This window comes from Martes martes, assembly GCF_963455335.1.
Source record: "Martes martes genome assembly, chromosome: Y".
NCBI lineage: Eukaryota > Metazoa > Chordata > Mammalia > Carnivora > Mustelidae > Martes > Martes martes.
In genome coordinates, this window is record NC_137907.1 from 17,707,813 (window position 1) to 17,851,991 (window position 144,179).

The 144,179-nt window shown below is 38.4% G+C and overlaps 2 protein-coding genes across 15 annotated transcripts; one reads left to right on the plus strand and one right to left on the minus strand.

Annotated features, from left to right (window-relative positions):
- The first annotated feature begins 12,713 nt into the window (after positions 1 to 12,713).
- Positions 12,714 to 73,312, plus strand: LOC308337761 (lysine-specific demethylase 5D). 14 transcript variants are annotated; one of them, XM_080795943.1, is made up of 26 exons: positions 12,714 to 13,284; positions 14,381 to 14,458; positions 15,443 to 15,565; positions 15,818 to 15,988; positions 16,870 to 17,004; positions 27,985 to 28,108; positions 28,211 to 28,395; positions 42,997 to 43,155; positions 43,539 to 43,658; positions 43,774 to 43,932; positions 60,897 to 61,078; positions 61,174 to 61,336; positions 65,241 to 65,360; positions 65,484 to 65,678; positions 65,952 to 66,133; positions 66,217 to 66,341; positions 66,460 to 66,607; positions 68,537 to 68,633; positions 69,098 to 69,456; positions 69,876 to 70,014; positions 70,441 to 70,620; positions 70,756 to 70,893; positions 71,067 to 71,666; positions 71,934 to 72,006; positions 72,150 to 72,349; positions 72,438 to 73,306. In XM_080795943.1, exons 1-26 carry the CDS (start codon positions 13,135 to 13,137, stop codon positions 72,786 to 72,788), a joined length of 4,656 nt encoding a protein of 1,551 aa, XP_080652069.1. In that variant the 5' UTR covers positions 12,714 to 13,134; the 3' UTR covers positions 72,789 to 73,306. The 14 variants fall into 14 exon arrangements, with proteins under 14 accessions (XP_080652069.1, XP_080652075.1, XP_080652077.1 ...); XM_080795949.1 differs by having other exon boundaries at positions 71,937 to 72,006; XM_080795951.1 differs by having other exon boundaries at positions 28,232 to 28,395.
- Positions 73,313 to 130,307: 56,995 nt separating this feature from the next.
- LOC308337784 (heat shock transcription factor, Y-linked-like) lies at positions 130,308 to 132,255 on the minus strand (the record flags this gene model as incomplete). Its single annotated transcript, XM_080795985.1, has 2 exons — positions 130,308 to 130,991; positions 131,743 to 132,255. The coding sequence occupies 2 exons, from the start codon at positions 132,253 to 132,255 to the stop codon at positions 130,308 to 130,310; spliced, it is 1,197 nt and encodes a 398-aa protein (XP_080652111.1).
- Between the last annotated feature and the right edge of the window lie 11,924 nt (positions 132,256 to 144,179).

Consider the following 144,179-nt stretch of genomic DNA (forward strand, 5'->3'; position numbering starts at 1 on the left):
TCCTTATTTATTTATTTAGATTTGTTATTTAGTATTCATTCATTCATGCATTCATTCATTCATTCAATGCCATTTGCTTTGTTTTTTCTTATACCCGTGACTAAGTTTCCAAAGTCCAATTTTTAGGGACTCCCATGGGCAGACCACCACTTTCCTCTCTCCTCACTTCTATCTTTGGTTGCACTCAACCCACGGAAGTGGTCACAGGACAGAGTGGCACTTTCCACTTTATAACCACACAGAGAACACAAGGCTAGCACCTAGTCTTACTGTCCATAGTAGGTTTCCACACCCCTATGCCTGGGAATAGTGCAGGGCTTAAGCCCCACCCATTCTTCTGGCATCCCTGGGAAGCCTCAGACCATGCCATCACAGCTGGCTGTCTGCTCCCATTGGAGGACCTGTAAGCCAGGCCTTTTTGTGCCCCATTTGAGCTCTGCTGCTTCTAATCCTGCAAAGGCTCAGGAGGCTCACTCAGGCACCCAAATTTTTACATTTTAAAAAGGAAAATCAGACAGTAAAAGGTTTGCTCATTTGTTTTTTTATAACTGGTCATGTAATTTAGCATCCTGAAAGAAACTAATTATGGGGCATCTGGCTGGCTCAGTCAGTTAAGCCTCTGCTTTTGGTTCAGGTCATGATCTTAGGGTCCTGGGGTTGAGCCCCGCATCGGGCTTCCTCCTTGGCGGGAAGCCTGCTTCTCCCTCTCCCATTGCCCTACTTGTGTTCCCGCTCTCAATGTCCTCTCTCTATGAAATGAAAATGAAATAAAAAAATAACAAAACCCTATAGTTATAAACATGAATAAATCGTGTCATGATTTCATAGGGTTTGTTAAATATTCCAATATTTATTCTGTCTTCAAATCCTACTGTAGTGCTATACCTCCAGCAAGCATGTACTAGATGAAAATATTTTCCTTTGTCATTCTCTCTACCAATTTTCCTTTCTTTCTTCTTCTTTTTCTTTTTCTTTTTGACAGACAGAGATCACAAATAGGCAGAGAGGCAGGCAGAGAGGGGGAAGTAGGCTCCCTGCTGAGCAGAGAGCCTGATATGGGGCTTGATCCCAGGACCCTGAGATCATGATCTGAGCTGAAGGCAGAAGCTTAACCCACTGAGCCACCCAGGCGCCCCAAAATTTTCCTTTCATTGTCCTTTTCTTTCTATAATTACAGTTACTTAAATACTTAAATATTTAATTAATAAATAATTTCATTCATTTTTATATACCCTAAAACTTCATAGAGCTTTTATTACAATTAGTTTTGTATATAACTTCTATAAACTTATTTCATGATACTCAAGAAGTTTCTTTCCCTTGAAAAAGTAAATTTTTTTTCACTGAATTAGCAAAATGTCCATTTAAAATTGATTACCCAAAAAAGAATCTTTTATGTACTTATAATTGGTCATTTTTGTTTTCTCAGAACTAAACAGTTCTTAGCATTCAAAATCTTCTTTTGTTGCTATTACCCAAGGAACTACATATAAATAATTAATATTACCATCTACTATCTGGGTCTCTTTTCCATACTACAGTTTATAAATTTAAAAGAAAATCCATAACACAAATGGGCTTCTTTTACTGTCCATAAGAAAGAAGAGGAAAAGATGAAAAGGATGATGAAGAAAAAGAATAAAATAAACTATCTAGGTCATTTTATGACTATCATAAAGGAAATGCTAACCTAAGCCTCTCTGTTTCTGAGGTATTATTCTGTTGATTCCATAGACTTAAACCGAATTATTACTTTTCTGACCTAACTCTGGGTCTCAGAAGCTGGTTATATACCTTTCTGTACTGTTACACATTTTTTTCAAGCACATTTAGAAATAAAAGCTATTTATGTGTTTTTTAAAAAATGCATATAATTTGCTATTAATTTAAACAAATATTTAAAATGCTTCACATATTCTTTCTTTTTTTAAGTTTTTATTAATTTAAACAAACATTTAAAATGCTTCACATATTCTTTCTCTCTTTTTTAAAGTTTTTATTTGTTTCTTTGAGAGAGAGAGAGAAAATGAGAGAGAGAACATGAGAGGGGAGACGTCAGAGAGAGAGGCAGACTTCCTGCTGAACAGGGAGCCCTGATGTGAGACTCGATCCTGGAAATCCAGGATCATGACCTGAGCCGAAAGTAGCCACTAACCCGCTGAGCCCCCCAGGCGCCCTTCACAAGTGCTTTCTTAATGTGTAAGACAATTAATATAGTATTGGTGCCTACCCTAGGAGACTTTGATACACACAAGACCTCTTCTCCTTTCTGTAGAACACAAAGGAGAAGAAAAGTTGTCAGTGCCTAGACCATTTACAAGTAGCCTTGAAGCTTCTTTTCATGTAAAATGAAATAGGTCTCCACAGCCATTATTCAACTCATATATCACAAAACTGTATTTTATACTTTAAGATTAAAATTCAATTTCTTTGGAAAATAAAGAGCAAACCAAGTTATATAAAAATGAATTTAAAACAATGTAATTTTGAAGTGGCTAAAATATTTTTGACAGAGAACAAAACAGTATTACTCTTTTTGTTAAACGAAATTCATGGAACAAAACATCAACCATTTTATTTTTTATTTTTCATTTAAATTCTAGTTAGTTAGCATACAGTATTATATTAGTGTTTCCGTGTATAATATAGTGTTTCAGCACTTCCATACACTACCTGGTGCTCATCACAAAAGCACTCCTCAATCCCCATCACCTATCTCACCCATTCCCCACCCAACTCCCTTCTGGTAGCCATCAGTTTGTTCTCTATAGTTCTATAGTTAAGAGTCTGCTTCTTGGTTTGTCTTTCTCGTCTTTCTCAGTTTTTCTCCTTCTTTTCCCTTTTTGTTCTTCTTTCTCCCCTTGCTCATACATTTTGTTTCTTCAATTCCACTCATGAGTGAAATCAACTATTTTAAAGTGTTTGAAACAGTGGCATTTTGTATGTTCACTATGTTGTGCACATCTATTTCCAAACACTTCTTTATTATCTTCAAAACAGACACACAACACATTAAGCAATCTTCCTATTCTCTAATTCTCATTCCTGAAAACACTCATCTGCTTTCTGTTTCAATAAATTTACATATTCTGGATATGTACATATTCACATACAAAGAATAATACAGTATGTGACAATTTGTGTCTGACTTCTTTCACTTAATGTTTTTGATGTTTATTAGTGTTGTAACATGTATAATGACTTCATTTCTTTTATGGTTAATAATATTCTACTGTGTATGCCTACCACTATTTTAAAAATCCATTAATATGTTATGTTAGTGGAAAATTGCATTGTTTCTATCTTATAACCATTATGGATACTGATGCTTTTTAAACATTTATGTGAAACTTGTGATTGAATATTTTTTTGAGTATTTTGAATTATTTTTGATATTTATTTGTAACTAGAATTGGTGCATCATATAGGGAAGCTATGTTTTCTTTTAAGGGTTTTATGATTACAGGTCTCACATTTAAGTCTTCTTCTTCTTTTTTTTTTTTTTTTGATTAATTGATTGACTTAATGAGAGAGAGAGCACGCAAGCCCAAGGGGGGAGGGGTAACGGAAGAAGCAGACTCCCCATTGAGCAGGAAGCCTTATGTGAGTGTCAATATGAGAATTCCAGGATCATAACCTGACCCAAACTCTGACACTTCACCACTGAGCCACCCAGGTGCCCCTCACATTTGGCTCTTTAACCCATTTTGAGTATATAATGTAGATATGTAGACATATACTAAAGAGTTTGTTTATTTGTTTGTTTGTTTGTTTATTTGACACAGACAGAGAGAGACAGCAGAAGCAGGAAGAGTAGCAGGCAGAGGGAGACAGAGCAGGGAGTGAGACTCGGGGCTGGATTCCAGGACTTTGAGATCATGACCTGAGCCAAATGTAGGTCCTTACCTGACTGAGCCACCCAAGCGCCCCTATATTTTATATATTGTAAAAACAAACAAACAAACAAAAAAAACAGAAAACAAAAAAAGTGGTCCAGGTTCATTCTTTTGCATGTAGCTGTCCAGTTTTCCCAACACTATTTCTTGGAAAGACTATCTTTTTCCCATTGCATTTTTTTTTTACCTCCTTTGACACAGATTAATTGGCCATATAATTGTAGGTTTATTGCTAGGCTATGTATTCTGTTGCACTGATCTATGTCTGCTTTAGATCTATGATCTATACTGCTTTAGTCACTACTTTCTGCTATATCTTAATATCTGAGATTATGATACCTCCAGCATTGTTCATCTTGCTTAATATTTCTCTGGCTATTTAGGAACTATTGTATTCAATTCAAATTTTAGAACTTTTTATCTAGTTTGTGAAAATGCTGGTGGTATTTTGATAGTGATTTCATTAAGTGTTGCTCTAAGTAGCTTGAGCTACTAGAGCTCAAGTTGCTCTAAGTAGCTTGAAATCTGTAAAACACTGATAAAAGAAATTGAAGATGACACAAAGAAAAATATTCCATGTTCATGGATTGGGAGAATAAATGTTAAAATGCCTAAGCTACCTCAGGGAAATACAAATCAAAACCACAATGAGATACCACCTCACACCCGTCAGAATGGCTAAAATTAACCAGTCAGGAAATGACAGATGTTGGTGAAGATGAAGTTGCTTCTAATGTTTTTTTTTAAAAACATATACTGTATTATTTGCCCCAGGGGGTACAGATCTGTGAATCATCAGGCTTACACACTTCACAGCACTCACCATAACACATACCCTCTCCAGTGTCCATCACCCAGCCAACCTATCCCTAAACCCCCAACCCCCAGCAACCCTCAGTTTGTTTCCGAGATTAAGAGTCTCTTATGGTTTGTCTCCCTCCTGATCCCATCTTGTTTCATTTTTTTCCCTACCTACCTCCCCATAACGCCCCTGTACTGCCTCTCTAATTCCTCATATCAGAGAGATCATATGATAATTGTCTTTCTCTGATTGACTTATTTCACTCAGCATAATACTTCTCAGCATAATACCATAACACCCACTTCCATCCACGTTGTTGCAAATAGCAAGATGTTATTTCTTTTGATGGCTGCATAGTATTCCATTGTATATGTACACCACATCTTCTTTATCCATTCATCTGCTGATGGACATCTAGGTTCTTTCCATAGTTTGACTATAGTGGACGTTGCTGCTAGAAACATTCGGGTGCACGTGCCCCTTCGGATCACTACATTTGTGTCTTTAGGGTAAATACACAGTAGTGAGATTGCTGGGTCATAGGGTAGCTCTATTTTCAACTTTTTGAGGATCCTCCATGCTGTTTTCCAGAGTGGCTGCACCAGCTTGCATTCCCAACAACAGTGTAGGAGGTTCCCCTTTCTCTGCATCCTCACCAGCATCTGTCATTTCCTGACTCGTTAATTTTAGCCATTCTGACAGGTGTGAGGTGGTATCTCATTGTGGTTTTGATTTGTATTTCCCTGAGGTAGCTTAGGCATTTTAACATTTATTCTCTCAATCCATGAACATGGAATATTTTTCTTTGTGTCATCTTCAGTTTCTTTTATCAGTGTTTTACAGATTTCAAAGTACAGGTCTTTCAACTCTTTGGTTAAGTTTATTCCTTGCTATTTTATTCCCTTTGATGCAACTGAAAATGGATTGTTTCTTAATTTCTCTTTCTGCTATGTGATCGTTAGTGTATAGAAATGCCAGAAATTAAATTATTTTCTTAATTTTATATTCAGATTGTTTATGTCAACTGTATAAAAACACAACTGTTATTAGTCATAGATTTTGTATCCTGCAACCTTGCTAAAGTGGTTTATAACTGCAAAAAGGAAGTAGTAAGAACAGAATCTTCTTGTTTTTAGCTACAGTTAGCAGCATTAGTTTTTAGTAAGATTTTTTTTTTAGTTTTTGCTAAGATTATATGTCACATAATATTTTTAAATAGTATCTTAATTTTTGATTTTAATAGAAATCACTTTCTAATAATAACTACCCTGTGTTTGTAGATAGTCCATAGGTGAGATATATTATACAAAAAAATATAATACTCCTTAAGAAATAGGAAGTAATAACTGGACCACTTTCCTACCACACACAAAAACAAATTCAAAGGGATGAAAGACTGAAACGTGAAACATGAATCCATCAAAATCCTATAGGGGTGTACAGGCAGCAACCTTTTCTATCTTGGTCACAGCAACTTCTTGCTAGACACATCTCTAAAGGCAGTGGGAACAAAAGCAAAAATGAACTGCTGGGACTTCATTAAGATAAAAAGTTTATGCACAACAAAGGCAATAGTCGAGAACACTAAAAGACTACCTATGGAACTGGAGAAGATATTTGCAAATGACATATTAGATAAAGTGCTGGTATCTGAGATCTATAAAGAACTTATCAAACTCAACACCCCAAAAATAAGTAATCCAATCAAGAAATGGGCAGAAGACATGAACAGACATTTCTGCAAAGAAGACATCCAGATAGCCAACAGACACATAAAAAGATTCTCCACATCACTTGGCATCAGGGAAATACAAATCAAAACCACAGTGAGATACCACCTTACGCCAGTTAGAATGGCCAAAACTAACAAGAGAGTAAACAACATGTGTTGGAGAGGATGTGGAGAAAGGGGAACCCTCTTACACTGTTGGTGGGAATGCAAGTTGGTGCAGCCATTCTGGAAAACAGCATGGAGGTTCCTCAAAAAGTTGAAAATAGAGCTAACATATGACCCAGCAATTGAATGACTACTTACCCAAGGGATATAAAAATATGAATTCAAATGGATACCTGTACCTCAATGTTTATAGCAGCATTATTGATGATAGCCTAATTATAGAAGCAGCTCGGTGTTCACCTACTGATGAATGGATAAAGAAGATGTAATGTGTATATACGGAATATTACTTAAGTATAAAAAAGAATGAAATCTTGCCATTTGCAATGATGTGGATAAAGCCAGAGAGTACTTTGCTCAACAAAAATAGTTACTCAGAGAAAGACAAATACCATATGATTTCAGTCATACGTGGAATTTAAGAAACAAAAGAGATGAAGTAGGGAAAAAAAAAACTAAAAAGAGAGGCAAATGATAAAGTGGACTCCTAACACTAGAGAATAACCTGAGGGTTGCTGGGGGGAGTTGGGCTGGGCATTGTATTAAATGGATGAAGGCCCTTAGCAGTCAATTAGAAGCCTTCACCACTTGAGTTGTCTGCAGTCAATGAGAAGCTGTCACCACATCAAACTCTGGTTTTCCTCCAAAAACCTTTTGTTCTGAATAAGCTCTCTCAGCTTCCTCCTTTTCTGTGTATAATAGGAATTTCTTTTTGTTCAATCCTCTGGATTTGGCTACGGTTCACCAGAGTTTGGTCATTCCCAAATTGCAATTTCCTCTGATATTCCTGAATAAATTCTGTTTTGCTGGCTGTTATCACTTACCTTATCTTTAAGGTTGTTCTTGTAAATGGATGACAATATCCACAAAACAAAACAAAACAGGGTAACCTGGGTAGCTCAGAGGGTTAAGCCTCTGCCTTCAGCTCGGGTCATGGTCTCAGGGTCCTGGGATTGAGTCCCTCATGGGGCTCTCTGCTCAGTGGGGAGCCACTTCCCCCTCTCTCTCTCTGCCTGCCTCTCTGCCTACTTGTGATCTCTGTCAAATAAATAAATAAATAAAATCTTAAAACAAAACACACTATTAGAATAACTGAAGTTAGTATGACACTAACTGAAGTTTGCAAGGCACAAGATCAATACAGAAAAATCAATTATATTTCTTCTTCTTCCTTTTTTTTTTTTTTTTAAGATTTTATTTGTTCACTTGACAGAGAGAGAGAGAGCACAAGTAGGCAGAGTGAGAGGGAGAAGCAGGCTCTTTACTGAGCAAGGAGCCTGATGCAAGACTTGATCCCAGGACACGGAATCATGACCTGAGCAGAAGGCAGATGCTTAATAACTGAGCTACCCAGGTGCCCACAGAAAAATCAATTATATTACCATACACTAGCAATACACAATCAAAAATGAAATGTTTTAAATTCCACTAACAATAGCATATAAAATAAAATAAAATGACGTGAAATACATTAATAAAAGAAGTATAAAATGTGTACATTTAAGGGGCGCCTGGGTGGCTCAGTGGGTTAAAGCCTCTGCCTTCGGCTCGGGTCATGATCTCGGGGTCCTGGGATCGAGCCCCACATCAGACTCTCTGCTCAGCAGGGAGCCTGCTTCCTCCTCTCTCCCTGCCTGCCTCTCTGACTACTTGTAATCTCTATCAAATAAATAAATAAAATCTTTAAAAAAAATGTGTACATTTAAAATGACAAATCTTTTAAAAATTTTTATTTATTTGACAGAGAGAGAGAGAGAAAACACAAGAAGGGAGAGTGGGAGAAGGAGAAGCAGGCTCCCCACTGAGCAGGAGCCCAATGTGGGGCTTGATCCCAGGACCTCGGGATCATGACTGGAGCTGAAGGAAGACGCTTAATGACTAAGCCACTTAAGAGCCCCTAAAATTACAAAACTTTTTTGAAACAAACTAAAGAAGGTCTAACTAAATAAGAAGACATTCTTTGCTCATGAATTAGAAAACTTTAATATTGATAAAATGGTAATATGCCCAAAAGTTATCTACAGATTCAACACATTTCATATGTAAACCTTAGCTGACTTCTTTGGAGAAATATACAAGTTGATACAAAAATTCATATGGAAATGTAATAGACATACAATAGTTAAATGAATATTGAAAAACTCACCTTTCCTGGGATGCCTGAGTGGCTCAGTTGGTTAAGTATCTGTCTTCAGCTCAGGTCATGATCCCAGGGTCCTGGGATCAAGCCCTGTATCAGGCCCTTTGCTCGATGGGGAGCCTACTTCTTCCTCTGTCTGCCTCTTCCCTGCTTGGGCATGCTCTCTCTCTCTGACAAATAAAATAAATAAAAATCTTTAAAAAAAAGCAATGGAAAAAAAAAAAAAGAAAAACTCCCTTTTCCCAATTAAAAGCATACAACAAAACTATAGTTATCAAAACAATGTGGTATTGGTATTAGGATATACATATAAATTAATGAAATAGAATTACTAATTTAGGGAAAAAATGTATGGAAGGTAAATCAACTTTCATCAAAGGTGCCAAGACCCGTCAAAGACATAATTATGTCTTCATGAAATTTTGTTGGCACAACTGGATACCCACACACAAAGGCATACAGTTGGACCACAAATAAACAGTACACATAAAGGTGAATTCTCATGTAAAATCTGAAATTATAAAACTTTCAGAAGAGAGTATAAGGAAATATTTGTGACTCTGGGTTAGTAAAGCCTTCCCTTTTTAAATCACTGAGAATCCAAGTGACAAAAGCAAAATACAGCAGATAGTAATCACATTAAACATTTATACTTCAAAGGCCATGATTGGAGAGGCAAAAGACAACAGAATTGGAAAAAGCTTTTTGTTTTTTGTCCTTTTTTAGACCACTCATACTCTTTTCTTTTTTAAAGATTTTATTTATTTATTTGACAGATAGAGGTCACAAGTAGGCAGAGAGACAGGCAGGGAGAGAGAGGGAAGCAGGCTCCCCACTGAGCAGAGAGCCCGATGTAGGGCTCTATTCCAGGACCCTAAGACCATGACCTAAACGGAAGGCAGAGGCTTAAGACACTGAGCCACCCAGGCGCCCCTAGATCACTCATACTCTTACAGCAGAAAATATTTAGATTATTAAAAAAAAAACCCACTAAACAACAAAAAGGCAAACAATCCAATTTTAAAATGAGCAAACAACTTGAAAAAACATTTCTCTAAAGAAGACTTACAAATGGTCAACAAGCACATGAAATTTTTCATAATTTTTAGTAATTCAGAAAATGAAAATCAAAAGTGCATGAGATACTATATTAACAGTAAGTTGAGCATATCAATAAGACAGCAATAGTGTTGTAAAGAAGTGAAAATCAGAATGTTTTACACATTCGGTGTGAATTAGGTTCATAGAGATAATTTGGAGAATAGACTGGCAGTTTCTGAGAAGTTTAAACACAGAATTACCAAATAACCCAGCAATTATAAAACATACACAAGCAAAAAATCTATACACAAATGTTTATAGTAACATTACTCATAGTTAAAAGTAGAAACAACTCAAATGTTCACAAACTTAAGGATAAAAAAAAGAGGTATATTTATACAATGGAATATTATCCTGTCATTAAATATAAAATTACGATTTGCACACCTCAAATGAAATGTTTACATTCACTTACAAATGCTTAACATAGCCAATCTTGTGGAATTTTGAAAAATGTTACAACATGGGTGAATCTTAAACCATTATACGAAAGTAAGGAAGCCAGACACAAAGGGAAAAGCCAGGTACATACATCATGATTCCATTTTTAGAAAATATCCAATACTGAAATCTATAGTAACAGAAAATTGATTAGTGCTTATGAGGGAGTGGGATGTGACTGCTTATGTATATGGGGCTTCTTGCTGAAGTAATAAAATGTTCTGGAATTCGACAGTGGTCAGAGTTAAACAACTGTGTAAATAAACTAAATTGTATAATTTAAGATGGAGAATATTATGAGAATATTATGCTTTGTGAATTCTATCTCAATAAACCTGTTTAATAAAAAGTGATTCTGGGACGCCTGGGTGGCTCAGTTGGTTAGGCAGCTGCCTTCGGCTCAGGTCGTGATCCTAGCGTCCTGGGATCGAGTCCCACATCGGGCTCCTTGCTCGGCAGGGAGCCTGCTTCTCACTCTGTCTGCCTGTGCTCGCTCTCGCTCTCTCGCTCTCTCGCTGACAAATAAATAAATAAATAAATCTTTAAAAAAAAAAAAAAGTGATTCTAAGATTATGGGAGGGAAGTAGATCTAAGCCTATGAAAGATTAATAAAAGATTAATTAATCCATGGCAAATCTGATTTTATGAAATATAAAAGAAAAATGTACATGAAATGCTAGCAGGTGAAAACAAGATGAAAAAGATAAAATAAACATTTAAACATAATATACTTAACCTAATAAATTAATAATGCTGATAACCTAGGTCAAGTGGATAAGCTTTTGAAAAAAGAAATAACCAAGAATAGTGTTAAATGAAACAGTATTTCAATCACATCAAGAAACCTAAAAGCAAAAATTTCTCTTCCACTGTCGAAATGGGTCATAACAGCTAATTTTTCAGAGCAATTATTAATTAACTAATAAATTAATTAAAATCTTACCATTTATTAGAGAGAGAGAACAGAGGAAGAGTGAGAGGGAGAAGCTGAGTCCTCACTGAGCAAAGAGCCTAATGAGCTGAGCCAAAGGCAGAAGCTTAACTACTGAGCCACCCAGGTACTCAAGGGTCACTTTTTTTTGTAAGATTTTATTTATTTATTTATTTATTTTATTTATTTGACAGACAGAGAGAGAGATCACAAGTAGGCAGAGAGGGAGGCAGAAAGAGAGGGGTGAAGCAGGCTGCCACCAGCTGAGCAGAGAGCCAAATGTGGGGGTCCATCCCAGGACCCTGAAACCAGGACCAGGATCCTAGGACCCTGAGACCATGACCTGAGCCAAAGGTAGAGGATTAACCCACTGAGCCACCCAGGCGCCCCCAAGAGTAACTTCCCTACCCCACCCCAAGAGTAAATTTTAAGGAACAAATGGGCACTTCCTTACTTTGCAATCCTTCAAACGCATAGATTAAGAGGATACTGCAAAATGGATTTCACGGTGTAAAACTAATTCTTAGGAATTGGAAGACAAGAAATTATAGCCAATTTCTCGTATAAACATAGAAGTAAGACATTGGAAAATAAATTTGTACATAGCTAACCCTAACAACTTTTGAGATAACACTTCACAAGTAATTGTAATTTGAGAAATAACCAGGGCAGTGATTCCATCTTTTTAGAGACCAACGTAGTAATAATATGGGATAAGGTGTAGTTCGCCTAGTCATTCCAAATTAGAGTTTCCTTGGGGTTGTGATCAGAACAGTTTACTCTTTTTTACGAATATGGTATTTCTCTGAGAAATAGGACCAGGTATTTTATTTCTATTTGATACTTTACTATTTGGTACATTTTGTTTGGTAGCTGTCATAGTGTTCGTGTCTGTTCAATAAGGGGAGTGCTCTTCCACAAGGCAATTAGGTTTTTAATTTTTTGTTTCTGATTTTCCTAGCCCGGTTCTTTTATTTGATTGTAGGGATAGTTAGGAATTGCAAAACGGCCTACGTAATTATTTGACTAGGTCTTTGTAGTAATGCACTTAGTTTTTATCTGTTTCTAATTTTTAGAGGATGCATTTATTTGGCATTTTTAATAAAAGCTTTTAGTGCCCCTACCACTGTTTAGGTATAAATGAATGAAATCTTTAGTTCGTACAAATGCAATAAGAAAATGTATGCATGCCAACTGCGTGTATAAGTGAAATAGTGTACACGAATAAAAACAATTCGTATTTTACAAATAGTTCTAGGATTGTAAAAGAGTTGTAACCCTGTTAGGATAAAGCGAGGTAAGTGAAAAGCCAGTAAATTTCTGGAGACTGTTTCAAGGACTGTGGGATGAGTGGTCACGTCGTCGTGGACTCTAAGGGTACAGGAAGGGAACGCACTGGGCTTGCAATTTTCCTAAATGTGGAGTTTTCTGTGTGAAAAACAAGTAAACGATCGACCAGTCACAAAGCTTTGTACTATCTTCCGTCTACTGCGCAGGCGTAACATGCGCAGTTGTGTTTTAAAAAAAAGATCCGGCGGTTTTATTTGTGATTGTGCTCTTCTCTTCCGTTGAAGAACTGTTTAAGGTTGCTGGAATGCCTGGTTTATGGCACTTGTTTTGTTTTAGTGAACTCCATTGTGTGTCTTTAGCTTTTATTAGCCCACAGAGAACATCTCAGTTTTCGAAATGCTTTAGCGCCTGAAGAATCCATCCGCGGAGTGACACGAAATGTAAAGCAACCGGAAAAGCGGCAGGGTCAAGATGGTGGCTATAAAACTGAGAGTCGTGGACAATCGCATGAATTAAGAGAACGGCGCAAGTTAAGGGAAAATAAAGGCCCTCTAGGGCCCAGGGTTCGGCGACAAAGGATTCATATGCCACCGAAGAAAGAGGAAACCATTTTTCAAATTAGCATCTGAGCACGGGATGGATCCCGGGTCCGACGACTTCCTACCGCCGCCAGAGTGCCCAGTGTTCGAACCTACGTGGGCCGAATTCCGAGACCCGCTGGGCTACATCGCGAAAATCAGGCCCATTGCAGAAAAGTCGGGTATTTGCAAGATCCGCCCGCCAACGGTAAGGCACTGAAACAAAATTTGGAAATCGGGTTGGGAACTATAGTACTACAAGGCCTTTAACTCGTTAGTTCTTGTTAGTTAAATACTGTATGCGTGTATAATTTCTTGTTTTGTAAATTACCATGATACGGTGGCATCAGAGAGGTGGTTTCCAACCGTCGGACCTCTTGGGGTTATAAACATGTATTTTACAAAGAAAAGATAGAATTTGAAGTTGGTTGTATGCTCTCCTACAATACACGCATTTCTAATACAAAAATATTTATGTCTTTTATATTTACATTGAAAAACGTCCCAATGTACTTAGAAGTCTTGATATGTAACTGAAAGCAGAAAAAAAACATTATGTAGATCCTCTTATTAACCCCTGGGCCTCGTCTCGTGCTGTAAGAAACTCAGATAAGAATGCGGGCGGATGTGAAATCTTTCCTGTATTTAATTTGGTTTTCACTGACAGATCTCTCTTCTGAATTTGTTTTACGCAAAACTGCTAACTGAAACTGTTACCTTTTTCTGAATTAAGAATGCAAACTTAACTGCGCCTAGGCTATCACTTTAAATGACGGAAATGAAAATTTAGCGTGTCCTCTTACTGCATTTTATTACTCATTTGTTAGATGCTTAACCTGACTACAACATTTCTTTTTTCTATTTGTACATATTTTTCTCACTACTACTAATTATGATTTTGTTCTTAAAACACTGTTGGGACTGCGAATAAATAGTGATCCAGCTTTCAAAATCACTTCTAATCCATATTACATTTTTCTTCACTTTAGTAAGAACCCAAACAAGTGAGTCCACATTGAGGTGTGTTTCATTACTTTCAAATTAATCTTTTAGGCTCTTTCTCAGGATTTTTTTTTCCCCCTTATTTTTTTGGAGGACACATACCAAGACGTTTCAAAGGTGTTTTTGTTGTTGTTTTTCTTTTTCATTTACTTGATATTAAGAGGCAACCATTTGAACATTTAGGAGCAAAAAATAGCAACCAGAAGTCTTAAAAGGGAGGAATATTATACTGAAAACAAATGGTTCTAGTTCTCGCCATCTTTATCCTTTGCTATGCCGTAAGATCTTTTATTTTCTTCTAGGACTGGCAACCTCCCTTTGCAGTAGAAGTTGACAACTTCAGATTCACGCCTCGGATTCAGAGGCTAAATGAACTGGAGGTAAAATGGAAAGTCATCCTATTATGCTGGAATTTGAGCTCTGATCATGCTTTACCAGTACTTATATAACTTTAGTTAACCATACACATTTTTAAAGGAGATAATATTTGATTCTAACCCCAGTTCCATTTTTTCCCAGAATATTCATCTCTTATAAAGTCTTCTGCAAAATGACAACACATGAAGAAGAGGTTTTTTTTTCAGAATTGAATGACATATTTTTCAGCCATAGAATGGGCTAAAATTAGGGATATCAAGAAGACAGATTTTTTTCCTGCCCATGCCAACATATTTTATCATTGTGGAGTTTCCCTGATTTCTTCATAAGAGCAAAGTTCAGGACAGATACATGGTCAACTAAATTTTCCACTTGACTGGTGGTAGTACATAAGTTCTTGAATAAGATGGACTGTATTGGATATGGGTCAGAGTAATTAGGAAAGACAAATTTTATTTTTTAAAGCAGTCAACAGCCTGCATATTCAGCTTAGTAGTATTAAATATGGGAAGCTTATGAATGATGTGGCATTTTCTTTTGCTATTATGAGTTTTGGCCTGGTTAGAAATTCCAAAATGACTTAGCATAAGAGAAGGGTAATTCAGAAATTATGGAAGTTTTTGACATAGCATAGAAAAATACTTTATTTTTTTCAGTGTGTATAGACTACAGCATACTGTAAGGAGGATATTAGATTAAGCCTAAATGGTCTTGCTTAGCCTTTACTAAACCTAAGGATGGTGCTTTAGATTTAGGGATGAAAGATTTTGACTTTGAGGCATCACTCTTTGAGCTCTCTTTTTAGATTGAAGAATCAGCTTAGTTGAGCCTTTTTTGGACACTAGTGGTAAGATATTCTGTGAAATGTAGATTCTAGCCTAGTAGGGGACTGTAGATGTACAGAACAATACTTGTTCATTCAAGTCACATTGGACCACAGTCAGGTTAAGGAGTAAGCCAGTCTCATAGGACTCTCTCTTCCCCAGGCTCAGACCAGAGTTAAACTGAACTATTTGGACCAGATTGCAAAATTCTGGGAAATCCAAGGTTCTTCATTAAAAATTCCCAATGTGGAACGGCGGATCTTGGATCTCTACAGCCTTAGTAAGGTGAGAGTACTTCTGCTTTAAAGAGGAAAAAGAAGTAAAAACCCCTTGGTAGGAGACCCTGTGGTTGAAATTTGTGTCTCTAAGCAGGAAAGCATACAACACAGAGCTTGCCAGTATTTCTTTACAAAATCTTTTCATCTTGGAACAATTAACATAGGTGGGAGTGCACTGTCCTCATATTTAACCCTCACTGCTATTGTTTAGGTGTCTTAGTTTGCATACAGTTAATTTATACCTTTCTTATTCTTGCAGATTGTGATGGAGGAAGGTGGCTATGAAGCCATTTGCAAAGACCGTCGTTGGGCCCGAGTTGCCCAACGACTCAACTATCCGCCAGGCAAAAATATTGGCTCCCTGCTACGATCTCATTATGAGCGCATCATTTACCCCTATGAAATGTTTCAGTCTGGAGCCAACCTTGTGGTGAGGGCTCTTAGCTGATTTGGGGCCTAATATGATTTTGCTTTCTACTCTTGTCTTCCTTTTTCTGGATTGAGCTTCTTCCTGAGCAGTCAAGGTTTAGAGTCTTTAGGTACATTGATAGAAATTTTGGGAATTGGCTCTGGAAAATATTGTTCAGTTTGAGAAGAAGTATGAAGTATATTTTGAAGAAGTTTTAGATCTGCTAGAGCAGCTACGTGAGAATTGGAGGATTGTTGTTTTTTGTATTCCTCTCTAGAAGGTTACTAGGATATTTTTATGGAGTGGCTATCAAAGTATAAGACAAAAGCATCCTCTGTGGTAAAGATAATTATCTTACGTAATTACTAAGCTTTTTAGGGGTAGTGCAGATAAAGACAGTTAGTTTAAGGATAACATTTTGATACTGGGTTTAATTTAAGGAGTGGGAACTAATTTGGCTGGGTATCTAAAATAACGTTTTTAAGTTTTATTATTTTCAGGGCATTTTGCAAAACTGTGTATATGTGAATATTTATAAATGGCTATTTTACTTAATCTGTGTAATTCTGTTGGATTTGGTATTTATATTGTCCACTTTTCTGACAAAGGAATTAGAACAACACAAGGCATACAAAGTAAGAATAGAAGCCTAGGTTCAAACCTGGTAGTCTGTTCCAAAGACTGTTCTCCACTATGCTTTACTGCTTATACATAAGCAAATATGTAGAAGAATTCTCATTGTATGTGTGCTTTTATTACAGAAAATATAAAGGGTAAATTTGTGTAATTAAGAAGGAATTACGGCTTTCATTGTTAGAGATTTAAGATAAAGGAATCATTTCATTATTTGTTGATTATGAATGTGACTGAATTCCTGATCTTAGGTTTTCTCATGTTCCCAGCAGTGTAACACTCACCCATTTGACAATGAGGAAAAAGACAAGGAATACAAACCCCACAGCATTCCCTTTAGACAGTCTGTGCAGCCTTCCAAGTTTAGTAGCTATAGTCGGCGGGCAAAAAGACTACAACCTGATGTGAGTGCCTTTTTTTCCCCCAAAACTTCCAAAGTTTATCTAGGACTTGTTCAGTTCATATCTATAAGACATTCTTTTTTTTTCATGTATAGTTGGTTCAAGATGGATTTGTTTGAAAATGAATGAGTTATTTTATTTTTATGGGTATCGTTTGTAATATTTTTGTTCTGGTAGTTTTGTTTTTACACATTTTAAAAACATATTCTTTTAATATAGTTTTTTAAAAAAAGATTTTATTTATTTCTTTGAGAGAAACCACATTAGCAGGGGAAGGGACAGAGATAAAGGGCCTGACATGGGTCTCAGTCTCACAATCCACGAGATCATGGACTTGAACTGAAACCAAGAGCCTGACTGACTGAGCCATGCTGACACCCCTCTTTTTAATATAGTTTTAGGGGTTTTTTTGAATCTTGGGTTGATTTACATAGACTCTGTCTTGTTGTCTGTTTTTTTAATTGTTAGTTTTGTTCTGTGTTCTTTTAGGAGATGGATAGTCAGCCACAAGGGAAGCTTGGGAAAACAGTTATACTCAGGAGACTTGCCACACAGGGCCACAGTACAAAGCAAAAGTATGAGTCAGGTTGTAGGAACAGGGTAAGGGGAAAGCCTAGGTCATGGCCTTACTTGGGGTTTCCCAGGGAAGGGCGAGGCACAGTAGGGAAATGGTTTAGGATTGGCTGGTTTAAACAGTTGCGGTGGACTCTAATCTATTGGAACACTCCTGTTTCCTTCCTGCCTGGTACCTGACCCTGGGTTGATTAAGGCAGAGGAATATTACTTCCTCTTGTGCTGAAGCCTAACTGAAGGTATGGCCCTCGATTGGTTGATTTGAGTCTGAAATGCAAACTCTTTGCTGGGTTCTTTGGTATTTCAAAGAATTGGCTAGTCTCAGAAGAGCAGTCTCTCCCCATCCAGGCAGGGGTTTTCATGTGTCAAACAATGTAATATCAGAAAATTAAAAATACAGACAAGAGAGACTTAGTTTCATATCTTGCTAAACCTGTTTTGTGAGGACCCCTGCGTGTCTCAGTCAGTTAATCTGCCTTTGGCTCAGGTGATGATCTTACGGTCCTGGGATCGAGTCCTGCATCGGGCTTTCTGCTCCCTGGGGTGTCTGTTTTTCCCTCTGCTGATCCCCTTCTTGCACTTACTCTCTAAAATAAATAAAATCTTTAAAAAACAACAACAACAATGACCCAAAAAAAAACCCGTTTCGTGTGTCCACATATGTTCTCATTAAATTCTGGATATTTGTGCTTCTAAAATATATTCCATTAGGATAATGCAGTTTGGGGGGAGAGAGAGGGGGTGGCTGGCTGATGGACACTGGGGAGGCTATGTGCTATGGTGAGTGCTGTGAATTGTTTAAGCCTGATGGTTCACAGACCTGTACCCCTGAAGTAATACATTATATGTTAACTAAAAAAAAAAGGGTAATGCTGTTTGTTCTTAGATACTTTCTGAGTAAAACTAATACAAAATTTTAAAATATTTTAATATTTGGATGTAGAAGGAAGAAAGATGGTGATCTAGCTCAGATTACTGCAATTTGGATAGATTTTGCGTTAGTGCTTTAGTTCTTCAAACAAGGTAGCATCTGATAATTATCTAAATAAGAAAAGTGAGCTAATAATTGGGGAATCAGTAAAATTTGTTCAAAAGTAGTAATTATCAGTTAAGGGTACAAAGTTTTTTCAAAATCAAGGACTCTTTAGATACTTTTTCTTGAGAATGAGATTGTCCACTTTGTGGGAAAGGTCTTAAAAATTCTTAAAACTGTATGGTTACCAAAACAAATTGTACTTCCAGAACATTAAGAGGAAAAAAAATTATAAATAAGTTCTGCATGAAGCACAAAAGAAGTAAATGCAGTGACAAATTGGGAATGATATCTTTTTTTTCCAATTTGGAGCTAGGTATATGTAATACAAGAATGCATAGTAAGATTTTTGAAAGGATAAGAATAATACCTGTTACTTCATTTTTTAAAAAAATTTTAATTATTATTATGTTGTTAGTCACCATATAGTTAGTCATATAGTATGTCATAGTTTTTTATGTAGTGTTCCATGATTCATTGTTTGTGTATAACACCCAGTGCTCCGTGCAATATGTGCTTTCCTTAATACCAATCACCGGGTTCACCCATCCCCCAACCCCTCCCCTTTGAAACCCTCAGTTTCCGGGAGTCCATCCATAGTCTCTCATGGTTCATCTACTCCTCTGATTTCCCTCCCCCTTCATTTTTCCCTTCCTTCTAATGTCCTCCATGCTATTTCTTATGTAAGTGAAACTATCTGATAACTGACTTATTTCACTTAGCATATTCTCCTCCAGTCCCATCCATATTGATGCAGAAGTTGGGTATTCATCCTTTCTGATGGCTGAGTAATATTCCATCGTATGTATGGAACACATTTTCTGTATCCATTCCTCTATTGAAGGGCATCTCACTCTTAACACAGTTTGGCAATTGTGGACAGTGCTGCTGTAAACGTTGGGGTACATATGGCCCTCCTTTTAACCATGTTCGTATATTTGGGGTAAATACCCAGTCGTGCAATTGCAGGGTGATAGAGTATCTCTGTTTTTAATTTTTTGAGGAACCTCCACATTGTTTTCCAAAGTGGCTGCACCAACTTGCAGTCCCACCAACAGTGTAAGAGGTTCCCCATTTTCCACATTCTCTCCAACACTTGTTTCTTGTTAATTTTTGCCATTCTAACTGGTGTAAGGTGGTATCGCTGTGGTTTTGACGTGAATCTCCCTGATGGCTAATGATGATGAACATTTTTTCATGTGTCTGTTGGCCATTTGTATGTCTTCTTTGGATAGGTGTCTATTCATGTCTTATGCCCATTTTTTAACGTGATTATCTGTTTTTTGCATGTTGAGTTTGAGGAGTTCTTTATAGATCTTGGATATCAGCCCTTTGTCTGTCATTTGCAAATATTTTCTCCCATTCCATGGATTGCCTCTGTGTTTTTTTGACCATTTCCTTTGCTGTGCAGAAGCTTTTTGTCTCGATGAAGTCCCAAAAGCTCATTTTTGCTTTTGTTTCCCTTGCCTTTGGAGACACGTCTCGAAAGAAGTTGTGGCTGATGTCGAAGAGGTTACTGCCTATGTTCTCCTATGGGATTTTGATGGATTCCTGCCTCACGTTGAGTTCTTTCATCCATTTTGAGTTTATCTTTGTGTATGTTGTAAGTGGATGGTCGACTTTCATTCTTCTGTACATAGCTGTCCAGTTTTCCCAGCACCATTTATTGAAGAGACTGTCTTTTTTCCAAAGGATATTTTTTCCTGGTTTGTGGGAGGTTAGTTGACCATAGAGTTGAGGGTCCATATCTGGGCTCTCTATTCCATTTGATTCATCTGTGTGTCTGTTTTTGTGCCATAACCATGCTGTCTTATTCATTGCAGCTTTGTAATAAAGCTTGAAGTCAGGCAATGTGATGCCCCAGCTTTGTTTATCTTTTTCAACATTTCCTTGGCAGTTTGGGGTCTTTTCTGGTTTCCTACAAGTTTTAGGATTGTTTTTTGAAAAATGCCCTGGTATTTTGATGGGGATGGCGTTGAAAGTACGGATAGCTCTGGGGAGGATAGACATTTTAACAATGTTTATCTTCTGATCTGTGAGCATGGAATGTTTTTCCATCTTTTTGTCGTCTTCAGTTTCTTTCATGAGTGTTCTGTAGTTCCTAGAGTATATATCCTTCACCTCTTCGGTTAGGTTTATTCCAAGGTATCTTATGGTTCTTGGTGCTGTTGTAAATGGAATCGCTTCTCTGGTTTCTCTTTCTACAGTCACATTGTTAAAGAGTATGAGAAAGCAGCTGATTTCTGTGCATTGATTTTGTGTTCTGCCATGTTGCTGAATTGCTGTATGAGTTCTAGTAATCTGGAGGTGGGAGAGTTTTGATTTTCCACCTAAGAGTATCATGTAATCTGAGAAGAGAGAGATTGACTACTTCTTTGCCAGTTTGAATACCTTTTATTTCCTTTTGTTGTCCAGTTGCTGTTGCTAGGACTTCTAGTACTGTGTTGAACAGTAGTGGTGAGAGTGGCCATCTCTGTCCTGTTCCTGATCTTAAGGGAAAGGCTTTCAGCTTTTCCCCGTTGAGAATGATATCCACCATGGGTTTTTCATAGATGGATTTTATGAAGTTGAGGAGTGTTCCCTCTGTCCCTGTACTCTGAAGAGTTTTAATCAGGAACGGACGCTGTATTTTGTGAGATGCTTTTTCTGCATCGGTTGAGAGGACCATGTGGTTCTTCTGTCTTCTCTTATTGATTTGTTCTGTCACATTGATTGATTTGCGAATGTTGAACCACCGCTTGCATCCCAGGGATAAATCCCACCTGGTCATGGTAAATAATCTTCTTAACATACTGTTGGATCCTGTTAGCTAGGATCTTGTTGAGAATCTTGGCATCTATATTCATCAGGGATATTGTTCTGAAGTTCTCCTTTTTGATGGGTCTTTGCCTGGTTTTGGGATCAGGGTAGTGGTGGCTTCATAGAAAGAGTCTGGAAGTTTTCCTTCTGTTTCTGTTTTTTGGTACGGCTTCAGTAGAGTAGGTATGATTTCTTCTTTGAATGTTTGGTAGAATTTCCGTGGGAAGCCATCTGGCCCTAAGCTCTTGTTTTTTGGGGAGGTTTTTAATTCATGTTTCAATTTTGTTATTGGTCATTGGTCTGTTCAGATTGTCAGTTGTCCCGTTTCAGTCTTAGAAGTTTATAGGTTTCTAGGAATGCATCCATTTCTTCTGGGTTGCTTAACTTACTGGCATATAGCTGTTGATCATAATTTCTGTTAATTGTTTCTATTTTGTTGGTGTCAGTCATGATCTTTCCCCTTTCATTCCTGATTTTATTAATTTGAGTCCTTTCTCTTTTTTGGTTAAGTCTGGCCAGTGGTTTATTAATATCATTAATTCTTTCAGAGGACCAACTTCTAGTTTTGTCGATGCGTTCTGCTGTATCTCTGGTTTATAATTCATTGATCTCCGCTCTGATCTTAATTATTATCCTTTTCGTGCATTAGTTGGGCTTAATTTTTTTTGTTCTCCAATTCTTTGAAAGTATAAAGGTAGTTTGTGTATTCGGGGTTTTTCTGTATTTTTGAATGAGGCTTGGATGACTCTCTATTTCCCCTCTAGGACCGCCTTTGCCATAGCCCATAGGTTTTGGATTGATATGCTTTTGTTCTCATTGGTGTTCACGAATTGTTTAAGTTGTTCTTTGATTTCCTGGTTGACCCAAATGTTCTTAAGCAGGATGGTCTTTAGCTTCCAAGTGTTTGAATTTTTCAGAACTTTTTCTTGTGATTGAGTTCCAGTTTTAAAGCATTGTGATCTGAGAATATGCAGGGAATAATCTCAGTCTTTTGGTATTGGTTGAGACCTGATTTGTAACCCAGTATGTGGTATATTCTGGAGAAAGTTCCATGTGGATTCAAGAAGAATGATTATTCTGTTGTTTTGGAGTGGAATGTTCTGTATATATTAATGAGGTCCATTTGATCCAGTTTGTCATTCAAAGTTCCTGTTTCTTTGTTGAATTTCTGCTTAGATGATCTGTGTGTTGCCGAGAGTGGCGTTAAGATCCCCTACAATTAACGTATTCTTATCAGTGTATCTCTTTATTTTGATTAACAGTTTGCTTATATAGTTGGCCGCTTCCATGTTGGGGGCTTAAATATTTACAACTATTAGATATTCTTATTGGATAGCCCCTTTAAAGTTGATGTAGTGTCCTGTATCTCTAACTGCTGTCTTTAGCTTAAAATCTAATTTGTCTAATCTGAGAATTACTACCTCAGCTTTCTTTTGAGGTCTGTTGGTATGAAAGATGGTTCTCCATCCCTTCACTTTCAGTCTGGATGTGTCTAGGTTCAGAATGAGTCTCTTTTAGGCAGCATATGGATGGGTCCTGTCTTTTTATCCAATCTGCACCCCTCTGCCCTTTTATGGGAGCATCTAGGCCATTCACGTTACAGTGATTATTGGAAGATACGATTTTATTGTCATCATGTTGCTTGTGAAGTCCTTGTTTCTATAGATTGTCTCTATATATCTGAGTTCTATATCACTCTTGGGGTCTTTCTCCTTTATAGAACCCCCTTAATATTTCTTGAAGGGCTGGCTTGGTCTTCACATATTCTCAGTTTGTGCCAGGCTTGAAAACTCTTTATTTCTCCATCTGTTCTGAATGACAGCTTTGCCAGATAAAGTATTCTTGGCTGCATGTTCTTCTCATTTAGTACCCTGACTATGTCTTGCTAGCCCTTTCTGGCTTACCAGGTCTCGTGGACAGGCCTGACATTATTCTGATGTTCTTCCCTTTGTACCTAAGGAGTCTCTTCCCCCTAGCTGCCCTTAAGATGGTTTCTTGATTCTAAGATTGAGGAGTTTCACTATAACATGCTGGGGCATTGGTCTGTTCTCCGTGATCTTGGGAGGGGTCCTCTCTGCTTCTGGGACAGGAATGCTTGTTTCCTTCCCCAGATTAGGGAAATTCTCATCTGCGATTTGTTCAACTATATTTTCTAGTTCTCTCTCTTTCTCCACCCCCTCAGAGATCCCAGTAATTCTGGCATTGGAATGTTTGATGGCATCATTTATTTCTCTAATTCTGTTTTCATGGATTTTAAGCTCTTTGTTCCAGGCCCCCTCCTGATCCTTCTTTTCTGTTACTAATCGATCTTCTGCTTCATTTAGCCTGGCTGTTAGAGTATCTAGATTAGACAGGATCTCATTGATAGCATTTTTAAGTTCTGCCAGATCAGCTCTCACTTCTGCCCTTAGAGACTCTATTTTGCCATTTAGTGGTTTTCTCCATCCTAGCTATTGTCTGCACACGTTACCCTGAAGTCTATTTGTGACATCTTGCTTTTATCCATATCCATTAGTTTTGTGAGAGAGGTCACAGACTCAAGAGTTTTTCCTATGTTGGTGGTTCCACCTCTTAGTCATTTTGTTGAGGGGTAATTGAGGGAGTGTGTAGAGTACAAATTATTGACCACAACTGAAGCAAGATGCACCTGTTTTATAGGGACCTTAGGGTTGTCAGCCTCTTGTTCTTCCAGCCTGTCTTCTGAGGAGAGGGATCTGCCATGCTGTTACTCATGCAATCCTGTTTGGGCAGAGTTGCCCTGCCGCCTATGGGGAGGTGGGATGGGTTCAGTGAAAACTGATTTTGAAGGGCTTTGGCGTCTTTCTCTGGTGGCTTTCCACGTTCCCCCCTCCCCCAAGAATAAGAGCAGAAGTGACCTTATTGAAACCTCTGTGTCAGAACAGAGAGATCGCAGTCTGCCCCTCGGTTCGCTCTCCAGGCCACACTGTCCCCACTTCTGTCTGTCTGCTAAAAACCACAGCCACCTGGGTTGTGTGCCCTACAACCCAGGCAGTACTTCCAGCCCTTGCTTCCAGGTCCAGGCACATCTCTGCCCTTAGTGCTTCTAAAACCGCAAGCCACCCCTGGTTCACAGGTGTGCTTCCACAGCTCCAGCTTTCAATCTGAGGCTCTGCTCTACAGTCCTTTTCACATTAGCTATTAGTGTGAGTCTGTGCCCAGGCCCCAGCTCGGGACATTTTTGTGCTCTTGTGTTATTTCTCCTTCCCAGTGCCAGCGCTTATGATGGCTCCCTCCCCCTTCCGTTTATCTTCCGATACCTGCCTGCAGAGTCACAGCTCCCTGGTTCATACCTCGAAACCGGCTGCTGGAGATGCTCTGTTGGTATAGATCCAGATATATCTTATATCTCAGGCTGATTTTGTGGGTGTTCAGAGTGGTCTGGCAGATATCCAGCTTAGTTCAGGAGACCAGTTGAAATAGGGTCCCCAGCTCCTCTGCCATCTTGCTTCCCTCCACTCATACCTGTTATTTCATATTTAAAAGCACTAGCTCTTTTAAAAGGTACTTTGAATTATATTTCAAGGTACGGTGTTAAGTATTATGTGTGCAGTATAATGAATATATAATGTAAAATTGTAAAATAATATATATGGCACTTAAGAGTCCTATGCCTACTATGCTGATAGAATCACCTTTCACAGCCTGTTTTCAAGTTTAGTCTTCTATTAAACCCTACAGAATGGTAACTCAGAAGGGTTTAGTCTCACTTATAAATTGATGTCATAAAATAGTGATGTATTTGTTTTCATATAACTGATTGGTAAAATCAAAATGTGTGAAGAATGAGGAACCAGGCATCTTTGTGCAGTGCTCGTAGTATAAGATTGTACTAAAGTTAAAATTTTAAGTTATTAAAATTTCAAATTAATATATCTTTGACAATAGTGTACAACAAATATATGGGTATTTGTAATTTTTGTCCAGGTCTTAATGTAGAAAAGTGACTGGATGACAACCTGGAGAGTTCAGTGCCACTAAAAAATTTTAAAGTTATAGTTCCTCTAGAAATAAGAGTCAAAGCACATCATACAGGGACACAGGAGAAAGCATTAACCTTAGTAAGGATCAGGAAGCAAGAGGAGGGCATAGGCCATAGCTTTTATCTGAGTTTCCTTGGGGCAGGTGAGACAGGGTAGGATAAACATTTTAAGGTTGAATAGTTTGAGTAATTCTGCTAGGCTCTGGAGCATAGGGACTATCTGAAGTTGTTTTTGACCTGGCCATAGGTTGATTTTGGGAAGGTGAAATAATGTTCTAGAATGTGAAGGTTAGATAAGGAGGTGGTTGGAAGTTGAGATTTGATACTGCTTGGTGTGTATTTGAAAGGTGGACTCAACTACAAATTCACTGCCTTTAAGAATTAGCAAACCCTTACAGGTGCAAGTTTCTTAGGCTAGCAAGATCTCTTATAAGATGTCAGAATATAAAATAACAGAAAATTAAAATGTGGTTAATACAATTAATTACATCATTGTTTATAATACCAGATAATAGAAATAGTACTAATGATATATAATAAGAAGAGTGTAAGTTACCTGTGGAATACTATTATAATACAATGATGAACTGTGGGACAGACCTATGTATTGATGGTTCCAGAAATTTTATCCTTGAATGAACCTCTGTTTTTTTTTTCTTTTTTACTTTATTAACATACAGTGTATTATTTATTTGAGTGGTACAGGTCTGTGAATCATGTCTTAAACAATTCACAGCACCCACCATAGCACATAGCCTCCCCAGTATCCATCACCCAGCAATCCTATCCCTCCCTCCCCTACTCCCCAGTTTGTTTCCTGAGATTAAGAGTCTTCACGGTTTGTCCTCTTCCCTGGTTCCATATTGTTTCATTGTTCTCCCCTTCCTTTCCTACCATGACCCCCTGCCCTGCCTCTCAAATTCCTGTTAGAGAGATCATATGATAATTGTCTTTCTCTGATTGACCTATTTCTCTCAGCATAATACCCTCTGGTTCCATCCATGTTGTTGCAAATGGCAAGAATTCATTTCTTTTGATTGCTGCATGGTATTCCATTGTGTATATATATACACCACATCTTTATCCATTTATCTGTTGATGGACATCTAGGTTCTTTCCATAGTTCGGCTGTTTTGGACATTGCTGCTGTAAACATTCAGGTGCACATGGCCCTTCATTTCATTTACCCCAAAGATACTACAAATGTATTATCTTTGGGGTAAATACACAGTAGTGTGATTGCTGGATTGGAGGGTATTTTCAACTTTTTGAGGAACCTCCATCCTGTTTTCCAGAGTGGCCACCAGATTGCATTCCTACCAACAGTGTGAGAAGGTTAGTCTTTCTCTGCATTCTTGCCAACATCTGTTGTTTCCTGACTTGTTAATTTTAGCTATTCTTACTGGTTGGTATCTCACTGTGGTATCTCACTGTGAGGTGGTATCTCACTGTGAGTTGGTATCTCACTGTGGTTTTGATTGAACAAACCTCTGTTTTGAGCTCCAGACTCCTATGTTTCTCTTGATTTGTCTTATCATTGGGAGATTATTTTTACTATCCCCATTCTGTCCCAGTTGATCCTGTGTTTATCATGGTATTATTGTTCAGTATATGTCATTTCCTACATACGTTACTTAGGGACTAGATCAGAATCAGAAAATACGTTATTATGTGCATTTGTATATAGGTATAGAATAAAATCTACAAAAGCCTCAAATTTTAAATAAAAGGGAGAACTACAGTGGGGCTTTAAAAGTAGAATGAAAGTAGACTCAAACACAGGTAAAAGAGACCTCAGGATGTGCAGTAAAAAGATACACTGAAAATGGTATTTAGTATGTGTATTTATGACACATAATGGGTTGACAGTTTTCTAGGATCCCCGATTATATTGTGAGAAGAAAGTTACTTCTATTGCTCCGAGTTCAAACTGGAATCCTCCTAACTTCCCATTTGCATCTTATGAGCTATAGAAAGACTCCTTTGTATTTCGTGAATTTTTTTAAGTATAAGTTATGTATTTTATGCTACTTAAGCTTAACTAGCCTTGCGAACACAGAACTATTTTATTATTTTGTTCATAGATAAAAACATTTGAGAAAGGTAGTTATCACTGAAATTTCTCATTAGCTCCTGTCTGGCCACATCTTACCTACAGGTGAAAATACATCATGAATAAATAGTTAAAAATAGGGGCACGTGGAGGTCTAAGTCAGTTATCTGCCTTTGGTTTGGGTCATGATCTCAGGTCCTGGGATCGAGCTCTGCATCAGGGTCCTTGCTCAGCGGGAGCCTTCCTCTCCCTTTCCCACTCACCCTGCTTGTGTTGACTCTCGCTTTCTCCTTCAAATAAATAAATAAATAAATAAATAAATGAATAAATAAATAAATAAGTCTTAAAATAGTTAAAGATAAGTGTAAACTGTTGATTGACTTTAGTCTCTGTGACCTCTTTGGGATACTTCCCAAGATAATTTGCAAATAATGGAAGTTTAGATCTTGCCTGAAATACGTATTTGTATGTGTGTATACATACATATATGTAACTTGTTTCCTTTTTTGAACCTTGTTTTTATAGCCAGAACCTACAGAGGAAGATATTGAGAAGAATCCAGAGCTGAAGAAACTGCAGATCTATGGTGCTGGTCCCAAGATGATGGGCTTGGGGCTAATGGCCAGGGATAAGACTTTACGGAAGAAAGGTGAAGCTTAATAGGGCCAAGAGACAACGCATGGGTTAAAGTACAAAAGTGGGAGAGTTGGCTTGTTGACTTTGATGGGAGAATAGATTTGTTTGTTTTCAGATTTGTTTCTAACTGCCCTAGATAAAGAAGGTGTCATATGCCCTCGCACTGTTCTGATGAAGGAGGAACCAAAAGAGGATGGGAAAATGACGTCACCATTGCCAAGAGAGGACCTGAATCACAGTGGAGAGTCCTGTACCAAGATGACCATGCAACTAAGGAGGAGTCACAGTAGTGCCCAGTTTGTAAGGACTTAACCTATGATTTTTTTTTTTAAGATTTTATTTATTTATTTGACAGACAAAGATCACAAGTAGGCAGAGAGGCAGGCAGAGATAGAGGAGGAAGCAGGCTCCCTGCTGAGCAGAGAACCCGATTTGGGGCTCCATCCCAGGACCCTGAGACCATGACCTGAACCCAAGGCAGAGGCTTTAACCCACTGATGCCCAGTCAACCAGGCACCCTGACCTATGATTTTCTAACATTTTTTTTCCCCACGTGAAACTGTGTAAGTATGTATGTATGTATGTATATATGTTTTTTTTATTATGCTCAGTTAGCCATTGTATAGGTGTAACACCCAGTGCTCATCACAACATGTGCCCTTCTTAATACCATCACCCTGTTATCCCCTTCTCCTGCTCTCCTCCCTTCTGAAACTGCCAGATTGTTTCTCGGGGTCTGTAGGTTCTCATGGTTCAGCTTCCTCTCTGATTTCCCTCCCTTCCCTTATGATCATCCATGTTATTGATTATATCCCACATATGAGTGAAAACAAATGATAATTGTCTTCCTCTGCTTGACTTATTTCACTTAGCATAATACCCTCCGGTTACATCTGTGTTGATGCAAATGCTAGGTATTCATACTTTCTGATGGCTGAGTAATATTCCGTTGTATATATGGACCATATCTTCTGTATCTGTTCATCTTTTGAAGAGTATTCTGGCTCTTTCCACAGTTTGGCAACTGTGGCCATTGCTGCTATGAATATTGGGGTAGTCTGTGCCCCTTCTTTTCACTACCTCTGTATCTTTGGGATAAAGACACACTAGTGCAGATGCCGAGTCAGAGGATCGCTCTATTCTTAACATCTTGAATAACCTCCATACTGTTTCATAGAGTGGCTACACCAACTTATTAGATTCCCACCAACATGTAAGAGGATTCCCCTTTCTTCACATCCTCTCCCAACACTCGTTTTTTCCTTTCTTGTTAATTTTTGCCATTCTAACTGGTTGTGGTGCTGTCTCATTGTCATTTTGATTTGTCTTTCCCTGATGGCTGGTGATGTTGAGCATTTTTTCATGTATCTGTTAGCCATTTGTATGTCTTTTTTTAGAGAAGTGTCTTTCGTGTCTTAACGCCCATTTTTTGACTGGGTTATTAGTTTTTTGGCTATTGAGTTTGAGAAGTTCTTTTTTGAAAGAGTTTACTTATTTCCTTGAGAGAAAGAGAGACCGCATAGAGGGAGAGGGTTAGAGGGAAGAGCAGACTCCACGAAGAGCAGGGAGCCCGATGTGGCACTCAGTCCCAGGGCTCCGGGATCATGACCTGAGCCAAAGGCAGTTGCTTAACTAACTGAGCCACCCAGGTGCCCTCACTTTCTTTTTTTAAGATTTTATTTGAGAAGTTCTTTATAGATCTTGGATATCAGCCCTTTGTCTGTCATTTGCAAATATTTTCTCCCATTCCATGGATTGCCTCTGTGTTTTTTTGACCATTTCCTTTGCTGTGCAGAAGCTTTTTGTCTCGATGAAGTCCCAAAAGCTCATTTTTGCTTTTGTTTCCCTTGCCTTTGGAGACACGTCTCGAAAGAAGTTGTTGTGGCTGATGTCGAAGAGGTTACTGCCTATGTTCTCCTATGGGATTTTGATGGATTCCTGCCTCACGTTGAGTTCTTTCATCCATTTTGAGTTTATCTTTGTGTATGTTGTAAGTGGATGGTCGACTTTCATTCTTCTGTACATAGCTGTCCAGTTTTCCCAGCACCATTTATTGAAGAGACTGTCTTTTTTCCAAAGGATATTTTTTCCTGGTTTGTGGGAGGTTAGTTGACCATAGAGTTGAGGGTCCATATCTGGGCTCTCTATTCCATTTGATTCATCTGTGTGTCTGTTTTTGTGCCATAACCATGCTGTCTTATTCATTGCAGCTTTGTAATAAAGCTTGAAGTCAGGCAATGTGATGCCCCAGCTTTGTTTATCTTTTTCAACATTTCCTTGGCAGTTTGGGGTCTTTTCTGGTTTCCTACAAGTTTTAGGATTGTTTTTTGAAAAATGCCCTGGTATTTTGATGGGGATGGCGTTGAAAGTACGGATAGCTCTGGGGAGGATAGACATTTTAACAATGTTTATCTTCTGATCTGTGAGCATGGAATGTTTTTCCATCTTTTTGTCGTCTTCAGTTTCTTTCATGAGTGTTCTGTAGTTCCTAGAGTATATATCCTTCACCTCTTCGGTTAGGTTTATTCCAAGGTATCTTATGGTTCTTGGTGCTGTTGTAAATGGAATCGCTTCTCTGGTTTCTCTTTCTACAGTCACATTGTTAAAGAGTATGAGAAAGCAGCTGATTTCTGTGCATTGATTTTGTGTTCTGCCATGTTGCTGAATTGCTGTATGAGTTCTAGTAATCTGGAGGTGGGAGAGTTTTGATTTTCCACCTAAGAGTATCATGTAATCTGAGAAGAGAGAGATTGACTACTTCTTTGCCAGTTTGAATACCTTTTATTTCCTTTTGTTGTCCAGTTGCTGTTGCTAGGACTTCTAGTACTGTGTTGAACAGTAGTGGTGAGAGTGGCCATCTCTGTCCTGTTCCTGATCTTAAGGGAAAGGCTTTCAGCTTTTCCCCGTTGAGAATGATATCCACCATGGGTTTTTCATAGATGGATTTTATGAAGTTGAGGAGTGTTCCCTCTGTCCCTGTACTCTGAAGAGTTTTAATCAGGAACGGACGCTGTATTTTGTGAGATGCTTTTTCTGCATCGGTTGAGAGGACCATGTGGTTCTTCTGTCTTCTCTTATTGATTTGTTCTGTCACATTGATTGATTTGCGAATGTTGAACCACCGCTTGCATCCCAGGGATAAATCCCACCTGGTCATGGTAAATAATCTTCTTAACATACTGTTGGATCCTGTTAGCTAGGATCTTGTTGAGAATCTTGGCATCTATATTCATCAGGGATATTGTTCTGAAGTTCTCCTTTTTGATGGGTCTTTGCCTGGTTTTGGGATCAGGGTAGTGGTGGCTTCATAGAAAGAGTCTGGAAGTTTTCCTTCTGTTTCTGTTTTTTGGTACGGCTTCAGTAGAGTAGGTATGATTTCTTCTTTGAATGTTTGGTAGAATTTCCGTGGGAAGCCATCTGGCCCTAAGCTCTTGTTTTTTGGGGAGGTTTTTAATTCATGTTTCAATTTTGTTATTGGTCATTGGTCTGTTCAGATTGTCAGTTGTCCCGTTTCAGTCTTAGAAGTTTATAGGTTTCTAGGAATGCATCCATTTCTTCTGGGTTGCTTAACTTACTGGCATATAGCTGTTGATCATAATTTCTGTTAATTGTTTCTATTTTGTTGGTGTCAGTCATGATCTTTCCCCTTTCATTCCTGATTTTATTAATTTGAGTCCTTTCTCTTTTTTGGTTAAGTCTGGCCAGTGGTTTATTAATATCATTAATTCTTTCAGAGGACCAACTTCTAGTTTTGTCGATGCGTTCTGCTGTATCTCTGGTTTATAATTCATTGATCTCCGCTCTGATCTTAATTATTATCCTTTTCGTGCATTAGTTGGGCTTAATTTTTTTTGTTCTCCAATTCTTTGAAAGTATAAAGGTAGTTTGTGTATTCGGGGTTTTTCTGTATTTTTGAATGAGGCTTGGATGACTCTCTATTTCCCCTCTAGGACCGCCTTTGCCATAGCCCATAGGTTTTGGATTGATATGCTTTTGTTCTCATTGGTGTTCACGAATTGTTTAAGTTGTTCTTTGATTTCCTGGTTGACCCAAATGTTCTTAAGCAGGATGGTCTTTAGCTTCCAAGTGTTTGAATTTTTCAGAACTTTTTCTTGTGATTGAGTTCCAGTTTTAAAGCATTGTGATCTGAGAATATGCAGGGAATAATCTCAGTCTTTTGGTATTGGTTGAGACCTGATTTGTAACCCAGTATGTGGTATATTCTGGAGAAAGTTCCATGTGGATTCAAGAAGAATGATTATTCTGTTGTTTTGGAGTGGATTATTCTGTACCTATTTCTAAGTTCATCTGGTCCAGTGTGTCATTCAAAGTTATGTTTTTGTTGATCTTCTGTTTAGGTGATCTGTCCAGTGCTGAGAATGCAGTGTTAAAATCTCCTACTACTGTTAACCCAGTTAACAGTTGGATTATGTAGTTGGCGCTTCCCATGTCGGCATAGATATTTACAGTTGTTAGATCTTCTTGTTGGTTAGACCGTTTACGAATGATATAGTATGCCCTGGATCTGTTATTACAGTGTTTGGTTTAAATTCTAGTTTGTCTGATAAAAGAATTGCTACCCCGCTTTCTTTTGAGTCCCATTGGCATGAAAAATGGTTCTCCATTCCATTTCAGTCTGGATGTATCTTTAGGTTCAGAATCAGTCTCTTAGACAAAATATGGTTGGGTCCTGCCTTGTATGCACTCTTCAACCCTGTGCTGTTTTATGGCAGCATTTAGGCCGTTCACGTTGAGGGTTACTAATGAAAGGTACAGATTTATTGTCATCCTCTTGTCTGTACGGTTCCTATTTCTTTTTTTTTTTCTTTTGTTATTTTAATAAACATACAATGTATTTTTATCCCCAGGGGTACAAGTCTGTGAATCGCCAGGTTTACACCTTTCACAGCACTCATCATAGCACATACCCTCCCCAATGTCCATTTCCCCACCACCCTCACCCGTCCCCCCTCCCACCAGCAACCCTCAGTCTGTTTTTTGAGATTGAGTTTTTTATGGTTTGTCTCCCTCCCAATTCCATGTTTTCATTTTTTCTTTTCCTACCTCCCCCCAACCCCCCTGCATTGCATCTCCACTTCCTCATATCAAAGAGATCATATGATAGTTGTCTTTCTCGCTAAGCATAATACCCTCTAGTTCCATCCATGTCGTCGCAAATGGCAAGATTTCATGTCTTTTGATGGCTGCATAGTATTCCATTGTGTATATATACACCACATCTTCTTTATGCATTTATCCGTTGATGGACATCTAGGCTCTTTCCACAGTTTGGCTATTGTGGACATTGCTGCTATAAACATTTGGGTGCACGTGCCCCTTCGGAGCACCACGTTTGTATCTTTAGGATATATACCCAGTAGTGCAATCGCTGGGTCATAGGATAGCTCTGTTTTCAGTTTTTTGAGGAACCTCCACACTGTTCTTCTGAACCATGAGCATGGTATATATTTCCATTTCTTTGTGTCTTCCTCAATTTCTTTCATGAGGACTTTGTAGTTTTCTGAGTATAGATTCTTTGCCTCTTTGGTTAGATTTATTCCTAGGTATCTTATGGTTTTGGGTGCGATTGCAAATGTTGACTGACTCCTAAATTTCTCTTTCTTCTGTCTTGTTAGCATAAAGAAATGCGACTGATTTCTGTGCATTGACTTTATATCCTGACACTTTATTGAATTCCTGTATAAGTTCTGGCAGTTTTGGAGAGGAGCCTTTTGGGTTTTCCACATATAGTATCATATCATCTGCAAAGAGTGATAGTTTGACTTCTTTGCCAATTTGGATGCCTTTAATTTCTTTTTGTTGTCTGATTGCTGAGGCTAGGACTTCTAGTACTGTGTTGAACAGCAGCGGTGATAACAGACATCCCTGCCGTGTTCCTGACCTCAGCAGAAAAGCTTTCAGTTTTTCTCCATGGAGAATGATATTTGCGGTGGGTTTTTCATAGATGGCTTTGGTAATATTGAGGTGTGTGCCCTCTATCGCTACACTTTGAAGAGTTTTAATCAGGAAGGGATGATGCACTTTGTCAAATGCTTTTTCAGCATCTGTTGAGAGTATCATATGGTTCTTACTCTTTCTTTTATTAATGTATCGTATCACATTGATGGATTTGCGGATGTTGAACCAACCTTGCAGCCCTGGAATAAATCCCACTTGGTCGTGGTGAATAATCGTTTTAATGTACTGATGGGTTCTATTGACCAGTATTTTGGTGAGAATTTTCGCATCTGTGTTCATCAAGGATATTGGTCTATAATTCTCTTTTTTGATAGGATTCCTGTCTGGTTTTGGGATCAAGGTGATGCTGGCCTCATAGAATGAGTTTGGAAGTTTTCCTTCCATTTCTGTTTTTTGGAACAGTTTCAGGAGAATAGGAATTAATTCTTCTTTAAATGTTTGGTAGAATTCCCCTGGGAAGCCGTCTGGTCCCGGACTTTTGTTTGTTTGGAGATTTTTGATGACTGTTTCAGTCTCCTTACTGATTATGTGTCTGGTCAGGTTATCTATTTCTTCCTGGTTCAGTTGTGGTAGTTTATATGTCTCTAGAAATGTATCCATTTCTTCCAGATTGTCATATTTGTTGGCGTAGAGTTGCTTGTCGTATGTTCTTATAATTGTTTGTATTTCTTTGTGTTGGTTGTGATCTCTCCCCTTTCATTCATGATTTTATTTATTTGGGTCCTTTTTCTTTTCTTTTTGATAAGTCTGGCCAGGGGTTTGTCAATCTTACTAATTCTTTCAAAGAACCAGCTCCTAGTTTTGTTGATTTGTTCTGTTGTTTTTTTAGTTTCTATTTCATTGATTTCTGCTCTGATCTTTATGATTTCTCTTCTCCTGCTGGGTTTAGGCTTTCTTTGTTGTTCTCTCTCCAGCTCCTTTAGGTGTAGAGTTAGGTTGTGTATTTGAGACCTTTCTTGTTTCTTGAGAAAGGCTTGCACCGCTATACATTTTCCTCTCAGGACTGCCTTTGTTGTGTCCCACAGATTTTGAACCGTTGTGTTTTCATTATCATTTGTTTCCATGAATTTTTTCAATTCTTCTTTAATTTCCTGGTTGACCCATTCATTTTTTAGAAGGATGCTGTTTAGTCTCCATGTATTTGCGTTCTTTCCAAATTTCCTCTTGTGATTGAGTTCTAGCTTCAGAGCATTGTGGTCTGAAAATATGCAGGGAATGATCTCAGTCTTTTGGTGCCGATTGAGACCTGATTTATGATCCAGGATGTGGTCTATTCTGGAGAATGTTCCATGTGCACTAGAGAAGAAGGTATATTCTGTTGCTTTGGGATGGAATGTTCTGAATATATCTGTGATGTCCATCTGGTCCAGTGTGTCATTTAAGGCCTTTATTTCCTTGTTGATCTTTTGCTTAGATGATCTGTCCATTTCAGTGAGGGGAGTGTTAAAGTCCCCTGCTATTATTGTATTACTGTCGATGTATTTCTTTGATTTTGTTATTAATTGGTTTATATAGTTGGCTGCTCCCATGTTAGGGGCATAGATATTTAAGATTGTCAGGTCTTCTTGTTGGACAGACCCTTTGAGTATGATACAGTGTCCTTCCTCATCTCTTATTATAGTCTTTGGCTTAAAATCTAATTGATCTGATACAAGGATTGCCACCCCAGCTTTCTTCTGATGTCCATTAGCACGGTACATTGTTTTCCACCCCCTCACTTTAAATCTGGAGGTGTCCTTGGGTCTAAAATGAGTTTCTTGTAGGCAGCATATTGATGGGTTTTGTTTTTTTATCCATTCTGATACCCTGTGTCTTTTGATTGGGGCATTTAGCCCATTAACATTCAGGGTAACTATTGAGAGATATGAATTTAGTGCCGTTGTATTGCCTGTAAGGTGACTGTTACTGTATATTGTCTCTGTTTCTTTCTGATCTACTCCTTTTAGGGTCTCTCTTTGCTTAGAGGACCCCTTTCAATATTTCCTGTAGAGTTGGTTCGGTGTTTGCAAATTCTTTCAGCTTTTGTTTGTCCTAGAAGCTTTTTATCTCTCCTTCTATTTTCAATGATAGCCTAGCTGGATATCGTATTCTTGGCTGCATGTGTTTTCTCGTTTAGTGCTCTGAGTATATCATGCCAATTCTTTCTGGCCTGCCAGGTCTCTGTGGATAGGTCCACTGCCAATCTAATGTTTTTACCCTTGTATGTTACAGACTTCTTTTCCCGGGCTGCTTTCAGGATTTTCTCTTTGTCGCCAAGGCTTGTAAATTTTACTATCAGGTGACGAGGTGTGGACGTATTCTTATTGATTTTGAGGGGCGTTCTTAGCATCTCCTGAATTTTGATGTTTGTTCCCTTTGCCATATTAGGGAAATTCTCACCAATAATTGTCTCCAATATACCTTCTGCTCCCCTCTCTCTTTCTTCTTCTTCTGGAATCCCAGTTATTCTAATGTTGTGTCGTCTCATGGTGTCGCTTATCTCTCGAATTCTCTCCTCGTGGCCCAGTATTTGTTTGTCTCTCTTTTGCTCAGCTTCTTTATTCTCTGTCATTTGGTCTTCTATGTCACTAATTCTTTCTTCTGCCTCATTTATCCTAGCAGTGAGAGCTTCCATTTTTGATTGCACCTCATTAATAGCTTTTTTGATTTCAACTTGGTTAGATTTTAGGTCTTTTATTTCTCCAGAAAGGGCTTTTATCTCTCCGGAGAGCGTTTCTCTAATATCTTCTATGCCTTTTTCAAGTCCGGCTAGAACCTTGAGAATTGTCATTCTGAACTCTAGATCTGTCATGTTACCAATGTCCGTATTGATTAGGTCTCCAGACTTCGGTACTGCCTCTTGTTCTTTTTTTTGTGGTGAGTTTTTCACCTTGTCATTTTGTCCACATAAGATTTGCTTTCTCCTGCTGTGGAATTCCACTGTTCTTGGTGAGTGAACTTTGTCTTGGCTGGGTTTCTTGTTGATCTTCTGGGGGAGGGGCCTGTTGTAGTGTCGTAGATTCTCAAGTGTCTTTGCCACAGGCGGAATTGCAACGCCCTGTCAGGGGCCGGGCTGCTATGTAATCCGCTCGGGTTCACTTTCGGGAGCTTTTGTTCCCTGAGCGCTTTCCGTAGAGTTCCGGTGGACGGGAATGAATATGGCGGCCTCCAAATCTCTCGGCCCAGAGGAGCCAAGAGCTTGGGGTTCCGCTCCTCAGTGCGCCCTCAGAGAAAAGCGCCCAACTGCTCCGCCTCCCTGGCCTGCAGTTGCACCTTGAGGAAAGCAGTCAATTGCTGGAACCTGGAGAAAAGCGCCGGGTCGCTTCCGTCTCCGTGGCCTCCGGCCATGCTCCGAGCCCACCCAGCCTGCGACCGGCACAAGGTAGCCCCGGGCTGAGAGCTCGCTCCTCGGCTTTGTCGCTGTAGCCGGCTTCCCCGCTCTGAAACCTGCGAGCTCTGTGGCACTCAGACTCCCCCGGTCCTTCTGTGACCCCGCGGGACCTGGGGCTATGCTGACCCTGCCTAGGTTTCCTCCGGTTTAGCCTCTGGAGTGATGTCTCCCAGTGGAGCAGACTTTTAAAAGTCTCGATTTTGTGCTGCATTGTTCCGCCTCTTGCTGGGAGCCGGCCCCTCCCCCCGGGGTCTGTCTATCTGTCGCTTTGGATTCACTTCTCCTCAGGTCCTACCTTTCAGAAAGTGATTGATTTTCTGTTTCTAGAATTGTTGCTCTTCTCTTCGATTTCCCGTTGGATTTGTAGGTGTTCCTAATTGTTAGATAAGCTATCTAGGTGATATCCTGCCACCCGGTGTCGTCTCAGCCTGCTACTTCTCCGCCATCTTGACTCCTCCTGTACGGTTCCTATTTCTGTGGATTGTCTCTGTAAGCTTCTGTAAACTCTCAGCGTCTTTGTCCTTTTATAGAACCCCCCCCCCTTAATATTTCTTGCAGGGCTGGCTTAGTGGTCACATATTCTTTCATCTTTTGCCAGTCTTATAAGCTCGTTTTCTCTTCATCCATTCTGAATGACAGCCTTGCCAGATAAAGAATTCTTGGCTGCATGGTCTTCTCATTTAATAACCTGAATATGTCTTGCCAGCCCTTTTTGTGTTGCCAGGTCTCTGTGGAAAGGTCTGATGTTATTCTGATGTCCCTGTGCTGTATGTAAGGAATCTCTTCCCCCTAATTGCCCTTGGATGGCGTCCTTTGTTCCAAGATTTGTGAATTTTCTGTTCTTGATCTTGGGAGGGGTCTTCTCTGCTTCTAGGACTCAAATGTTGGTTTTCTTCTCCAGGTTAGGGGAGTTCTCAGCTACAATTTGCTCGAATATATCCTTTAGTCTCTCTGTCTGCCCCCTCAGGGATCCCAGTAATTCTGACATTGTAACATTTCATGGTATTGTTGAAAATACATCTTCTAGGCCTCTCTTATCAGTTATCCCTCAGTTATCACAGGAATTTTGACATTGGAATGTTTAATAGTGTCATTGATTTCTCTACGTCTGTTCTCATGGATTTTAAACTGTTTACTCCAGGTCTCCTCCTGTTCCTTCCTGTCAGTTTATCTTCTTGATCACTAATTCGTTCTTCTGCCTTATTTACCCTAGTTGTTAGAGTATCTGGTTTAGACTACATTTCATTTTTAAGTTTGGCCTGATTAACTCTCATTTCTGCCCTTAGAGATTCTATGTTGCTGTTAATGGTTTTCTCAAGCCTAGCTATTGTCTCATAATTCTTGCCCTGAAGTCTGTTTCTGACATCTTGCTTATATCCATATCCATTAAGTCCATATCCTGTTGTCTCTGGGTGTTTTCTTTGTTGGGAGTTCTTCCTCGTAGTTATTCTCGAGTTGTGGTTGAGAGGATGTACAGTCGAAAATTCATCAACCACAGTCCAGGCAAGGTGTACTCTCAGAAAGTTCAGAATTGGAAGCCACCACCAAAAAAACCCCCCAGCCATTATGAATCCCAAGAATAAGATTTATAAAATATAAAACCAAAAACAAACAAAAAGACTCACAAAAATAAATAAAAATAAAGGGGGGGTGAAGGAAAGGTGGCTATAATCCCTTGATGTGGGTGTGGTAGGGTGATTTCAGTTCTTCCTGGGTGTATTTTGTTCTGTTTATTTGAAATAATATTTTGGTCTTTTGTTTGTTTGAAAACCTTACTTCCCAGAGATACAGGAAATTAAAATTGGTGTATGTATATATAGGCAGTATTAAATAGGGAGAAAAGGACTACATTAAAACGTATACATACATATACATACACACGTGTTTATATGTATACACATATATGTATGTGTATGTATACATGTACAGGTATGTGTGCACACACATATACACATGTATGCATATATACACATATGTATATGTATGTATGTGTGTATAAGCTTCAGTGTATATATATCAATGTATACATATATTCCACATATATATAAAATGTGTGTATGTATATACACATAAAAAGAAAGTATACATGTGAAAAAGTTTTAGTTGAAAAGTTATGGACAATGAATCTTGGAACACGGAAAAAATAAAATTAAAAATAAAGTCACTATGGAATATGTTGTATTAAAAATAAAGTCACTATGGAATATGGAATACCTAATTGAAATGATAAGTAGGTTGAAAAAAAACAGAAGACACATGAGCAAGAATTAAAAAAAAAAAGTGAAGAGTTGTACCTAAGAAATACACAGGCAGTGAGGCAACAACAGAAATTCAGTATACCATTTTCCCCTAGTGTTAGGGTTTTACAGTTTTAGGGACCCTTGGGTTGTCGTCCTCTTGTTCTTCCAGCTTGTCTTCGGGGAGAGGGTCATGCCGTATTGTTTTTCAGTCAGTCCTACTTGGGCGGAGTTGCTCTGCCCCATATCAAGGGGGTAGACTCTGTGGAAGCTGGGTTTTGGGCTTTTGTTCTCCAGCACCTTTTCACATCTTTTTTGGAGGGTCAGAGCAAAGGAAAATGTTCGCACCCAGACCTCCACCTCAGAGGAGAGAAGCCACAATTTGCTCCTCTCTGAACCTTTTGGAAAACACAGTCTGCCCCTCTGTAAGCACTGCTGAAAATTGCAGCCTCCCACAGGTGGTGCACACCCACAGTGATCCTTTTAGCAGTCAACCCAGGCCCCCACTTGACTCTACTCTCTGTGTCTCCAAAACTGTGAACAATCTGGATCTGGGTGGACTTGGGTGGCACCTGTGGTGCCAGTGGCCAGCCCCCAAGGCCTGTAGGCTCAGGTCAGGGCCTGCAGCTTCTTGGTCCTGGAATTTGCCCCTTAAGCCCCCGTGTTCTTTTTGAGTGCTGTTATCAGTCTTTTTCTGACCTGCCACCCCTGGTCTTAACCTGGAGTTAACGCACCTTACATTCTCCTCCCTTCCATTTACTTCTGGGCTTTTGTATATGAAGAAACAGATGGTTAGGAAGGAGTAGAAACATATTCAAGGTATTATACTTAGGAGGGAAATTTTCATCTCCTATTTTTAAAATCTGAAATTTCTCCCATACTGCTGAATCTTTTTCAATACCCGTAACAAGTATTTTCTCAGCTTGATTTACACCTGTATATTGTAGGACATAATGTGAAAGCTGGTTGTTTTTGGCAAATGCTTCAAAAATAGCACATCTCATATAGCAGATCTTGCCTTATGTCTTTAATGTATGTGACTTCTCTTTTCCCATTTTATACTGCTTACTTAGAAGGATTTTTAGAATCACTTGAATATTTTGGAATCTATTGGTTTATGGAATGGTCAGTTTCCTTTCTTGTTTATCTTTTTTCTTTTCTAGCAAATTGTATTTTATTTTTTCCTAATTTTTATTTGACCACACCTACTCTGTAATTACTGATGTTCCTAAAAATTTTACCTCTTTTTGAAAACATTTTATTTATTTATTTGTCAGAGAGAGACAGTGAGAAAGCAGAAGCATAGGGAGCGGCCGGGAGAGGGAGAAGCAAACTCCCTGCTGAGTAGGGAGCTCAGTGTGGGACTAGATCCCAGGACCCTGGGATCATGACCTGAGCTGAAGGCAGACATGTAACTGACTGAGCCACCCAGTTGTCCCTAGAAATTTTGTCTTTGAAAAGACTTGTATTTTAAACTCCAGCTCCTGTATTTCTCGTTATCTCTTCCTCATCACTTAGGGATTATAGATATTATGATCACTTCCTCATTTGACCTTGTGTTTGTTATGTTACGGACTGTAGCAAAATTTTGTCATCCATCTGGGGTCTTTTAGGACTTTTCTGTTACCTTTACATCTAGTTGGTCACCTAGTTCTCTTGCCCTTTTTTTTTTTTTTTTAAAGATTTTATTTATTTATTTGACAGGCAGAGATCATAAGTAGGCAGAGAGGCAGGCAGAGTGGGAGGGAAAAGCAGGCTTCCTGCTGAGCAGAGAGCCCGATGTGGGTCTTGATCCTACGACCCTGGGATCATGACCCGAGCCAAAGGCAGAGGCCTTAACCCACTGAGCCACCCAGGTGCCTCTATTGCCTCTTTTTGTTACAGTATAGCATGCATACACAAAATGTTTTTTCAAAAAATTTTTAATGCATAAAAACAGCTTTCCTTATTTTTGTACTTTAAAATAGTATCAGTGTGAAAAAAAAATAAAATAGTATCAGTGTGTAATCTTGTGTTGCTTTCCTTGTTCATCGATACACTTTATTTATGTTGTGTAGGTTCTCACTGTATTGTGTTTCATTAAGTACATTTCTTAAAAATACCTCTATGTTTTCTTAGTTTCTTTTATTATTCATGGAATTTTTGGTAGTTTGCAGTTTGGAGATAAATTGAATAATGCTACTGTTAAAATACATGCCATTAGGAAAGATAACGTAGGCATTTTTATTGTGTATGTGAAAGGATTGAAATTGCTGGGACTAAAGGTTACTGCTGCACATGTATATGTAAGAAAGTTAATGTACGGGTGTGTGTAAATACATATACACATACACATATGTGTATTTGTACATTTACATATGTGTGTCTCCTATATTAATATGAAAATTTATATATATGTATCTCTACAGCTTCATACAGATATCATATATTTTGTCCTACTCTGTGAGTCACCTCTTTCCTCTTTTTAGTGATCATTTTAGTTCTTGATTCTTCCAGTGTAGCTTATTCTCACTTCAAGTGTTTTTTCTTTCTTTTTTTTTTTTAAGATTTATTTGTTTATTTATTTGACAGAGAGATCACAAGTAGGCAGAGAGGCAGGCAGAGAGAGATAGGGAAGCTGGCTGCTTCCTGCTGAATAGAGAGCCCAATGTGGGCCTCTATCCCAGGACCCTGAGATCACGACCAGAGCTGAAGGCAGACTGAGCCACCCAGGTGCCCAAGTGGTTTTCCTAATATTCATTCTGCTAAAAATGTTTTGATGTGTTTTGTTTTTTATCTTAATACTAGATTATTTCAGTGGTATCTAAGTATCTTAAGTTGTTTGGCCTTGCCCCCTCGTGTTTTGTTCTAGTGGCATGCTACTTTGGTGACCAATTCATTATGAAAATTGAAGGCACACTTTAGAGTAAAAATGGATACCTATTAAACTTTATACAATAACAGGTGTTACTGGATATTTGTTCAGTAGGGGTTTAATGTTCAATTTGCATTGAGTATATTTTATTATTAACCATATGTAACTTTTTGAGTGATCATGGCAGTTTATACCTTCATCATTTAGGTTTGTGCCATTAAATCTTACATTAAAAAAAAATCTATTTTGTTGTCCTCTAAGCACCTTAAGCATGGTTTATTTCTTGATGTATTAAATTATTTCATTATTGTTTATGTCCTGTCATATTTTTCCCCCAAATAGTGAACTCATGAGTATAACATCACGTAGTTGTTGGTTGGTGTTAGTTCAAATAAGTGGTTTGGAAATCTAGGATAAGGTATCATGGAGCAGGCAGCTTATATTTTTACTTTTCCTGGTAGATTGACTCATATCTCTGTCGAATATGCTCCCGAGGGGATGAAGATGATAAGTTACTTCTGTGCGAGGGCTGCGATGACAATTACCACATCTTCTGCCTAATGCCACCCCTTCCTGAAATCCCTAGAGGGGTCTGGAGATGCCCAAAGTGTATCATGGAGGTATGACTGTTGAATATAAATATTTTAAATTTAGTTCTTGTTAGTTTTAAAATCTAGCCTCCTGGTTTTAAGGGAAACTGGAGTAGATGTTACTGGCTGCCCTTTTCTTAGTGTTTGTGTCAGGTTTTGATCACCTATGGGTTATTAAGCAAGAATGGTTGGACAGATTGTACACATTTAAAACATTGACAGGAAGGCCCATAATACAAAGGGTGTGAACCATATGACCAAAGGAAAAGAAAAGGATTAGTAGATAGTGAAGAAACCATCCTACCTTGAAACATAAGAAAAGGGGGAGGGTAGAACATAAGATATATCTCCTGTTGTTCTTTTTAGGTTCTTTGCCTGTTTTCTCTTTCTTGTTGAAATACTTTCTATTTTAGGAGTGTAAGAGGCCCCCTGAAGCCTTTGGCTTCGAGCAGGCTACCCAGGAGTACACTTTGCAGAGCTTTGGTGAAATGGCTGATTCCTTCAAGGCTGACTACTTCAGCATGCCTGTGCATGTATGTGATTGTGGAGTGGGGCCATAGGGATTACTGTCTGATAAGTCTTATGCTCATACAGGTATGGGGCCAGAATATAGTGTACTGTGATCATCTTTTACATCTTTTGTTGCAGATGGTACCTACAGAACTTGTGGAGAAGGAATTCTGGAGACTAGTGAGCAGCATTGAGGAGGATATAACGGTTGAGTATGGAGCAGACATTCATTCCAAAGAATTTGGTAGTGGGTTTCCTGTCAGCAGTAGCAAAGGCAGCCTGTCCCCTGAGGAAGAGGTAATGTGATTTGTAACTCATATTAACAACACAGATAGGGAAAGTCATTAGCCTATGAAACCATCTGTTCTCATAAGTCCCTCCATATAGTGCTTTTTTCAAATAGTAGGAATACAGATCAGGGTTACTGGTATTGGTTGATCTTTCAGTAACCCAGAGTGTGCTTAACTGCCATAACCATCACTGTTTCCATTCTGCATTTGTGATGGCAAAAAAAACCCAGGAATAGAATGAAACCTTTGATTTTTCAGTTAGGAGCTACAGGGGTCTTTCTGATTTCCCTGAAAGTAAATACTTAAAGCTACCATCTTTGGTTATCTGTATGATAGACAAACAACTGGTATCACCAGTTTATTAATATTTATATATAAATTTGAAAGAAAGCATCGGGAAATGCTCTCATTGATTTTTTAATTTGTTTTCATCATGTAGAACAAATAGAGTAATACGGAAACTACTAGTTTTATCCAAGGTGATCTCATGGCATGAGTCAGCTGTTTAGACATTTAGATGTCTGAAAATTTAACTAATTACATGACAAATTTCTTAGGGACAGCCAAACAATATAGGTGGAGCACAATTTACTTGGGAAGAAGCTAAAAGATAATGCATCTTATGCAGTATTGAATAGTTATTCATTTTCTGATTTCTGTTTTACCATGATGGCCAGAGCCTAGACAAATAGTGTTTAGCTTTGTATATACACTGACTTCATGTAAAGCCTTATGAGACAGTTGTTCCAGATAGAATAATAGCAGTTTAAGAGGGAAATTTTAGGGATGTCCGGCACAGTCGTTAAGCGTCTGCCTTTGGCTTAGGTCATGATCCCTGTTGCGGTCTGTTATCAAAGGAACGAGACTGAGACAAAGTGAAAGTTATGCAAAGCTTTATTCCATGCCAGGCATTAGAATTTAGACTGACCGGCCAGGGGAATGAGACTGAGACAAAGTGAAAGTTATGCAAAGCTTTATTGTATGCCAGGCATTAGAATTTAGACTGACCGGCCAGGGGAATGAGACTGAGACAAAGTGAAAGTTATGTAAAGCTTTATTGTATGCCAAGCATTAGAAGTCAGACTGACCGGCCAGGGCTGCCTCTGAAGACAGCGACCCCTCCCGATCTCACAGGCTGGTTTTATAGGGCATAACCGCAGACCCAAGGTACGTGGCTTCTATTGTTAAGGCGTTTACTCCCAGTATTGATACCTGGAACCAATACCAGGAACTACTGGGGCGTTTATTCCCGGAATGAAGTCCGTGGATGTAAACAACAATATGGTTACCTCGGCAATATGGAGTCGCTCTGGCTAAGCAGGCCCTAATAATTAAACAGGTTTTAACATTAAATTGGCCCTAATATTCCCCCCTTTTCTTTGGAGATTAGTCAATTCTCTGACTTTTCAGCCAGTTTTATGTCTTTTGTTGTAATGGGTTATATTGAGTTTGTAGGACTCACATTTTTATTGCCACAATTTTTTGTGCAAATGACATTAGGGCATTAATAATGCAGGGGCCAAAAAGTAGCATTAGTAATAGTAAAACCAGGGGGCCTGTAATTGCTGATATTAGGGAAGTAATCCATGGAGACCAGTTGAACAAACTCTTATATCATCCCTGGGAGTTCCTGCATTGTTGCTTGCATTCATCTACTCTCTTTTTAATGGCTGCCAGACTGTTTTTGATGACTCCAATATAATTTACCCAGAAGCAGTATTTTTCTCCCAGGGCTACGCAGAGCCTCTCTTTTCTAGGAATAGTATGTCAAGCCCTCTTCTATTTTGCAGTTAACCTTGAGTGTTGTTTTATCTGCTGTTTTTTTGACTTTTCATTGGGCTGTTTTAGGCCGATGAGGTGTCCCCTGGCTGCTGCTAAGTAGGAACAGGGTTAAAAGTGACCAAGTTATGAAACCCTTTGAGTCTTTGTTTTAGTCCACAGTTGGTGGGGTCCACTGGCAGTGGCTCCCATTTTTGGGAGGTGTTCTTGTTTTCGGCTTGTTTGACATGACATGCGTACTGCCATAGGGGTGGTCAGGATAACTGTGAATGGTCCCTTCTAACGAGGCTCCGAGTTTCCCACTTAGTTGCAGTGTATCCATACCAGTTCTCTGGGTTGGTAAGGATGTGGTTCCACTTCCGTCTCCGTCTCAGTGTAGGCAGCTCGGATCCCTGCGTGGGCTCTTTTTAAGACAGATGTAGCGCCTGCAGTGACTGGAGTACAGACTGATCAGTCATTTCTGCTAGGGCAACCTCTTGTAGCCATGGGCAGAGTGGAGGGGGGCTCCCGAACATTAGTTTAAATGGGGTAACCTTGTTTAAGTAGGGCGTACACCACGCCCTAAGGAGGGTGAAGGGAAGGAGATCACCCATCCACCGTCAGTTTCCAGAATTAACTTTGTTAAGGTTTCTTTAAGAGTCTGATTCATTTTTTCTACTTGTCTGGAGCTCTGGGGCTGGTAGGCACAGTGTAGTTTTTAATTAGTGCCCATGGCCTTTGCCAATGCCTGTGAGACTGAACTCATAAATTCAGGGCTGTTGTCTGACCCGATTGCAAGAGGCAACCCAAATCTAGGAATTATTTTTTCTAGTAGTATTTTTGCTACTATTCCTGCCATCTCATGTTTGGCAGAAAAAGCCTCTACCCAGCCTGAAAAGGTATCCATAAAAACTAAGATTTATTTGTGTCCAATGGGTTCTGTTATTATCCCTACAGAATGTTAGGCAAGATCATCTCAACGAGCTATTGTGCAACTTCTCTGAAGTTTACCTTAGGTTGTCTAGCTTAGATAAACAAACATTTAAAGACAACCAAATCTAGAATTTAACATCCATAAAGGTGTGTTATTAAAACATAATTTTTCTCTCTAAAATAACTCTCATTTCCAGAGATAGCTAAATCAGGACTAATTTATTTGAAATACAAGTCCAGTTTTAACAAACTTGGTCTAATTATTGACATAAGCTCAGCAAGAACAGTGAGTGATTATATAGATCTTTTAGAATCTGCTTTGCTGGAGCTTCTTATAAGGAATCTGTAGGTTGAACTTGTAATAGCCTCCCCAGGCCAGAAGCCAAGCCAAGTACTTGCCATCAGACATGGCTGCAATACCTTTGATTTGGGTGAATTCCTGTTCCTGAGGGCCCCAATGTATCCTGAGGTTCCTGAACCTGCCAGGAAGTGACATCCTTTACTCACCTGGTGAGCTGCTGGGAACTCTGTAAGCAAGGTATCAGGCCAGCACTTTCAGGGGGCTTTATGGCTCCAGGTTTTATAAAGTCAAACTTAGTTCCTTTAAGCTGTCTGGTCATATCTGAGTTTTTAAAAAATATGACATTCCAGTCAATGCCTTGGTAAAATAACCAGTGTTTCCAGTGGTGTCCGGTTACAAGGAGAACAGATTCTTATTGAACTTATGCAAATGACTGATTGCCATGGAAGAAAGAATACTTGCTGAGACCTTTTGAATTTCAGAGGGTTCAGATAGAGAGAAAAGTTGAATGCCTTGATTTGTTTACAAGTGAATACTTCTACATTTCTGTAAGTTACATATAATTTAAGAGAAAGTTTCTCTAGTCTGGAAGAGTAAATATTACAGAACCAGTAATTGTTTAAAATAAGAGAAAACATTAAGAGACATAACATTACAATCTTTCAGTTCATCTAGTTCCGTGTTACTAATTCTGGTTTAGTTTGAATGTAGCTCTTACTTCTGGAAATTTTTATGCAATTCAGTTCCAGGATTTCAACATATCAAAGACCTGTATTTGTCCTGAAAGTCTCCCATATGAATTTCCTTTAAGGCGGAATTCATTTTACAAGAGAATTAAAACAATTACAATGACAAAAGCTCAGAATAATAATAAGTGGTGACCCTTATCAAAACATTAAAACTTCAGGAAATGTATAGAACCTCTAGAGTAGTTACAGCATTTACCCAAATGTAACCCAAGGTTTATCATTGGCTTAGCAGCACTTCCTGAGTAACTTAGCATACCAAGGAAAAGCCTTACGAGTCAAAGAGATCTCATTTACAATTTAAATCTTGTTGACAGTTGCTAAAATCTAAGTTTTAAAGCACATGCTTAAATAGGATAACGGGGGTTTAAGACTGATAAAACAAAACATAGAAACTGGTTTCTCTGGGCAGTCAAAGAGAAAACCATTTACATTCTCTTCTTAACAGTAGATAAATTAATTTAAGAAAACTTTGTCTTTTTAAACAGAGAGAAAGCAGATTTTTTATACCAGTGTCCTTTTAGTTTATGTAATGGTCAACATTTACTTGAGTGGATCACCAATATAGATTTGCCATGACACAGGGCTTTAGTCTTCCTTCCTTAAATACTATGCCTCATTTGAACAGAAACATTTTACAGGAAAAGATTTATTAGTCTTTTTTTCCTTCTTGTGAATAAATCCATCAAAACTAATCTGATATGGTCAGATTTTCAACATATTTCATTGTTTCCTTTCAAACCTATAAACCAAGGCAAATAAAAGTTACTTTCCCCAAGCCTTCTATGACTTACTATATATCCTCAAGTTTAGTTTTTATTATCTCCTTTCATGTTCTGGTGCAACCAGACATTTTTACTTAAAGACAAAACTACTTATTCTCTTAGGCCCTCTTTTTTGTGTGTGTGTTTCCCTTCACAAACCTTTTACAACTTTCTTTTGCATCCAGGTTTTGTCCCAAGCCATTTCCTTTCAAACAACCATCTCATTTAGGACAAAATTATATTTTATCTTTAACAAAATGTATTCCCATTCTTTATCTTTCTTATGTATCTCCTACTTTTTTACATATAGGGTTGTTTCCCTTACTTCCATCAGTCTTAGTTACAGTTAGCAGAATTTTCTATTCTTAGAAACACTTCAGTCTCTAGTGATGGTTAAGTATTAACCAATTGTGAACAGTTACAATAGAATTCTGTAGATGGCAAATTTATGAATCAGTTAAGCACAAAACATGTTAACCAACAGATTTAAATACTCTTAGTTTCTTTGAAGTAAGAAGTCAAAAGCACAAACCTACATCAAGTACTCAGTGCTTTAGCATTTTATCCTAGATTTGGTTAAGACCTAGATGTTGATAATTTAATTCCATTTTTCATCCAACCAAAATTTTAAACTTTTAGGTTACCAAAGACTTTGAAAGCTACTTTAATAATTACCCATTAAAACTTTGGGACAGACAATTAACTATCAGTTCAGTTATTTCTTTGCTAACAGATTTTAACAAATAACATGAGCTTATTTGACCTTCAGTGAACTTTGATTGAAGTTTCACATTTATTGCTGTAACTTTAAAGACCTGTCTATCTTAATTAAACCAACAAAGTTAACTTAGTTCAAATACTGATTTATGTTTCAACTGGACCCACTCCACTTGTAATGTTTACCTGAGACACGGGTGGGAAGATCTGGAGTGGGGGGTGTTAGGTCCAGGGTTGCTCTTCCTGCTCCTTGACAGTGAAGAGGGAAGGAGTTGTTGGTGCAGGAAGTACCGAGGATGGTCTAGAGGCCAGTTACGCAGGCCGCACCCAAGTCAGTGCAGAAACAGAAGGGGGAGTGCTGCCAGAGGCAGAGAAAGGATTCCCAGTTTTAGAGAGTTTTTCTGGGTAAACCTTGTCACCCAACTAGGTGGCTTTAACCTTGAAAATCCTTGAAATGCTGGAGAACAAGACTTAGGGGTGTCATAGGTCCCTTACTCTCTGCTTGCCCCATTTCTTCAAACACAACAAACAACACAACACACAACAAAAAGACAAGAGAAAGACAACCGCAGACCAGACCCAGCAGCCGTTGCTCAACCAGATATCAAGTCTAAGGGTGTGTAAGAAACAATCCCAACTCAAAAACACAACCTGCTGCTGGTGGGGATTTTCTCGATCCCCTGACCGCCTAGGGGGACTTGAACCCCCGGTGACCACCTAGGGGGACTCGAACCCCCTGGCAGTTCCCCTGACCACCTAAGGGAACTCGGACCCCCTGGTGATCTGCCAGTGGAGGGATGGGGCGTCCCCGCATCCACTCCAGCCCTGGGGAGCAATGCTGCATCCAGCTTCTCCCTGGTGGGCTATACCCCTGGAGCTCCACAACCAGACAGACCAGATCCCGCAGAATAAAATCTCAAGATCTTACTTTTCCCAGAGATTCTGATGCTGGCTCAGTTCTCGTCATTTGATCACAGACGAGCCCCCAGAATGTTGGGGTCCGTTATCAAAGGAACGAGACTGAGACAAAGTGAAAGTTATGCAAAGCTTTATTCTATGCCAAGCATTAGAAGTCAGACTGACCGGCCAGGGCCGCCTCCGAAGAGAGTGACCCCCTCCCGATCTCACAGGCTAGTTTTATAGGGCATAACTGCAGACCCAAGGTACATGGCTTCTATTGTTTGGGCGATTACTCCCGGAATCGGTACCCGGAACCGATACCAGGAACTACTGGGGCGTTTATTCCCAGAATGTAGTCCGTGGATATAAACAACAATATGGCTACCTAGGCAATATGGAGTCACTCTGGCTAAGCAGGCCCTAATAGTTAAACAGCTTTTAACATTAAATTGGCTCTAATAATCCCAGGGTCCTGGGATCGAGCCCTGCATCAGGGAGCCTGCTTCTCCTTCTCCCAGTCCCACTTCCCCTACTCTCATTGTTCTCTCTCTGTCAAATAATAAATATTTTTTTTTAAAAAAAGGGATATTTTCAGGAAGCCTTAGCTCTTATTTATTTTTGTTAACTTACTATATATGTATGTATGAGAATATATAGAACCAGGTATGTATACATATATAGGAGCATTTTAACAGTGGTTTTTTTTTGTTTTATTTTTTAAAGATTTTACTTATTTATTTGACAGACAGAGATCACAAGTAGGCAGAGAGGCAGGCAGAGAGAGAGGGGGAAGCAGGCTCCCCGCTGAGCAGAGAGCCCGATGCGGGGCTTGATCCCAGGACACTGGGATCATGACCTGAGCTGAAGGCAGAGGCTTTAACCCATTGAGCCACACAGGCGCCCTGAACAGAGTGTTTTTTTATTAAAAAAATAGTTGAGCTTCTTAAAGTATTCTATATCAATTGTGGAAAATTGAAAAGTATAAACTAAGGAAACAGGGAGATCACCTCTAGTTTCCTTTATTGACATCTTGTGTTCTTTGAATTACTTTTTTGGAAATAGGAAACAATTTAATCATGATACTATAAAGCCTCAACAGAATATATGTAGTTTTTTTTTAATCAGTTATAAAGCATAATGTTAAATAATATCCTTGAACCCACATTTGAACCTAATTATTGATGTTTCCAAATATAATTACATCTATTTCCATGCTTCTTCATGAGACATGTCTCCCTGCCTCACCTCAGTAGCCCCAAATAGAGACAAATAAAAATTTAATGTCAAAATTTTCTTTTAATTTTTTAGTGTTTAATTATATATGGATGTATTTCTTTTTTTTATTAATTTTCTTTATTTATTTGACAAACAGAGTCACAAGTAGGCAGAGAAGCAGGCAGCGAGAGAGGAGGAAGCAGGCTTCCTGCTGAGCAGAGAGTGCAATGTGGGGCTTGATCCCAGGACCCTGGGATCATGACCTGCATCGAAGACAGAGGCTTTAACCCACTGAGCCACCCAGGCGCCCCTATGAATGTATTTCTAAAAAGCATGTTACCCAGTTAGTGTTACGCTTTGAAATGTCATTTATATTGTTGCTTAAAGCTTGAATTTACCTGATTTTTCACTATTGTATAATATTCCATGGAGGTTATACTATCATTTATCCATTTTTCTGCTGGATCACTTCCAGTATTTTGCTGTTACAAACATTTTACATGTCTCCTAAAGTAAGGGTTTCTAGGCTTCGTATTTGGAGCTGGTTATTCCCAGTATAGACTTTTTAAGTTTTTTTAATTTTTTATTTTTTTAAGATTTTATTTATTTGTCAGAGAGAGAGAGAGTACACACAGCAGGCAGAGAGGCAGGCAGAGAGAGAGGAGGAAGCAGGCTCCCTGCCGAGCAAGGAGCCTGATGCAGGACTCGATCCCAAGACCCCAGGATCATGGCCTGAGCCGAAGGCAGCAGCTCAACCAACTGAGCCACCCAAGTGTCCTATTCCCAGTATAGACTTTTAGAAGTGTACAATTTATATTATCTACAAACTGTTAGAAATACCCAGATACTTATTATAATGCATGTGTAATGCTTAGATATGTGACTATATATGTGTAGATATGTAAGTACTTGTAGTATTATCATATTATAGTATTCTCCCCAGGATGGGTTTTTAACTATTACTAATTTTGTAACTTTTATAAAACAGGTAAATGGAATGGTCTCTTTTCTGTCTCTGAATCCCTTACATGTTAGTTTTTCTTGGGTCCTAGATTGAGTTTTTACTTGGTGTATATCTTTTTTTTTTTTTTTTTTTTTTTGGTGTATATCTTGTATATGGCCTGTCTTACTTAGGCTATAGGTGTGTTTCTTATAACTGATAGAACTGATTTTTTTTTAAGTCCATATAGAGTTTTATATGTTTGCTGGAGTCAGTTTTCTATTATTTATTATATCTATCTCAGTATTTCTACCCCTTAGTTTTCTTTCTCTCTTTTTTGCCTAGTTTTGTATTCCATTTTTTTTTAAAGATTTTATTTATTTATTTATTTGACAGAGATCACAAGTAAGCAGAGAAGCAGGCAGAGAGAGAGGAGGAAGCAGGCTCCCTGCTGAGCAGAGAGCCTGATGTGGGGCTCGATCCCAGGGTCCTGGGATCATCACCTGAGCCGAAGGCAGAGGCTTTAACCCACTAAGCCACCCAGGCGCCCCTGTATTCCATTTTAATTGTTTTTTTAATCAGTTATATATATAGGAATATGTATGTGTTATGTATATGTATATATATTATTCTTTTTTTTGTTTTAAAGATTTTATTTATTTATTTGACAGACAGAGATCACAAGAGAGGAGGAAGCAGGCTCCCTGCTGAGGGGAGAGCCCAATGCAGGGCTTGATCCCAGGAGCCTGGGATCATGACCTGAGCTGAAGGCAGAGGCTTTAACTCACTGAGCCACCCAGGCGCCCCTATGTATGTTATTCTTAATACTTTAATTACAGCTTTGGGAGATCTCTCAAATAAATAAGTAAAATTTTAAAAAAGATAATAAATGCAACTTAATGTTTAAATTTATTGGAATTTGCCCCATCTAAAGTGAGGTCAGATTTCTACTGTTCTGTTCACCTCCCTCCTAACATTTGTAAAATTTTTATTTGGGCTTAAACATTTTTTTTTTTTGCTCTATAAAATAGATATCTTTATTCTTTTATATTTTCAAGCTTAATATACACCTATTCATGTGTATACTCTCTCTTTTTGGTACCATTTCTCTTGAAACTCTGATCTTCAAAGACGACTACTTTTTGTTTGAAATAAAATCTTTAGAAATTTTTAAGTAGAAGTATTTAATCATTGATTTGTTTTATTTGTCAAAAAGAAATGTTTCTTAAAAAGTTATTTCTCTGAATATGTGTAAATCTGGTGTAGGAGTTATTTTCTTCACCATACATTAAAAATACTCTTGGATTACTGATTTATGAGACATCAACTCTGAATCTTAACATTTATAAGTAATCTAATTTATTTTTCTCTTTGTTTTGATTATGAGATCTCTTTGTTTTGGATTATGGCAGTTTTTCTTGGTAAGAGATGTGACTTTTTAATTTAAAATACCAGGGGTTGGGTTGCCTTGGTGACTCAGCTTGTTAAGCCACTGCCTTCGGCTCAGGTCATGATCCCAGCGTTCTGGGATGGAGTCCCACATCGAGTCCCAGCTCAGCAGGGAGCTGAGCAAGGAACCCACTTCTCTTTCTGCCTCTGCCTGCCACTCTGCCTGCTTGTGCTCTCTTTCTCTCTCTCTCTCTCTGACAAATAAAATCTTAAAAAAATAAAAATAAAATACCAGGGGTTCATTGTGTTTCTCAGATCTGAGAATTCACCTTTCATCATTTCTAGCTATGAATCCTTCTACCATAACTACTGCTTCACTGTTTCTATCGTAAAATCCCATATCCTGAATTTTCTTATTTTAACTTCACCATTCTTTACCTCCCTTTCATACTTCTTTCTTTATTTTCTTGTTGCTTTCTCGTAATTTGTTTTAAATAATTTTAAAATGAGTCAGTTTTCACAATAACTAATTTTTTTAAAGGTTATTTATTTGAGAGAGTGAGTGACAGAGAACACAGAAGTGGGTGGGGGTGAAGGGGAGGTAGAAGCAGACTCCTCCCCAAGCAGGGAGCCTTAGGTGGAACTCAAACCCAGGACCCTGGGTTTATGACCTGAGCAGAAGGCAGGTGCTTTTTTTTAAAAAATTGTGTTATGTTAATACATCATTAGTCTTTGATGCAGTGTTCCATGATGTGTTGCTTATGTATAAAACCCAGTGCTCCATGCAATACATGCCCTCCTTAATAACCACCACCAGGCTTACCCATCCCCCCATCCTCCTCCCTTCTGAAACCCTCAGTTTATTTCTCGGAGTCCATAGTCTCATGGTTTGTCTCCTCCTCTGATTTCCCCCAATTCACTTTTCCTTCCCTTCTCCTAATGGCCTCCATGTTATTCCTTATGTTCCACAAGTAAGTAAAACCATATTATAATTGACTTTCTCTACTTGACTTATTTCACTCAGCATAATCTCCTTCAGTCCCATCCATGTTGGTGCAAAAGTTGCGTATTCGTCCTTTCTGGTAGCTGGGTAATATTCCATTGTATACGGAGTATACATATACCATATTTTCTTCATCCATGAAGGACATCTTAGCTCTTTCCACAGTTTGGCTCTTATGGACATTGCTGCCATGAACATTGGGGTACATATGGCCTTTCTTTTCACTATATCTGTATCTTTGGGGTAAATGCAATTGCCAAGTCATAGGGTAGCTCTATTACTAATTTTTTGAGGAATCTCCACACCATTTCCCCAAGTGGCTGCACCAATTTGCATTCCCACCAGCAACGTAAGAGGGTTCCCCTTTCTCCACAATCTCTCCAACATTTGTTGTTTGCCTTGTTAATTTTTGCCTTTCTAACTGGTGCAAGGTGGTATCTCAATGTGGTTTTGATTTAAATTTCCCTGATGGCTAATGATGAAAAGTTTTCATTGGAGAAGTGTCTCTTCATGTCCTCTGCCCATTTTTTGAAAGATTTATCTTGTTTTTTCAGTGTTGAGTTTGAGAAGTTCTTTATAGATCTTGGATATCAGCCCTTTATCTGCAGTGTTATTTGCGAATATCTTCTCCCATTCTGTGTGTTGCCTCTTTGTTTTGTTAACTGTCTCTTTTGGTGTGCAGAAGATTTTGATCTTGATGAAGTCCCAAAAGTTCATTTTTGCTTTTTTTTCTTTGCCTTTGGAGACATGTCTTGAAAGAAGTTGCTGTGGCAGATGTCAAAGAGGTTATTGCCTATGTCCTCCTCTAGAATTTTGATGGATTCCTGTCTCACATTGAGGTCTTTCATCTTTTTTGAGTTTATTTTTATGTATGGTGTAAGAGAATGGTCAATTTTTATTGTTCTATACATAGCTGTCCAGTTTTCCCAGCACCATTTATTGAAGAGACTGTCTTTTTTCCAAAGGATATTTTTTCCTGGTTTGTGGGAGATTAGTTGACCATAGAGTTGAGGATCCATATGTGAATTCTCTGCTCTGTTCCATTGGTCTAGGTGTCTCTTTTTATGTCAGTACCATGCTGTCTTGGTGGTCACAGCTTTGTGGTAAAGCTGGAAATCAGTCAGTGTGATGCCCCCAGCTTTTTCTTTTTCAACATTTCCTTGGCAATTTGGGGTCTTCTGGTTCCCTACAAATTTTAGGATTGTTTGTTCCAGGACTTTGAAAAATTCTGCTGGTATTTTGATAGTGATAATGTTGAAAGTATAGATTGCTCTGGACAGCATAGACATTTTAACATTGTTTTTTTTTTTTTTTTTTCCTGATCCGTGAGCATGGAATGTTTTTCCATCTCTTTGTGTCTTCTTCCATTTCTTTCGTGAGTGTTCTGCAGTTCTTCAAGTACAGATCCTTTACCTCTTCGGTTAGGTTTATTCCCAGGTATCTTATGGTTCTTGGTGCTCTAGTAAATGGAATCAATTCTCTAATTTCCTTTTCAGTATTTTCATTGTTAGTATGTAAGAAAGTAACTGATTTCTGTACATTGATTTTGTATCCTGCCACATTACTGAAATGCTGTATGAGTTCTAGTAGTTTGGGGGTAGAGTCTTTTGGGTTTTCCATTTAAAGTATCATGTCATCTGCAGAGAGAGAGTTTGACTTCTTCTTTGCCAATTTGAATACCTTTTATTGCTTTTTGTTGTCTAATTGGTGTTGCTAGGACGTCTAATACTATGTTGAACAATGGTGGCAAGAGTGGGCATCCTTTTCATGTTCCTGATCTCAAAGGGAAGGCTGTCAGTTTTCCCCATTGAGAATGATATTCGCTGTGGGTTCTTCATAGATGGATTTTATGAAGTTGAGGAATGTTCCCTCTGTCCCTATACTCTGAAGAGTTTTAATCAGGAAAGGATGCTGTGTTTTGTCAAATGCTTTTTCTGCATCAGTTGAGAGGACCATGTGCTTCCTCTCTCTTCTCTTATTGATTAGTTCTATCACATTGATTGATTTGTGAATGTTGAACCATCCTTGTAACCCAGGGAAGAATCCCACCTGGTCATGGTGGATAATCTTTTTAATGTGCTGTTGGATCCTATTAGCTAGGATCTTGTTGAGAATCTTGGCATCTATATTCATCAGGGATATTGGTCTGAAGTTCTCCTTTTTGATGGGTCTTTGCTTGGATCAGGGTAATGCTGGCTTCATAAAAAGAGTCTGGCAGTTTTCTTTCTGTTTGTGTTTTTTGAAACAGCTTCAGTAGAATAGCTATTATTTCTTCTTTGAATATTTGGTAGAATTCTCCAGGGAATCCATCAGGTCCTGAGCTCTTGTTTTTTTTTTTTTTTTTTTAAAGATTTTATTTATTTATTTGACAGAGAGAGATCACAAGTAGGCAGAGACAGTCAGAGAGAGAGGGAAGCGGGCTCCAGAGGGAAGCAGAGAGCCCGAGGTGGGGCTCGATCCCAGGACCTTGAGACCATGACTTGAGCTGTAGGCAGAGGCTTAACCTTAACACTGAGCCACCCAGGCGCCCCTGAGCTCTTGTTTTTTGGGATGTTTTTGATCACTGCTTCAATCTCGTTACTAGGTATTGGTCTATTCAGGTTGTCAGTTTCTTCCCGTTTCGGTCTTGGAAGTTTATAGGTGTCCAGGAATGCATCCATTTCTTCTACGGTGTTAAACTTATTGGCATATAGCTGTTGTTGATAATAATTTCTGATAATTGTTTCTATTTTGTTAGTGTTAGTCATGATCTCTCCCCTTTCATTCATAATTTTATTAATTTGGGTCCTTTCTCTCTCTCTTTTTTTTTTTTGGATAATTCTGGCCAGTTTTTTATCGGTATCATAAATTCTTTCTGAGAACCAGCTTCTAGTTCTGTTGATGTGTTCTACAGTATCTCTAATTTCCTTTTTTTTTTTTTTAAAAGATTTTATTTATTTATTTGATAGAGATTACAAGTAGGCAGAGAGGCAGGCAGAGAGATAGGAGGAAGCAGGCTCCCCGCTGAGCAGAGAGCCTGATGTGGGGTTCGATCCCAGGAGCCTGGGATCATGACCTGAGCCGAAGGCAGAGGCTTAACCCACTGAGCCACCCAGGCGCCCCAGTATCTTTAATTTCTATCCGATTGATCTCTGCTCTAGTCTTAATTAGTTCCCTTCTTGTGCATGGGGTTTGCTTACTTTGTTGATTCTCCCCTCCTTAAAGTGTAAAGAGAGTTTGTGTATTTGGGATTTTTCTTTTTTTATGAGTGAGGCTTGGATGGCAGTGTGTTTCCCTCTAAGGACTACCTTTGCCGTATCCCATAGGTTTTGGATCGATGTGTCTTCATTCTCATTGGTTTCCATGAATTGTTTTAAGTTCTTTAATTTCCTGGTTGACCCAAACATTCTTGAGCAAGATGGTCTTTAGCTTCCAAAGGTTTGAATTTCTTCCAAACTCTTTTCTTGTGGTTGAGCTCTAGTTTCAAAGCATTGTGATGTGAGAATATGCAGGGAATAATCTCAGTCTTTTGGTATCGGTTGAGCCCTGATTTGTGTCCCAGTATGTGGTCTATTCTGGAGAAGGTTCCATGTGCACTCGAGAAGAATGAGTATTCTGTTGTTTTAGGGTGGAATGTTCTGTATATATATTTATGAGGTCCATCTGTTCCAGTGTCATTCACTGCTGTTTGTTTCTTAATTGATTTTCTGCTTGGATGATCTCTCTGTTACTGAGAGTAGTGTGTTAAGATCCCATACTGTTAATGTATTCATATCAATATGATTCTTTATTTTGATTAATAGTTGTCTTATGTAGTTGGCTGGTCCCGTATTGGCATAAATATTTATAATTGTTAGATCTTCTTCTTGTTCTATGATCACTACTTCTCTGTTTCTATCATAAGATCCCATATTTTAAATATTCTTATTTTAATTTGACCATTATTTACCTCCCTTTTCGTACTTTTTTCTTTATCTTCTTGTTGGCCTTCTCGTAATTTGTTTTAAATAATTTAAAACTGAATCAGTTTTCACAGTAGCTAATTTTTTTTAAAAAGATTTTATTTATTTATTTGACAGAGATCACAAGTAGGCAGAGGCAGGCAGAGAGAGAGGGGGAAGCAGGCTCCCGGCTGAGCAGAGAGCCCGATGCGGAGCTCGATCCCAGGACCCAGAGATCATGACCTGAGCTGAAGGCAGAGGCTTTAACCCACTGAGCCAACCAGGCACCCCCCACAGTAGCTAATTTTTATTAAAGATTATTTATTTATTTGAGAGAGGGTGAGCGAGAGAGGAACACGAGTGGGATAGGGGGCTGGGAAGAGAAGCAGAAGGAGAGGGAGAAGCAGGCTTCTCCCTGAGCAGAGAGCCTCAGGTGGGACTTGTTCCCAGGACCCTGGGATCATGACCTGAGCCGAAGGTAGATGCTTAAGTACTGAGCCTCCCAGAGGCCCCAAAGCGGGTATTTTTAACTGAGATTATGTCTATAATTATGTCTAGGTACTGCATGTCTCATAGTTTTTGTTAGCATTTTGAATGTTAACATTTTGAATGTTTTAATATAGTGAATCTGGAAATTAAGTTTTCTTGCCCCTCATTTTCTTATTGCTGGGCTCCTTAGAGTTGTATTTGTTTATTTAAAGTGAGTTTTCATAACTATTTTTGCACAGACAGTATTTTTGTAACATTGTCCCTGAATACTCTTCCATTCTTTCCAGATTGGCTCTGTTTGTGACTCTTCAGTGCTTATATAGGCCATATATAACTCTTTCTATAACTCTTTATTTCCTGTTTGCATAGAGTTTGAAGATCAGGCAGAGATGAAAATCTAGATACCTTTTCTGAGCTGATTTCCTAACCTGGGTACCTTAGGCCTTCTGGGTTCTTGGATTACATAGAAACTTTTTAAAACCCGTAATCCCTGAAGCATCTCACTCTTAGCTTTTCCACATAGGGTTTTTGTCATGTCTGTTGTTTGATGCAGCTGCTCTCCTTTGCTCTGAAGGATTGATTGATTTATTTGCCTATCAGTATTTTCAAGAAATTTTCTTTATAGTTACTTCTGAACTCTTAGGTGATTCTGAGTTAGGCTGAGTAAATTCTGAGTAAAGATAAGCCTTTTGCATTAGCTCTTTGCTGTGCTTATGACAGGGCAGACAAAATCTTTTGAGATACATTTTGTTTCTTCTGGAATAAGGAAACCACGTGGACCAATGTAGGTTGCTGTCTTCAAGATTATCACAGCCATGGCGTGGGGGATGGGCAACAGTAGGTTAAAATATCATGGAGCTTTACTGTATTTAATTATTTTTTCATTATTGTCTTTTAGTTAGCAGTAACCTTTGACTGTTATTCAGAGTTCTCATAAAGGTGAATTTAGGGGGCGTCTGGGTGGCTCAGTGGATTAAGCCTCTGCCTTTGGCTCAGGTCCTGATCTCAGGGTCCTATGATCAAGCCCCACATTGGGCTCTCTGCTCAGCAGGGAGCCTCCTTCCCTCTTACTCTGCCTGCCTCTCTGCCTACTTGTGATCTCTCTGTCAAATAAATAAATAAGTAATCTTAAAAAAAAAAAGTGAATTTAATAATTTTTGCTAGTTTCTTGATGGTAGTATAGAGATCAGCCTTTAGAGTTTCCTACTTTGACATTTCATGGATGTTGTTTTTCACTGACAATTTTTGATACTCCCCCCCAAAATGAATCAATAACTTACGTTTCAATACAGAACAAAGAAAGAAATGTATGAGATTGTATAAGTAGTATAGTAAGTTCAGAGTTTGGGAGAGAGAGAGTCTGAAATATCCTATAGAAAATACTCAGTATAGTTAAGGTTTGGGCAAGATTTAGAGCACAACATATTTTTTTGTTTTGTTTTGTTTGGATCAGTAATACAGAGGCACATAAGAGAAAAATAGGATTATGATGTTTAGAAAATGTAAATTACTTAAGGATTAATTACAGACCTAATTGCTGTACCTAGTGCATAGCATTTAGCTGATAATGAGAAAATTGACTTTAGAGAAAAGCTATGAACAGTGCTTGTTAGTTTTAGGACAGATGAATTGTGGATTGTGGATAATATTTTGAGCTATAGTGTTTTCTCTTTCTCTCCAAAAGAAAGATGTGCTTTCAGAAATAATGGAAATTGACATGACTGGGGTATCATGAGGTATCATGAATATGAAAATACCATGAGTACTGAGTCTGTATTCTTAAATGAAAGCAGAGAGCATGCCCTGAGAACTACTGTCTTCTACATATGCCTGGTTTAGTTTGTCTTTACCCCATCCTGCTTCCTACTTAACATTGGCAAATCTTGGACTTAACAGGAATATGCAACCAGTGGATGGAATCTGAATGTAATGCCGGTGCTGGATCAGTCTGTTCTCTGCCACATCAATGCAGACATCTCAGGCATGAAGGTTCCCTGGCTGTATGTAGGCATGGTATTCTCAGCATTTTGTTGGCATATTGAGGATCACTGGAGTTACTCTATTAACTATCTGCACTGGTGAGTGGGATCCTAATGGCTGGGATGGATGTTAAGACTTCTTTCATGTACAAGGATATGCCCAGACTTTATATATCTCCTCTTTACCTGAGCAGGGGTGAGCCGAAAACCTGGTATGGGGTACCCTCATTGGCAGCAGAGCATTTGGAGGAGGTGATGAAGAAGCTGACACCTGAGCTATTTGATAGCCAGCCTGACCTGCTCCACCAGCTTGTCACCCTCATGAATCCCAACACCCTCATGTCCCATGGTGTACCAGTAAGTACCTGGAAATAAGGGGCAAAGCAGATTTAATGTTGTGCTAGGGTGGAAAGGAAATGAGGAAGAACATAGTTTCACAGAAATAAAGTTACATGCATTTTGGTGAGGGTACTAGCTTTAGTCTCATGTCTTTCTGTCTTTCTGTACTGCTGTCAAGCTGCAATCCTATATAGAACACTAAGGTATCCTTAGGAGGAAGGGAGAGGAGAGATCAGATAGTTATTTAAATAACATAAAAGCTGGATTTTGATCTTTTTAATGTGTCTCCTAGCCTAGGATTGGTTGTGTTTTAACATCAGTCGGTATAAATTTTAATTTTATGAAATTTAAATTGGGGTTCAGGATTGGTTTCAGATTTGGGAATTTCTAGGATTTAATTTATATTAGCCAGTTTTGCAGAAAATGGTAAGTACCCAGCAATTTATAGAAGGTAAAGTACTACACTATCTTTGCAACATACTGTAATTGTGTCATACGTACTTTTGAAAGTTACAGGTCAGCCTGTACAAAGTTTTTTTATAATTTATGTCCATTTCAGGTTTTCTGTCTTCATAAAGTGATTTTGGCATTTCAAGGCTTCCTTCAAATATTACTGACATTTTATAAATTCTTGTTTGAACTTTTTCAACATTACTGTTATCTCATTAAAAAGCAGGTAAATTTGAATATTGATGAAATCATGAGGTTGTCTAGTTATAACATTTGTTCTGCCTCATGATTCTTGGCTTGCTTACTGTTTCTTTGCCTCTCACGTAATATTCAGCATGCACTACCATACATATTTAGAACTGAGATTTGTACATTTTACTTACATTACTTGATTTGCCAGTGGACAGTTATTTATAGTATTGTCTTACTTTTCTTCTATTTCTGTAAACTTGGTAGTTAATACCCCCGTTTTCACTTCTGATATAATTTTAGTCTTTCTCTCTTGACAAAAACTGTTTATCATTTCAAGGAAGTAGCTTCTCATTTTATCCATTCTTTGTTCTTTTTCTCTTACATATTCACTTAGCTTCTTGGTGAATTGACCCTTTTATCAGTGTATAATCTTTTTTATCTCAATTTTTTACTCAGGCCTGTTTTGTTTTATTATAGAATCACTTGCTCTCTGTTGCTCACTGTTGTGCTTGGAATAAATTTTTCCATCGGTTGATTTTCAGACCCTGTGTGTAATTACCTTGGTGAGTTTCTTGTAGATAGTATAGGGTTGAACCATGTTTTCAATTCATCCCGTTGTCTTTATTTCTGAGAGTTTGATTTTGAAGTTTTTTGTAATTACGAATAAGGTAGGACTTATTTCTGGCAATTTTTAGTTTGTTTTTTTGTAGTCATATCTTTTTTTGATCCTCAGTTCTTGCATTACTTTCTTCATGGTGTTAATTGTACTGGTTTAATGCTCTTTATTGTTTATTTTTTAGTTACTTTCATAATGGTTTGTTTGGAGATTACAATTATTATTTTAGTTTATATCTCTGTAATTTGAATTAATACCAACTTAGTTTCAGTGGTAAGTTAAAAAAAAAAAACTTCTGTTCCTATGTAGTTCTGTCCCTCTTCCTTTGTTGTACTATTACAAAATACATCTTTATGCACTATTTACCCATTAAATACTTTTATATTTATTATTCTATGCATTCTTCAGTTATGAAGAAAATAGGTGTCTTAAACAAAAAAATACAATATTGGTTTTTATATTTGACAGTAAAAGTGCCTGGTATAGTACTGGAATGCCCTTTCATCTCTTATGATTTCTATCTCGTAGAGATAGACTTACTCAGTTAATTCTCCAGAAGTGTCTTAATTTCTTCTTTCTTTTTTTCTCTCATCCCTTGAAATATGTTATCTCATGCCCTCTGACATCCCTGATTTCTCTGAGAAATCTGACAGTCTTACAGTATCTGTTTTATGTGATGAACTGTCTCTTGAGGCTCTCAAGATTCCTTTGTCTTTAGCTTTTGACAGTTTGATTATATTTGATTTTGTCTTACTTGTCTTACTTGAATGCAAAAATTCATTCTTTTCTAAAATTTGGGACTTGGGGCACCTGGGTGGCTCAGTGGGTTAAAGCCTCTGCCTTCAGCTCAGGTCATGATCCCAGGGTCCTGGAATCGAGCCCCACATCGGGCTCTCTGCTCAGTAGGGAGCCTGTTTCCCCCTCTCTCACTGTCTGCCTCTCTGCCTACTTGTGATCTCTCTCTGTCAAATAATAAGTAAAATTTGGGACTTGTTCAGATATTATTTCTGAAATAGTCTTTATGCTCTTTTATGTGTCTTCTTTAACTAACATGAACACTGCTCTGAACATTGGTGTACAAATATGATTTATCTGTTCAGTCCTTGCTTTCCAGTCTTTAGGTTATATAACCAGAACTGGAATTAACTGGATCATATGGTATTTCTGTGTTTAATTTTTTGAGAAACCTCCCTGCTCTTTTCCACAGCGGCTGCATTAATTTATATTATACCAGGTTTTGCTTTCTTTTCATTGTGTTGCCAACCTTACTATTTTTCTATTTTTTTTTTTAATAATGGATATTACAGTGGTGAGAAGTGGTATCTTGTAGCTATAATGTGCATTTCCCTAGTGACTTATGATACTGTGCAGCTTTTCATAATTTGAACTATCTTGTCAAGTTTATAGTTGTTCTCAGTTCTGTCACCATGGAGTTTCCTTAAACCAAAAAAATGGAAAAGAAAATAGCCTTTTACTCTTAACAGATTGGCTCTGTTTTGATCTGTTTTTACTGCTTTGTGAAGCTGTTTAAAACTGCATTAGTCTTCACCTTCTCCTTGTGTGGAGCCTTAAAATGAACCAGAGATGGAGCTAAGGGTCTTTCTAATTTTTTCATAGCATGTATATGGCTTTCTCAATTCCCAAAAATACATGGGAGTTTTTCTGAACCTTTATCCTTACAAATACCTCCCTCCCCTGCCTTTTCTTTCCTAGGCATTCTAGAATTTATCTTTTTTGTCCAGTCTCCTCTTTTATCACAGGTGGTTGTGGCTAATCCAGTTCTTTTTATATATTTCAGCTAGCAGAGCCTGGGAATCCATTTCTGGTTAGTTAAACTCTGAGGCAGTATAAATAAAGGCAGGTTCTTGAACCAGGTTTTTCCCAGGAGATAAGTCAGGTCAAACCATACCACCTCAGTTCTTTGAAAACAAGATCTATGTTGAGTTCTTTGGCATCAGCATATTGCATCAGGATCTTATTATTATTTCCAAGGTAGTTGGTGATACTGGATGAAGGGATTGTAGGCAGGAAAAATATATCGCCTCAGAATCTTTTGCCAAAATTTAGAAGCTTTTTTGTTTTTCATTAAATGTCCTACTATTTGTAGTTTGTGATTTTTCTACATAGTTTTTAAAATACTCTGCTACATTTTGGTAGTTTAATCATTGTTTTAGTAGAGGGATGAGATTTTGGAGTTCCTCTTCCATCATTTATGTTGACATCATGTCCTGATTTTTTTAACTTACATTTCTTTATTTTTTGAGTAAGTTAAGAATGTTTATCATATATTTATGGGCCATTTGTATTTCCTTCTTGAATTGCACATTGTTTTTCTTTTCCCCTTTCTTTGCATATCCTGTTTTTTTAAAAGAGGTCTCCATGTGGGCGTTGAGTCAGATGCAGGGCTAGAACCTCCTCCTCCACACTAAGATCTAGACCTCATTTGAGATCAAGAGTTAAGATGCTCAACCAGCTAAGCCACTTATGTGTCCCGCATATCACATTTAAACTTCCATTCTCATTTTCTCTTGTAAGGTTTACATATATGAAGATAGAGTCTGTGTGTTTCTCCTCTCATTTCTCAGATCTATAACAAAATTTAAAGACCTTAAGTGCACATTCTATCATTCATCCCGACGTACAGTCCTGTCTCTGTTTTTTTAGGTGGTCCGCACAAACCAGTGTGCAGGAGAATTTGTCATCACATTTCCTCGTGCTTACCACAGTGGCTTTAATCAAGGCTATAATTTTGCTGAGGCTGTCAACTTTTGCACTGCTGACTGGGTGAGTCTGGAGTGTGGTAGGCTTGTAGATAGAAAGGGATAAAGAATGTGGACAGAGATCATTGTGGAGAACATAAATCCTGTGGGCTGCATATGGACACACACAGTCTTAAACTACTTACAGCTACCTGCTGGACGCCAGTGCATTGAACACTACCGCCGGCTTCGGCGCTACTGTGTTTTCTCCCATGAGGAGCTTATCTGCAAGATGGCTGCTTTTCCAGAGAAGTTGGATCTGAATTTGGCTGTGGCTGTGCACAAGGAGATGTTCATTATGGTGCAAGAGGAGCGACGTTTACGAAAAGCTCTATTGGAGAAGGTGGGTGGTGGGGAACATGGCTTAGGGATTCAGTAAAGTACACTTCTGAAAGGGAGACAGATAAAAATTGAGTAGTCATTCTGTGCCTCATCTCTGACTCATACATTTGAACTGGAAAGGCAGAACCTGTATGTGTTTATATTTTTTTCTTCCGATTTCTCTACAGCTATCCTTACAAGGTTGAGCCCACAGCAGGGCTCAGTGTTGGCTGAGGTGGGGTGTCCACAGCCCTGCTCCTAGTCTTTACAGTATATGTGGGTTGAACACCCCCAGGGCGTCACGGAGGCTGAACGAGAGGCTTTTGAGCTGCTCCCAGATGATGAGCGCCAGTGCATGAAATGCAAGACAACGTGCTTCCTATCAGCTCTGGCCTGCTATGACTGCCCAGATGGCCTTGTGTGCCTTTCCCACATCAATGATCTCTGCAAGTGCTCGAGTAGTCGGCAGTATTTGCGGTGAGCCATGGGGTCTACTTGAAAGACACAGAGGAGGTTACAGAGCTGAGCCACATGTACATTTCCTTGCTCCCTTTCTCCAGGTACCGATACACCTTGGATGAGCTTCCTGCCATGCTGCATAAGCTAAAGATTCGGGCTGAATCCTTTGACACCTGGGCCAACAAAGTACGAGTGGCCTTGGAAGTGGAGGATGGCCGGAAGCGCAGTAAGGGCCCATGGATGGAAGAACCCCCAGCAACCTCTGTTTTTCTTCAGCACTCCCAAGTCTCCTCCTTTTTTCCCTAATAGTGTTTACTTTTCTGCAACTTCTACTCTGTGTTCAGGCTTTGAAGAGCTGCGGGCACTGGAATCTGAGGCTCGTGAGAGGAGGTTTCCTAACACTGACCTACTTCAGCGATTGAGGAACTGCCTAAATGAAGCAGAGGCCTGTGTCTCCCAAGTCCTGGGGTTGGTCAGTGGTCAAGAGGCCAGGTAAGTTAGAGAAGAGGGCAAAAAATGGGTTTAGTATTTGAAAATGAATAACAAAACTGGATAGGTCAGGGATGCCTAGGTAGCTCAGAGGGTTAAGCATCTGGCGGCTTCGGCTCAGGTCATAATCTCAGGGTCCTGGGATAGAGCCCCACATTGGGGCTTGTGGGAAGTCTGCTTATCCCTCTGCCTGCTGCTTCTCCTGCTTGTGCACTCACTCTGTCAAATAAATAAATAAAATATTAAGGAAAAAAAAAGGATAGGTCATAAATAAAGAATCTGTGTAGTACAAAAGTTAATTTATGTGTATGAGCACATTAATATCTAAAACTTATATACGTAATCTGGTTGAAGAAGCATACTTACAGCATCAATGGCAATAGAATGAAGATGCAAGCGAACTATTACAGTCTCACTTGTTAGCAGATTTCATAAAAATATTCGGGCATCAGATTTCCAGAAAATTAATGATTGACTCTGTAGGTATATACAGATTTAGACATTAAATTTTATTTATTATTATTATATTATTATTATGTGTAGAATCATAGATAAGTTTTACTTTCTAAAAATTGGGTGATAATGTACACATGCTTTGTAAATTCGTGTAAAAGACAGCTGGAGATGGGGCGCCTGGGTGGCTCAGTGGGTTAAGGCCTCTGCCTTCAGCTCAGGTCATGATCTCGGGGTCCTGGGATCAAGCCCCGCATCAGGCTGTCTGCTCAGTGGGGAATCTGCTTCCTCCTCTCTCTCTCTCTGCCTGCCTCTTTGCCTACTTGTGATCTGTCTGTCAAATAAATAAATAAAATCTTAAAAAAATGTTTCCTCTTAAAAAAAAAAATTTCCAAAATCAGTATTCTTTACCTCCTCTTTAAAACAAACAAACAAACAAACAAAAAAACAGCTGGAGGTATTAATCACAGCATCTCAAAGTCAGATATTTTCAAATTCAGAGAGTTTTTTTAAAAAAATTAAAGGTTAAAGTGTAATGAATTCACTTTTCTTAGGCAATGTGTTTTCCTTCTCTCCTTCAAAAGAAAGACAGTTTTTCCTATTTTGACCTGGTGAGACACTCATTAGGTAGCTGTGGTTTTTAGTATTTGCAGTCTTAGTCCACCTTAAGTTCTAATCATCTGACTTCTGGCCTCTTTTAATTTTTCTCACAGTATATGTATAAACACATGTCTTTCCACTTCAAATACGTGAGTCAGAGATGAGGCACAGAATGACTACTCAATTTTTATTTTTATAGGTATATATATAGATATACATGTAGATAAATATCTATATCTTAGATATACCGAAGAGTGTATCTAAGAATACTTAGAGGTATTGCATTTCTCACGTAATGAACTCTTATTTATTGCTCTTCTGTGTACCGTAATGTGTCCATTACTACTTTCACTCTTTTGCATCATCTCATAATAGTCCTTCCTTGTTTTTTAATTCTGTCTGGTTTTCTTAAAAATTCTGGTATTTATTTTAAATGTAATTAACTTTTTTTTTCTTAGTGTCACCCTGAAAGCTGTACTCTTAGATTCTATTGAATCTTTATTTTTATGTTTCCTTCTTATATTTCATTTTGATTTCCTTATAATCCTTAATCAGTATAGTAAACTGAGGCCTTTGTTATTCTCCAAAAAAGGAAGGTTTGTTTTAATTTTAATTTTTCTAATGGTATCCCAGAAAGCATACATTCTTCTGAAACTTGTATTGTTTCATTTTGATATCTTCAGTCTTCTCTAACAGTTTCAAATACAAAACGTTGCCAAGGTTTTTTTCAATGTAGTGGTTCATAGTTCCTGAACATTGAAGCTGACTCAGAGGTACTATAACATAGAAATAAAATAAAGATGTTGGTTTACTGAAAATGCATGCACTACGGCCTTAGCAGTTTTACTGAATGAGTCTTTTTTTCCCTTACTCCTGTAGGATTGAAACCCCGCAACTGACCCTGCCTGAGTTGCGAGTACTTCTTGAGCAAATGGGCAACCTTCCGTGTGCCATGCATCAAATTGGGGATGTCAAGGTAAAGAGCGAATTCTTGGCTTAGAATAGATACTACAGAGTTGGGTGGTTCAATATCTGTATTTTAATAGCTTCATAACTATGTAGTTCAAGCAGATATCCTCCCAAGCAGAAATAATAAAAATACTGAACACAGGGCTACATATCTGTCTGGCTTTTGGCATTGGAGAATGTGAAGGAGATAGGCAGTTTTTTTTTTTTTTTATACTTTAGACTTATGAAACTTTTGAAAGGGTAACATCACATTAAAGTGAGCTTGAAAGAATTAAATTTGAGATAACTAAAGGAAATGCAGGGTTATCGTGGCAAATAAAGGATTTTTGTTGATAGTAAGTATATCTTATTGGCTTATGGCTGAAGATAAGTGTAAGTGCTTAAGAGAGAATATAAAGGGAACAGATTGAGGGCAGGTGGTTGCATATCTAGATGAGTAAAGAGTCTCTTCTTTATCCTATATCCTTGCAGGATGTTTTGGAACAAGTGGAGGCCTACCAAATTGAGGCTCGGGAGGCCCTGGCCTCACTGCCCCTCAGTGTAGGACTTTTGCGGTCCTTGTTGGAGAAGGGTCAGCAGCTGGGTGTAGAGGTGCCTGAAGCCCATCAACTCCAGCAACAGGTGGAGCAGGCACGATGGCTAGATGAGGTGAAGCAAGCATTGGCTCCTTCAGCTCAAAGGGGCTCTCTGGTCATCATGCAAGGGCTCTTGGTTACAGGTGCCAAGATAGCCTCCAGCCCTTCTGTGGACAAGGCCCGGGCTGAGCTTCAGGAACTGCTGACCATTGCAGAGCGCTGGGAAGAAAAGGCACATTTCTGTCTGGAGGCCAGGTGGGGCGGGCCCATCCTTTCCCCATATATACTGTGTAACTCTGGTCCTCAGAGTCTGGGGTTTATCCTGGGGATGGCTTTAGTGGGTAACCCTGACACCAGACCTGTAGTTAGGTGTCGGCTTAACTGTAAGGGATTGGTATGACATGGTATCTGTCCTCTGCTTACTACCATATTAGAAGACAGTAGTTGAGGAAATATTTGTGGGCCTAGTTCTCAAATCATACATAGCAGACCTGACATAAGAAGAGACTGAAGTGGCTGCTTCAGTGTTTACAGTTTTTGAGACTTGAGAGATTATTGCTCATTACTGTTCTTAAGTTTTTGTTGCAGAGCTTTTGATATTAAAACTTAGGACAAAAAAAATGCGTATGCATCTAACATTGAAGGATGGATTCCTGTTTTTCCAAACATTTTAGGCAGAAGCATCCACCAGCTACATTGGAAGCCATAATCCGTGAGGCAGAAAATATCCCAGTTTACCTGCCTAACATCCAAGCACTCAAAGACGCTCTGGCTAAAGCACATGCTTGGATTGCTGATGTGGATGAGATCCAAGTAAGGACGTGCCTCCTCTTTCATAGTGCAGATGTAAAGGCAGAAGAAACATAATTCTGCTTTTGACTTTTTAATAACAGAGTTCTCTTGTGCTAGTATGTAGAGATGGCAGGTTAGAGCTGTAAGGATATCAGGGTAAAAATAGCTGAAGGAGAAAAACAAGTATGGGCCTACACCTGATCATAGACTATCCCAAAGGAAGGGGGCCAGAAGAGAAACCAGAACAAAATAGTTGACATGGAAGGGGACTTTTTTTAGCCAGTGAAGTAGGAGTTCTTGGTGGAAGTATTTGCTGTCCCATTGTTTTTTTTATAATAGACTTTGTATTTTCTGTATAGCTGTACAGCATGTTGCTTAGCATTGGCCAGCACAAATCTGAACACAATAATGATTGATATATTTTAATTTTTCTTGTCCCTGTTGCAGAATGGTGACCACTATCCCTGCTTGGATGACTTGGAAGGCCTGGTGGCTGTAGGCCGAGACCTACCTGTGGGTTTGGAAGAACTGAGACAGTTAGAGCTTCAAGTACTAACAGCACATTCATGGAGGGAGAAGGCCTCTAAGACCTTCCTCAAGAAGAATTCATGCTATACGCTGCTGGAGGTAAGACCTGAGACTGCAACTCACATCTTCCCTTGAGTCAAGACTGGATATTGTGAGAACATCAGGAATTGGCAGATCTGGTGAGGGGAAGGAAAGGGAAACCCTAACCATGCTCCCACTGTCTGCCTGCTTCAGGTACTTTGCCCATGTGCAGACGCTGGCTCAGACACCAGCAAGCGTAGCCGATGGATAGAGAAGGAGTTGGGCTTGTACAGATCTGACACAGAGTTGCTGGGACTGTCTGCACAGGACCTCAGGGATCCAGGCTCTGTGGTGAGTTTGGGCATATGTGGGGACAAGAGTCTGGTGACAATAAGAATATATGAGCTGGATAATGATAGGCAGACCACTTGCTCTCTGTGGTTTGTGAGTGAGATGTTAAAAGCACTAGAGAAGGTAGTGAAATGCACTGCTCACCTCCTCTCCCTCTGTCCTGGGCATGTCAGATCGTGGCCTTCAAGGAGGGGGAGCAGAAGGAGAAGGAGGGTATCCTGCAGCTGCGTCGCATGAACTCCACCAAGCCTAGTCCACTGGCATCATCGACCACAGCTGCTTCTGCAACCTCCATCTGTGTTTGTGGGCAGGTGCCAGCCGGGGTGGGAACTCTGCAGTGTGACCTATGTCAGGATTGGTTCCATGGGCAATGTGTGTCGGTACCCCGCCTCCTCAGCTCTTCAAGGCCCACTTCCACCTCATCACCACTGCTGGCCTGGTGGGAGTGGGACACCAAATTTTTGTGTCCACTGTGCATGCGCTCAAGGCGCCCACGTCTGGAGACTATCCTGGCACTGCTGGTAGCCCTGCAGAGACTGCCAGTACGGCTCCCTGAGGGTGAAGCCCTACAGTGCCTCACCGAGAGAGCTATTGTTTGGCAAGGCCGTGCCAGGCAGGTTCTAGCATCTGAGGACGTGACTCCTCTGTTGGGACAGCTGGCTGAGCTTCGTCACCAACTGCAGGATAAACCCAGGCTGGAGAAGTCCCCTACTTACCCTTCAGCCCCTGCTTGTGAGCCACACAGAGAAGGCTGTGACAAGGATATGCCTAAGGTTAGCTGCCCACTCCAGCTCTTGCCCTTAAATGTCTTACCTCCTTGCCGTACTGTATTTAGGCTGTACTTTCTGCCCTGTAATTTTTAGTCTCCCTTGGTGTAACCTGCATGTCCTATTTTGCATTCTCTGACTACTCCTTGTTACTAGCCTGTATGTACCTTCCTGCTCCAGGAGGTAAATGTCCTAAGTTTGGGCTTGGTGCAAAAAATATTAGGATCTGGTTTTTCTATAACCTGTTACCCTACCAATTCTTACTCTTCTTAGCAGGTTCCAGGGTTGCTGCTGAATGTGGACAGTATGACAAGCCATGAGAAGGTTGCTTCTGTTCAGGGCTCAGGTAAGACATTACCTGAGTAATGTTGAGTAGACTGTTGAGTAGATACCACAAAGGTGATCTCTTTCATTGTTGTTTCTGTTAAGGTATTCTGTTAAGGAATTAGAGGCATAGCCTCTAATTCAGTCTGTCCCTAAAACTTGCAGACCTGGAGGTATTGTCCTCACTATTGCCACAGTTGACTGGTCCTGTATTGAATCTGCCTGAGGCAACCCGTGCCCCGTTGGAGGAACTCATGTTGGAGGGAGATCTGCTTGAGGTAACTCTGGATGAGAACCATAGCATCTGGCAGCTACTGCAAGCTGGACAGCCTCCAGACATAGAGCGGATCCGTACACTTCTAGAGGTGAGGAAAAGCGTCATGGGCAGGGCCAGGAGATTAAGCCTGAGCACTGGTCCACAAGTGCTTTTTGCTTGCCTGTGTATCATTGTAGCTGGAGAAGCCTGAGCATAAAAGAAATCGGACAAGAGGCCGGGACCTGGAGAAGCGAAAGCGGCGACAACAGCAGAAAATAGATCTGAGTAGGAAAAGCAAAGATCTTGTTCAAGAAGAGCTGCAGTCAAAAAAGGCCCGAAACTCAGAGATTAAGCCTCAGGAGGGCCAAGAAGAGGAGTTTGAGGAGGAAAAAGATAGTGAAAATATTTTCCCAACTTCTATAGAATATAGTCCTGTCTTGAAAGGGAACAAAAATAGCTTCCAGCAAAATGGTTCGGGTTCTACAGCCTCTCTTCCTTCCTTAACCCCCTTGCTACACCAGCCCTACCCTCAACAGGAAGAGTTATGACAGCAAGCAGAAAAGGGTTTTTTAAAATCCCACTGCCTCTTGGACCTTCCTAGGTCCTGAACTTTGTTTTTTATCTAGAATTTGTCACTTTAGAGTTTTGATATCTTAAGTGTTAACAGTAATATTTTGAGCTCATTTCCTAAAGTCAGTGCTTTGTGTGCTTCTTCCCAGAATTTCTCGCCAGCATTACTGGGAGTAGTATGCAGTGAATGATTTCCCACGCCAGTTTCATTTTGGACTTTGGCAAATAAAACTTGACAGAGGCAAATGTATCTCTTTAATTTTTTTTCCCTCCCTTTTTTCTTGTATTTTAAAAATATTTTGGTGCTTCAAGGCTTCTATATTCTACCTCCTTTTCTTTTCTCATCTTGATTCACATAAGAAAAGACATCGTATTGTGTAATTTTTTGTTAAAGCTAAAAAGAATTCAACAAATAAATAAGTTCTTGGTTTAGACTGTTGGAAATTTTAATTTGGTTTGCTTTGTTAAAAATAAAACAGCAATTCGTGTGTTTTAAAACTGGATTTGATTTGAACTTTTTTCACTATAACAGTAACAAGTTGGGAAACTTAAAAACCTGGTTTGAACCATTATACTTTTCTGATCAATGTGTGAAGAGTCAACTAATACAACACCTAAAACTTATATCAAGGTCATTTACTCCTTTATGGAGTCCAGTTGTCACCACCATTAGGGAGTTATTCATTCTCCATTGAATCACTTTGTTGAAAATCTCTTGGCTGTCCTTGTATGTCTATAATGTTCTCTTCATTATTGATCTGTATATTTATCTATTTAGCAGGACCCCATTGTCTTGATAACTTTCAGTAAGTAACTAACATAGAGTAAGTCTTTCAGTAGGGTTGAATGATCCCTCCCTTTTATTCTGTTTCATACGGTTTTACCTAGCCTGGTACCAACCTTTTTTTCCTACATGCAGTTCACTTTGCCTCCTGCATTTGATAGAGCTGAACTTGAACAATTTATTATACCTCTTACTTTTCACTGGTCTTTTAGGTGATAAAATATGATATCTAATACATTTGTTCTAAAAGTTCATGGAGATGAATAGGTAAATATCTCAAGGACTGGTACACTTCAGTTTACATGTATCTTTTTGTGTGTCTTAGTGATTCAGTCCAACAGACTACTTTTCTCAATCCTTTTCTGTAATAAGATTCTGTGGACCTGTTTTGAATCCCTTAAATGAGTGCTTTGCTTTTTATTCCTGCTTATCCAGCTGGTACAGACCTATTTCTGTGTAAAAAAAAATTTTTTTTAAAGATTTTATTTATTTGCTTAATAGAGTGGACATTAGCTAGGGGAGCAGCAGAGGTAGATGAAAAACCAGACTCCCTTCTGAGCAGAGAGCTGGACATGGGGTTCGATCCCAGGACCTGACCTTAGCCAAAGGCAGATGCTTAATGACTGAGCCACGCAGGCATCCAGTGTGTATAAAACTTGATACCTAAAGTTGTTCCCACTGTCCTAGTTTTCTTCTCTGTGTTATTTCCTGTCTTTTCCACTCTATCAGGTTATCCTTGGGCATTACTTTGTTGCTTACAAACATAATCATAACCCCCTGCCCCAGTTTTAGTTTCTTTACCTGTCAGAAAAACAGTGATAGCTTACTGTAACATAGCAATTAGAGTAAATAAATGTGAGGTCTTGTGCTGTTTCATCTACATACAAAAATTACTTTCTGAGGTTTTATGGGTATTGTTTTACACAAATGAGGTGGGTTTGTGATTTTTCACTGTTCACTCTGAAAATTTTTATTATCCAAGGGAGTGTCTTTTATTTTTATTTATTTATTTTTTAAAAAGATTTTATTTATTATTTGGCATAGACACAGTGAGAGAGGGAACACAAGCAGGGGGAGTGGGAAGGGGAGAAGCAGACTTCTTGCTGAGCAGGGAGACCAGTGTGGGACTCCATCCCAAGACCTTGGGATCATGACCAGAACCGAAGGCAGACGCTTAACGACTGAGTCATCCAGGCACCCCAGGGAGTGTCTTTTAAATACAGCATTTGCTTTCTGTATTTGCAGTTTCCAGAGTTTATATTTGCACATCACCATTTGACAATCACTGTAATTGGAAACTACTCTTCATTTAGTGAAAGAATTGAGAACATGTGGGGTTCCTGGGTGGCTCCATCATTAAGTGTCTGCCTTTGGCTCATGTCATGCTGTATTGGGACACCTGCTTCTCCCACTTCTCCCACTTCTTTACTTCCCCCACTTCCCCTGCCAGCATTACCTGTCTTGCTGTCTCTCTTTCTCTGTCAAATAAATAAATAAAATCTTCAAAAAAGTAAAAAACTACGTATAAGAATCTGGGTCAGGTGAAACACAGGGACAGTTGTACATCTTTTTATGGGCCACCTTTGTTTTATTCAGGAGCAAGTTCTAATATGAAACCAAACAAAGATGTATCATTAAGTTTTGCATATAAGTGCTGATTACCTTGTGATTATAGGTTGAATTAAGAAACATCAAATCTTTAGCAGGAAGTTAATTTCCAAAACCATTTCGTGTTTTGTAATAGTGATTCAGTGTAATAGTGTAATAGTGATTCAGGGTAATTCTTCTCTTGCAGGAAAATTTTCATCTTGATTTTTATGAAAAAAAAAAAATTGACACTATTGGTATGGCAGTACATGATAGATTCAAATATAACACCCTATATTTTCAAAAGGTTATACATTTTTCTTATCTGCTTTATACATTTTTTACCACCACCACTTGTAATATATCTTTGCACATTCCACTCTAGGATTCAATGAATTTGTATTTTCTCAACTATTCTTATGGAGCACTGGGTGTGGTGCATAAACAATAAATCTTGGAACACTGAAAAAATAAAAATAAACTGTAGAAAAATACTATTACTGATAGTATTAGCTATCTGATAGCTATTAATAAAGGCTCGTTCTTTATTTACTTCCTACTTCACACTGACTTTTCAAAAATAACAAAAGCAGTAGCCATAATGTCACCTTAGTGAAAAGGAAAGCCTCAAGGAAAGCCACTTAACTTTATTTTTATTTTTTTGAGAGAGCACATGTGACTGGAGGGAGAGGAGACATGGGGCTCAATCTCACAATCCTGAGATCATGACCTGAGCCAAAACCAAGAGTCAGAATGCTTAGCCACCTGAGTGCCCCAATGAAATCCACTTTAATCACGTGTGTCCACAAGTCTGTTCTTTCCACAGGTTTAGTTTATTTTCTTTTCACACAGTTCTTCCAGTGCTGTTAGGAAAAACGATTTAATATGTATAAGTGGTTTTCCTTAATTGATGTCATTGAGTCATTGGAAACATACTTTGGTTCCACTCTTCTTATTTATTTTTAAAGAAAAAACCACGCTAAAATGAGATTCTCTATCTTAAATTTTCTACTTTTTCTGACTCTTGTTTTCAGATGGGGTGCTTAATCTAAAAATGAGTGCTTAATCTAGTAATACCACTATACATTGTGTTCTTAAACAGCTGTCATGTCATTGAATAATAAACATAATTGTTTACCGTATAATTCAGTAACACATGCAGATGTCTAAACCATGCCTGACATTCATTACTCACTCTTTTTCTGATGAGTTTGCACTAGTAATAAGCAGAAAAGAAAATAAAGTCCTGTAGCACTATATATGCCCTTGAAACATTTTAGCTCATAACTGACTTAGCTGTCATTTATAGTGTGCCAAGCAAGTATACCAAGGAATAACTCCAAATCTTGTATTTTCAGCTCTCCACATGTAAAGGAATAGATATGGCTGTATTTAGTATAATTTTATTTATGATCACAAATTTGAATTTTATAAAATTTTCACATAACGAACTTTTTTTTTTTTTGGCAACTATTTAAAATACAAAAACAGGTAGGCACCCTGTCTATAGGCAAAAGATTTTTGACTTGTGGTCAAAGAGACCAGTTAAAACAGGGATTTAATTAAACCTGGCCAAACTTTTGTCAAGAATACAGATTTCTTAAATTTTCCAACTTTATGTTCTGGTTGATAACAGTCCTTAGTAGGAATAGGGGCTTAGAAGTCTTATTTCTGTTTCTGTTAGTAGCCCCTTAGAAGTAATAGGAGCTTTGTTTTTTTAATTTGAATTTTATTTAACATACAACACAATACTGGTTTCACGAGTGGAATTCAGTGATTCATTACTTACAAGACCCAGTGCTCATCATAAGTGCCCTTTTTAATCCCCATCACCCATCTAGCCTATCCCCTACCCATCTCCCTCCATCAACCTTCAGTTCTTCTCTATTATTAGGAGTCTCTTATGGTTTGTTTCTCTCTCCTCTTTTTCCCTTTTCTCCACACTTCCCATATGTTCATCTGTTTTCTTAAATTCTACATACAAATGAAATCATATGGTATCTCTCATTCTCTGAATTCTCTTAACATATTTACGTTATTGCAAATGGCAAGATTTCATTCTGATGGCTGAGTAATATTCCATTGTATACATATACCACATCTTTCTCCATTCTTCAACTGATGGATATTTGGGCTATTTCCATTGTTTGGCTATTGTTGATCATGCTGCAATAAACACTGTGGCTACAATAAACAAGTACCGTTTTAAATCAGTGTTTTTGTATCCTTTGGGTAATACATGGTAATGCATTTGCTGAAATGTGGGTTAATTCTGCTTTTAACTTTTTGGGTAACTATTTTCCAAAAAGGCTGCACCAAATTGCATTACCACCAACAGTGTAAGCAGGTTCTGCTTTCTCCACATTCCTGGCCAACATTTGTTGTTTCCTGATTTGTTAATTTTAGCCATTCTAACCAGTGTGAGGGGATATCTCATTGTGGTTTTGATTTGCACTTTCCTGTTGTTGAGTATCTTTTCATTTGTTTGGTTGACCATCCTTCCATGTGTCTGGCCATCTAGATGTCATCTATGGAAAAGGGTCTATTCATAGTCATACCTTCTGCGCATTTCTTGACTGGATTGTTTTTTTGGGTGTTGGGTTTGAAAAGTTCTTTTTGTTACCATAAAGTACATCATTAGTTTTTGATGTAGTGTTCTATGATACATTTTTTGTTTGTAACACCCAGTGCTCCATGCAATACATGACCTCCTTAATACCCATCACCGGCCTAGCCCATCCCCCCACCTCTTACTCCTCTGAAACCCAGAGTCCATAGTCTCTCATGGCTCATCCTCCCCTCTGATTTCCACCCCCTCGATTTCCCCCTTCCTTCTCTTAATGTCCTCAATGCTATTCATTATATTCCACAATTAAGTGAAACCATATGATAATTGACTTTCTCTGCTTGACTTACTTCACTTGGATAATATTCAGTCCCATCCATTTTGACTCAAAAGCTGGATATTCATCCTTTCTGATGGTTTAGTAATACTCTATTTTGTATATGGAACCACATCTTTATCCATTCATCTGTTGAAGGACATCTGGGCTCCTTCCACAGTTTGGCTAACGTGGAATTGCTGCTATGAATATTTGGGTGCATTTGCCCCTTCTTTTCACTACATCTGTAGTGAAATTTGGGGTAAATACCCAGTAGTGCAATTGCAGGGTCATAGGCAGCTCTATTTTTAACTTTTTGAGGAATCTCCACACTGTTTTCCAAGTGGCTGCACCAACTTGCATTCCCACCAACAGTGTAAGAGGGTTTCCCTTTCTCCACATCCTCTCCAACACATGTTGTTTCCTGTCTTGTTAATTTAGTCCATTCTCACTAGTGTAAGGTGGTATGTCAATGTGGTTTTGATTTGAATCTCCCTGATGGCTAATGATGATGAACATTTCTTCATGTATCTGTTAGCCACTTGTATGTCTTCATTGGAGAAGTGTCTATTCATGTCTTCTGCCCATTTTTTGACTTGATTATTTGTTTTTTGAGTGTTGAGTTTGAGAAATTCTTTATAGATCTTTGGATACCCGCCCTTTACCTGTAATGTCATTTGCAAATACCTTCTCCCATGACTTAGGCTACTTTTTAATTTTGTTGAATGTTTCCTTTGCTTTTTATTTTGATAAAGTCTCAATAGTTCATTTTGGTTTTGTTTCCTCTGCCTTCTTGCCTAGCAAGAAAATGCTGTGAGTAAGGTCAGAGAGGTTACTGCCTGTGTTCTCGTCTAGGATTTTGATGGATTCTAGTCTCATATTTAGTTCTTTTCATCTGTTTTGAGTCCATTTCTGTGTATGGTATAAAAAGTGGCCCAGTTTCATTTTTCTACATGTGGCTGTCCAGTTTTCCTAGTATCATTTGTTGAAGAGACTGTCTTTTTTTTTTCTTTTCTGTTTCTCCATTGGACATTCTTTCCTGGTTTGTGGAAGATTAGTTGACCATAGAGTTGAGGGTCCATATCTGAGCTCTCTCTCCTGTTCCACTGATCTATGTGTCTGTTTATGTGTCAATGCCATGCAGTCTTGGTGATCACAGCTTTGTGATAAAGCTTGAAGTCTGGAATTGTGATGCCTCCAGCTTTGGTTTTCTTTTTCAGAATTACATTGGCTATTTGGGCCTTTTGTGATGCCATACAAATTTTAGGATTGTCTATTTTAGCTCTGTGAAAAATGCTGGTTTTTTGTTTTTTTGTTTTTGTTTTGTTGTTTTGTTTTGTTTTGGACAGAGATTGCATTGAATAGTGCTCTGGGCAGTATAGACATTTTAACAATATTTGTCCATCCAGTCTATGAGCATGGAAATTTTTTTCAGATCTTTGCATATTCCTCACTTTCTTTCTTAAGTGTTCTGAGTTTTCAGAGTACAGATCTTTTCCCTGTTTGGTTAGATTTATTCCTAGATATTTTACAGTTTTTGGTGCTATTATACATGGAATCAATTCCTTGATTTCTCTTTCTCGTGCTTCATTGTTAGTCTATAGAAATGCAACAGACTTCTGTGCATTAGTTTTATATCCTGCAGCTTTTCTGAATTCCTGAATCAGTTTCAGCAGGTTTTTTTTTTTTCATGGAGTCCTTCAGGTTTTTATATAGAGTATCATATCATCTGCAAATAGCAAAGTTTGACTTATTCCCTGCTAGTTTGTATGCATGTTCTTTCTTTCCTTTTTAATTTCAGTATTCTTAAAGATTTTTATTTATTTATTTGACAGACAGATCACAAGTAGACAGGCAGACAGAAAGAGAGAGGAGGAGGCAGACTCCTGCTGAGCAGAGAGCCCGATGCGGGGCTCAATCCCAGGACTCTGGGATCACGACCTGACCGAAGGCAGAGGCTTTAACCACTGAGCCACCAGGCGCCCCTGCATGTTATTTCTTTTCATTGTCTGATTGATGCATCTGAGACTTCCAGTATTGTGTCGAATAGTAATGATGATAGTGGACATCTTGGCTTTTTCAACTATAGGGGAAACTCTCTTTGAGGATGATAGCAGCTGTGAGTGTTTTGTATGTGGCATTTATGATGTTGGTATGTGCCCCCTAAAACCCTCTATTTTTTTTTAAATTTCTTTTCAGTGTAACAGAATTCATTGTTTATGCACCACACCCAGTGCTCTGTGCAATACGTGCCCTCCATAATACCCACCACCTGGCTCCCCCAACCTCCCAACCCCCGCCCCTTCAAAACCCTCAGATTGTTTGTCAGAGGCCATAGTCTCTCATGGTTCTCCTCCCCTTCCAATTTCCCTCAACTGCCTTCTCCTCTCCATCTCCCTATGTCCTCCATGTTATGTTATGCTCCACAAATAAGTGAAACCATATGATACTTGACTTTCTCTGCTTGACTTTCAGCATAATCTCTTCCAGTCCCGACCATGTTGCTACAAAAGTTGGGTATTCATCCTTTCTGATGGAGGCATAATACTCCATAGTGTATATGGACCACATCTGCCTTATCCATTTGTCCGTTCAAGGGCATCTTGGTTCTTTCCACAGTTTGGCGATGGTGGCTGTTACTGCTATAAACATTGGGGTACAGATGGCCCTTCTTTTCACTACATCTGTATCTTTGGGGTAAATCCCCAGTAGTGCAATTGCAGGGTCATAGGGAAGTCTATTTTAAATTTCTTGAGGAATCTCCACACTGTTCTCCAAAGGGGCTGCACCAACTTGCATTCCCACCAATGGTACAAGAGGGTTCCCCTTTTTCCACATCCTCTCCAACACACGTTGTTTCCTGTCTTGCTAATTCTGGCCATTCTAACTGGTGTAAGGTGGTATCTCAATGTGGTTTTGATTTGAATCTCCCTAATGGCTAGTGATGATGAACATTTTTTCATGTGTCTCTTAGCCATTTGTGTGTCTTCATTGGAGAAGTGTCTGTTCATGTCTTCTGCCTGTTTTTTTGACATGACTATCTGTTTTGTGTGTGTTGAGTTTGAGAAGTTCTTTATAGATCCTGGATATCAACCTTTTGTCTATACTGTCATTTGTGAATATCTCCTCCCATTCCATGGTTTGCCTCTTTGTTTTGTTGACTGTTTCCTTTGCTGCACAGAAGCTTTTGATCTTGATGAAGTCCCAAAAGTTCATTTTCGCTTTTGTTTCCTTTAGCCTTTGGAGACATCTTGAAAGAAGTTGCTGTGGGTGATATCGAAGAGGTTACTGCCTATGTTCTCCTCTAGGATTCTGATGGATTCCTGTCTCACATTGAGGTCTTTTATCCATTTTGAGTAAAACCCCCTATGTTATTGAGGGTTTTTATTAAGGAAGGATGCTGTATTTTGTTAAATTCTCCCCCCCCCCCCCCCCCCCGCATCTATTGAGAGGACGATATGGTGGCTCTCCTTCATTTCAGGAATAGTTTGGATCCTGTGGATAGATTTGTGGTTGTTGAGCCATCCCTTCAGGCCAGGAATACATCTCACTTGGATGTGCTGAATAAATACTATTAATATACTCTTGGATCTGAGGACCTAGTATATTATTAAGAACTTTTGTATCCAGGGCACCTGGGTGGCTCAGTTGGTTAAGCAGATGCTTTGGCTCAGGTCAGGATCTCAGGGTCCTGGGATCCAGCCCCATATCAGGCTCCCTGCTTGGGAGCCTGCTTCTCCTTCTCCCTTTGCCGCTCCCCTGCTTGTGTGCACATTCTTTTTCTGTCAAATAAATGAAATCTTAAAAAAATTTTTTTTTACATCCATCTTCATTAATGGTAGTGGCCTGTAATAGTTCTTTTTAATGGGGTCTTTGGTTTTGGAACCAGGGTCATGCTGGCCTATAGAAGGAGTTTGGAAGTTTTCCTTCCATTTCTATTTCTTGGAACAGTTTGAGAAGAATATGTATTAACTCTTAAATGTCTGCATTTAAAAAAGTCATCTGGCCCTGGGAAGCCATCTGGCCCTGGACTTTGGTTGGATGGAAGACTTTTGATTACTGATGCAATTTCTTTGCTGTCATGGATCTGTTCAAATTTTCTATTTCTTCCTGTTTCAGTTTTGGAAGTTTCTGTGTTTCTAGGCATTTATTCATTTCTTCCAGATTGCCCTGTTTGGGACATATAATTTTTCATAATATTCTCTTATGATTACTTAAATTTCTGTGGTGTTGGTTATGATTTCTCCTCTTTCATTTGTGATTTTATTTATTTGTGTCATTTCTCTTTTCTGCTTAATAAGTCTGGTTAGGGGTTTATCAATTTTATTAATTCTTCAGAAGATCTAGTTCTTGTATTTATTTTGTTGACCTCTACTCTTTTTGTTTCTCTATCATTTATTTCTGCTTTAATCTTTATTATTTCCCTCTTCTCTCTTTAGGCTTTATTTGCTGGTCCTTTTCTAGTTTCTTTAGGTGTAAGGTTAGGTTGCATATATGATACATTTTTTTGCTTCTTGAGATAGGCCTGTATGGCAATATATTTCCCTCTTAGGACTGTCCTTGCTGCAACTCCCTGCCGAGCAGAGAGCCCGATGTGGGGCTCAATGCCAGGACCCTGGGATTATGACCCGAGCCAAAGACACAGGCTTTAGCCCACTGAGCCACCCAGGCAGCCCTTTTCCTTTTTTTTTTTTTTTTAATGATTTATATATTTATTTGGGGGTGCATAGGGATGGAGGCAGGGGTAGAGGTGAGAATCTCAAGCAGACTCCCCTTTGAGCACAGCACCTGATGCAGGACTTGATCTCTTGACTCTGATATTATGACCTGAGCCAAAAATCAAGAGTTGGATGCCAAAAATCAAGAGTTGGATGCTTAATCTACTGATGCATCCAGGCACCCCTGTTATGTTTTCATATTCACATATTTCTATATGTTTCTTATTTCTTATTTCTTTTTAAATTTCCTTGTTCACTTGTTCCTTCTTCAGTAGGATATTGATTTTTTCTCGTGATTGACTTAAAATTTATAGTTTTTTGGTAGGATATTCTTTAACCTCCGTGTATTTTCTTTCCAGATTTCTTCTCATGATTGACTTAAAATTTATAGTTTTGTGGTCTGAAAATTACACGGTATGACTTCAGTTGTCTTGTTCTTGTTGAAGGGTAATTTGTGACCTAGTACGTGATCTTTTCTGGAGGTTATTCCATGTGCAGTTGAAAAGACTGTTTATTCTGTTTTTTTTTAGGATGAAATGTTCTGACTATATCTGTTCAGTTTATCTGGTCCAGTGTGTCATACAAAACCATTGTCTGCTTGTTGATTTTCCATTTAGATGACATATCCATTGCTATTAGTGGGGTGTTAGGGTCCCCTGCTATGATTGTATTATTATCAGTGAATTTTTACAATGTTTGCTATTCATTGATTTGGATATTTGGGTGCTTCCAAGTTGGGGGCATAAATATTTACAATTGTTAGATCTTGATGGGTAGACCCCTTAATTATGATATAATGCTCTTCTTCATCTCTTGTTGCAGTAAGTGAAACCATATGATAATTGACTCTCTCTGCTTGACTTATTTCACTTAGCATAATCTCCTCCAGTCCCGTCCATGTTGATAAAAAAGTTGGGTATTCATCCTTTCTGATGGAGGCATAATATTCTGTTGTATATATAGACCAAATCTTCCATAGCCATTCGTCTGTTGAAGGGCATCTTGGCTCTTTCCACACTTTAGTGATTGTGGATATTGCTGCTGTGAACATTGGGTGCATTTGGCCCTTCTTTTCACAACATCTGTATCTTTGGGGTAATAGTAGAGAAAGTCAATTATCATATGGTTTCACTTACTTGTGGAACATAAGGAATAGCGTGGAAGACATTAGGAGAAGGAAAGGAAAAGTGAATTGGGGGAAATCGGAGGGGGAGATGGACCATGAGAGACTGTGGACTCTGAGAAACAAACTGAGGGTTTCAGAGGGGAGGTGGGTGGGAGGATGGATTAGCCTAGTGGTGGGTATTAATGAGAGCACATATTGCATGGAGCACTGGGTGTTATACGCAAACAATCTTGGAACACTGCATCAAAAACTAATGACGTGGGGCGCCTGGGTGGCTCAGTGGGTTAAGCCTCTGCCTTCGGCTCAGGTCATGATCCCAGGGTCCTGGGATCGAGCCCCGCATCGGGCTCTCTGCTCGGCGGGGAGCCTGCTTCCCCCTCTCTCTGCCTGCCTCTCTGCCTACTTGTGATCTCTGTCAAACAAATAAATAAAATCTTTAAAAAAAAAAAAAAAAAAAAAACTAATGACGTGGGGCACCTGGGTGGCTCAGTGGATTAAGCCTCTGCCTTTGGCTCAGGTCGTGATCTCAGGGTCCTGAGATTGAGCCCCACATCAGGCTCTCTGCTCAGCGGGGAGCGTGATTCTCCCTCTCTCTGCCTGCCTCCCTGTCTACTTGTGATTTCTCTCTCTGCCAAATAAATAAATAAAATCTTAAAAAACAAAACAAACAAACAAACAAAAAACTAATGACGTACTGTATGATGACTAACATAATAAAAAAATGAAACAAAAGAAAAAATTATGACTTGAATGATCCTAGGAAAAAAAAAAGGTCAAATCAAATAGTCAGTCTATAAAGGAAGCTGGATCCCAGGTACGTGTTGTCTGCCTGTTAAAAAAAGTGTTATAGAAAAGAAAAAAAAAGATATTAAAAATTGTTTAAAGAATTTTTTAATTGTTTAAAATTGTTAAAAATTGTTTAAAGAAGTTAAAAATTGTTTAAAAATTTAAATTAATAAAATAGTGGCTCTTTCTGTATCCAAAAGAAAAGAGAAAAACAAACAAACAAAAGTAAAGTAATCTGATCTTGTTTCCCCTAGAGCTGAAGATTTGTAGCATTTTATGATCAGTAGACTAGATGCATTTGAGGGGTCTGTGCTGGTCTTCTTGGGAAGGGGCCTGCTGTACTGGTGCTCAGGTTGACTTGTTCTAGTGGTGATGTGCCTGCACAGCACAGGGGCGTGGGGGTTGGTATAATCAACTCAGATATCAACTTAATGGTGCTGTTTAACTCACTGAGGTGGATCAGTGCTGGTGGGAGTGGAAAGGGTGAAAATGGGTTTATCCATCTTTCTCAATTCCAGAATGGGGATCTTCAGGAAGCCCTTACAGATGAGCATACAGGTGCCCTTCCTGTGTCCCTAGCTTCTCTCAGATCCCCCAACTTCACCCTGGTTTTGTCTGAGCTATCTATCTATTTAGCCTGTGCAGTACTCCTGTATTTTATCTCAGGCACAGCTGGGTTTGAAAGCCTTTATTTCTTCACAGACTCCCGCAACACGGATCCACGTTGATTCCCTGGGGGACTGTCTCATTGCGGTGTGGCTGGTGCATGTCTCAGAAAAGAATCTTGCCACCTCACAGAATTCAGAGTTTATAGTATATTGCAACACATAGCTGGCACCAGCGGTTGCTGCCTTCAGCCCGTATCTTCATTCCTATGCTGGTAAACAGGACTGCTCAATGGCATCTGAGGGTCTTTTACCTGGATAGGCCATATCACCTCTACTGAATACGTTCCAGGCAGGAGAAGGACTTCTCCCCATGCGCCCCATGGGCTCTTCAGACTACCCGCTCCTGGAGCTCTGCCATCCTTCCCCAACAGACTATTGCCTGGCACCACACTGGTGATTGCCCTGACTTCCAAATACTCAGGCTCTGTGCTGCACTGTTTATAAAAACCTGGTGTTATTTAAACCCTTTCCTTTTTCCCCCAGTTAGTGATTTTGGGGAGTAGTTTTCTTGTGCAATCGTCTATACATGCTTTCTCTCTCCTCAGTCTTTTGATCTTTTCTCCATGATCAGGGCTCCCTCCCATCTACAGCATTTGTAGAACTTTATGGCCCCAAATCAACTCTCTGCAGCTCCTTCCTTCCATGTGTCATTTTTTCTGAATTTAGGTGTGCAGCTTTTTTCTCAAAGACCTCTGATCAATTTCTTGATGTTCAGAATTATTTGATATTTATTTACCTGTGCTGAGGGAGCAGACAAGCTTAGAGTTGCCCTACTCCATCATCTCAAGCCTCCCCCTTGGGGCTTTTTTGTTTTTTTCTTTGAACTTTCTCATCACCTCTTCCCCTTAATTATTAATTGGACACTGCTTCTCCTAAGGCTTTCTTAAATAGTTAACTAGTTTCAATACATGTTTTCCTTGCCCTTTGCAGTTGGTTCTTGAACAGTTTTTCCATTCCCCTAAAAATTCCCTTTTGTTTATGGATTAAACTCTCTGCCTCTTTCTCCTTCTAATTATACACATAGTAAAATCACAACCTTGATTCTCCGTCCTCTGGCCATTACCAGCCCTTATCACGTTACCCTGGTTTTTTTGTTTGTTTTTGTTTTTAATCTATCATAACCCTGGAAACTGTGGTTTGTTTGTTCTCAAAAACTGAACACTCTATCCATGGTTTCCATCCAACCCTTAACCATTCTATGTTTCCTCCATCACTTTCTCTTACATAAATGAGGCAAAGATGACTTTTGTGTATTGACCTCTAGTTTATTTCTCCATTGTATAGCTCAAAAGCTGCTGGCACTTGAGTACAATTTTTACACATACAATTATATTTTAATTATATATTTTATATTTTACATATGTAATATATATATATTATATATAATTATATATTATATATCTTATATATATAATATATGTTATGTATTATATATTTTAATTATATTTTAAATATCCCAAATAAGCAGAATTTAGCCATTTAGATTTTCCTGATTTGTAAATACTTAGAAGCTTCTCACTCTTCATGTGCTGGGTGATGAAATAGAAGTGATTATCCTTTAATGCCTTCTGACCCAGAGAATTTCTATAAAGTTGCTGAACAACATTTCTAAGTGCGCTTTGTATAGAGTTCTCTCACCTAACTCAGAATCTTGATGGTGGTCTCTGCTTTAATTTTCATGCTAGGAGTGTCTTTCTCATAAGATCCCCCATCACTCAATAAACCATGTTGTGTGTTAACTGCTTCCTAATGTTCTCAACTTTTTACTTTACCAGTTCCTAAATCCTTGTCCAGTACAACTATCTGACAGTGTTAACTCCACAATGGCTTTGACCATTGCCATATCTTTCTGATTGCACCATCACAAGTCAAGCTCTGTTTCCTCCACTGCCAAGATCAATTTAAAATTGATGAGTCAATATTTAACTCTCTTTGTTTGTCCTTGTATTGTTTATTTTTCACTGCACACTGAGATCACTTAGTTCAAATTTGACTACTTTCCAAACTCAAGTTGCTAGGCATTTGGGTTTTTTGTTTGTTTGGATTTTATTTTATTTTAATTTAATTTTTTTTAAGAGCCAAAGTTGCTGGCTTTTAACATTTAAATGTTTGCTTCTTTACATAAACTCCCACCTGTGCTTGTGCATCTGCTAGCATACATGTTGGACTTCACCCACTATCTCTTGGATATTGATAAGGGAGAGCCTTTGCCCAAGACCTGATACCACCGTTCCCTCTAATGATTTTAGTACTAAGTGACATCACCTAGATAGCTATCTCCTCATCCCCATATCTCCTGGGAGTTCTTTTGCCATCTTCCCCTTCTGGATGGTGGCTCTTTTACTGCAATGACTAGAAAGCAATGAGAAGATTAAATGAGTTTTTTAAAAAAACAATTTATAAAGCATATTGGAGCAAAAATCAATTCAAACTGGGCAATGCCAAACTGGAAACAGTCAGGAGGGCTGCACCAACATGAGCTATGGAAAAGACTTAATAGAGAAGAGGCAGAAGCAAAGCAAGAGAATTATTTAGCTATAGTAAGGGGTTGGATTACCTGGAAGAGGTAGTGGCTGTCCTTGGTTTCAGTTTCTTTTTTAAAAAATTAAGTATTTTTTATTAACATATAATGTATATAATGGAACACTATGCAGCCTTCAAAAGAAATGAAATCTTGGCATTTGCAATGACATGGATGGAACTAGAGGGTATTATGCTGACTGAAATAAGTCAATGAGAGAAAGACAATTGTCATATGATCTCTTTGATATGAGGAATTTGAGAGGCAGGGCAGGGGGTTTGGAAGTAGGGAAGGGAAAAATGGAACAAGGTGGGACCAGGAGGGAGAAAAACCTAAGAGACTCAATCTCAGAAAACAAACTGAGGGTTGCTGGGAGATTGGGGGGGGGGGGATGGGGTGGGTGTGTTATGGACACTGGGGAGGGTATGTGGTATGGTGAGTCCTGTGAAATGTGTAAACCTGATGATTCACAGACCTGTACCCTTGTGGCAGATTAAATGAGTTTTATGAGTGAGTAGCAGTCTCCTGCCTTGGGAGCTGCACTCCTCATCAGGGGCTATCAGGAGCAATCATTTTTGCACCAGCAGACTTTCAAAGTTGTGATAGTTTTTTTTTTTTTTTTAATCACTGGGAATTCTGAAGAGGGGCATCAGACAAAGGTTGGTGCCCTGTGGGTGCACCAGCTGCTCTGTGTGGGTGGTTAAATTGGGGTAGAAAAAGAAGGCTCAGGTAGGAGTTGGACTTTTAGCTATCAACCTTAGCAATGCCTTGCTGCTTGCCTTCCTAAAGCCAAGGAGATTTAGAAGCAGTGATAATGAGATAAAATGAGTAGACCAACAGTTTGTTTCACAGGGAGCATCATGCTTTGCGTCCTCATCTCCAACCCCACTCACCAAGGTCCCCACCAAGTCAAAATTGTCACCTCCCTAAAACACATGCAGAAAGCTATATTTAAGTGTTTGTCTCAATGTATTCCAAGCACAAACACCCTTCAACAGGGGGTTATCTTCATCACAGCCTCTATCAGTTCACTTCTTTTCCCCTTGCCTGGAGAAGTCTACCAAACAGCAGGGTTTGGTAAGGTAGGTAGCCTGAGGGATGACAGGAACAGCATCAGCACTGGTCAGCTCTCCTTTAGGCACAATGATGTCTAGTGGAATGTGTTAAGTGGAGGTCTGGAAAGAGATGTAGGCAAGGTTAGGACTGGGGCCTAGATTGGAGAGGGGTCTAGTGGATTTGTGCCTCAAGCCCTGAGGCCTCTAGCTGTAGGCTTTGAGCATTTCTGAAGCATGTCCAACAGGGCTTTTGAGTACAGGACAGGAAAGCACGTGAAATAAAGGATGGCAGGTGACTGCCCTTACTGGAACAGGTAGCAGGGTTCCACAGTTCTGGCTTATTGCATGCCATCTGCATGTCTCTGGTGAGAGGGGAGCAAGGTAGGAAGAAGAGGACTGGCTGTCACTCCAGGATACTGGGGAAAGGGATGTGGGCCAGTGTGGTGTTCTAGCCTGGTCATTTTGACAGGAGCCAGAGACTAGGATTGGATGTTGGCTGAAGGGTCAGGCTAGGGAGGTTGTCAAAGACTTTGCAATTTGTGTTGCTTTGAAGTAGACTCTTGAAGAATCCAGTGACCTGGAGACCTTAAGAACAAAGTTGCCTTGAGTTGTGTGTAACATGGTTGGGCATTATCGGTTCTTCAGGCCGCCAAATGGATACTTGTGGACTTAAGACTTTGAATGCATAGTGTCACCTGTATCTTCTCATCTCAAAAATTAAATAGGATTGGAAGACATAGAAATTATATGTGCTTAAGATTTTGCCTCCTAAAACCTTTCCACTTCATTTCTCATTTCCAGTACCCTCTGGAGGTGTTTGAGCCTCTTTAGTCCTTTGCATATTCCTGCACACCAGTATCTGGCCATTCAAAAGAGTGATCATGCTATTAATGCCACATTAAGCAGCTGCTACCCCAACTCAGCCCAGTGTAGTTTTTATCTCCATAAAGTTGGGGTGCTTTCTGAGTAACTGACTTTGAACTCCATTACAGGGATGATCCCCAAGAATAATTACCCCTTGCTCTAGATTCCCATTATATAAACTTTGGGTGCAGTCAAGTTCCCAGGAAATTAGATGGACCCAGTCCCTAGGCATGCTAGACACTAGCGATTTTGGGAAGGTACTTTCAGTAAGTATAAGCTTCCCCTGCAGAGAAAGACGAGAAAGACAAAACCAAACCAAAAAAGTACACATCCCAGAAGATATTTATTCTTCCCATAACAGGTCACCAAGAACTGAATTTGAAAAGGCATCAAGAAATATTTGTTGCCTTCATATTCTCTCTAAGGTCAAATCATGACTATCCCTGTCTTGGGAGTTAGTTGCAGTGTTCACCAGAGCATTTCCCTCAGAAGCTATATTCTTTCTCCAGCAGGGAATACCAAGGTGGCTGGTAGGGATGGATGGGTGTTGATGGTAAAGGAAAGCTTTTGAGGGAGGGTTTTGAGGAAGGGCAGCAGGTTAACTAGGCTGATGACAGATATCTCCCAGTGAGAGTCTAGATGCAGCTGGACAGGAAAGAGTTCGTACTGAGTTTGGAAGATCTTATGAAATCTTGGAAGTAAAGTTGGAGGGGTCTTGGAGAATCTTGGGATGGGTGAGGGACTGGATTCTTTGTTCTTTACCCTGGGTAAAGACTATGTCTTAGTCTGCTTGTGTTCCTGCCCCACTGAAAACAGAGGGCAGTAGAACCCATGTAGAAGGAACAATGCTTAGGCCTGCCACCAGAGATGGCTGGCTGAATGGGTGGTTAGTGTTCTGGTCTGAGCACCTGCACAATTGGAATTTGAGTTGGAAGGCATGCAGCCCAAGTGCTATATGCACATTTACTTCAGGTACCTGGCCAGACAATCAACCTACTACTATTTTTCCTGATTTTCAAATCTTAAGTTATGTCCGTTTAGTATGTGGAAGGGAATTTGTCTGTATACTATATGCTATTACCATTCACCAACCACCAGCCAACCATCTTTTTGTATAGCGACCTTAGCCCAACAATGTGCAGACAAACCCAAACATTTGTTCTCCCTCCCCTTGGTACCATGGTTGCTTATCTCTGGCCAATGCAATACACATATACAGCATAATTCTAGACTTTCATCTTTGCAACCTGACCATAGTGTACAATTTCAAGTAGGTTAGAGTAAAAAATTTCCTAGTCCTAGGGATATTCTTGGATACCAGATTTGGCAATGAAGCAGAGGCCTCAACTATCCAATTAAGGGGCAGTTCATCCCAACTTACACACTGTGGTCTTTCTCTCCTGCATGATTTCATTTCCTGAAAGAATGACATTCCTTTCAAGCCACAGAAAACTGCTTTGGTAACAAGTGCAACTTTTCACCTGTTTCCCATCCGCATATGAAGGCATAGTCAAATTACAAGGGAAAGAGGCAAAGAGACCTCATTGGCACACTTGCCATTGTTCTTCAGGAGACGAAAATATATGATCATTAAGTTACGCACTTCACACAGAAAAAGGAAAAATGAAAGAAATGAACACATCCCAGCCCATAATTCTGTCCTTTGCATGAGATTTGTATATGACTGAAAGAGAAAGCAGCTGAACAATACCACCTTTTGTATTCCTGTGATTCCTTGGGTAACTGACAGCACAGAGACGTGATCTCTTGTTCTAGTACAGCACAAGTTCAACCATCTTTGAATGGGGCAGCAAGGTTTGGATTTCAGCAGAACCTATTTATCAGAAGCTCTCCTTTTTCTATCTATGAATAGAAAACCTATGAATAGAAAACCCTATCAAGTAGATTTTAGGTATGGTGCCTCCGTGGGAGTGGCTGACAGCAAAGCCTGCTGATGCTGTTTGGATGATGACAGCTCAAAGTTGTAAGGAAAGTTAGGGAAGAACAAGAGAGGGTGTCAGGGCTTGGCCTGAGTTGTACAACATGACTGGAGAGGGGTACAAGCGTCCTGAGTTCAAGCATTTGGATTCTTGGCCAGATCTCACAGAATCTGCTTAAAGTTGGGAAGCTGAACTTTGCAAGTCAGTTTCAAGTACTGGGTTAAGAGACCTCCAGTATCCTAGGGAAGTGGGTGGTGGAAGTCTATTGTCTGACATGTGCATCACTGCCCATGTGGCTATTTGGCTGCCTTCCTGCCATTATTTACAACTAAGGCAGCTGGAGGGAAGCAGACTGAGGAGTACTGAAGTATGGTAGGAATAGGCTAGTAAGTAAACATTGTGGTACTATAGCAAGGCAGACAGACCAGATCTGAAAGAAGATAAAACTGGGGGAACCCCTCACTGGCATGAAGAGGCTGGAGGTGGCAGGCAAGAGTCATAGACAGGGTCATACACTGGCTGTAGCAGTGGGATTGCTGGGAGCTACACTAGTAGTAGCTGCACAGTACAGTTTTTAAAGGCTTCCTAGTGGGGTTCCTGATACCTATGACCTTATCTGAATGCTTCTGATATCAGTGAAGCATTGTAGGTCCTTGTAAGAACTTGCATGGAAGCTCACCTAGGAGTTCTAGATGCTTAGGGTTTTTCTCTTTCTGCTACCTAGCTATCTCTCTGTATGGTCACTGCAGGTGCCCTGCTGGAGTATTTTTTGTTTGTTTGTTTATAAGTTTGTTTATAAGTACTGGCTCATTGTTCATAAGTACTGGCTCCCAACCTGATGGCGAGAGCCCTAAAGAGTAAGTTATTCCAAAGTATCTGTGATTGCTTGTGTAGCACCATTTTTATTGGTGCCATAGCTTTTACATCACTAAGGATATGAAAATACTGTAATAGAGATTTATATATTTACCTATGTACTTATCTTTCACTGTGTTATTTCATCACATGGATTCAAATTTCTCTCTTGGTTTTATTCCAGTATGAAGCCTTCCCTTTACATTTGTTATAGGGAAGTATACTAAATGTCTTTTATTAGTAAATGTCTTAATTACTGCTCCACTTCTTAACTATAATTTTACTGGATATAAAATTCTTAATTTTTTTTTTTTTTTTTTTTTTTTTACAGTGGCTGTACCAGCTTGCATTCCCACCAACAGTGTAGGAAGTTTCCCCTTTCTTCACATCCTTGTGAACACCTTTCCCATTTCCTGACTTGTTAATTTTAGCCATTCTGACCAGTGTGAGGTGGTATCTCATTGTGGTTTTGATTTGTATTTCCTTGATGCTGAGTGATGTGGAGCACTTTTTCACGTGTCTCTTGGCCATCTGGATGTCTTCTTTGGAGAAATGTCTGTTCAGGTCTTTGACTTGTTTGTTTTTTGAGTGTTGATTTGCAAATGTTCTTTGTAGATCTTGGACATCAGCTCTTTGTCTGTAGCGTCATTTGCGAATATCTTCTCCCATTCTGTGGGTTGTCTCTTGGTTTTGTTGACTGTTTCCTTTGCTGTGCAGAAGCTTTTGATCTTGATGAAATCCCAAAAGTTCATTTTTACTTTTGTTTCCCTTGCCTTTGGAGACATGTCTTAAAAGAACTTGCTGTGGCTGATGTCAAAGGGGTTACTGCCTATGTTCTCCTCTAGGATTTTGATGGATTCCTGTCTCACATTGAGGTCTTTCATCCATTTAGAGTTTATCTTTGTGTGTGGTATAAGAGAATGACGAAATTTCATTCTTCTGTACATAGCTGTCTAACTTTCCAGCACCATTTATTAAAAAGACTGTCTTTCTTCCATTGGATTTTTTTTGTGCTTTGTCAAAGATTATATATATATATAATTATATACCATATATAACCATATACATTTGTTACATATAAATGTATATGCAATTTTATGTTATATTAATAATAATATATTATTAATAACATATTTATATATTAATATATTAATAATACAATAATATATTATATAATATATTATTAATAATAAATGTATATGTAATTTTATGTTATATTTATATATATGTAGATATATCTACATTTTTATATCGCTACATATATAGAAAAGGTAAATGACATATTTAAATATATATATTTAGTAATATATTTAATATATATACAATAATAATATATAATATATAATAATACTATATATAATATAATAATATAATATCACACAGAGTATATTAGATATACTATAAATACAATAGAATAATTAACATTATGTAATATTTATTTTTTATTTATTTCTTTTATTTCTTTTCAGCATAACAGAATTCATTGTTTTTGCACCACACCCAGTGCTCCATGCAATCTGTGCCCTCCCTAATACCCACCACCTGGTTCCTCCAACCTCCCACCCCCCTCCCCTACAAAACCCTCAGATTGTTTGTCAGAGTTCATAGTCTCTCATGGTTCACCGCCCCTTCCAATTTCCCTCAACTGCCTTCTCCTCTCCATCTTCCCGTGTCCTCCATGTTATTTGTTATGCTCCACAAATAAGTGAAACCATATGATAATTGACTCTCTCTGCTTGACTTATTTCACTCAGCATAATCTCTTCCAGTCCCGACCATGTTGCTACAAAAGTTGGGTATCATCCTTTCTGATGGAGGCATAATACTCCATCGTGTATATGGACCACATCTGCCTTATCCATTTGTCCATTCAAGGGCATCTTGGTTCTTTCCACAGTTTGGTGACGGTGGCCGTTGCTGCTATAAACATTGGGGTACAGATGGCCCTTCTTTTCACTACATCTGTATCTTTGGGGTAAATCCCCAGTAGTGCAATTGCAGGGTCATAGGGAAGTCTATTTTTAATTTCCTGAGGAATCTCCACACTGTTCTCCAAAGGGGCTGCACCAACTTGCATTCCCACCAATGGTGCAAGAGGGTTCCCCTTTCTCCACATCCTCTCCAACACATGTTGTTTCCTGTCTTGCTAATTTTGGCCATTCTAACTGGTGTAAGGTGGTATTTCAATGTGGTATTGATTTGAATCTCCCTGATGGCTAGTGATGATGAACATTTTTCATGTGTCTCTTAGCCATTTGTGTGTCTTCATTGGAGAAGTGTCTGTTCATGTCTTCTGCCTGTTTTTTGACATGACTATCTGTTTTTTGTGTGTTGAGTTTGAGAAGTTCTTTATAGATCCTGGATATCAGCCTTTTGTCTGTACTGTCATTGCAAATATCTTCTCTCATTCTGTGGGTTGTCTCTTTGTTTTGTTGACTGTTTCCTTTGCTGTGCAGAAGCTTTGGATCTTGATGACGTCCAAAAACTTCACTTATGCTTTTGTTTCCTTTGCCTTTGGAGACATATCTTGAAAGAAGTTGCTGGGGCTGATATAGAAGAGGTTACTGCCTACGTCCTCCTCTATGATTCTGATGGATTCCTGTCTCACGTTGAAGTCTTTTATCCATTTCAAGTTTATCTTTGTGAACAGTGTAAGAGAATCATTGAGTTTCATTCTTCTACGTATAGCTGTCCAATTTTCCCAGCACCATTTATTGAAGAGACTGTCTTTTTTCCACTGGATATTTTTTCCTGCTTTGTCGAAGATGATTTGACCATAGAGTTGAGGGTCCATATCTGGGCTCTCTACTCTGTTCCACTGGTCCATGTGTCTGTTTTTATGCCAGTACCATGCTGTCTTGGTGATCACAGCTTTGTAGTAAAGCTTGAAATCAGGTAACGTGATGCCGCCAGTTTTATTTTTGTTTTTCAACATTTCCTTAGCAATTTGGGGTCTCTTCTGATTCCATACAAGTTTTAGGGTTGTTTGCTTCAGCTCTTTGAAAAATGCTGGTGGAAGTTTAATCGGGATGGCATAGAAAGTATAGATTGCTCTTGGCAGTATAGACATTTTAACAATATTTATTCTTCCAATCCAAGAGCATGGAATGGTCTTCCATCTTTTTGTGTCTTCTTCAATTTCTTTCATGAGTGTTCTGTAGTTCCTCAAGTACAGATCCTTTAGTTCTTTGGTTAGGTTTATTCCCACCGTTCTTGGTGCTATAGTAAATGAAATCAATTCTCTAATTTCCCTTTCCGTGTTTTCATTGTGGGTGTATAAGAAAGCAACTGATTTCTGTACATTGACTTTGTATCTTGCAACATTACTGAATTGCTGTATGAGTTCTAGTAGTTTGTGGGTGGAGTCTTTTGGGTTTTCCATATAAAGTATCATGTCATCTGCGAAGAGAGAGTGTTTGACTTCTTCATTGCCAGTTTGTATACCTTCTATTTCTCTTTGTTGTCTGATTGCTGTGACTACAAATTCTGAGACTATGTTGAACAAGAGTGGTGAGAGTGGGCTTACTTGTCGTGTTCCTGATCTCAACAGGAAGGCTGTGAGCTTTTTCCCATTGAGGATGATATTTGCTGTGGGTTTTTCCACAGATAGATTTTATGAAGTTGAGGAATGTTAACTCTATCCCTAAACTTTGAAGCGTTTTAATCAGGAACGGATGCTGGATTTTGTCAAATGCTTTATCTGCATCAATTGAGAGAACCATGTGGTTTTTCTCTCTTCTCTTATTGATTTGTTCTATCACATTGATTGATTTTGAATGTTGAACTATCCTTGCAACCCAGGGATGAATCCCACCTGGTCATGATGGATAATCTTTTTAATGTGCTGTTGGATCCTATTTTCTAGGAGCTTGCTTAGAAATTTAGCATCCATATTCATCAGGGATATTTGTCTGAAATTCTCCATTTTAGTGGGGTCTTTGCCTGGTGTGGGGATCAGGATAATGCTGGCTTCATAAAAAGAGTCTGGAAGTTTTCCTTCTGCTTCAACTTTTTGAAACAGATTCAAGAGAATAGGTGTTATTTCTTCTTTGAAGATTTGGCAGAATACCCCAGGGAATCCATAAGGTCCTGGGCCCTTGTTTTGGGGGAAGTTTTTGATCACTGCTTCAATCTCATTACTAGATATCAGTCTATTCAGGTTGTCAGTTTCTTCCTGGTTCAATTTTGGAAGTTTATAGGTTTCCAGGAATTCATCCATTTCATCTAGGTTGCTTAACTTATTGACATTTAACTCTTGAGAATAATTTCTGATGATTGTTGCTATTTCCTTGGGATTAGTGGTGATCTCTCCCTTTTCATTCACAATTTTATTAATTTGGGCTTTCTCTCTTTTCTTTTGGATTAGTTTGGCCAATGATTTATCGATCTTATTGATTCTTTCAAAAAACCAGCTTCTAGTTTCATTGATACGTTCTACTGTATCTCTGGTTTCTACCTCATTGATCTCTGCTCTATTCTTGATTATTTCTCTTCTTGTGTGTGGAGTTGGCTTAATTTTTTGTTGATTCTGCAGTTCTTTAAGGTGTAGAGACAGCTGGTGTATTCTGGATTTTTCAAATTTTTTTAGGGAGTCTTGGATGGCTATGTATTTCCCCTGTAGGACCACCTTTGCTGTATCCCATAGGTTTTGGACAAAAGTGTCTTCATTCTCATTGGTTTCCATGAATTGTTTCAATTCTTCTTTGATTTCCTGGTTGATCCAAGCACTCTTAAGCAAGGTGGTCTTTAGCTTTCGGGTGTTTGAGTTCCTTCTGAACTTTTCCTTGTGATTGAGTTCCAGTTTCAAAGCATTGTGATCTGAGAATATGCAGGGAATAATCTCAATTTTGGGTATGGGTTGAGACCTGATTTGTGACCCAGTATGTGGTCGATTCTGGAGATGGTTTCATGTGCACTCGAGAAGAATGAGTATTCTGTTGTTTTAGGGTGGAATGTTCTGTATGTATCTATGAGGTCCATCTGGTCCAATGTGTGATTCAGTGTTCTTGTTTCTTGATTTTCTGCTTGGGTGATCTGTCTATTACTGAGAGTGGTGTGTTAAGATCTCCTGCTATTAATGTATTCCTATCAATATGACTCTTTATCTTGATTAACAGTTTTCTTATGTTACTGGCTGCTCCCATATTGGGGGCATAAATATTTACAATTGTTAGGTCTTCCTGGTGGATAGTCCCTTTAAGAATGATGTAGTGTGGACAAGATGGTGGGGAAGTAGGAGGAGGCGCCTTTTCAACCTGTACCCTAAAATGAGCTGATTACCTACCAAAGAACTCCGATCACCCATGAAATCAGTCTGAGATCAGAATTATACACGTCTGGATCTCTACAGGGGGGCAGAAGACACCAGTGGGCAGGTAAAGTGGAGTGGGAATGTCGGACTGATATTGGATGATAAACAAAAGGGGGAGGGAGCTACCAGAGGCGACCAATTGGAAAATAATACCCGCATACAAGAGTGCTCTGCGTCTGGGGACCAACATTAACTTGGAGTCTGGTTGAAAGCACTCAAAAGAGCAAAGGATTGCGGGGGGAAATTGTGGGAATCGGGGCGGCTAGGGACAGGGGCTTAAGTCCCCAGACCCAGGAGAGCCTCCCCTGGCGCTGAGCCAGAGAGTGTGGCAGAGGAACCAGGTCTTGGTCCCTGAGCCGCCAGCGCACCTGAGAACGAGTGGAGTCTGGCTCCCATGAGGGGCTGGGAGCCACACAAGACGGCAGAACGTGCACCTTGCCTGAGATGCACGCGCGCCTCACCCTCCCTGAGAGAGGTGCACGAACGCCCAGCCTGGTGTTCTGGGACCCGCGCCGTGCTAGAGCGGGAGACGTCCACGCCCCACAACCTCCCCTGGGAGAGGTGGGTGCAAGCCCTGCACTCTTAGACCTGGAAAGACCAGGCAGTCTTGAAAAGAAAATGAAAATGAAACTCGACCATTCTCTTACACCGTACACAAAGATAAACTCGAAATGGATAGAAGACCTCAACGTAAGGCAGGAACCCATCAGAATCCTAGAGGAGAACATAGGCAGTAACCTCTTCGATATCAGCCATAGCAACTTCTTTCAAGATAGGTCTCCAAAGGCGATAGAAACAAAAGCGAAAATGAACTTTTGGGACTTCATCAAGATCAAAAGCTTCTGCACAGCAAAAGAAACAGTCAACAAAACAAGGAGGCAACCCACGGAATGGGAGAAGATATTTGCAAATGACAGTACAGACAAAAGGTTGATATCCAGGATCTATAGAGAACTCCTCAAACTCAACACACACAAAACAGACAATCATATTAAAAAATGGGCAGAAGATATGAACAGACACTTCTCCAATGAAGACAGACAAATGGCTACCAGACACATGAAAAAATGTTCATCATCACTAGCCATCAGGGAGATTCAAATCAAAACCACATTGAGATACCACCTTACACCAGTTAGAATGGCCAAAATTAGCAAGACAGGAAACAACGTGTGTTGGAGAGGATGTGGAGAAAGGGGAACCCTCTTACACTGCTGATGGGAATGCAAACTGGTGCAGCCACTTTGGAGAACAGTGTGGAGATTCCTCAGGAAATTAAAAATAGAGCTTCCCAAAATTAAAAAAAATAAATAAATAAAATATTTAAAATGTTAAAAAAAAAAATAGAGCTTCCCTATGACCCTGCAATTGCACTACTGAGGATTTACCCCAAAGATACAGATGTAGTGAAAAGAAAGGCCATCTGTACCCCAATGTTTATAGCAGCAATGGCCACGGTCGCCAAACTGTGGAAAGAACCAAGATGCCCCTCAACGGATGAATGGATAAGGAAGATGGGGTCCATATACACTATGGAGTATTATGCCTCCATCAGAAAGGACGAATACCCAACTTTTGTAGCAACATGGACAGGACTGGAAGAGATTATGCTGAGTGAAGTAAGTCAAACAGAGACAGTCAAGTATGATATGGTTTCACTTATTTGTGGAGCATAACAAATAATATAGAGGACAAGGGTAGATGGAGAGGAGAAGGGAGTTGAGGGAAATTGGAAGGGGAGGTGAACCATGAGAGACTATGGACTCTGAAAAACAACCTGAGGGTTTTGAAGGGGTGGGGGGTGGGAGGTTGGGGGAACCAGGTGGTGGGTATTAGGGAGGGCACAGATTGCATGGAGCACTGGGTGTGGTGAAAAAACAATGAATACTGTTATGCTAAAATAAATAAAAAATTTAATAAAAAAATAATGATGTAGTGTCCTGTATCTCTGAGTACAGTCTTTAATTTAAAATCTAATTTATCTGACATGAGAATTGCTACCCCAGCCTTCTTTTTAGGCCCATTGGCATGAAAGTTGCTTCTCCATGTCTTCACTTTCAGTCTGGGTGTATCTTTAGGTTCAAAATGGGTCTCTTGTAGACAACATATGGATGGGCCCTGTTGTTTTATCCAATCTGCAACCCTGTGCTGTTTATGGGTTCATTTAGGCCATTCACGGTGAGAGTGATTATTGAGAGAGACGTTTTTATTGACATTGTGTTATCTGTGAAGTCTTTGTTTCTATAGACTGTCCCCATATATTTCTGTTCATTGATACTCTTTGTTTCTTTTTTCTTTTATAGAAACCCCCCCCCCTTAATATTTCCTGCAGTGTCAGCTTGGTGGTTGCATACTCTTTAAACTTTGCCAGTCTTGGAAGCTCTTTATCTCTCCATCCATTTTGAATGTCACTGTTGCTGGGTAAAGTATTCTTGGCTCCATGTTCTTCCATTTAGTGCCCTGAATATGTCTTACCAGCCCTTTCTGGCTTGCCCAGTTTCTGTGGACTGGTCTGACATTAGTCTGATGGGCTTTCCCCTGTACGTAAGTAATTTCTTTGTCCTAGCTGCTCTCAAGAGCTCATGTCTACAATTATGATTCATCATTCTCACTATCAGGTGTCTTGAGGTTTCTAGATTCTATAATCTTGGGGGGAGACCGTTCTGCCTCTAGTACATGAATGCTGGTTCCATTTGTGAGTTGGGAAAATTTTCATGGAGAAAATTTTGTTCAGCTATAATCTCTCTTCTTCTTTCTTTCCCTCCCCCTAAGGGATTCCAATAATTCTGACATTAGAATGTTCCATAGTGTCATTTATTTCTCTAATTCTGTTTTCGTGGCTTCTGAGCTGTTTGTTCCAGGCTTCCTCCTGATCCTTTTTCTCCATTAGTTTGTTGCCCAGATCACTAATTCTATCTTCTGTCTCAGTTACCCTAGCTGCTAGAGAACTTGGATTTGATTGGAACTCTTTGAGAACATTGTGAACATCATCCCTGGTGGTTTTCACTTCTGCTCTAATCAATTCCATTTTCTTATTCATGGCTTTCTCCAACCTAGCTATTGCCTGGATAATTATTGGCCTGAATTCCCTTTCCAACATATTGTCTATGTCCATAGCCATTAGCTCTGTTGCAGAAGACCCAGCCTCTGAATTTTTCTTTTGGTGGGCATTCCTCCTCCTAGTTATTTTGGTGAGAGATGGCTGAATGGATGTAGCTGAATGTATTGACCGTGGTGCATGCAAGGTGCACCCTGGAACACTTCTGAGCAATCAAGAGTCCCCATCCAATAGAAAGAAAAAGGAAAGAAAAGAAAAAAAAAGAGAGAGAGAGACAGGGAAAAAAAAAAAAAAGATAAAATGAAAGAGAAGGCCCAGCCCAAATAGGCCCCAAGGTAAGATTTATGAAATATACAAAGAAAAACAGACAAACAAAAAGACTGATAAAAGTAGACAACAAGAGAAAAAAATAAATACATAAAAACAAGCAAACAAACAAAAAGAAACTCGTCTTTTTTTTTTTTTTTTTTTTTTTTTTGGTTGGCTTTCTGGGGGTGGTGCCTGCTGCTTGGTTTTTCAGACAGTGTTCTTTGAGTTAATTCCTCCTGCCCCCACCAAGGGGGTGGACTCTGAAGAAACTGGTTTTCAGGCTTTTGTTCTCTGGAGGTTTTATTGTTTGTTCATTTTTTTCTCTCACCTTGGCAGCTTTTGATGGTCTTTGGAGGTTTAGAGGAAAGCAAAGTGGCCCCAGACTTCCCTCTCAGAGAGAAGCCTCAGTCTATTCCCCTCTGTATTCCAGAGCACATAAATTCCCCCTCGGCTGCTGGCAGAGCACGTTCCCAGTTATGGTCTCTGGGGTCAGTGGAACTCCCACTTGTACCCCAAACCATGATAGCCGCTGCTGTCTGGGCAGCTCCAGACCACCAGAGAGGTCCCAGGCAGAGACAGGGCACTGAGATTTTCCCACTGGCCCAGGCTGAGAGTGCACAGACTCTCGGGGGTCCCCGCCATCTTGTCCCCCCATAATAACCTTTTATCTTGAAATTTTTTATACATATATCTGTGTTGTTTTCTTTTTTTGCTTTTCTATTTTTAAAAAAATATTCATAAAGAGTTAAAGTTCAAGGTAATCCTCTTCCCCCAATCAATGCTACCCCTATATATAAACCAGTTTTTAATCCCTCTTTATCTTGGAAAGTTGAGGCCTTTAACAAAGATATCAAGATACCTCTAGGAGGAATCAAAATAACCTTCCTCACTCACACTGAGAATTTATAACTACTCTCCCATCTTTTTCTTCCACCAGTATTTCTGTGTAATTGTTTTTGTTCTGGTAGTATATAAATCTTATATTAGAGATTCATGTTGGCTGGGTTCTTCCTTTTTTCAGTCTTTTTGTTTGTATGTTTTTGTTTGTATACTTTGTAAATCTTACCTTTGGGGCTCATTTAGACTGGGTCTTCTGTCTCTCCCTATTTTCCCCCCTATCTCTCTCCTTCTCTCTCTTTTTTTCTTTTTTCTTTCTTTTTCATGGGGACTGATTGCTCAGAAGCATTCCAGAGTGCACCTTGTCTGGATCACAGTTGATACATTCAGCTATATATCCCTTCTGCCAAAATGACTAGGAGGAGGAATGCCCAACAGAAGACAATTTCAGAGACTGTGCCCTCTCCATCAGAGCTATTGGATATGGACATAACCAGTATGTCAGAAAGGGAATTCAGGCTGACAATTATCCAGTCAATGATTAGGTTGGAGAAGCCATTTATGACAAAATGGAATTGGTTAGGGCAGAATTGAACGCCACCAGGGAAGATACTAACAATGCTGTCACTGAGTTCCAAGCTAAGCTTATTCTCTAGCAGCTATGGTAACTGAGACAGAAGATAGAATTAGTGATCTAGAGGACAAAATGAGAAATAAAAAGGACCAGGGGGAAGCCTGGACCAAACAGCTTAGAAGTCATGAAAACAGAATTAGGGAAATACATGATGCCATGAAATGTTCCAATGTCAGAAAAATTGGAATCCCCAAAGGGGAGAAGAAAGAAAGAAGAGTAGAGGATATAGCTGAACAAATTCCCCATGAAAATTTTGCAAATCTGACGAATGGAACGAGTGTTACTGTGCTAGAGCAGAAAGGTCTCCCTCCAAGATCACAGAATCTAGAAAGACCTCGAGACACCTGATTGTGAACTGATGCATCACAATTGTAGACAGGAGCTCTTGAAAGCAGCTAGGGGGAAGAGATTCCTTACATACAGAGGAAATCCCCTCTGAATAACGTCAGATCTGTCCACAGAAACCTGACAAGCCAGAAAGGGCTAGCAAGATGTATTCAGGGCACAAAATAAAAAGTATATGCAGCCAAGAATACTTTATCCAGCAAGACTGACATTCAAAATGGTTGGAGAGATAAAGAGCTTCCAAGACTGGCAAAGATTAAGAGTATGTGACCACCAAGCCAGCACTATCAGAAATATTAAGGGGGTGGGGTTCTATAAAAGAAGAAAGAAGCCAAGAGTGTCATTGAACAGAAATATATGGAGACAATCTATAGAAGCAAAGACTTCACAGGAAATATGATGTCAATAGAAACGCATCTCTCCATAATCGCTTGCAATGGGAATGGCCTAAATGCACTCATAACAGCAAAGGGTTGCAGATTGGATAAAACAACAGGGCCCATCCATATGTTGTCTACAAGAGACCCATTTTGAACCTAAAGATACATCCAGGTTGAAAGTGAAGGATGAAGAAGCATCTTTCATGCCAATGGGCCTCAAAAGAAAGGGTGGGGTATCTCATATTAGATAAATTAGATTTTAAACTAAAGGCAATAGTCACAGATACAGAAGGACACTACATCATTCTTTTATTAAAAATATTTTAGGGATTCCTGAGGGGCTCAGTTGGTTGGGCTCTGCCTTTGGCTCAGCCATGATCCCAGGGTCCTGGGACCAATCCCCATATCAGGCTCCTTGCTTAGTGAGGAGCCTGCATTTCACTCTCCCTCTGCCTTTCCACCCTATTTGTGCACTCTCTCTCTCTCTCTCTCTCTATCAAATATATAAATAAATAAATAATTTTTAAAAAAGCTTTATTTGTTTAACAGAGAGAGAGAGAGAGAGATCACAATTAGGCAGAGCAGCAGGCAGAAAGAGAGGGGAAAGCAGGCTCCCCGCTGAGCAGAAAGCCCAATGTAGAGCTCAATCCCACGACCTCATGATCATGACCTCAGTCAAAGGCAGAGGCTTAACCCACTGAACAACCCAGATGTTCCCATTACATTATTCTTAAAGGGTCTATCCACCAAGGAAACCTAACAATTGTAAATATTTATTCCCCAACATGGAGCAGCCAACTACATAAGGCAACTGTTAATGATAAAGAGCTATATTGATATGAATACATTAATAGTAGGAGATCTTAACACAACCACTCTCAGTAATAGACAGATCATCCAAGCAGAAAATCAATAAAGAAACAAGAACACTGAATGACACATTGGACCAGATGGACCTCATAGATACATGCAGAACATTCCACCCCAAAACAACAGAATACACATTCTTCTTGAATGCACGTGGAGCTTTTTCCAGAATCGACCACATACTGGGTCACAAATCAGGGCTCAACCTATACCAAAAGACTGAAATTATTCCCTGCATATTCTCAGATCACAATGTTTGAAACTGGAGCTCAACCATAAGAAAAAGTTCAGAAGTAATTCAAACACCTGGAAGCTAAAGACAACCTTGCTTAAGAATGCTTGGATCGCCAAACTGTGGAAAGAACTAAGATGCCCTTCAATGGATGAATCGATAAAGAAGATGTGGTCCATATACACTATGGAGTATTATGCCTCCATCAGAAAGGACGAATACCCAACTTTTGTAGCAACATGGACGGGACTGGAAGAGATTATGCTGAGTGAAATAAATCAAACAGAGAGAGTCATGTATCATATGGTTTCACTTATTTGTGGAGCATAACAAATAATATAGAGGACAAGGGTAGATGGAGAGGAGAAGGGAGTTGAGGGAAATTGGATGGGGAGGTGAACCATGAGAGACTATGGACTCTGAAAACCAACCTGAGCATTTTGAAGGGGCGGGGGGTGGGAGGTTGGGGGAACCAGGTGGTGGGTATTAGGGAGGGCACAGACTGCATGGAGCACTGGGTGTGGTGAAAAAACAATGAATACTGTTATGCTGAAAAGAAATTAAAAAAAAAAAAGAATGCTTGGATCAACAGAAAATCAAAGAACTTAAACAATTCATGGAGACCAATGAGAGTGAATACACTTTGGTCCAAAACCTATGGGGTACAGCAAAGGCAGTCCTAAGGGGGAAATACATAGCCATCCAAGCCTCCCTCATAAAAATGAAAAATCCAGAATACACCAGCTGTCTCTACACCTTAAAGAATTGGAGAATCAACAACAAATTAAGCCAACCCCACCCACAAGAAGGGAAATAATCTAGATTAGAGCAGACATCGATGAGAGAAACTAGACACACAGTAGAACGCATCAACAAAACTAGAAGCTGGTTTTATAAGATAGATAAGCTCAAATAAGATTGATAAATCACTAGCCAAACTAATCCAAAAGAAGTGAGAGAAGGCCCAGATTAATAAAATTATGAATGAAAATGGGTTTATCACAACCAACACCACAGAAATAGAAACAATCATGAGAAATTAATCTCAACAGCTAAATACCAATAAGTTAAACAAGCTTGATGAAATGGATGCATTCATGGATACCTATAAACTTCCAAAAGTGAACCAGGAAGAAATTGACAACTTGAATAGCCGAATATCTAGTAACAAGATTGAAAACCTCCCAAAAAACAAGAGCACAGGACGTGATGGATTCCCTGCGGAATTCTACCAAATCTTCAAAGAAGAAATAACACCAATTCTTCTGAAGCTGTTTAAAAAAATTGAAGAGAAGGAAAACTTCCAGACTCTTTTTATGAAGCCAGCATTACCATGATCCCCAAACCAGCCACAGACCCCATCAAAAAGGAGAACTTCACACCAATATCCCTGATGAATATGGATGCTAAGATTCTCAACAAGTTCCTAGCTAATATGATCCAATAGTACATTAAAAAGATTATCCATCATGACCAGGTGGGATTTATCCCTGGGTTGCAAGGGTGGTTCAAAATTCACAAATCAATCAATATGATAGAACAAATCAACAAGGGAGAGAAGAACAACATTGCCCTCTCAATTGATGCAGAAAAACATTTGACAAGTTACAGCATCCATTCATGATTAAAATTCTTCAAATTATAGGGATAGAGGGAACATTCCTCAACTTCATAAAATCTATCTATGAAAAACCCACAGCAAATATCATCCTCAATGGGAAAAATCTGACAGCATTCCCTTTGAGATTAGGAGCACAACACGGATACCCACTCTCACCACTCTTATTCAATATAGTGTTAGAAGTCCTAGCAACTGCATTCAGACAACAAAGAGAAATAAAAGGTATTCAAGTTGTCAATGAAGAAGTCAAACTCTCTCTCTTCACAGATGACATGATACTTTATATGGAAAACCCAAAAGACTCCACCCACAAACTACTAAAACTCATTCAGCAATTCAGTAATGTGGCAAGATACAAAGTCAATGTACAGAAATCAGTTGCTTTCCTATACACTAACAATGAAAATACCGAAAGGGAAATTAGAGAATTGATTCCATTTACTATAACACCAAGAACCATAAGATACCTGGGAATAAACCTAACCAAAGAGTTTAAAGGATCTGTACTCGAGGAACCACAGAACACTCATGAAAGAAATTGAAGAAGACACAAAAAGATGGAAGACCATTCCATGCTCTTGATCAGAAGAATAAACATTGTTAAAATATCTATACCGTCTAGAGCAAACTATACTTTCAATGTCATCCCAATCAAACTTCCACCAGCATTTTTCAAAGAGCTGGAGCAAACAACCCTAAAATTTGTATGGAATCAGAAGAGACCCCGAATTGCTAAGGAAATGTTGAAAAAGAAACACAAAAACTGGGGACATCACGTTGCCTGATTTCAAGCTTTACTACAAAGCTGTGATCACCAAGACAGCATGGTACTGGCATAAAAACAGACACATAGACCAGTGGAACAGAGTAGAGAGCCCAGATATGGACCCTCAACTCTGTGATCAAATAGTCTTCAACAAAGCAGGAAAAAATATCCAGTGGAAAAAAGACAGTCTCTTCAATAAATGGTGCTGGGAAAACCGGACAGCCATATGTTGAAGAGTGAAACTCAACCATTCTCTTACACCATACACAAAGATAAACTCGAAATGGGTAAAAGACCTCAACGTGAGGCAGGAACCCATCAGAATCCTAGAGGAGAACATAGGCAGTAACCTCTTTGATATCAGCCATAGCAACTTCTTTCAAGATAGGTCTCCAAAGGCAAAGGAAACAAAAGCAAAAATGAACTTTTGGGACTTCATCAAGATCCAAAGATTCTGCACAACAAAAGAAACAGTCAGCAAAACAAAGAAGTAACCCACAGAATGGGAGAAGATATTCGTAAATGACAGTACAGACAAAGGGCTGATATCCAGGATCTATAAAGAACTTCTCAAACTCAACACACACAAAACATAATCATGTCAGAAAATGGGCAGAAGGCATGAACAGACACTTCTCCAATGAAGACATACACATGGCTATCAGACACATGAAAAAATGTTCATCATCACTAGCCATCAGGGAGATTCAAATCAAAACCACATTGACATACCTCCTTACACCTGTTAGAATGGCCAAAATTAACAAGACAGGAAACAATGTGTGTTGGAGAGGATGTGGAGAAAGCGGAACCCTCTTACACTGTTGGTGGAAATGCAAGTTGGTGCAGACACTTTGGAGGACAGTGTGGAGATTCCTTAGGAAATTAAAAATAGAGCTTCCCTATGACTCTGCAATTGCACGACTGGGTGTTTACCCCAAAGATACAGATGTAGTGAAAAGAAGGGCTATCTGTACCCCAATGTTTATAACAGCAATGGTCACAGTCGCCAAACTGTGGGAAGACCCAAAATGATCTTCCATTGACGAATTGATAAAGAAGATGTGGTTCATATATGCTATGGAGTACTCTGCCTCCATAGCATAGTACCCAACTTTTATTTTTTTTAATGTAGACTTTTTATTTATTTATTTATTTTTTAAATTAAATTTTTTATTTATTTTCAGCGAAACAGTATTCATTGTTTTTTCACCACACCCAGTGCTCCATGCAATCTGTGCCCTCCCCAATACCCACCACCTGGTTCCCCCACCCTCCCCCCCACCCCTTCAAAACCCTCAGGTTGTTTTTCAGAGTCCATAGTCTCTCATGGTTCACCTCCCCTTCCAATTTCCCTCAACTCCCTTCTCCTCTCCATCTACCCTTGTCCTCTATATTATTTGTTATGCTCCACAAATAAGGGAAACCATATGATACTGGACTCTCTCTGTTTGACTTATTTCACTCAGCATAATCTCTTCCAGTCCCGTCCATGTTGCTACAAAAGTTGGGTATTCATCCTTTCTGATGGAGGCATAATACTCCATAGTGTATATGGACCCCATCTTCCTTATCCATTCATCCGTTGAAGGGCATCTTGGTTCTTTCCACAGTTTGGCGACCGTGGCCATGGCTGCTATAAACATTGGGGTACAGATGGCCCTTCTTTTCACTACTTCAATAAGTGGTGCTGGGAAAACTGGACAGCTATATGTAGAAGAATGAAACTTGACCATTCTCTTACACCATACACAAAGATAAACTCAAAATGGATAAAAGACCTCAACGTGAGACAGGAATCCATCAGAATCCTTGAGGAGAGCATAGGCAGTAACCTCTTTGATATCACCCACAGCAACTTCTTTCAAGATATGTCTCCAAAGGCGAAGGAAACAAAGGCAAAGATGAACTTTTGGGACTTCATCAAGATCAAAAGCTTCTGCACAGCAAAAGAAACAGTCAACAAAACAAAGAGGTAACCCACGGAATGCGAGAAGATATTTGCAAATAACAGTACAGACAAAAGGTTGATATCCAGGATCTATAAAGAACTCCTCAAACTCAACAGACACAAAACAGATTATCATATTAAAAAATGGGAAGAAGATATGAACAGTACCCAACTTTTGTATCAACATAGACAGGACTGGAAGAGATTATGTTGTGTGAAATAAGTCAAGTTGAGGGAGTCAATTATCATATGGTTTCACTTATTTGTGGAACATAAGGAATATCATGGAGGACATGGGAAGATGAGAAGAGGAGAAGGAATTTGAGAGAAATTGGAGAGGGAGATGAACTATGAGAGACTTTGGACTCTGAGGAACTAACTGAGAGTTTTGGAGTGGAAGGAGGTGGGAGGTTGAGTGAGCCTGGTGGTGGGTATTGTGGAGGGCACATATTGCAGGGAGGTCTGGGTGTGGTGCATAACCAAGAATTTTGGAACACTGAAAAGAAATTTAAGAAAAATAAATAAAACATTTAAAAATTGGCATAAGAAATAGTTTCTCTTCCCATTCCCCCCAAAACACATCAGAAGGCAAAACAGACACATGAAAAGATGCTTATTATTAAGCATTAGAAAAATGCAAATCAAACCAGTAAAATATTGTTTAACACCACATGAATGGTTATAATCAAGGAGTCAAAGGGTAAGTATTGGTGAAGATGTGGAAAAAAGGAAATCATACATATGTATATACAATGGAATATCATTTGTCATGAGAAAAGACCTCCTGCCCTTTGCAATAACCTGGATGAACCTTGAGCACATCATGTTGAGTGAGGTAAATCAAAGAAAGACAAGTACTATATATTGTCACCGATTTGTGAAATCTACAACAGCCAAACTTATAAAAAGCGTTAAATATTGGGATATTACCAGGGAATGGGAGTGTAAGTATAGGACAGATGTTTAAGAATACAAAATAAAATGAGTAGTAAATAAAGTCCTATAGATCTAACGCACCATATAGTGAACATAGACACAATATTATATCATTAACATCAAACTTCCTAGAGCAGAACTTATTTATTCCAGCCAGTAAAAAGGAGTGATTATTATGCAGTGTGATAGAGGAAATAACCACTGCCACAACAGCAATCATAATATATAAATGTATCAAATTAACATGCTGTATACCTTAAATTTGCATGTTATAGGTCAAATATATAACAATAAAATATGAGTATAATATTTAGAAGATTCAGAATGCAATATAAGACTTGAGGATCCAGGCATATAACCTAACCAGAGAACTGACATCAATAAAATACACATTCTAGCAATACCAGAATATACATTCTTCTGGGCCGCCTGGGTAACTAGCCTGGTTGAGTGTCTACCTTCAGCTAAGTTCCTGATGTTGAGGTCCTGGGATGGTGTCCCACATTGGGCTCCCTGCTCAGTGGGGAATCTGCTTCTCCCTCTCCCTTTGTGATCTTTTTCACTCTCTTTCTCAAATAAATAATTTTAAAATTTTAAAAAAGAATATATATTCTTCTAAAGTGTACACCAAACATTTCCCAGGCTTGACCATATATGGCAAATCACAAAGCAAACCTTAACAACTTTATAGGACATAATAAGATAATTTGAGTAATGTCTAACCCAAATGAAATAAAACTGGAATTCATTAATAATAATAAAGTGAGGGGGAAATTCACAAACATGTAGAATTAACACAAACTCAACACAAACTCAATACAATGGGTAAAAGGAAAAACTAGATGGCAATTAGAAAACACTTTGAGATGAATGAATACAAACATGTAACACACTGAATCTAATGACATGTAGTTTACACAACATATTAGAGAACAACTAGCTTCAAACTGTGATGTAGATAAAGAAGAATGATCTCATATAAATACAACTTTCCACCTTTAGGCACTGGAAACAGGAGCAAACAACACATAAAGGAAGCCAAAGGTTAACAACAAATGAATACAGCAAAAATGAATTAAAAAGAGAGGAGAAAAAAACCCACACACACACAAAAGGAAATTAAACGCAAGTTCCTTGAAAGGATTAACAAAAGTCACAAACCTTTAGGTAAGTTGACCAAGAAAATAGTCATTACTTGAATTAGAAATAAGAGCTAGATGTTATTGCTGACCTTACAGAAATCAAATGGATTACACATATTCCTATGAAAAATTGCATGCCATTAAATTGGACAACTTAGGTAAAATGGGCAAATTCCTAGAAAGATACAAAGTATCAAAATGACTCAAGAAGATGAATAGAACTTTGACAAATAAAGATATTAAATCAGTAATCAATGCTAACCCCTAAGGAAAAGGCCCGTGAGAGATGTCTTTAGTGCTGGATTCTCACAAACATTGAAAAAAAAATTAAAGCAATTCTTCAGAAATTCTTCCCAAAAATAGAAGAGAAGAAAACTTCCAGATGCTATTAATGAGTCACTATTTCTCTTATATCAAAGTAGGCCAAAAATATGAATAGAAGACCAACATTTCATTAATATGACTTAAAATTCACTTAAAAACTACAAAACAAATGTGGCAAATATAAAATAGTTATATATAATGAATAAGAGATTTATCCCTGTATATTTTGTTAAACGTGAAAATTAATTAATGGGATAAACATATAGAAAAAACCCTTTAAAACAAAGATAATCTTTAATCTTTGTTTAAAAACATAGATAATCTGAATATACAAAAGGCCAAAGTATTTGAAAATATCCAGTGTCCTTTCGTGGAAAAAAAAATTAATCACATCAAAAAATGGACAGAAGACATGAACAGAGACTTCTCCAAAGAAGATATACAAATGGCTAACAGGCACATGAAAAAATATTCATCATCACTATCCATCATGGAGATCCAAATCAAAACCACATTGACGTACCACCTTATACAAGTTAGAATGGCCAAAATTAACAAGACAGTGAACAATGTGTGTTGGAGAGAATGTGGAGAAAGGGGAACCCTCTTACACTGTTGGTGGGAGTGCAAGTCGGTGCAACCACTTTGGAAAACATTGTGGACATTCCTTAAGATATTATAAATAGGGCTTCCTTATGATCCTGCAATTGCACGACTGGGGATTTACTCCAAAGATACAGATGTAGTGAAAAGAAAGTCTGCCTGTACCACAATGTTCATAGCAGCAATGGCCACAGTCACCAACCTGTAGAAAGAGCCAAGATGCCCTTCAACAGATGAATAGATAAAGAAGATATGGTCCATTTATACAATGGAGTATTATGCCTCCACCAGAAAGGATGAATCCCCAACTTTTGTATCAACATGGAAGAGACTGGAGGAGATTACACTGAGTGAAATAAGTCAAGGAGTGAGTCAATTATCATATGGTTTCACTTACTTGTGAAGCATAAGGAATAACACGAAGGACATTGGGAGGAGAGGAGAAGTGAGTTGGAGGAAATTTGACGGGGAGATGAACTGTGAGAGACTGTGGACTCTCAGAAACAAAATGAGGGTTTTGGAAGGGAGTGGGATGGCGGATGGGGTAGCCTGGTGTTGGATATTAAGGAGGGCACATATTGCATGGAGCACTGGGTGGGGTGCATAAACAATGAATCTTGGAACACTGAAAAAATAAAATAAAATTAAAAACAAACAAACACCACACTCACCACTCAAAGATTAATTATAAAAGATAAGTTCTTTGATCCAGTAAGTAATCTATGAAAACTAGAACCAACTTCATAATGAATACTGAAAGACTAAAATTTTTTTTTCCTAGAAAGAATGTCCACTTTTACCACATATATTTAAAATAGTATAGTCTATAGTATAGTTTATATAATTAGGCAAGAAAAGGAAAGAATGCATCCAAAGTTGAAATGAGAATGTTAAAATATTTGTTCACAGATGACATTATAATTTGGAAAAGTATACTTGAATATTTTTCGAGTTTATTGAGGTATAGTTGACAAATAAAAATTGTACATGTTTAGGGCATAAAACCTGATGTTTTGATATACATACTTATTATAAAATAATCTACAGTAAAGCTAATTAATATATGCAATGCCTCAGAAAGTACCATTTATCTTCTTATGTCTTTCTCTGAGAACACTTTAAATTTGTCCTCATATTGCATACAATATAATTAAGGTAATTTTTATATATTAGATCTTAGAAATTTTTGATCTCGTATTACAAAAAGTTTGTGCCCCTTGACAAACATCTCCCCATGTTCCTGGCAACCACCATTTTACTACCTGTTTGTATAAGTTTGAATTTTTAGATCCCACATATATGTGAAATAGGATAGTAAATATGTCTAATTTACATCACTAATGTCCCTCAAGTTTATCCATGAGGTTGCAAATGTTTTCTGGGGCTGAAGATTGGGGGTGTGGCCCTTTTTATTTCAACTCTAAAGAGGTGAGGAAAGCCTTCAAAGAACAAAAGCCACACAGAGGACCAGCTTACACGGAGCCCAGCCCCCCTGGCAAGGGGTGAAACTCCACTCGGGAAAAGGCACCTAGAAGCTTACAGCAAACCAACTAAAGGAATAGGTGGCATAAGACTGTAAAACTCCAGCCCTATGGGAAAGTAGTATATAGAATAGGAGGTTTTCCCTCATGATTTATCTTTCAGCTTAGAATTTTCCATTTCTTTTTATTTTTTGTGTTTTCAACAAGTTTCTCATTTTACCAACTCTTTGCTTTTAAGTCTTCTTTTAACTTTCATTTTTCATTTATACTTTATAGATATATTTTTCATTTTTTACTTCCTTCACTAAACACCAAAATACGTGTACATATATATATGGTTTTCTTTACAGTTTTGATGTTTACAGTCTTCTTACACACAAACCAAAAACTGCTCAGGATCAACTACATCACCCCATTTTGTCCATGCTGTGAGAGTGTATTTCCCCCCCCACCCCCCCAAGCTTTTTTTCCCCCTTGCTTTTGCTTTTATCCTTTTGCTTTACTGTTTTGGTTTGTGATCTCTTCAGATTTGTCTAGTGTGTATTTTGCTTCAGTCATGGTTGGAATTTTTGATACTCCTCACTTGTTAATCCATTCTCCTGTGGGCAAAATGGCTAGAAAGAGGCATTCAGAACAAAAGAAAGAATGAGAGGTAAAACTCTTTGCCACAGATCTAATTAATAGGGATATAAATAAAATATAAGACATAGAACTCAGGATAGCAATTATAAAGTTAGTAGTTGGACTTGAAAAAAAAAATAACAGACTCTAGAGAACTCCTTAGTGAAGAAATGAGATCTAATCAGGCCAAATTTTTAAAAAAATCCTTTAATTGAGATGCAATCAAAATTGGATGCTCTAAAAGCTGGGGTGAATGAGGCAGAAGAGGGAGTAAATAACATAGAAGACAAGATGAAAGAAAGGATGAAACTGAGGAAAAGAGAGAAAAACAACTTATAGGCCATGAGGAGAGTCTTCAAAAAATCACTGATGCCATAAAACAAACCAACAACAGAAATATTTGGGTGTTTGAAGGTGGAGAGAAAGAGTCAGAAGAGGTATTTGAATAGATTAGGTCTGAGAACTTCTCTAATCTGGGGAAGGAAATAGACATTCATGTCCAAGAGGTAGAGAGGACCACTCTCAAAACAAAACAAAACAAAAAAAAACAACCAAACAAAAAAATAGATCAACACCCAACATATAATTGTGAAGCTCACAAATTTCAGAGATAAAGAAAGCAGCTAAAGTACAGAGGTAGTTGGACTTGAAAAAAAAATAACAGACTCTAGAGAACTCCTTAGTGAAGAAATGAGATCTAATCAGGCCAAATTTTTAAAAAATGCTTTAATGGAGATGCAATCAAAATTGGATGCTCTAAAAGCTGGGGTGAATGAGGCAGAAGAGGGAGTAAATAACATAGAAGACAAGACGAAAGGATGAAACTGAGGAAAAGAGAGAAAAACAACTTATAGGCCATGAGGAGAGTCTTCAAAAAATCACTGATGCCATAAAACAAACCAACAACAGAAATATTTGGGTGTTTGAAGGTGGAGAGAGAGAAAGAGTCAGAAGAGGTATTTGAATAGATTAGGTCTGAGAACTTCTCTAATCTGGGGAAGGAAATAGACATTCATGTCCAAGAGGTAGAGAGGACCACTCTCAAAACAAAACAAAACAAAACAAAAAAAAAAAACAACCAAACAAAAAAATAGATCAACACCCAACATTAATTGTGAAGCTCACAAATTTCAGAGATAAAGAAAGCAGCTAAAGTACAGAGGTAGGAATATTACACTCACATCAGACCTGTCCACAGAGACCTGTCAAGCCAGAAAGGAATAGCATAATGTATTTAGGGTCTAAATGAGAATATGCAGCCAAGAATACTTTATCCAGCAAGGCTGTCATTCAGAATGGCAGGAGAGAGAAAGAGCTTCCAGGACACACAGAAATTGAAAGAGATTGTAACCACCAAGACAGCCTGGCAAGAAATATTAAGGGGGATCCTGTAAGCAAAGAGAGGCCCCAAGAGTCACATAGACCACAAAGAAACAGAGACAACCTACAGAAACGGGGACATTCCAGGTGATACAATGGCACTAAATTCATGCCTTTCAATAATTCCTCTGAATGTAAATGGGTTAAATGAAACAGGGTTTTGGAATGGTTTAAAAAGCAAGACCCATCTACAAGACACTCACTTTAGACTTTCTAAAGACACCTCCAGATTAAATGTGTGGGGTTGGACAACCATTTACCATGCTAATGGGCCTCAAACGAATGCTAGGATAGCAACCCTCATAACAGACAAAATTAGATTTTGAACCAGATTGTTGTAACAGATGAACAGGGACCCTGTATCATACTTAAAGGGTCTACCAACAAGAAGATCTAACAATTTTAAATATCTATGTCCCCAACATGGGAGCACCAACTATAATAACAAATTAATAGCAAGATAAAGAAACAGAAAGTAATACAACAGTTGGGGACTTCAACACCCTACTCACAGTAATGTACAGATCATCTAAGCAGGTGATCATCAAGGAAACCAGCACTTAAATGACACATTGGACAAGATGGTATTTCACATATATATACACAGAGCATTCCATACTTGGAAACATTATTTATTTATTTTTTTTTAAAGTAGGCTCCACACCCAGCAGCGTGGATCTGGTTGTGAGGTTTGAACTTGTGACCCTGAGATTGAGAGCCATTGATTAACCAACTGAGCCACCCAGGCGCCCAGAGCATTCCATTCTAAAACAACAGAATACTCACTCTTTTTGAGTGCACATGGAACTTTCTCCAGAATAGACCACATACTGGGCCACAAATCAGGTCTCAACTGATGCCAAAAGATTGGGGTTATTCTCTGTATATTTTCAAACCACTATGGTTTCAAACTTGAACTCAATCACAAGGAAGGAACTCAAATATTTGGAAGTTAAAGAGCATCCTGCTAAGGAATGATTGGGTCAACCAGGAAATTAGAGAATTTTAAAAATTCATGGAAACTAATGAGAATGAAAACACAATGGTTCAAAATCTGTGGGATAACCAAAGGCAGTCCTAAGTGGGAAGTACATTAGCATACATGTCTTCATTTATGAAAAATCTCAAATACACAAACTATCCTTACATCTAAAGGACCTGGAGAAAGAACAGCAAATAAGACCTAAACCAAGGAGGAAAAGAGAAATAATAAAGATGAGATCAGAAATCAATGAAACAGAAACCAGTGAAAACAGTAGAACAGATCAATGATACTAGAAGCTATTTCTCTAAAATAATAAAATTGGTACACCTAGCCAGACTTATTGAAAAGAAAAAAGAAAGGACCCTAATTAATAAAATCATGAGTGGAAAGGGAAGAGATCACAACTAAAAATGAGGAAATAGAAACAATTTTAAGAACATATTATGAGTAACTGTATGCCAACAAATTAGGCAAGCTGGAAGAAATGAATGCATTACTGAAAACTTGTAAACTACCAAGACTGAAACAGGAAGAAATAGAAAATCTGAACAGACCAAGAGCCAGTAAGGAAATTGATGCAGTAATCAAAACCTCCCCCCAAAATAAGAGTCTAGAGCGAGATAGCTTCCCAGGGGAATTCTACTAAAATTTTATTATTTTTATTATTTTTAAAAAGATATTATTTATTTACCTGATAGAAAGAGATGGTAAGAGAGGGAAGACAAGCAGGTGGGGTGGGAAAGGGAGAAGCAGGGTTCCCACTGAGCAGGGACCCCGACACGGGGTTCAATCCCAGGACTCTGGTATCATGACCCAATCCAAAGGCAGGTGCTTAAGGACTGAGTCACCCATGCGCCACCTTACCAAATGTTTGAGGATAAATATTACCTACTCTATTGAAGCTGTTTTTAAAAATAGAAAGAGGAGAATTTCTAAACTCATTCTATAAGGCCATCATTACCTTGATCCCAAACCAGATAAAGACCCCTAAAAGAATTACAGAGCAGTATCTGTAACAAACATGGATGCCAAAATAATCAACAAGATCCTAGTCAAAGGAATCCAACACTATGTTAAAAGGATTACTCACGACAACCAGGTAGGATTTATTCCTGGTCTGCAAGAGTGGTGCAACTTTCGCAAATCAGTCAACGTGATTATCATTAATGTGATAGAGCACATTAATAAAAGAAAAAGAACCATACAATCCTCTCAATTGATGCATAAAAAACATCTGACAAAATACAGCATCCTCTCTGATAGCTTTAATCAATAATACCACAATATCATAAAAGCCATCTACAAAAAGCCCACAGTGAGTATCATTCTCAATGGGAAAAAAACTGAGCTTTTCCGTGAAGGTCAGGAACATTGACGGATGCACACGCTCACAATTATTGTTCAACATAGTATCAGAGTTCTAACAACAGCAATCAGACAACAAAAAGAAATAAAAGTCATTCAAAATGGCAAAGAAGTCAAACTCTCTCTCTTCGCAGATGATGTATTTTATGTGGGAAACCCAAAAGACTCCACTGCACCCAAGTCACTAAAACTCATACAGCAATTCAATAATGAGGCAGGATGCAAAATCTATGTACAGGTGTCAGTTACATTTTTTTTTTTAAATTTCTTTCCAGTGTACCAGAATTCATTGTTTCTGTACCACACCCAGTGCTCCATGCAAGACGTGCCTCCATAATACCCACCACCAGGCTCATCCAACCTCCCACCCCCCACCCCTTCAAACCCTCAGAATGTTTCTCAGAATCCACAGCCTCTTATGGTTTGTCTCTTCCTCCAATTGCTCCCAACTCCCTTCTCCTCTCCATTTCCCCATGTCCTCCATGTTATTTGTTATACTCCACAAATAAGTGAAACCATATGATAGTTGACTCTCTCTGCTTGACTTATTTCACTCGGCATAATCTCTTCCAGTCCCGTCCATGTAGATACAGATTTGGGTACACATCTTTTCTGATGGAGACATAATACTCCATAGTGTATATGGACCACATCTTCCTTATCCATTCATCTGTTCAAGGACATCTTGGTTCTTTCCACAGTTTGGTGACTGTGGCCATTGCTGCTATGAATATTGCAGTACAGGCAGACTTTCTTTTCACTACATCTGTATCTTTGGGGTAAATACCCAGCAGTGCAATTGCAGAGTCATAGGGAAGCTCTATTTTTAATTTCTTAAGGAATATCCACACTGTTTTCCAAGGTGACTGCACCAGCTTGCATTCCCACCAATATTGTAAGAGGTTTCCCCTTTCTCCACATCCTCTCCAACACACGTTTTTTCCTCTCTTATTAATTGTGGCTGTTCTAACTGGTGTAAGGTGGTATGTCAATGTGGTTTTGATTTGAATCTCCCTAATGGCTAGTGATGATGAACATTTTTTCATGTGTCTGTTAGCCATTTATATGTCTTCTTTGGAGACGTGTCTGTTCATGTCTTCTGCCCATTTTTTGACATGATTATCTGTTTTGTGTGTGTTGAGTTTGAGGAGTTCTTTATAGATCCTGGATATCAGCCTTTTGTTTATACTGTCATTTGTGAATATCTTCTCTCATTCCGTGGGTTGCCTCTTTGTTTTGTTGATTATTTCCTTTGCTGTGCAGAAGCTTTTGATCTTGATGAAGTACCAAAAGTTCATTTTTGCTTTTGTTTCCTTTGCCTTTGGAGACATATCTTGAAAGAATTTGCTGTGGCCATGTTCTCCTCTAGGATTCTCATGGATGCCTGCCTCACATTGAGGTCTTTTATCCATTTCAAGTTTATCTTTGTGTATGGTGTAAGAGAATGGTCGAGATTCATTCTTCACATATAGTGGTCCAGTTTTCCCAGAACCATTTATCGTAGAGACTGTCTTCATTCCACTGGCTATTTTTTCCTGCTTTGTCGAAGATGACATAGAGTTGAGTCCAAATCTGGGCTCTCTACTCTGTTCCACTAGTCTATGTGTCTGTTTTTATGCCAGTACCATGCCGTCTTTGGTGATCACAGCTTTGTAGTAAAGCTTGAAATCAGGCAACGTGATGGTCCCAGTTTTGTTTTTCTTTTCAACATTTCCTTAGCAATTTGGGGTCTCTTCTGATTCCATACAAATTTTAGGGTTGTTTGCTCCAGCTCTTTGAAAAATGCTGGTGGAATTCTGATCGGGATGGCATAGAAAGTATAGATTGCTCTGGGTAATATAGACATTTTAACTATTTATTTTTCTGATTGTGGTCTTCCATCTTTTTGTGTCTTCTTCAATTTCTTTCATGAGTGTTCTGTAGGTCCTCGAGTACAGGTCTTTTACTTGGTTGGATAGGTTTATTCCCAGGTATCTTATGGTTCTTGGTGCTATAGTAAATGGAATCAATTCTCTAATTTCCCTTTCTGTGTTTTCATTGTTACTGTATAGGAAAGCAACTGATTTCTGTACAATGATTTTGTAATCTGCCACGTTATTGAATTGCTGTATGAATTCTAGTAGTTTGGGGGTGAAGTTTTTTGGATTTTCCATATAAAGTATCATGTCACCTGTGAAGAGAGACAGTTTGCCTTCTTAACTGTCAATTTGAATGCCTTTTATTTCTCTTTGTTGTCTGATTGCTGTTGCTAGGACTTCTAACACTATGTTGAGCAAGAGTGGTGAGAGTGGGCATCCTTGTCATGTTCCTGATCTCAACGGGAAGGCTGTCAGCTTTTTCTCATTGAGGATGACATTTGCTGTGGGTTTTTCATAGATAGATTTTATGAAGTTGAGGAATGTTCCCTCTATCCCTATACTTTGAAGCGTTTTAATCAGGAACAGATGCTGAATTTTGTCAAATGTTTTTCTGCATCAATTGAGAGGAATGTGGTTCTCCTCTCTTCTCTTATTGGTTTATTCTATCACATTGATTGATTTGCGAATGTTGAACCATCCTTGAAACCCAAGGATGAATCCCATCTGGTCATTGTGGATAATCTTTTTAATGTGCTGTTGGATCCTATTAGCTAGGATCCTGTTAAAAATCTTAGCATCCATATTTATCAGGGATATTCATTTGAAGTTCCCCTTTTTGGTGGGGTCTTTGCCTGATTTGGGGATCAGGGTAATGCTGGATTCTAAAAAGAGTCTGGAAGTTTTCTTTCTGCTTCAACTTTTTGAAACAGATTTGGGAGAATTGGTGTTTGAAAGTTTGGTAGAATTCCCCAGGGAATCCATCAGGTCCTGGGCTCTTGTTTTTTAGGAGGTTTTCAATTACTGTTTCAATCTCATTACTAGATATCAGTATATTCAGGTTGTTAATTTCTTCCTGGTTCAATTTTGGAAGTTTATAGTTTTCCAGGAATGCATCCATTTCATCTAGGTTGCTTAAATTATTGGCCTATAACTTTTGAGAATAATTTCTGGTGATTGTTGCTATTTCCTTGGTGTTAGTTGTGATCTCTCCCTTTTCATTCATAATTTTATTAATTTGGGCCTTCTCTCTTTTCTTTTGGATTAGTTCGGCCAATGGTTTATCGATCTTATTGATTCCTTAAAAAAAAACCAGCTTCTAGTTTCATTGATGCGTTGTACTATATCTCTAATTTCTGTCTCATTGATCTCTGCTCTAATCTTGATTATTTCCCTTCTTGTGTGTGGAGTTGGCTTAATTTGTTGTTGATTCTGCAGTTTTTTAAAGTGTGGAGACAGCTGGTGTATTCTGGATTTTTCAAATTTTTTGAGGGACTCTTTAATGGCTATGTATTTCCCCATCTTTGCTGTATCCCATAGGTTTTGGACTGAAGGTCTTCATTCTCAATCATTTCCATGAATTAAGTTTTTCTTTATTTCCAGGTTGATCCAAGCATATTTAAGCAAGGTAGTCTTTAGCTTCCAGGTGTTTGAATTCCTTCCAAACTTTTCCTTGTGGTTGAGCTCCAGTTTCAAAGCATTGCGAGATGTGAGATGTGAGAATATGCAGGGAATAATCTCAATCTTTTGGTATTGGTTGAGCCCTGATTTGTCACCCAGTGTGTGGTCTGTTCTGGAGAAGGTTCCATGTCCCCTCAAGAAGAATGAGTATTCTGTTGTTTTAGGGTGGAATGTTCTGTATATATTTCTGAGATCCATCTGGTCCAACGTGTCATTCAATGCTCTTGTTTCTTTATTGATTTTCTGCTTGGATGATCTGTCTCTTACTGAGATAGGTGTGTTAAGATCTCCTACTATTAATGTATTCCTATCAATATGACCTTTATCTTGATTAACAGTTTTCTTTTGTAACTGGCTGCTTCCATATTGGGGACATAAATATTTACAATTGTTAGATCGTTTTGGTGGATAGTCCCTTTAAGAATGATGTAGTGTCCTTCTGTATCTCTGAGTACAGTCTTTAGTTTAAAATCTAATTTATCTGATTGAGAATCACTACCCCAGCCTTCTTTTGAGGCCCATTGGCATGAAAGATGCTTCTCAATCCCTTCACTTTCCGTCTGGATGTATCCTTGGGTTCAAAATGGGTCTCTTGTAGACAACATATGGATGGGTCCTTTTGTTTTATCCATACCATAATCCTGTGTAGTTTTATGGGTGCGCTCAGGCCATTCCCATTTCAAGTGATTATGGAGAGATACGTTTTTATTGACATCGTGTTACCTGTGAAGTCTTTGTTTCTATAGATTGTCTGCATAAATTTGTGCTTAGTGATATTTTTGGTTTTTTCCCTCTTTTATAAAACCCTCCTTAATATTTCTTGCAGTTCCAGCTTGGTGGTCACATACCCTTTTAAGCCTTGCTGGTCTTGGAGGCTCTTTATCTCCCCATCCATTTTGAATGTAAGTCTTGCTGGATAAAGTATTCTTGCCTGCATGGTCTTCTCATTTAAAGCCCTGAATACATCTTACCAGCCCTTTCTGGCTTGTCAGGTTTCTGTGTACAGGTCTGACGTTATTCTGATGGGATTTTCTCTGTATGTAAGGAATCTCTTCCCCCTAGTTACTTTCAAGAGCTTCTGTCTAAAATTATGTTTCATCAGTTCACAATTAGGTGTGTCTAGGTCTTTCTAGATTCTGTGATCTTGTGGGGAGACCTTTCTGTCTCTAGTACATGAGCACTGGTTCCATTCACCAGATTGGGAAAATTTTCATGGATAATTTGTTCAACTATATCTTCTAGTATTCTTTATTTCTCCTCTCTTTCAGGAATTCCAATAATTCTGACGTTGGAACATCTTATGGCATCATTTATTTCCCTAATTGTGTTTTCACGTTTTCTAAACTGTTTGTTCCAGGCTTCCCCCTGATCCTTTTTCTCTATCAGTTTGTCCTCTACATCACTAATCTATCTTCAGCCTCAGTTACCCTATCTTTGAGAGAATTTAGATTCGATTGGAACTCATTAAGAACATTGTTAACAAATCTTCCCTGGTGGTTTTCACTTCTGCCCTAATCAATTCCATTTTGTCATCAAAGGCTTTCTCCCACTCCTACCTAGCTAATAATTGCCTAGATAATTGTTAGCCTGAATTCCATTTCTGACATACTGTTAATGTCCATATCCAATAGCTCCGATGGAGAGTTCCCAGTGTCTGATTTTTTCCTCTGTTGGGCATTCCTCCTCCTAGTCATTTTGGTGAGAGATGGCTGAATGGATGTGTAGCTGAATGTATCAAACGTCGTTTAGGCAAGGTGCACCCTGGAATGCTTCTGAGCAATTGAGCGTCCCCACCAAAAAGAAAGAAAAAGAAAAAGAGAGAGAGAGAGAGTTTAAAAAAAAAAAGATAAAATAAAATGAAGGCCCTGCCCAAATGAGCCTGAAAAGTAAGATTTGTGAAGTATACAAACAAAAACAGACAAACAAAAAGACTGACAAAAGTAGATGACAAGAGAGATAAATAAATAAATAAATAAATAAATAAAAGAACCCCATCAAAATGAACCCCAAGTAAGATTTACATACTACCAGAACAAAAATATATACACAGAAACACTGACAGAAGAAAAGATAGGAGGGTGGTTATAAATTCTCATTGTCAGTGAGGATGGTTATTTTGATTCTTCCTGGATGTGTCTTGATATCTTTGTTAAAAGACTCAACTTTCCTGAGATAAAGGGGATTAAAACTGGTTTACATATAGGCGTAGCATTGATTGGGGAAAGGGGATTACCTTGAAATTTATCTCTATTTGAATATTAAAAATAAATGAATAAATAAATAAAATTTAAAAATAGAAAAGCAAAAGACAAACACAGGTATATGTATCAAAAAAGTTCAGGTTAAAAGGTTTTTATGGAATCTGAGTTACTGAACATCTCATTGTGATGGTAAATAGGTTAAAAACTTATATTAAAAAAATGAAGAGAACCAGAATAGTGGGAACGAATTAAAAATAAAGTTGTATCTATGAAGTAGTGGTGGTTGTCCTCTTCTATTTTCGTTTTTTGTTGTTGGTTTTTTTTGGCTGGCTTTCTGGGGGAGGGTCCTGCCAAGTGGTTATTCAGCGAGGCTTGGTAGAGTTGAGTCCTCCTGCCCCCATCAAGGGGCTGAGCTCTGAGGAAACCGGTTTTTCAGGCTTTTGTTCTCCAGAGGCTTCTTTGGTTTGTTTGTTAGTTTGTTTTTTCTCCCTTGGTGGCTTTTGGTGGTTCTTTGGAGGTTTAGAGGAAAGCAAACTACATCCAGACCTCCATCTCAGAGAGAAGCCTCTGTCTGTTCCTCTCTGGGTGTTCCAGAGCACATAAATTCCCCCTCTGCCAGTGACAGAGCACATCCCCAATCACAGTCTCTGGGATCACAGGAACTCTTGCTTATACCCAAAACCATGAGAAATATAAGCCGCGGCTCTGTGCAGCTCCAGACCACCAGAGAGGTCCCAACCAGAGACAGCACACTGAGATTTTCACACTGGCCCTGGCTGAGAGTGATCAGACTCTGGGGTCCTAGAGAATGTCTGCATGGACCTCTCTCAGGGGAGGGTATGGGGTGTGACTCAGACTCCGGTAGCACAGCGTGTGTGCAGAGTGCAAAATGCTATGGTTCTGTTGTCTGCTGTCCACAGCAGGTTCCCTCACCCTCATGGGTGCTGCCACCCAGATGCTCTCAGGGTCAGGGACCAAGTCCTGGCTTCTTCACTGCGCGCTCTGGTTCCCTGCCAGTGGTGGCCATCCTGAGTCCGTGGGCTTAAGTCCCTGTCCCTAACTGTGCAATTCCACCAATTTCCCCTTAAGATCTTTTCCTCTTTCTGAGTGATTTCAAACAGACTTCAAGTTAATGCTGGCCCCTCATCACAGGGCACTCTCATATTGGGTTATGACTTCTCAATGGGTCGCTTCTGGTGGCTCCCTTCCCCTTTTGTTTGTCTTCCCGATATCAGTCCGATATTCCCACTCTGCTTTACCACCCCACTGGCATCTTCTGCCCTCATAGAGATCCAGAAGCGTATAATTCTAATCTCAGGCAGATTTCATGAGTGATCAGAGTTCTTTGGTGGGTAATCAGCTCACTTTAGGGAACAGGTTGAAACAGCATCTTCTACTTCTCTACTATCTTGTCTCCTTCCTCCTATACTTCCCTTTCTGACTTTTTTTTAACCAGGTTGAGTGAAATGTAGAAACCTTCCTTTAAATTCCTTAGCACTCCACTATTTACAATTGTCTTAAATCCTTCCTTTATATACATTTAGCACCATCTCAGATAATGTTATACAATTTAATTGTATTATTTTGCATTCTAGGTTTTCCATTATTTCTTTTTTTGCTGAAATTTAAAATATTTATGCTTTCTACTTTTAATTAGTTTCAAATATGTTCAAAATTTCTCATTTAAGCATTTTTATCATGGCAGTTTTAAAGCCTTAGATGATTCTGATGTCTGGTATTTCTTTGTTGGTAGTTCTAATTTTTCATTCAGGTTGATAGATTTCTGTTCCTTGTGATTATTTGAAAGTTGTGTGATTTTTATTTGAAAGTTGGAAATTTAGGGTATTTTTTGAAACTCTGGATCTTGTTATAATTTCCTTCTCTTGTAGCAAGCTGTGTGATACCACTCAAACAGGGGAAAGGGATGTCCTGCTATGTGGCAACAGAATTTCAAATTTCCTCATTGACTACCTTTGATACTTCATGAGAGAGTACTCCTCATTTCTGATGAGTAAGCAAGCTTCCACTCTCCAGTAGGCCTACTGGTATCTTTGTGGCTAAGAGAAAAGAAGTGCCTCTTTACTGTAGTAAAAAATCCCAGCTCTCTACTTGGTCTTCTCTGGTACTATCCCAACAGAGGCTTGAGACCCTTTGTTATTCCTTGATGCAATGGAATTCTAACCTGGGTTTGCTGACCTGAGTGAAAAGGTTCCATTTTTATTGTTGACTAAAGTACAGTAGTTATTGTATAGCAGATTTCTGTCTTGGTACGATACTCCTTTCCTAGCCCCTTGGATAGAGAAAGCAGTTTTTATTGGGGCATTTTTGTCTGTGCCTATTTGCATGTCTGGGTTTCTTTAGGACCAAGTCAGTGAAATATAGGCAAAAAAGAAGATCTAGGTGCACAGATAAAAACACATTCTCATAGATGCACACAAGCACAAAGACATACTCCTATATACCCTCATCCACAAATTAAAAAGTCCAGGGAAATTACCAACTCATCATTTGCTGGTTCTTGAGGTTCTTCATTAATTTACTCTTTTTTCCACCTTTCAGAGTCTTTTTCAAAATTTGTTTTATACATAAAACCTAAGAATGTAGTTGTACTTATGTGTATTATAGGGAATACTGTATTTATTTCCTTCATAGAACATCTGTAGTATTCTTTTTGGGCTGTATGTTGGAAGTTATTTTTTTAGATGAATGATTTTAAGTGAGACCCTAAGCAAGAACAGTGTTTAAAGATACACTTTATTCTCAACCTCAAGAGATCCCGTGATGTGTTGTGGGTTAGAATATTCTGTGACCATGGGTTATATTGAAATTATGTTGTGTTATACTTTAGAGTATAAAGAATTAGGAGAGGTAGGAAAAGCATATTTAAGTCATGCTTACATGTTTTCTGCATTTGCTTATTCACTTTCCTGTCTTTTCTTTCCACTTTATTCTGTCCTTACTTTTGCCATATTTAATTCACATAGTTTAAACAGTTTATCCATCCTCTCATTTTCTCCCATGATTTTTTTTCTTTTGATTCTCCCCATGTTCTCCATTTACTCCACTTAAAACGTTTTCACTTTTTATTATTTTAGGACTCAACATTTTCCTTTGAAACGTGTATGTAGAACATTTAACCATGTTGCTAAGCTACATTCTCTATAATTGCACATCAGAGATCTAAAAAATAGTGTTTAAAGGCATATGGACATCTATGACCATGGTATTGTCCTGAAACTCCAGGAAGAAATCAGAGTGATGATTCTAAAGTTTTCCTGTGTAGGCACAACTTGAAAATATGTGTTGATCCAATAGGATGATTGATAGAATCAACTGTCAGCCTAAGATCTGTGGATGTTCAGATCTATACTTCATCCCAATCCCAGCTATCTCAGAGGCCAAGGGAATGAATTTTGTCACTGTTATGCACATCAGTCAGCATAATAGTTGGGATGCTGTTGTAGAAACAGAGCTGGTCATAGGGTAGCTCTATTTTTAATTTCTTGAGGAATCTCCACACTGTTTTCCAAAGTGGCTGCACCAACTTGCATTCCCACCAACAGTGTAAGAGGGTTCCCCTTTCTCCACATCCTCTCCAACATTGTTGTTTACTGTCTTGTTAATTTTGGCCATTCAAACTGGTGTAAGGTGTATCTCAGTGCGGTTTTGATTTGAGTCTCCCTGATAGCTAATGATGACGAACATTTCTTCATGTGTCTGTTAGCCATTTGTGCACTACTGTGTATTTACCCCAAAGATACAGATGTAGTGAAAATAAGGGCCATCTGTACCCCAATGTTTATAGCAGCAATGTCCACAGTTGCCAGACTGTGGAAAGAGCCAAGATGCCCTTCAAGAGAGGAATGGATAAATAAGATATGGTCCATATATACTATGGAGTATTATGCCTTCTTCAGTATCAAAAGTTGAATGGCACTGGAGGAGATTATGCTGAGTGAAATAAGTCAAGCAGAGACAGTCAATTATCATATGGTTTCACTTATTTGTGGAGCATAAGGAATAACACAGAGGACATTGGGAAGAGAGAAGGGAGTTGGCATAAATTGGAGGGGGAGAAGAATCATGAGGGGCTGTGGACTCTGAGAAACAAACCAAGGGTTTTGGAGGGGAGGTGAGTGGGGGATTGGATAAGCCTGGTGGTGGGTATTAAGGAGGGCATGTATTTCATGGAGCACTGGCTGTAGTGCATAAACAATGAATCTTGGAACACTGGAAAAATAAAGTTAAAAAAAAAAAGGAAATAGCTGGTAAATATGTAGCAAATTCTCTCAGGGAATGACTTGTCAAAGCAGAATTTGAAGAAATTGTGAAAGGCAGAGAAATAATCCTGTATTTCAATGAAACAGAAGGGGGGAAAGTATTTATAGTGGTATTAACCATAATATCCAAGTTTTCATAATGGTCAAAAACTGGAAACTGAAAATTTAGTGCATGCAGTGATAACTAGTGATGTTAGTTTCATTAAGTCAGACTCTTTATCTGTAGTGTGTGCGACTGTGAGCTACCCTTGAACGAAAATTTCCAGTGAAGAGTAAGACCAATTATGATAATAGTGAAAGACAGGGGATATTTAGTCACAAAAAGTAAATTAATTTTGATTGGCTTACACTAACATTCATTTATTGTTTATTCAATATATACACTAAAAAACATACCATTTGACAGTAAGCATGCTCAATTTGTGCCAATGTCCAAGATAAAGTAAAGGGAACCAACAGGTAACATCTGTTTAAAGTAGTAGTCTAAATAATCCAGGAGAGGGACTTCTAAATGCAGCAAAGAGCTGGCACAAAATTTATATGATTGGAATTGGCATGGCTAAAAAGAGTTTGAATATAACTAAAAATGGACAGTGGAATGGAAACCTATGTACTTGCTAACATAAACAGTTGTCTTTAAGACACTTGTTAACTATGCTGAATTTCAGGGTTCAGAATTTAAAAGGCATCCATATGTTCATAGCAGCAATGGCCATGGTCACCAAACTGTGGAAACAACCTAGATGCCCTTCAACGGATGAGTGGATAAGGAAGATGTGGTCCATATATACTATGGAGAATTATGCCTCCATCAGAAAGGACGAATACCCAACTTTTGTATCAACATGGACGGGACTGGAAGAGATGATGCTGAGTGAAATAAGTCAAGCAGAGAGGGTCAATTATCATATGGTTTCACTTATTTATGGAGCCTAACAAATAACACGGAGGACAAGGGGAGATGGAGAGAAGGGAGTTGAGGGAAATTGGAAGGGGAGGTGAACCATGAGAGACTGTGGACTCTGAGAAACAACCTGAGGGTTTTGAAGGGGCGGGGGGTGGGAGTTTTGGGGAACCAGGTGGTAGGTATTAGGGAGGGCACGGATTGCATAGAGCACTGGGTGTGGTGCATAAACAATGAATTCTGTTACATTGAAAAGAAATTTTTAAAAAAAGTATCCTGGGGCGCCTGGGTGGCTCAGTTAGTTAAGCGACTGACTTTGGCTCAGGTCATGATCCTGGAGTCCCAGGATCAAACCCCACATCGGGTTCCCTGCTTGACAGGGAATCTGCTTTCCCGTTGACTTCTCTCCTCTCATGCTCTCTTTCTCACTCTCAAATAATAGATAAATAAAATCTTTAAAAACAAAAAACAAAACCTGTTTTTCTTTCTCGTTAAAAAAAAAAAAAAAAGGTATCCCATGACATTTTCTCTGCACAATGAACATTTCACCAGGTCTAATAATGGCAGTGCCTGAAAGACGAAGGCAGGTTGGTTTCTGCATGCCACATATTGAGATACATTTAATTTCATTTGATTAATTGTTATAAGGCTAATTTAAGTTTGTAATTGAAATATCTTAATAAAAGCTTTTTAAAAAAAAATAAAATAAAATAAAAGGCATCCATAACAGCATAAGGAATTAAGCCTGGAGTAGGCTGTGAATGGAATCAGAAAGTCACATAAATGTACCCATTAAAAAAAAACAAACAAACATTAAATGTGGATTAACAAGGGGAAGAAAATAAAAGCACAAACTGGAATGTTTTGAGATCACTATGGTAAAAGAGGCCTTTGATAACACCACTTGTAAATTACACATTTTGATGGATGCAGTCCATGACTGTAGCATGTGATAACATAATGGTTGATACACTGGTAAGAGTGGTATATATTCCAGTATGAATGTATTTTTTAATGAAGACCACCTTTGCCAACTAAAATAAAAAGGCTCTCCAATAACTGTGAGAATATGAGAAAATATTAAAGTAAATACTGTGTATTTGTCTTTTCTAAATTTCATTTATATTTCATTCACTTCCATAGCAATTTTAAGAGTTTATTTATTGGAGAGTGCACAAGCATGGGGGGAGGGGAAGAGGGAGAGGAAGAAGCAGATACCCCACTGAGCAGAGAGCCTGATGTGGGACTTGATCCCAGCACCCTGGGATCATGACCTGAGCCAAAGGCAGATGCTTAACTGACTGAATCACCCAGGTGCCCTTTTCCACATCATTGTAATTTATGCCCTAATTTGATTCATCCTGGACTATTTCAGAAATTACTTAACTTCATTTTCTTTTTTTCCTTTGCTCCCATTCTTTTTTAAACATAATTTATTTAGGTTGTACTTCAAATGTTGTTAAATGACAAAAAAAAACCCCACAATAAATAATAATTTTACTCTATTTCAAAAAATAAAGATAAAGAAACCATAAAGATGAACATGTAATTTTATTGTTCAAATAAGAGAATTGCCAATGTGTGGTCATTTGCCAACAAGTGATAATCTTTGTTATCTTGCATAATGACAGACTTTGATAGATTAGTTATAATTAGTTTGATGTGCATATGATGGAGAAGGTTGATGAGTTGACCTTGAAAGTGAGGCAGCAGAAGTATCAGCTATCATCGGTATTGTGAACCATGGGTTGCCTGCTGGTTGCAGGTTAGAAAAATGAGCCTCACTAGCTGACAAATCAGCATATCTAGTTGAAAAAGTAGAAGGCTCCACCATTGTTCCAAAATAACTGCTCTGTAAGGGAGATATGATACGGTACTGAGATGTAGAAGTTGTAGTTGTAACAAAGTTCACAATGTGGCCATTTGCTTGAGTGTAGCTGCTATGTGAGTGCATGTGAAAAGTGGTCAACTGGTTTAAAACAGCATGTTGTTCCACTCCAAATTGTTCCGATGGTCTGACTGACGTTGTTGCAGGAGAAAAATCACTTCTCATGGGGGAAGTTGTAGCAATTCTCAGGCTGGGAGAAGGCTTCATTATTAGAGGCACATTTAAATTGGTGGAGTTTGAACATACCATTTCTCCACTAGTTTTAGCAACAAAACCAGAATTAAGACTGTCCACATTATCCCCTCCTTTGCAGGATTTCTTGTTGATATCTTGAACTAGTGATACTGCAGAAGCATTTTTAATCCCGACTCTTCTTTTCATTCTTAATAAAAGTTGGGGGCAGCCTCGTTTAAAATTTGGATTATGATAGAACTGTAACTAAAACCAAAGGAGAAAGTTACTAAGTGACATTCCCAACCAATATAAAAGAGAAGATAATGTGTAAAATCTGACCTGTTTCATCCCACAAAGGCATCTAATAATATATGTACTATTAGTATTTTTAAAAGTTTACTTACTGGAAACAAGCATTTAATTATGGTTTGTGAAGATCTGTTATATATTTACAAGTAACAGTGAATAGCATTTTAAGTGGCTTCAGGACCTTACTTAAATAGAAGTTCATTCTAAGGGTCAAAGATACCAGAAAAATTTCTTATAACCCTGAATGCTTCATGCATAAGCTAGCCTCAATTTTTTCTTTTTCTTTTTTTTTCTTTTTATTAATTTTTTAAATTTCTTTTCAGTGTTCCAGAATTCATTGTTTATGCACCACACCCAGTGCTCCATGCAACACATGCCCTCCTTAATACCACCAGGCTCACACAACCTCCCACCCACCTCCCCTCCAAAATGCTGTTTTTTCTCAGAGTCCACAGTCTCTCATGTTTCGTATCCCCCTCCAATTTCCCTCAACTTCCTTCTCCTCTCCAACTCCCAAGGTCCTCCATATTATTCCTTATGCTCCACAAATAAGCGAAACCATATGATAATTGATTCTCTAGCCTCAATTTTTAAAAAAATTAGAAATTTAAAAATCTGACTTTGGGCTATATATATGACCATATTTACTTCTGTACAAAGTAAAATCTTATATATTCTTTATTTAAGTAATAACATTTTTAAATACCTTGCTTAAAACAGAGACTTCTTTTTCCTCTGCTAGAAAGTCAGCCAAAGAAGCAGATCTTTGAAAACTCTGTCGCATTTTACTAAATCCATAAAGATTAAGCTGGCGAACTAAACTCTTCATACTTCCAGTTTCAAATATTCTGAAAGGAGCCTTTCTCTCCAAAACTTCTTTCTTGAAAAGTTCCTCATCAATTACTATAGAAGTTCCCTTCTCATCCCACCAAATTGACTTGAACTGATCACTTTCAACTATTTTCCAAAGTTTTCTGGGAAAGGTCAGAGAAAGAAAATCATTATCTTCATCTGGTTCAGAGACACAGAATGTGTAACGTGGTCTTTTTATCAAGGACCCTCCTGACAAGGCCTGAAAAGCATTTTCTTCAATCATAGACCTCAGGTCCACATCTCCAGTGAATGTGTGATCACACAAAGGAGAGCTAATGGAGGCTGCAGAACCAGTCGATCCATTTTTAAGAGAATCATCTTGAATTTCTGAAGAAACGTGTGCCATCTCAAATAAGTTTTCCTTCAGCTACGTTTCTCATCTGCATGGTTTTGAACACTGCAGCTTCAAATGCTGCTTTGGCTAGCCTACACAGATAAAGTATTCAGACCATCACAATGGCCCACCACCTGAGTTGTTGTGACATCACAAGATCTTGGTCTCCTAGCAATTAAAGGATAACATTCAGCCAGAGTGTTTCCTTTTGAAGTTCGTTCGGTTAAAAATAAAATACTTAAACTTATGTAGACAATGACCAAAAAAATAAGATCTATAAAATCGAATTTTTACAAAAAAATTTTAATGAAATAAATACATAATTATAGTTAGCCCCTGAAATAAAATTATTTTCTTCCTTCTAAACACACTCAAACTAGATTGATACCAATAACATAAAACCTGGTAAAGGAAAACTGCAAAAAATGAGTAAAACAAAAGATTTAAAATATCCTGACAATTTGGAATTTAAATCTGTGTAACTTGTATATAAAGAAAGCATATCCACTGAGACCATAAATTAGTGGTTGCTCTGGGCCAGGTGAGAGGGGAATGGAAAGTTCTGTTTTAAAGTATTTCTTCTTAAGATGTTGAAAATGTTTAAAAAATAGAGATATCATATGATACAACATTACAAAGATACAAATGTCCCTGAATTGTATATTTTAAAGTGGTTATTTTCATATTATGTGTATTTTGCCTCAATTTTTTTACAGTACCCTGGATCTGTTGTTACCACTGTCTAAAATAAAATGTACTTAGGCTTCTGAATATAAAGTTAACGTATCTGTTTATCTTTTGTAAGTAGTCTGTGTTAAATGGTATCAAATATATTTTATAGTCCTATTAGTATAATAAATATGATTTTGTTTAGTATGTCTATAAATATCTGCTAGATAGTCAGGAAGTAAAATATTTTAAGAGCTGTCAAGAGATCTACCATGAATGATATTCTAAACAGTGGGAGATTAAAAAAAAATGACAGTGTTATAAATAAAATCTATTTTACACTCCCCTTAAACATGGGGGAAAATTGCTTTAATTGCAACAGCCAATGTTTTTTTGTAAAAAGATTATGTGGAAAAATCTTTGTGCCCAAGAAACAGAACATACACTGGTAAGGCAATCTTAGTTTTGAGTAAAAAGTTCCCTTTCTGGGGCACCAGGGTAGTTCAGTGGGTTAAAGCCTCTGCCTTTAGCTCAGGTCATGATCCCAGGACCCTAGGATCGAGCCCCACATCCAGGCTCTCTATTCAGCAGGGAGCCTGCTTCCTCCTCTCTCTGTCTCTGCCTGCCTCTCTGCCTACTTGTGATCTCTGTCTGTCAAATAAATGAATAAAATCTTTTAAAAAAAGTTTCCCTTTCTGCTTACCAATAACCATACTTCATCTACACTAAGAATTTATGTGGTTATATAGTGTAATATTGAGACTGCTTTGTCTTTTTAATATGTGTAGAAGAAATTAATTATTTTTACAATTTCCATATTTTACCATGCTTAGAAAGAGATATCAATGCTAGGAGGATGTCTTAGTTTAATATACTTTTTATATCCAGAATTTAAGTATTAACAGTAAGTAATAAACATTTTCACATAAGTAAATACTTCATGAAGATAAAAACATACTCCCTCCAGGGTGGTTAAGTACCCAACTCAGTTTTGGCTAAGGTAGTGATCTCAGGATCATGAAATCAAGTCAGAGTCCATACTCAGCTGTGAGTCTGCCTGAGATCCTGTCCTTCTCCCCTGCCCCTCTCCATCACTTGTGCAAACTCTCTCTCTCAAATAAATAAATAAAACATATTTAAATAGAAAAAGAAGAAAAAAGGATAATCCCTCTAGATGCAGGCTCATGAATTTTGACAATTATTTCATTCAAATATTTTTTTTTTTAAATTTTTTATTTATTTTCAGCGTAACAGTATTCATTGTTTTTTCACCACACCCAGTGCTCCATGCAATCTGTGCCCTCCCTAATACCCACCACCTGGTTCCCCCACCCTCCCACCCCCGCCCCTTCAAAACCCTCAGGTTGTTTTTCAGAGTCCATAGTCTCTCATGGTTCACCTCCCCTTCCAATTTCCCTCAACTCCCTTCTCCTCTCCATCTACCCTTGTCCTCTATATTATTTGTTATGCTCCACCAATAAGTGAAACCATATGATACTTGACTTTCTCTGTTTGACTTATTTCACTCAGCATAATCTCTTCCAGTCCTGTCCATGTTGCTACAAAAGTTGGGTATTCGTCCTTTCTGATGGAGGCATCATACTCCATAGTGTATATGGACCACATCTTCCTTATCCATTCATCCGTTGAAGGGCATCTTGGTTCTTTCCACAGTTTGGCGACCGTGGCCATTGCTGCTATAAACATTGGGGTACAAATGGCCCTTCTTTTCACTACATCTGTATCTTTGGGGTAAATACCCAGCAGTGCAATTGCAGGGTCATAGGGAAGATCTATTTTTAATTTCCTGAGGAATCTCCACACTGTTCTCCAAAGTGGCTGCACCAGTTTGCATTCCCACCAACAGTGTAAGAGGGTTCCCCTTTCTCCACATCCTCTCCAACACACGTTGTTTCCTGTCTTGCTAATTATGGCCATTCTAACTGGTGTAAGGTGGTATCTCAATGTGGTTTTGATTTGAATCTCCCTGATGGCTAGTGATGATGAACATTTTTTCATGTGTCTGGTAGCCATTTGTATGTCTTCATTGGAGAAGTGTCTGTTCATATCTTCTGCCCATTTTTTAATATGATTATCTGTTTTGTGTGTGTTGGGTTTGAGGAGTTCTTTATAGATCCTGGATATCAACCTTTTATCTGTACTGTCATTTGCAAATATCTTCTCCCATTCCGTGGGTTGCCTCTTTGTTTTGATGACTGTTTCTTTTGCTGTGCAGAAGCTTTTGATCTTGATGAAGTCCCAGAAGTTCATCTTTGCCTTTGTTTCCTTCGCCTTTGGAGACATATCTTGAAAGAAGTTGCTGTGGCTGATATCAAAGAGGTTACTCCCTATGTTCTCCTCGAGGATTCTGATGGATTCCTGTCTCACGTTGAGGTCTTTTATCCATTTCGAGTTTATCTTTGTGTACGGTGTAAGAGAATGGTCAAGTTTCATTCTTCTACATATAGCTGTCCAGTTTTCCCAGCACCATTTATTGAAGAGACTGTCTTTTTTCCACTGGATATTTTTTCCTGTTTTGTCAAAGATTATTTGACCATAGAGTTGAGGGTCCATATCTGGGCTCTCTACTCTGTTCCACTGGTCCATGTGTCTGTTTTTATGCCAGTACCATGCTGTCTTGGTGATCACAGCTTTGTAGTAAAGCTTGAAATCAGGTAACGTGATGCCACCAGTTTTATTTTTGTTTTTCAACATTTCCTTAGCAATTCGGGGTCTCTTCTGATTCCATACAAATTTTAGTATTATTTGCTCCAGCTCTTTGAAAAATACTGGTGGAATTTTGATTGGAATGGCATTAAAAGTATAGATTGCTCTGGGCAGTATAGACATTTTAACGATGTTTATTCTTCCCATCCAAGAGCATGGAATGGTCTTCCATCTTTTTGTGTCTTCTTCAATTTCTTTTAGGAGTGTTCTGTAGTTCCTCGAGTACAGATCTTTAACCTCTTTGGTTAGGTTTATTCCGAGGTATCTTATGGTTTTTGGTGCTATAGTAAATGGAATCGATTCTCTAATTTGCCTTTCTGTATTTTCATTGTTAGTGTATAAGAAAGCCACTGATTTCTGGACATTGACTTTGTATCCTGCTACATTACTGAATTGCTGTATGAGTTCTAGTAGTTTGGAGGTGGAGTCTTTCGGGTTTTCCATATAAAGAATCATGTCATCTGCGAAGAGAGAGAGTTTGACTTCTTCCTTGCCAATTTGGATACCTTTTATTTCTCTTGGTTGTCTGATTGCTGTTGCTAGGACTTCTAATACTCTGTTGAACAAGAGTGGTGAGAGTGGGCATCCTTGTCGTGTTCCTGATCTCAATGGGAAGGCTGCAAGCTTTTTCCCATTGAGGATGATATTTGCTGTGGGTTTTTCATAGATAGATTTGATGAAGTTCAGGAATGTTCCCTCTATCCCTATACTTTGAAGCGTTTTAATCAGGAACGGATGCTGGATTTTGTCAAAAGCTTTTTCTGCATCAATGGAGAGGATCATGTGGTTCTTCTCTCTTCTCTTATTGATTTGTTCTATCACATTGATTGATTTGCGAATGTTGAACCATCCTTGTAACCCAGGGATGAATCCCACCTGGTCATGGTGGATAATCTTTTTAATGTGCTGTTGGATCCTGTTTGCTAGGATCTTGTTGAGAATCTTAGCATCGATATTCATCAGTGATATCGGTCTGAAATTCTCCTTTTTGGTAGGGTCTTTGCCTGGCTTGGGGATCAGGGTGATGCTGGCTTCATAAAAAGAGTCTGGAAGTTTTCCTTCTGCTTCAATTTTTTGAAACAGCTTCAGGAGAATAGGTATTATTTCTTCTTTGAAAGTTTGATAGAATTCCCCAGGGAATCCGTCAGGTCCTGGGCTCTTGTTTTTTGGGAGGTTTTTGATCACTGCTTCAATCTCGTTACTAGATATCGGTCTATTCGGGTTGTCAATTTCTTCCTGGTTCAATTTTGGGAGTTTATAGTTTTCCAGGAATGCATCCATTTCATCTAGGTTGCTTAGCTTATTGGCATATAACTGTTGATAATAGCTTCTGATGATTGTTTCTACTTCCTTGGTGTTAGTTGTGATCTCTCCCTTTTCATTCATAATTTTATTAATTTGGGCTTTCTCTCTTTTCTTTTGGATTAGTGTGGCCAATGGTTTATCGATCTTATTGATTCTTTCAAAAAACCAGCTTCTAGTTTCGTTGATACGTTCTACTGTATCTCTGGTTTCTACCTCGTTGATCTCTGCTCTAATCTTGATTATTTCCCTTCTTACGTGTGGAGTTGGTTTGATTTGTTGTTGATTCTCTAGTTCTTTAAGGTGTAGAGACAGCTGGTGTATTCTGGATTTTTCAATTTTTTTGAGGGAGGCTTGGATGGCTATGAATTTCCCCCTTAGGACCGCCTTTGCTGTATCCCATAGGTTTTGGAGTGAAGTCTTGCAAAATTGTAGGGATTTGTATTTACATTGCAGGCATTTCTTTAATTTCCCACATGCAGTTTTTGTTGGGGGCCTCGTGATTATCTATGGCTACAAACAATGGGGTGTATGTGTAAAGAAAACAGCGAGTTAAAGGGAGGAACAGAAAAGAGATTTCACATTAAATGTAGAAAAGTTTCATAAAGTAGGGAGAAAGAAGAGTTTGGGGATTTTAGGGAAAGATGGAGTCAATTTTCAACTGACTCTAAATTTTAAACCTTACTTCCATAAAGATAAGAGAAATAAACAATTTTATCTGGAAAGCATAATTATAATAGGTTGTGTCTTCTTAGCTATATAGAAGAATAAAATTTCTGTCTTTGCAATCTCTTTATCACTTAACATGTGACACACTGCACATTCTATGTGGTTAATTCTTATTCTATAACAAAATTGTTTTCTTTCTTCTTGGTCTTTGTGAAGAGGTTTTATAGATTGGATGTAATTATATTCCTCCCATATGTGTTATGATTTTGTTTGATTGTTTTTAAAAGATTTTATTTATTTATTTATTATTTTTTTAAATTAAATTTTTTATTTATTTTCAGCGTAACAGTATTCATTGTTTATTTATTTGATAGAAACACAGTGAGAGAGGGAGCCTAAGTAGGAGGACTGGGAGAGGGAGAAGCAGGCTTCTTGCTGAACAGAGAGCCCAGTGCTGGGCTGAATCCCAGGAACCTGGTACCATGACCTGAGCCGAAGTCTGATGCTTAAAGACTGAGCCACCCAGGCGCCCCTTGTTATGTTTAACCTGGAGACTACATGAAAAGGAACAGGCAGATGAGAGAAGGTTACATTTACAAAATGAAATAGGAGACAGGAATGGTTATGTCCAAAGGAGGTGAGTAAAGCCCCTCATTTCTGTAAGAGTCCTAAGAGATTTCAGGTTGAAAATAAAATCTTTTATTGTTTGAACATGATCCAAAATTGTAGGACAGCAAATAAGGAGCAGCTACAACACTTCTTTTTCAGTGGTTCTAACTATCCCATTCTCTGCCTGAACCCAGATATTTTGCAATAATTGAATTTGTCATAAATCTGCTGACTTCAGGCTTTGTTTTTCTGAAGGCTTAAAGCTAGAGACTCCTTCAACTGATTCTGATAGTAAGAAAAGAGAACATGCTGAGGAACACTCTCAGGTTGGGCAGTGGTTAATGTATTACAAATTTTGTAGTTAATAATTATTAGAAAGATGAATTGTTTTTAAAATTTTAAGCTAAATCTTAACCAAAGTGGAAGAAATGAACTGTATTATGAGTTATTCACATGCCTTGTGGCACAGGCTACGTGAAATAAACAAGTGCACCCATGTACAATTGAATTCCATTGCTCTGTGGCTATTCTCTCTAGTTTTACACTCTAATTTCTTTAGACTGTCAATGACCTACTTTTGAACTCTGAGGCCCTATTGTATGTAGATCTTTTCACAGGTGTTTTCTAAAAATAAACATTACAGATCAGCTTACACCTTCTGAGGAGAGAGGAATAGACTGGGCTCGGAGAAAGGTATAATCTTTAATATCAAATTTGTTTTATGGATTTCTAGGGAGATAATGGATTTCATTTCTTACAATATTCATTTCCTTCTTCCCATAAGCTCAGAAATTCAGTTTTCTCCAGTTATTTACTCATGTCTTTCTTTACAATTTTCACCTACTTTTGTAATATCTTATTTCTCCCTCTTCTCATCTACTCTTCTCTATTTTTCTCCCCTTCCCTTTTTTTCTTATACATGTAGTCACTGTGTATTTAATAGTCATTTAAAATAAGATCCTCCTTGGGTGCCTGGTGACTCTTAAAAATAAATAAATAAATAAATAAATAAATAAATAAATAAATAAAGATCCTTCTTTTGCTAACGTTGTATCTTTATCTTACATTATTTCAAAAGAACATTTTTATGACACCTTTGGGTGAATAATTACATCATCTGCAAATGACCATTTCATATTTCCATATTTACACATACTTCATAAGTAGATATAATGTTTCATTCTCTTCTGTCTTCTGTACTTATAAGTGCTACAGTGCACTTTGTATCTCCTTTTGAGATACACTCTCTTTTTTGAGAAATTACAGTTGATTACTTCATATGTAATCCTTTTGATCCATTCATTATAAAAATGTCTTCCTTTCATATTTCTTTTCTTTTTTTAAAGATTTTATTTATTTGACAGACAGAGATGGCAAGTAGGTGGTGCGGCAGGCAGAGAGAGAAGAGGAAGCAGACTCCCCAGCGAGCAGAGAGCCCAATGTGGGGCTCGATCCCAAGACCCCAGGATCATGACCTGAGCCGAAGGTGGAGGCTTTAATCCACTGAGCTACCCAGGAGCTCCTCCTTTCATATTTTTTATAGATCAGCTCTGCTAATAAGAAATTTAGTCCTTTTTTTATTTGGGTATATCTATCTGACCACTCCCAGAGGTCACTCACAATTACTAAATTTCTCCTCACAATTTCACCCACTGATTTTAGCAGCATTTCTAAACTAGAAAGTCTGATTCCAGAACATGCTGTGGAACATCAATTGATCATGTATCATTAGGAAGTAACCTATGCTATCCCCAATATTTTGCTCTGAAATCTACTTTGATATTAATATAACTACCCAGCTCTTTTATGACTAATACATTTATGAATTTTCCATCCATTTACCTGTGTTTTATTAATTAATCTTTACTGATTATCTTTGTTTTCTTATTTATTTTAAAAAGACATTTATTCATTTATTTAAGATAGAGAGCACAAGGTGGGAGGCAATAGAGTCATAGGGAGAAGCAGATTCCCCACTGAGCAGGGAGCCAGATGTGGGGTTCTATCCCATGACCCTGGGATCATGACCTGAACCGAAGGCAGACACCCAACTGACTGAGCCACCTAGACACTCCCTTTGTTTTCTTATTTAATGTGTATTTCTTGCAGGCAACACTTAGTTAGAGCTCATTTTTTAAAATCCAATCCAATAAGCTGTGCCTCTTTATCAGGACATATAAATCATTTATAGTTAATATGCTTATTAATGTTTTCTATGTACCCTATCAAGTACTTTTTATTCCACTTAATCTCTTTTGTTGGCTTTTTAGCTATAACTATCTTATTGTTATTGTTTTGAGTTAGTAATACACATTTTTACTTATCATAATCTACCTTCAAAGGATATTATACCTCTTCATGTACAGTACAAGCATCTGAAAATTATATAGTTCCTTTCTTCTCTTGCCAGCCTTTTTCTATTATAATGCATTTTACTTTTCATTATATACCCACAATACATTGCTATTACTTTTTTTTTATTGCTATTATTTCTGTTTCAAAAATCAACACTCAGATTTAGACTGATGGAAACAAATTTTGCAAATTTACTCAAGTACTTAGCATTTTCATCTTTGTCCTTTTGTGTAGATCCACTACACATTTGTACCACTTTATTAATCAATTAATAAAGTAGTTTGCTAATAGAGTAAAAATACCAAAACTTTATTAAAATTTTAATATTTTAACTTTTAAAAGTTATGATTATTTAGCAATAAAAAATGAAAACAAATAGTAGAGTCAGTGTCTTAAAACTAAACTCTCATCTTTTTTCTTTTACTTATTATTTATTTATTTATTTATTTAATTTATTTGAGAGAGAGAGCAAGGGGAGGAGCAGAGGGAGAGGGACAGACTCCATGCTGAGTGTGGAGCCTGATGTGGGGCTCCATCTTAGGATTCTGGCATCATGACCTGAGCAGAATCCAAGTCAGATGCTCAACTGACTGAGCCATGCAGACATCCGTAAACTTTCTTACCTTATTAAAATATTTAACTACACATAGCTAGTGTATATTTTATTGAAAAAGAAAACAAACACTATAAAGCTTATGAAGTTACAACTTCAAATTTTTTTTTATAGAAAATTGCAGTCTTAAGTTTTCCAGATAGGTGCTACCTGAGTCAGAACTAAGTCTCTCAATGATTATTCTTATTATAGGAACTTTTGAATTCCAAATTCTGAGGGAGAATGTTTCAGTGAAATTCCTTCTTGTTCTTTGTTTCATTAACATCTGTTACAGAGAAAAATAGGATAAAAATATATGTTGTGTTTATTTCTTACCTACTAAGTCTCAAGTATTACTCATAACCAAGACTTGAAAAAATTATTGATTCATTGTAGCAATTTATTGTCTATATATCTGGTAGGCCAATACATTTTGTTTATTAATTTATAATAATTTACTTTACTAAATTAGTCAATACCAACCAAATAACTTAGACTTAGGATATTTGAGATATTTAAATATTACAGTACTCTTCAAATAATGTTATAATTATTTTAAATATTATTTGTACTGATAGTTTCTTTTTTTAAAGATTTTTTAAACTGGGTGTTATACACAAGTAATGAATTGTTTAACACTACATCAAAAATCCATGATGTACTATATGTTGGCTAATTGAACATAATAAAAAATAACAATATAAATAAAATAAAAGATTTTTTAATTTTAAGTAATCTCTACACCAGTATGAGGATCAAACTTACAACCCCAAGATCAAGATCACATGCTATTCCAATTATGCCAGTCAGGTGCCCCATTAATGATAATATTCTTAAATTTAGCTGTGCTTTTGTAAATAGAAATTTCTAGAATGGAATGAAGCAAACTTGTTTAACATCTCCTCTTATCCCCCAGATTAAACCCATGACACTATGGAAAATATATTATTTGCTAATATTGGTGTATGGTGATTTGGGGTTGAAAGAGTAATCTTTAAGTGAACCCTAAAACATGTTAATAGCACTTAATTATGTTCATCTTGCACTCTTAAACTTTATATAATACTTACATTTTAAAAAATCTACATACATTGAAAATTACATTTTTTATTGATTTGGTATAATTATTTTATGTTTTAAACTCTGACTTTTTAAATGGAAGAAGTTTCCATCACAAGATAGGTATATTCATTGAGGGGTAAAACTTGCAATCCAATTATGAAGTATTTCTAGTATTTGTTAAGTTTTTATAATCTATACCTGTGAATGACATATCAGATGTTATATTAAATATAGTTTTACATGTGCTGCCGAAGTGAGTACTTATAGTTTTAGTTATAGTACTTAAATATAGTTTTAAAAACCAATGTATTATTTACCTGCCCGAATACTGTCTTTTCATGCTTATTGAATTATTTCCTAGATATTATACTGTTAAATGATTTGTTCTAAATTAATCATAGTGATGAAATGAAAGAATGTTATATTATGTACTAAAAAGTGGTAGCCAGGAAGTACTGGTATGTACCAGTATGCAGTGATCATGGCCCAAGAAGATACATACCCTTGTTCCCCCAAAGAGACATTGAATTAACAACTGTGTATGGACCCACAATACCTTTATGGGAACTCTAGAGTCTAGATGAGAAGCTACAACATCTAGGCCACTGTAAAATCAGGAAAAGATTCCAGCTAAAGGTGTAGAACATAGTTTTATTTTGTGTCCTGGGCTATGTCCATACCTCTAGGTGGCATAGTAGGGTACAAACAGCAGGAAACATCTCACTCAAGGCCTCTTCCATCAAAATGTAGCCAACATTCTGATTTGCCTGGTAACTGCTTAGGGATTGATTTCCATCTCACCTGACTGCAGCATTGATAGACTACTGGCCTCGTGATGGTCATAGTTGGGAAGACATTAAAAATAAAGGCAGGCACCATCTCATTTCAAAACTGCATATAGTTCTGCAGGCAGACATCAAGAGGAGCAAGAGATCAGAAAATGTTTGAGAGATCCTATGACCTCTAGGTGGAGTGATGGATGAGTTTTCCCTTACAGAAAAGCCAGGAGAAACGGTTGGTTTTTCAGATGCCTAATTCTCAGCAAAAATTACAGCGTATATTAAAAATAGGGAAACATGATAATCACTTTAACAAAATGAAACCCCAGAAATCAACCTTGAAAAATCTCAGATCCCAAATTACTTCATAAAGAATTTTAAACAACTATCTTAAAAATACTCAGTGACCTAAAGAAAATACAGACAACTAAATGAAATAGGGAAAATGGAACATAACTGAAGTAAGAATACCAACAAGAGAATCAAAAAAATTCTAGGCATAAGGAATATAATAATTGAACTGAAAAATTCACTGGAGTGTTCAATAGCAGTTATAATCAGATAGAAAAATTAGTGAATTTGAGATTGGTCATTTGAAATAATTGAATGAGAGGGGTGTGTGGGTGGCTCAGTGGGTTAAGCCTTTGCCTTCAGCTCAGGTCATGATCTTGGGGTCCTGGGATCGAGCCCTGCATCAGGCTCTCTGCTCAGTGGGGAGCCTGCTTCCCTCCCCCTCTCTCTCTGCCTGCCTCTCTGCCTACTTGTGATCCCTCTCTGTCAAATAAATTAAAAAGAAGATTTTTTAAAAAGAATAAAATAATTGAATGAGAAATGCAAAAACAAGAATGAAGTATAAGAGAGCCCAGGGCTGAGGGGAATTGGGAAGTGGATCAATATATCCATTATATATCTAATTACATGTGTGTGCTTATATAAGTATATAGGTATATATAAAATTATATTTCTAATCTAATTGTACCTGATTATGTAACAAATGTATTTATATATGTATCTAATTATGTATTTTTAGATTCACATGTACAAATATACAATTATGCATTTAATATTTATATGTTAACTCTAAATATTAGATATATAATGGGTATATTATGCTGGTGCAATATAGAAGGAAAGACAGAAGGCACAGAAAACTTATTTGAAGAAATAATAGC

Excerpts from the sequence above, each read along its gene's own strand:
- LOC308337761 (XM_080795943.1), top strand. The coding sequence starts at position 13,135 with ATGGATCCCGGGTCCGACGACTTCCTACCGCCGCCAGAGTGCCCAGTG. Across the intron at positions 13,285-14,380 it reads GCAAGATCCGCCCGCCAACG|GACTGGCAACCTCCCTTTGC; the intron begins GTAAGGCACTGA and ends ATTTTCTTCTAG. Across the intron at positions 43,933-60,896 it reads GCCTGTCCCCTGAGGAAGAG|GAATATGCAACCAGTGGATG; the intron begins GTAATGTGATTT and ends TGGACTTAACAG.